Source organism: Cinclus cinclus, chromosome 4 (genome assembly GCF_963662255.1).
Source record: "Cinclus cinclus chromosome 4, bCinCin1.1, whole genome shotgun sequence".
In the NCBI taxonomy this organism is placed as follows: domain Eukaryota; kingdom Metazoa; phylum Chordata; class Aves; order Passeriformes; family Cinclidae; genus Cinclus; species Cinclus cinclus.
In genome coordinates this window covers 65,491,782-65,612,565 of record NC_085049.1, presented here as the reverse complement: position 1 = coordinate 65,612,565, position 120,784 = coordinate 65,491,782, and the positions used below count along the sequence as shown (strand labels likewise).

The 120,784-nt window shown below is 48.9% G+C and overlaps 10 protein-coding genes across 16 annotated transcripts; 5 read left to right on the top strand and 5 right to left on the bottom strand.

Annotated features, from left to right (window-relative positions):
* Window positions 1-2,032: 2,032 nt before the first annotated feature.
* ZC3HC1 (zinc finger C3HC-type containing 1) lies at window positions 2,033-11,598 on the bottom strand. Of its 3 annotated transcripts, none has more exons than XM_062492394.1 (9): window positions 11,556-11,598; window positions 9,546-10,597; window positions 7,613-7,696; window positions 6,781-6,908; window positions 5,682-5,842; window positions 4,738-4,960; window positions 3,739-3,948; window positions 3,387-3,596; window positions 2,033-2,453 (listed from the first exon to the last, which is right to left on the bottom strand). In XM_062492394.1, exons 2-9 carry the CDS (start codon window positions 9,577-9,579, stop codon window positions 2,385-2,387), a joined length of 1,119 nt encoding a protein of 372 aa, XP_062348378.1. In that variant the 5' UTR covers window positions 9,580-10,597; window positions 11,556-11,598; the 3' UTR covers window positions 2,033-2,384. The 3 variants fall into 3 exon arrangements, with proteins under 3 accessions (XP_062348378.1, XP_062348376.1, XP_062348377.1); XM_062492392.1 differs by lacking the exon at window positions 11,556-11,598 and having other exon boundaries at window positions 3,739-3,945; window positions 4,738-4,957; window positions 9,546-9,696; window positions 10,486-11,489; XM_062492393.1 differs by lacking the exon at window positions 11,556-11,598 and having other exon boundaries at window positions 9,546-11,488.
* Window positions 11,599-12,092: 494 nt separating this feature from the next.
* On the top strand, window positions 12,093-28,124 carry KLHDC10 (kelch domain containing 10). Its single transcript, XM_062491466.1, has 9 exons — window positions 12,093-12,222; window positions 20,143-20,364; window positions 21,042-21,196; window positions 21,941-22,089; window positions 22,685-22,769; window positions 23,358-23,424; window positions 23,952-23,999; window positions 25,291-25,430; window positions 26,492-28,124. The coding sequence occupies exons 1-9, from the start codon at window positions 12,093-12,095 to the stop codon at window positions 26,699-26,701; spliced, it is 1,206 nt and encodes a 401-aa protein (XP_062347450.1). The 3' UTR covers window positions 26,702-28,124.
* Window positions 28,125-30,987: 2,863 nt separating this feature from the next.
* LOC134043302 (uncharacterized) lies at window positions 30,988-36,075 on the bottom strand. The gene is made up of 20 exons (XM_062491465.1): window positions 35,913-36,075; window positions 35,458-35,604; window positions 35,257-35,378; window positions 35,062-35,170; window positions 34,851-34,967; window positions 34,644-34,711; window positions 34,453-34,566; window positions 34,133-34,318; window positions 33,943-34,045; window positions 33,714-33,855; window positions 33,460-33,643; window positions 33,267-33,366; window positions 33,067-33,185; window positions 32,899-32,936; window positions 32,585-32,697; window positions 32,354-32,502; window positions 32,100-32,194; window positions 31,782-31,860; window positions 31,406-31,514; window positions 30,988-31,061 (listed from the first exon to the last, which is right to left on the bottom strand). The coding sequence occupies exons 1-20, from the start codon at window positions 36,073-36,075 to the stop codon at window positions 30,988-30,990; spliced, it is 2,331 nt and encodes a 776-aa protein (XP_062347449.1).
* A 1,657-nt stretch (window positions 36,076-37,732) lies between these two features.
* Window positions 37,733-46,694, bottom strand: TMEM209 (transmembrane protein 209). The gene is made up of 15 exons (XM_062491464.1): window positions 46,630-46,694; window positions 45,816-45,955; window positions 45,646-45,704; window positions 44,847-44,978; window positions 44,135-44,373; window positions 43,846-44,053; window positions 42,821-42,996; window positions 42,538-42,609; window positions 41,945-42,041; window positions 41,012-41,137; window positions 40,522-40,619; window positions 39,538-39,652; window positions 39,312-39,409; window positions 38,875-38,948; window positions 37,733-38,747 (listed from the first exon to the last, which is right to left on the bottom strand). The coding sequence occupies exons 2-15, from the start codon at window positions 45,950-45,952 to the stop codon at window positions 38,693-38,695; spliced, it is 1,686 nt and encodes a 561-aa protein (XP_062347448.1). The 5' UTR covers window positions 45,953-45,955; window positions 46,630-46,694; the 3' UTR covers window positions 37,733-38,692.
* Window positions 46,695-50,780: 4,086 nt separating this feature from the next.
* On the top strand, window positions 50,781-57,903 carry LOC134043299 (carboxypeptidase A2-like). The gene is made up of 11 exons (XM_062491463.1): window positions 50,781-50,845; window positions 52,271-52,352; window positions 53,214-53,348; window positions 53,797-53,892; window positions 54,363-54,461; window positions 54,587-54,688; window positions 55,479-55,589; window positions 55,934-56,024; window positions 56,496-56,695; window positions 57,395-57,479; window positions 57,716-57,903. Exons 1-11 carry the CDS (start codon window positions 50,781-50,783, stop codon window positions 57,901-57,903), a joined length of 1,254 nt encoding a protein of 417 aa, XP_062347447.1.
* Window positions 57,904-60,782: 2,879 nt separating this feature from the next.
* LOC134043298 (carboxypeptidase A1-like) lies at window positions 60,783-65,935 on the top strand. Its single transcript, XM_062491462.1, has 11 exons — window positions 60,783-60,847; window positions 62,553-62,634; window positions 63,034-63,168; window positions 63,319-63,417; window positions 63,945-64,046; window positions 64,312-64,413; window positions 64,523-64,633; window positions 64,905-64,995; window positions 65,130-65,329; window positions 65,591-65,675; window positions 65,748-65,935. Exons 1-11 carry the CDS (start codon window positions 60,783-60,785, stop codon window positions 65,933-65,935), a joined length of 1,260 nt encoding a protein of 419 aa, XP_062347446.1.
* Window positions 65,936-66,743: 808 nt separating this feature from the next.
* Window positions 66,744-69,503, top strand: LOC134043297 (carboxypeptidase A1-like). Its single transcript, XM_062491461.1, has 11 exons — window positions 66,744-66,808; window positions 66,984-67,065; window positions 67,252-67,386; window positions 67,458-67,559; window positions 67,655-67,756; window positions 67,837-67,938; window positions 68,044-68,154; window positions 68,334-68,433; window positions 68,733-68,923; window positions 69,112-69,196; window positions 69,316-69,503. The coding sequence occupies exons 1-11, from the start codon at window positions 66,744-66,746 to the stop codon at window positions 69,501-69,503; spliced, it is 1,263 nt and encodes a 420-aa protein (XP_062347445.1).
* A 2,163-nt stretch (window positions 69,504-71,666) lies between these two features.
* Window positions 71,667-81,475, bottom strand: CEP41 (centrosomal protein 41). The gene is made up of 11 exons (XM_062491460.1): window positions 81,443-81,475; window positions 81,126-81,189; window positions 80,542-80,589; window positions 76,925-76,986; window positions 76,166-76,242; window positions 75,599-75,733; window positions 74,761-74,912; window positions 73,871-73,938; window positions 73,119-73,233; window positions 72,209-72,421; window positions 71,667-71,815 (listed from the first exon to the last, which is right to left on the bottom strand). Exons 1-11 carry the CDS (start codon window positions 81,473-81,475, stop codon window positions 71,667-71,669), a joined length of 1,116 nt encoding a protein of 371 aa, XP_062347444.1.
* Window positions 81,476-81,751: 276 nt separating this feature from the next.
* Window positions 81,752-88,714, top strand: MEST (mesoderm specific transcript). 2 transcript variants are annotated; one of them, XM_062492389.1, is made up of 12 exons: window positions 81,752-81,790; window positions 82,882-83,036; window positions 83,463-83,542; window positions 83,978-84,055; window positions 84,456-84,592; window positions 84,840-84,898; window positions 85,501-85,541; window positions 85,701-85,771; window positions 86,469-86,570; window positions 87,151-87,227; window positions 87,641-87,704; window positions 88,088-88,714. In XM_062492389.1, the coding sequence occupies exons 2-12, from the start codon at window positions 82,883-82,885 to the stop codon at window positions 88,203-88,205; spliced, it is 981 nt and encodes a 326-aa protein (XP_062348373.1). In that variant the 5' UTR covers window positions 81,752-81,790; window position 82,882; the 3' UTR covers window positions 88,206-88,714. The 2 variants fall into 2 exon arrangements, with proteins under 2 accessions (XP_062348373.1, XP_062348375.1); XM_062492391.1 differs by lacking the exon at window positions 81,752-81,790 and having other exon boundaries at window positions 82,883-82,991; window positions 83,460-83,542.
* A 152-nt stretch (window positions 88,715-88,866) lies between these two features.
* COPG2 (COPI coat complex subunit gamma 2) lies at window positions 88,867-109,769 on the bottom strand. Of its 4 annotated transcripts, none has more exons than XM_062492386.1 (24): window positions 109,665-109,769; window positions 108,189-108,241; window positions 107,633-107,713; window positions 107,285-107,356; window positions 106,221-106,300; window positions 105,447-105,522; window positions 104,483-104,575; window positions 103,899-103,985; window positions 102,771-102,928; window positions 101,994-102,127; window positions 101,224-101,291; window positions 100,567-100,755; window positions 99,656-99,751; window positions 98,184-98,427; window positions 95,890-95,965; window positions 94,934-95,037; window positions 94,289-94,425; window positions 93,654-93,714; window positions 93,158-93,297; window positions 92,815-92,986; window positions 91,859-91,956; window positions 90,707-90,845; window positions 90,505-90,603; window positions 88,867-89,421 (listed from the first exon to the last, which is right to left on the bottom strand). In XM_062492386.1, exons 1-24 carry the CDS (start codon window positions 109,699-109,701, stop codon window positions 89,291-89,293), a joined length of 2,625 nt encoding a protein of 874 aa, XP_062348370.1. In that variant the 5' UTR covers window positions 109,702-109,769; the 3' UTR covers window positions 88,867-89,290. The 4 variants fall into 4 exon arrangements, with proteins under 4 accessions (XP_062348370.1, XP_062348369.1, XP_062348371.1 ...); XM_062492385.1 differs by having other exon boundaries at window positions 93,654-93,716; window positions 94,300-94,425; XM_062492387.1 differs by lacking the exon at window positions 99,656-99,751 and having other exon boundaries at window positions 93,654-93,716; window positions 94,300-94,425.
* Window positions 109,770-120,784: the final 11,015 nt, after the last annotated feature.

The window sequence follows — 120,784 nt, the reverse complement described above, 5'->3', positions numbered from 1 at the left end:
CCCATGGATTATGACACTCCTCTTATTCCTCCATTTCCATTTTGCACTTTCCCACCATGGCCAGGGAGCCACCTCATAAAATATGGGATGCACCTATGTCAGGGCCTTGCAATTCCCCATGGCTCCCCCTATTCCAAATATCTCCCTTGTTCCCCACGGATGCTGATGGCCCCTTACTCCCCCATTTCCCAGTACCATCAAGGTCAGGGAATACCCCACAGAATATGTATTTTGCCCATGGCAATCCCATTCAATCCAAGCGGGAATGTGGCAGCTGGCCAGACCCCACAGCAGGAGTCACCATTCAGGATTTCCGGTGTGACACTGGCAAAGCATTTCCCCGTGCCTCAGTTTACCCACCCAGATGATGACAGCACTAATGGGTGTCTCCCAAACTGATGGGATTCCGGTGTGGAACCTCCACGCCTCACATTCCTGACCCAGGCATCATCCCATACATCTGCCCCAGTGCTTCCTCTCCCCGTGGGGAGGAGACACAGCCAAAGAATCCCAAAAAGCTCCTCCATTTAATGTCCCAACATGCCCTGAGTCTGGCAGGGGCAGGTGACACCACCCATGGGGACTCAAATCCACACCCCATGTTCCAGGGGGAGAACTTGGCAGGGGAACAGGGTTATATTTGAGCAGAGCAGCTGGAAAACTTGGGATAGGGGATCCTGTATTTCCCAGGCCACAATATTCCCTCTCTGGTTCCAAGCAACTGGGAGAACTGGACAGAGAAAACAAGGCTTTTACCATAATTTCTTGGAATGCTTCTATTCCATCTGTGAAACACCAGTTTTGCAACAGGGACTATTCCAGGATATCAGGGACTACAACAGTACTGTGTTCCTTTTTGGGATACCTCAAGGGCATTCTTACAGCACTCAAACCTTGGAATGTGGGTGCTGAGAGAATTTTGGGGATTCTCTGAGTGCTCCTTGGTCTGGAAATTGGGATAGAGAGGTTGTGGCTGGCCTTTCCCACCCTGGAATGGGAATATCATCCTACGTGGATTGGGTGCATCCCATGATTTGTGGGGTGGTTCCCTGATCACAGAGGGGATCCCTGATCATGGGTAGGGAATCTGGGAGTAGAGGGAACCATAGGGAACTGCTAGAAACCACTGTAAAATGGGCAAGCCAGAGTTCCAGGGAGATGTAAAGAATGGAGAAACCATAGGGGCCTCTTGGGGAAGGGGGATCTGTAGGTCCAGGCAGCTGGAAAAGGGGCTCTTCCTTGCCCATACCAGGTACTTCCCAGCACATCCTCTTCCCTCTGGATCGGGGGTATCCGCATCAGGGCCATGGGGTGAAGCAGCTCCTCATTAGAGCCCCTTAATTAGAACACTAGAACACCCTTAGTAAAGGAAGGGAATCCACCCAAATTCAGACCCTTCCTGTGGCATTCCTGCCCAAGAGTGCAGTATCCCAAAACGGTGGATCCCAGGAGAAGCCCCCAGGTTATGGGGTTTAGGGAGAGCTGGGATCAGCCCTGACCAAAGCAGCCACTGCATTCCCAGGCACAGAGCAGCCAGAATCCAAAATGCATCCAAGAGGAAGAACTGGGGAAATGGAGGCAGGAGGAAAAAAAAAAAACAGGGAAAAAAAAAAAAAAAGGAATGACATCCCTGTGCCCCTACCCACATTCACAGACCTGGAGTGAAGAGATCCAACTGTGCAGCTTGTCTGGAATCCCAACCCCATCCAAAGCCCCTTCCCCAATACCCTCAAGGATGGAGATGACACCACTCCCTTCCCAGCAGCCCAAGCCATCTCTTCCCAGGTTTTGGCTTCATCCCACTCTCCAACCCAGGGGTTTATCACCCCAAACTGGCCATCAGCAAAGGGACACGAGGCCAGGGATCGAAGCAATGGAAAAATGCCCAACAGCAGGAGACAATAAAATGTGGAGTGGGAAACAAGGAGGCAGCCAGATGCTGATCCCGTAGGAATGAGCATCCCAAGGGATACAGGAGCTACACCTCCTGGCCCTGGGAAAAAGCACCACGCCAGCAGGAAGGAAAAAGAAAAACAACAAAAATGAAATGTTTATTCCCACCTGGCATCAATTCCATGCGCTGCAGGCGGTGGGACACGGCCAGACACCGCGGGAGGGGACGATGTCCCCTCGTCACCCCAAGTGTCCGCGGCACATCCCAGCTCCGGGCAGGGCTGTCCAGCCCTCGGAGCTGAGGGACACAGCAGCATTTTGTGAAGGCAGGGGTTCAGCAAGGCAGTCAGGGAAGGGGGATCCCAGCGTGGCCGGGGCTCCATTTGAGCAGAGCTTCCTCGGATCCCCTTCCCTGGGCACAGAGCTGCTGCAGGAACCACCGAGAGGTTTGGATCTCTCATGATGCCCCATGCTGGTTTCCAGAGGCCTGCTCAGGAGGAATTCATGCTCTCCCACTGCCGGAAAATACGGAACACCTTGCAGGACTTCTCCGAGAGACTCTGGAAGAGATGGGAACAAAGCAACAGCCAGAGGTCAAGGCACTGGAGCAGGATCTGCAACTGCCATTGGAAAAGGGCATGAGGAGAAACTGCATCAAAAAACCATCCAAAATATCCCAACTGGCTGCCAGAACAGCAGTTTGTTCCTTACTTTCATAATCCAAAATTGCTAGGTGGAGGGAAGAACAAGGAGACTACAAGCAAGAATCAGGAAAGGACCCCAAAAAGCAGGGACTCCAACCATCCCCTGGCTCCTGCTTGGTCTGGTGCCTCTGACTTGTGACTGGTCCTGCTGGACCATCTGGAGCTTTCCTGGCACATGGCAGAATCAGAGAATCATGGAATGGCTTGGGTTGGAAGGGACCTTAGAGATCACCCAGTTCCAACTCCCTGCTGTGGACAGGGACACCTTCCACTAGAAGGGACCTGTTGGTGACATAAATCACACAAAACCCCCAGGACAAATCCTGAAACAGGAATGCTTCACTGCACCCCTGAGCTCCGAGCAGGAAGGAGCTGGCAGGATGAATTCAAGTGGATAATGAGATCTAGGGAGGCAGCAGCTGCTCCACAGCTACATGGGGAGGGAGTTGTGGCTTCAGTTCTGCTCCCTTGGCTCAGCAAACCTGGCAATCCAAGAGCCTGGAGCCAGGGATCAGGATGGCTGCAGAGAGGAGCTCTGGGGACACGGAATGAAACCAGATCTTGGGCAGCGCTTAGGCACTCAGGAACGGTATTTATAGCTGCCCTCGAGCAGCTCCAGCACAGCCTGGCCTTGGATGGAGCCTGGCAGTGGGAATGCCAGAGCTCAGGATCTGCAGCTTGGTCCTTGCCACCTGGCTGAGATCGTGTTCATCCCAAACAAAGCCCATCCATCCCAAATTTTTGCTGCCTGGACAAGCAGCATTCTGATTTGGGATGCCCCAGGCTCACCACCGGCTCCGTTTCGGGAACTGCGTCACATTTTTGGATGCCAAGGAGCCTTTTCAGCACCACTTCCCAGCCTGGCTTGGCCTTCCCAGGCTCCTTCTCCATCTGGGATGCATCATCTTCCAGGGACTCCTCTCCCTCCCCGGTGCTGACCCAGGGACACCAGTCGCGGTGCTGAGAGCTGGGGTGAAAGAAGCTCCTCAAGGAAGTGTCCTGGGAAGTGAGGAGGTGACAGAGAAAGGACACAACAATGGGATGGTTCAGAGACCTTCTTTGTGCCCAAACCCCAGCCCTGAGCTGGTTACAGGGTCACACCAGATCCCTGGGTCAAGAACACCGTGCCTGCAGCACTCACCGAACTGCTGGAAGAGCAGAGCCGTGCCCGCTTGGCCCTGCGCACAGGACTGGATGGCACCTCCATGTTGTCCCCTTGTCCCATGCTTCTGGTCACGGGGCGGCTCCTCAGAGCAGGGCTGGTTACATCCAACTCGCCCCTCTCCATAGAGTTGGGAGAATCCCAACCCCGTGGGCGGGACACAGCTGGGGATGGGCTCTTCTCCTGCTGCTGGGGGGAAAACCAGGGAATTAATGGAGCTCCCCAGCTCACCAAGGTGGTCTTGTCCGGCCCCAATCCTCCTTGGCCTTCCCACAGCAGTCCTTCCCACCACAAGGATGTGTCCATTGGATGTGGATGAGGACAGCCTGGGATGTGGAGCACCTGGAGCTGGCCAAGTGTGTTGGAACCCTGGAAACTGAGGATTTGAGACTTTCTGTGCCGACAGGCACTGACCCCCAGGAGAACACTGCTTTTGACCTGAGGACTTGGAGAAGGCTTCCAAAATGGAATGACAGAACTGGGATCATGGGTGTGTAGTTTGAACAGAAGTATGTAACAGCACAGGGTGAAAAATTTGGAATCTGGGGTTTTAGAATATTGCAATATATAAAAAGCAAGATGGAAGTTTTAGGGCAGAGGTTTTTCTTCTTCACCTTCTTCTTCATGGGTCTAGGTGGGATCTTGTGTGATTGGATAAAAAATGCCACACTGTGGGTCATGGGTGTTTGGTCATTGAGTCAAAAGTAAAAATAATTTAGGTGTTAGTTCTTAATTAGACAGGCCTTAAAAGACCTAGTAATGACAGAGATAGATCACCATTTTTTCACTTTTAGCTTGTTAGCTACAAGTGCTGTAGCACTCACTGTAACACAGATAAGAATTAATAAAAATCTTAGTGCAAACACAAAATACAGTCTCTTGAGCTTTTAATCCTGACTCTGGCAAGAAGGAAAAAAAAAAAAGAAAATGAAACACAATACAAGCGTCCCTGCACCACCCAGATATCCCAGGATGTACCTGATCAGATCCTGGATCCTGGCTCCGTGTCAGCATCCTGCGTGGGGATGTGGGAACAGGCGGGAAGCGCTCAGGAGCAGCTGGGGTGGTGCTGCTGGAGCCACAGGAATCCAGCTCTGGAGCTGCAGCAGATTCCAGCTGCTGGAAACCCCACAGCCCCACCTTCCTCATGCAGTGGGAACAGGTGATCACAGAGAGGTTCATGGAGCCAGAGGTAGCACTGCTGGGACAGACCCAAGTCATGAAATCCTCATGGATGGGTTGGGAGGGATCTTAAAGATCATCTCATTCCAACCCCTCATGGGTAGGGACACCTCCCACTATCCCAAGGAAAAGATTTTAGGAAAAGGTTGCTTCAAGCTCCATCCAACCCAGCCTTAGACACTTCCAGGGATGGGGAAAGTCAGGAGAGGTGGCCAGGGATAAACCTGGGCTTGGAAAAGTCAGGGAAAAAAATTCCATTAAATCCCATCTGGGATGTTGATTTAAACTGGCTCAGTTGCATTTTGCTTTGCCAAGAAACAGGAAGAGTGAAAAAAGAGAGGGAAATGTGGTGACATAAGGGATGCAGCAATATAGTGGAATAGTGTGAAAATAGTTAAATAAGGGGAGCAGGATCCTAGTGAAAAAGAGGGAAAATAGGAAAACCGTGACACAAAGGAAGCAGGAGAGTAGTAAATAAATAAATAAAAGGGAAATACAAATATAAGGAAAAATAAAATCAGGCAGGCAGAAGCATAACGAAAAAGACGGAAAATAGAAAAATAGTAAAATAAGGGAAGGGGAAGCGTAGTGGAAAACAAGGAAAACACTAAAAATAGCAAAAAAAAGAGATACAACATTCCACAGGAGGAATATTTCACATCCCTCCAGTCTCCCAGAGCTTTCACAGCAAGCCCAGAGTGGGAGGGACATTCCAGGCCCATCCCTGCAGCCCTGCCCACCTGCAGGTCCAGCCGCACAGCGCCAGGATACAGGCAGGAACGTGCACCTGCAGGATTTCCGTGGAAAACTTCCCAGGAGCCTTCTCTCCCTCTGTTCCTTTGTGCTCCAGCTCCTCCTCGATGAGCTGGAGGAGCCGAGTGATCCTTTCCTCTGTCAGGGACTGTGTAGCACAGGGATGAAATGCACTGGTTTTACTCCCAAATCATGGAGAAAAATCCCTTTTCCACCCCCTGGGATTGCATTGTCCAGCACCCCCAGCTCTGGTTAACAGAGAAAAGTCTCTCAGAACAATCCTCCTTCCCTCTGGCTCCCCATTCCATGAAATCTGCCCAGGCACCATCTGCTCCCCTGAGCAGTGGAGCAGCTCCCATTCCTGCTGTGGTTTTGGGAGTCTCTGGTGGCTTCCAAGATCAGCCAGCCCTAAAACAGCCCTGTGGTTGTGCTGAATGGATGAAGATTCTCTGGATCCCACACAGCTCCTGGTTGCCCAGAGCCATCTGCTCCCTGGCCAAGAAGTGTCCAATGAGCCAGACTTGGCTGCAGCAGAGCAGGGCCAGGACAGGTTCCTACAGGGTGGCAATTCCACACTTGTTCCTGGCTTTTCCTGCTTTTTCCTCCTGCCTGTGGAGCCTCATCAGATTCTTTCACCTTCCCAGGTCTCTGCCCACACCTCAGTTCCAGGGCAGCCCCCAGCATCCCAAATTCCTGGCTTCAGACATGTGGCATCCCAGCTAAAGGAGTGATCCATGGACTGCCACTTCTCATGGAGCCCTTGGAACTGCCAGGGAGGGCTCCCAAAGGAGTCTGTGGGATCCCAAATCCCCTCTCCTAGGCACCATAGAGCAGCCTGGACACTGGGATAGGTCCAGAGTGGGAACCAGACACACTTCCCAGCTGATGAGCCATTCCAAACTCCTCTTTACATGATTCCATGGTAGAACCACCACATGGGGAATGTCCAAGGCAAAAAAAATAAGGTGGGAGCAGATCCTTCACACACACACAAACACACAGGTTGAAATTCCTCATTTTGGGTGGACCCAGGATTATCCCTGAAGCCTGGAATGCTCCAGATTTTGGGAGCAGGAGAGAACTCACCATGTTTTTCAGGTCTTCTGGTCTGAGGGAGGGCAGCTGCAGCTCCAGCTGACACAGACTCTGGAAGCGATCCAGGAAATCCTGGAGAAGGACTCTGGGCTCATCCACCAGCAGCCTGGCAAAGCGATCTGGTGAGAGGAAAAGCTGTGCTCAGTATTCTCAGTCCCTCCTTATCCTACAGGAAAAGGGAGAACACCAGCCCAGCCAGGGCCTGCACATAAATGCAGTGACAGGATAACAGGGAATGACCTTAAGGTGATGGAGGAATAGTTTAAGTGGGATATTGGGAAAGAATTCCTGGCTGGGAGGGTGGGAAGGCCCTGGGATGGAATTTCCAGAGAAGCTGTGTCTGTCCCTAGATTTCTGGAAGTGTCCAAGGCCAGGTTGGATGGGGTTTGGAGCACCCTGGGATAGTGGCAGGTATCCCTGCCCATGGCAGGAGGTGGCACTGGATGAGTTTTAAGCTCCCTTCCAACCCCAACAATTCCATTATTGTTTTCCTGGCTTTTAAAGGAAAAGCTCAGCAGAACCTCTTCCCTTCCCAGCAATCCCAAGCAGCACAGCTTCCAAGACAGGATTTATCCCTCTTTGAGCATTCCATGACCCCCAGCCTCCCCTGTCCCCTCCCAGTTACAACCCAAAAGCATTTTAACTGCTCCAGGGGCACCCAAAGGTCAGAAAAAACTGGATACAGCCCCGGGGGTATTTGCTTTCTTGTTTCATTTCATCATTCCCACGGAGAAAACGAGAGTGGGATGACTGAAATAACAATGGAAAAGGGGGTAAAAAATTTGGAATAATGCTGGATTGTGCAGGAATCTGAGGCACCCACCTGGGCAGGGGCTGTCTGGCCAGAAGCAGAACTTCTCATGGGCAGTGCTCAGGGCCTTCCTGAGCTCCTCACAGCGTTCCTTGTCTGCAGGGAAAAACTCAGGGGTACCTCCCTGCAGAGCCACTTCCTCAGGGAATGGCCAGGAAAACCAAGCCAGAAGAGGAAGCCACCAGGCTGGGAGAGTTTCCCTCAGATACTGCCTGAAGCTGGAGGCTGCAGAGCCTGAAGCCTCACCTCAGACATCCCCCCACTCCCACCAAGAGGAATTCCAGGCTCGCTCAGGCAGCCTGGGAACAGTAAATGTCATCTCAGCAGTTCCACCTGCCCACAGCCAAAAATCCTCCCCATTCCCAGGCACAGGAGCAGGGGAGCCTGTGGAAAAAACAGCCCAAGCCAACCATGGGCACAGAACCTGCTGGATCCTGCCAGTTTTTCCCCCTGGGATGATGCCAATCCCTGGCTGAGCTGATCCCTCCACCCCGGCTGTAGGAGCCAAATCCCAGCCATGTCTGGAAATCAAACTTCCCGAAAAAAAGGAAAAAAAATAAATGATCTGACATTCATTTCACTTATTCTTTCAGAACCAAATTTCTTTCCAAATTTGTTTTTCGATGCCTTCTTCCCAATCTTGGATTATTTTAGATTTTCCTAACCTGGTGTGATTTCCAATGGAATAATTAGGCCAAGGTTTGTTTAACAGAGATAATCTGAATAAACAGGGAATGTTGATATTGACTGATCCAAAAGGAAAGGCTCAGTATTCCCATGAGACACATGGTAGGTAGCAGGAATGTGCTCCCTGTTCACTTCCAGGGGAATTGCAGCCAGGAAAATTGAGAAGTGGGGATGACACTTCCTTGTGGGATAGTAAGGAGTTTATTAATTAAATTTCACAATGTAATTTCTGTGTGAATGGCCTCGGTGAGCAGCAACCACCACACTGGAAGCATTCAGTGGAGAATCAGGGAAGCAGATCCAGGAATTGGGAAAGAAAAAGGTTTCAGAAGTGAGTTTTTAAAAAGGATTTTCAGATCTTTAAATGCGTTCAGAGGGCAATGAGGCTGAAGAAATGGCTGGAAAACATGGAAAGAAGCTGAGAGCCTTGGGATTGTTTGGAGAAAAGGAAGATGAGGGGTGAATTCTGCACCTTCCAGAGGAGGGAAGTGCTGAGCTCTTCTCCCTGGAATCCACTGGCACAGTATTCCAGCATGGGAATGGCTCAAAGCTGCACCAGGGGAGGCTCAGGCTCAACATTAGGAGCTATTTCTCTTCTGAGATCATCCAGTTCTGGAATATTCCCAGAGGTGATCAGTGCTCCAAGCCTGGAAGTGTTTCAGATGTTTTTGGATAATTCCCGTGGTCTGATTTAGGGTTTGGAACCTCAGCTTGGTTTCCCAGTCCTTAAAGAATGGGAACAAAGAGGATGAAGGGTCTCCCTTCCATAGAGAGGACAAGGAGCAGTGGGGACAGGGTGTGCTGGGAGAGGTTTTATCCCAGTATAAAAAAAGACTTTTTTACAGTGAGAAAACCATCATTCCATGGAATCATCATTCCCTGAGATCATAATTCCCTGAGATCATCATCCCCTGGGACCATCATTCTGGGAGGTCGTAACTCCCTAGAATCATCATTCCCTGGGACATTCCCTGAAGCCATCACTCCTTAGGACCATCATTCCCTGGAACCACCACCCCTTGGACAACAGCACACAACAGGACAAGCTTTAAGATCCCTCCCAACTCATTCCCTACAATTCCACGACCTCTCCCAGCTGGAATTCCCCTATCCTAACCCACCTCCAACAACAAAACAGGATCGATTACACCATTCCCTCCAGCTAAACCCCACTAATTCACCTTGAGCTGCTTCCAGAGACACCCCAAACACCCCAACCCGCCCCTGGAAATCCCAAAATCCCAGAATCCCTACGCACAGTTGCTGAGGTCGAAGGCGAGCTGCAGGCTCATGCACAGGTAGGCCTGGCAGCTGGAGCACCTCAGTATGTCACACTCCACGTTGACCCAGCCAAACCTGGCACACACCAGAGGCGACAGCGAGTGCGGCTTGCCCGCCCACTTCAGGGGGTGAGCCCGTCAAGGAGCCAGCGCCAAAAATTCCCGGGGGTTTTTTGGGGGTGGGGAAAAGATTCCGAGAGAGGGAGAGCTCAGAAAGGGCTGTGGCTTCTTCAGGAAGGGAAGCAGAGGGGCAAGGAGCAGGGCAAGAACACAGGGAACGGCTGGAGCTGTGCCAGGGGGATTTTAGGAAAAGATGGGATTTTAGGAAGAGGCTGGATTTTAGGAAGTGGTAAGAATTTCAGGAGAAGGTTGGATTTTAGGAAGAGGCTGGATTTCAGGAAGAGCTTGGAATTTAGGAAAATGTAAGAATTTCAGGAAAAGGTTAGATTTATGGAAAGGTTGGATTTTAGGAAAAGGGAGGATATTAGGAAGAGGTAGGATATTAGGAAGAGGCAGGATTTTAGGAAGAGACTGGAATTCCAGGAAAAGGTTGGAATTTTGGAAAGTTTGGATTTTAGGAAAAGGCAGGATATTAGGAAAATGTTGGATTTTAGGAAAAGGCAGGATATTAGGAAAAGGCAGGATATTAGGAAGAGGCTGGAATTTCAGGAAAAGGCAGGATATTAGGAAAAGGCAGGATATTAGGAAAAGGCAGGATATTAGGAAAAGGCTCTTCCCCCAGAGGGTGCTGGGGCACTGAACATTCCCCTGGGAAAGCCCAAGAAGCGTTTGGACACCTCTTAGGGACAGGGTGGAATTTTGGGATGTCTGTGCAAGGCCAAGGATTGGATCAACGATCCCTCAGGATCCCTTTCCACCACAATTCCAAGGTGGAATTTGAAGCATCCCAAAGGATATGGTGAATGTTTCCACTCTGCTGAAATAGGCTTCCCTGCTGGCAGACTCCAAGGAAAGAGCCTCCATTTGGGAAGGTCCATTGGCTTGCTCTGAGCAGTCAGATGTGTCTTTCCTAAAAGGAAAAGTCAGCAAGGAAAACTCCTGGGATGATTTCATTGACTGACCAAAAAAAAACCAAAAAAAACCAAACAAAAAAACAAACAAAAAAAAAAAAAAAACACAGAGCACTTCCTAACCCACCATCCCTCAGGCTTGTCCTGACTAGGATCTTCTCCAGAGCTCCCCATTCCCAACTTTTCATTAATTCCTAATAAAACAATGAACAACTAAAACTCCAAGGGTCCCCAGTTGGGACAACTGGGATTTGATGGGACAAGGAGGGAACAGGGATTTGTTCTCTAAGCCCAGCAAAGGCAGATTGAGGACTGAAGTCTGGGATGCTCCCAAATCCAAAATCTGTGGCTGGAATGTCGATCTCAAGGCCGGAATGCCAACCCCATGGCTGCCCTTTGGCCTTTTCCCAACACCTTTCCAAATGAGCCAAAATTCAGGGATGGCTGGGACAAGGGAGCCCCTGAGACACCCCCAAAAGCTCAGCCCTCATTGCTCCCAGTGCCTCCCAGTCTCCCCAGTAACCAAAGTGTGACCACACTGTGGCCAGTTCAGGTCACTTACCTGGGCTGCCCTCCCAGTGCTCCCAGTACCCTCCCAGTGTCCCACGATCTATTTCCACGGCTGCGTCCTTGTCTTCACAGTATTCCCAGTGCCCCTTAATCCCACCAGTGCTCCCTCCCAGCACCTCCCAGTTCCCAGTGCTCCCAGTCGCTCCCAGCCCATTCCCTCGCTCTCTCTTCCCGCTATGTTCCCCCAATAATAATTCCCAGCACCTCCCAGTCCCCTCCAGCTACGCTTCCACCGACTTCAACCGCCGCAGCAGGGACAGGGGACCCCAAATAAAACCGAGGGGTCCCCAATTCCCTGAAGAGTCCCTCCCCCTCCCCTCACACGGCTGGGCCTCTCCCCGACGCCAGCCCCGGTACCAGCGAGTCTCTCTCGCCACTGCCCCTCACCCGCCGGGCCCGGGCCCCTCGGTGGCAATGCCGCCGTCGATGAGGTCGCGGATCTGCCGGGGGGTGACGGGGGGCGGCCGCCCTCGGTTCCCCCCCGCCGCCGCCGCCGCCGCCACAGCTCCCCCGGCGCTGGGCGCCGCCATTTTGGTCCCTCCCACCCGTAACGGCCCGGGAAACGAGGGCCCGCACGAACGTTCCGCTCGCGCACGATCGTTCCGCTGGCGCTGCGGGGTCGCTCATGACCTCGCGCAACCCCCGCACGGCCTCTGGAACGTTGCGGAGGGACCGGGGGGAGCCGGCGCCGCCGTGAAATCCCCCGCGAATGTCCCCGTGAGTGTTCCCGGGAATGTCCCCGCGCCCCCGCTCTCGGCGCTCTATTGCTCTATCCTGGATCTGATCGCTTAGCTCTCCCAACAGCGGCGCTCTCGCCGCTGCCTCCCCCAACCTACCAACAAGTCCGCAGCTGATAGGTCGCGGCCGAAGAAGCTCGGTGCTGATTGGCTGTTCGCGCCTCGTCCCTCAGGCAGCGGACGGGCCATGTCGGCGGCGGCCGCGGCCCGGGACGGGCTCGGAGAGGGCGCGGGCGGCGCCACGGGAGGCGGCGATGGCGGTGGGGGAGGGATCCTGAACCGCTTCGTGCAGCTGCCGGGCAGGCCGCGGGCGGCGGGTGAGTGACGGCCGGCACCGGCGATGACCCCGACCCCAAGGCCCAGAAGGGATTCGGGACCGGGGCAGCTCCAACCCTGAGGGGTCCGAGGGGTCTGGGAGCAAAGCATCCCCATTCCAGGGGGGGCGGGACCGGGGCACCCCTATTTCTAAAGTCCTGAGGGATTCGGGTTCGGGGCACCCCCGTCTGCGGGAGGTCGGGGCCCGGGACACCGCCGTCCCCAAGGTCCTGAGAGGTCCTGGACTGAGCACCCCTATCCCTGAGGATCAGGGACTCGGACAGATCCATTCCCCAGGCTTCAAGGGGTCTGTAATTGAGAATTAGCTATTCCCACGGTATTCAGGACCGAGGCACCCCCATTCCTAGGGGGGGATCCTTAATCGGGGCATCCCCATCCTCACACTCCAGAGAGGTCTGATCAGCTCATCCACAAGGTCCCAGACAGGAGACTGGGACAGTTGTCCAAGGGGGCAGTTGTCCCTGTCTATGGGACGTTCCTGGAGGGAGCTGGGGTACCCCAACAGGCTGGGAATAATGGGGTCACCCTGTCCCCAAAGCCCAGGAATGGTGTGAGGAGAGCTGGGGTGTTCCCATCCTAACAATCCTGGGATATGAAACCTGGAATCGGGGGGGGGGTGGAAGAGCAGTTATCCTTTTACAAATGGATTTAGGGTCACCCCCTTCTACAACCCAGTGGGTGGCAGCTCTTCTATCCCTTTTCCCATGTTGGGAGATGCTTGGAAGTCCCCCATGGATGTGTGGATAGGGGTACCAGCCCTGTTTCAGTCATCCTGGAATCCTTGATAAGCCTGGGATAACCCCTGGTGATCCACCCCCCCTACTTTGCAATCCCAGTGTATTGGGGTTTTTTGGGACATCCCCACAATCCTGGGAAGAGAGATCCAAGGATAGGGAGTCCTGGCTCGAATGTGACATCAGCTTAGTCTTGTTCCCTGGGAAAAGTGGTTCTTTCTTGTTTCCACCTCTCTCCTAGCGAGGCTGGATGCTGAAGGGTTTCTGGATGTTTGGGTAACCCCAACAGCCCCCAGATATTCCAGGAGAAGGCTGAGGTGATCACAGGATTGGGAAGTTCTGCAGTGCTGGGAGAGATGTGGGACTCTCCATGGCCCCATGATCTCCCGTGTGGGAATATCCCTTTTTTCCTTATCTCTGTAGTTCTTCATGACCTTGAGCTGGATATCCCAGGATCAGGAATCCTTTCCTGCCACTCAGATCCCTCAAGTCATGTGGGACATGAAGCCACTCACCCCTGAGGGACAGGAGCACCAGCAGCAGCTGGGAAGGGGTTTTCAATCCTTGTTCCCATCCCTGAAATCTGCCACGTTCTGGATCAGCCTTCCAGCCTCTTCCAGGAGGGCTGGGAATTTGCTGAGTGGCTCCACACCTTCTTTTTTTGGGTAAATGCTCAGCCACATTTCCTTCCTTCTATGGAAAGAGCCTGTTTTTTGGCAACATGGGCCCCTTCCTGAATTTTAATCGTTGCCTGGAGCAGATGGGAATTGCATCCTCGTGATGCTGCATGGATTCTGTCCCGCCCTGGACCTGCACAGGAGCAGATGCTGCAGTACAGGGTGAACCACCCCTGTCCAGCTCAGCCTTTGTACTCAAACCAGCCCAAACAAACCCCAAACTCCTGGAAAAATTGAAAAATCCTGGATTGCTGGAGTTTTCTGCCAGTTTGACACCTGTTAAGGTCCTATTTATAGAATTCCAGCAGCAGCCCTTACATAACCATTGAGAGAGGAATTTCTCTCCCCTTTTCATTCCCTCCAAACAGATTTGTTCCTGAGCTCCCAATTCTCTTCCAGAGTTTCCAGGTTTGTTTTCTTAGCTCCCAGTTCTCCAGGCTTGTCAGGTTTCATTCCTCACTTCCCAGTTTTCCTGCAGAATTTCCAGGTTTTCTTTTCTTTCTCCCAATTATCTTCCAGGCTTCTCAGTTACCTCCTAATTTTTCTTCCAAACTTGTGAGGTTTCTTTTCTTACTCCTAGTTCTCTTCCAGAGTTTTCAGGAGTCTTTTCTCCATTTTCCCCATGCTGTTCCATGCTGTGGTGTTTGGAAAGATGAAAGAAAAAAAATGTCAGATGCAGGTGGTTTGTGGTTTGTTGTTTTTCTGTCCACATTTTTCAGTGTTTTCATCAGACTCTTGGGATTAAGGGAATTGGAACAATCTGGACACTTAAATTAAATGGATTTTTGCCTCTCCTGGCTCTGTGTTCCTGCTCTCGCCTTCTCCTGTTATATTCCCAGTCACAGAAAGGTTTGGAATTTTTTTATGGAGAGGTTCAGTTTTTAATATATATTAAAAAAGAGCAGAAACCCCAAATATCCCAAGCCCCTTCGTGTCATGGAGTATTTTGTGTTCATGTGATTCCTTAATTAATGGGATAACATTCCAGGGACCTGCTCAGGCTGGAGGAGTGGAGGAGTGTGAAGTGTACCAAAGACAAAATTCCAAGTGCAGAAGCTGGAATGACATCCCAGGAGTTCAGCACAGGCTGGGATCTGTGAGTTTTGGGAGCAGCCTCACTGAGAGGGAACTGAGGGAAGGCAGATTGTCCTGGGCTGCATCCACAGGGACATTGGGAGGGAGAGATGGGATCTCCCCAGTGTCCCTGGAATTCTGTGTCCAGTTCTGGACTCTACAAGTCAAGAAATTCACAGCCAGACTGGAGAGAATCTAAAGGAAAATCTAAGGAAGGAAGGGCTGAAGGATTCAAGTCTCTTCTCCTGGAAAACCAGGGAAGCTGTGGCTGCCCCTGGATCCCTGGAAATGTTCAAGGCCAGGCTGGACAGGGGTTGGAGCAGCCTGGGATAGGGGAAGGTGTCCTTGCCCATGGCAGGGGGTGGAATGGGATGATTCTTAAGGTCTTTTCCAAGTCAAACCATCCTGGGGTTCCATGAGAAGAGAAGGCTGAGGAGGAACATTACTGGGGTTTTCCAGTCCTTAGAGGACAGACACAAAGAGAACAGAGGATCTCCCTTCACATGGAGAGGACAAGGAGCAGTGGGGACAGGGAAGGTTCATCCCAATGGGAAAAAGACATTTCTCCCAGTGAGAACCACCATTCCCTGGAACAGTCTCCCCTGAGGTGTGGTGGAGTCCCTGGAGAGTTTCAGGATGTGGCTGCTCAATGTGCTGAACAACCTCATCCTGAGTCCTTTTCCCACAGGACATTGGACCAGGTGATTTTCCCAGTTCCATGGTTTTCATTCTTCAGAATTCCTTCATTTTGCTTTATGCTTGTTGGAAACGAACAACCCAAGGATCACTCAGTTTCAGTGATGTAAAATCCTTTAAAACATGATTGCCCCAAAGGTTTTGGAAACAAAGCCTGGAGAACCAAACCTGTTCTCAACACTGATCCAAATCCAGGAGCTTTCCCAGGATGATCCATTCTGGAAACTCTGCTTTGGAAGTCTCAGTAATGTCTGGAAATCTCTTGGCTGACCTGCAGGTTGTGTTTGGATGGATCCTGTGGCTTCTCCCACTTTCCCTCAGCCTCCTGGAGCCCCTTGACCCAGCCACAGATGGGAATTTTTCCTCTTGGGAATTTCTCAGGTGTGGGCAGCCTGCCAACCAAGGGAAGTGTGGGATCTTCAGAGGCTGAAGGCAGCTGGGTGAACAAATAGGTTTTAAACATCACTCTCAACTATGCTTTCCCAATCCTGCTTATCCAAACATTCCTGAGGGGCTCCAATTACACGAGTTCCAAACTTATTTTATCTGGCTGTTGTGCAAAAGATGAAGCTTTGAAGATGGGAGTCAAAATCAATGTTGACTTGTCTTGTTCTGGTTCAGCCCTTGACCTAAATGCCCTTCCAGATTCCTGCAGGGGTGAGAAATGGAAAGGGAGAGATTGGATCCTGCTGTTGTGGATGTTGAAAAACCACACAGGAGGAAAAATAATACCAAAACCATCTTTAGAAAGCTTTAAAAAGCAGAGAAAAGGACACGTGCACAGCCCTGGGATATTCAGCACAAATGTGGAACTTGGAACAGAGGAGGATCCAAAGCCACGTTGGATTTGTTGGTTTTACACCCTGTAGTTATTCTGTTTATATTTCCAAAAATAGGGCTTGAAATTTCTGCCAGCAGTAGAAATTCTGCTGCTGGTGGTGATGCTGGTGTAACACACACCTCGTGGGGTGGCACTGGGATTTGTGGAACTGAAATCATGGATTGATGGGAAGAGCCAGCATTGTTTGGGACACTCTGATAACAGGACAGGCTATTCACTGGTGCTGTTCCTTTTCCTGTTAACCTGACAGGAAGAACTTCAAGATACTCAAAATGCTGCAGATAACCCTGGGGTGGATATTTGGATTAAATTAGCTTGGGGGGAAAAAAAGGGAACTGATAAAGGATTGTAGAATTGTGGGATGGTTTGGGTGGGAAGGGATCTCAAAGCCCATCCAGTGTCACCTGACATGGCAGGGACACTTCCCACTGTCCCAGGGTGCTCCAAGCCCATCCAGCCCGGCCTTGGGCACTGTCAGGGATCTAGGGGTAGCCACAGCTTGTCTGAGAAGCTTGTTCAGTGTTCCAGCATTCTCAAAGTAGAAGCTTTTCCTCATATCCAGCTGGAATTTCCTGTGTTTCAGTTTGTGCCCATTGTCCCTTCTCCAGTCACTGAGCAGTCTGGTCCAATTCCTCTCCACACCCACCCCTGAGATATAAATGGATTTATTTGGGGTTTCTGACAGTCGTAAGAAAAAGGATGGTTTCAGGAGGCTCAAAACAGCTTCATATTCGTGGAATCATGGAATTGTTTAAGTTGGAAAATGTCTCAGACCACTGAGCCCAACCATTCCCAGCACTACCAAGGCCACCACTGCCCCATGTCCCCAAGTGCCACATCCACAGGGCTTTGAAATCCCTGCAGGGATGGAGACTCCGCTCCTGCCCATGGCATTTCCAGTGCCTGGCCACTGTTTCCACGAAGGAATTTTCCCTAAAATCCACCCTGAGGCTCCCCTGGCCCAGCCTGAGGCCGTTCCCTCTCCTCCTGTCCCTGTTCCCTAGAACAGATCCCAAATTTCCTCCCGCTGTCCCCTCCTGTCAGGGACTTGTGCAGAACCACAGGGTCCCTGAGCCTCCTTTTCTCCAGTGTCACATCTGGAAACACCTTCTTGTTTTGCATCCTAATTACAGCTCCTGCAGGAAAGGAGTTCAATTAGGAATAGCTTGGAATTGTCAGTCCAGCAGCTCCCTCAGAACGGATGGAGTGAATCACTGGTTCAAGGGGGAATTTAGCAGGGTGTTGGCAGGTCAGTGCCCAGCCAGCCATTTTATGTCCAGTGCCTCAGCCCTTAATTAGGACTTTCCTTAATTACATCCCTCTTGTGATGTTTCAGCCTGGAATCACTGAATCCATTGGGTTGGAGAAGCTCTCCCAGACCATCCAATCCAAGCTGTGACCAATACCCACCTTGAGCCCAGAGCCCTGAGTTGCCACATCCAGGTGTTCCTTGGACACCTCCAGAGATGGGAACTCCAAACCTCCCTGAGCAGCCCCTGCCAATGTTTAACAACCCTTTCCATGAGAAAATTCCTACTGATGTCCAACCTGAGCCTCCCCAGCACAGCTTGAGGCTGCTTCCTCTCGTCATGTTGTTAAATTTCGTTCTGACTGTGGAACTTACTCCCTGAAAATTTTACTGTTCCCATTTTTGCCCTCAAGACTGAGGCAAAGGAACCTCCTTGTAAATTCACCTTGCCATCCTTCCTTCCAGCTTCTTTCTAGAATCTTAAACTGGGAGAATAGGTGCTTCCCAGATTATATCCATCCATCCATCCATCCATCCTAAAGCCATTTTCCATAACTTTACAACCTCTTCCCCACAGATCTGGTACATCTTGCTGCTTTCCATGTCCAGCATCAAGGAATTCACAGCAGGACCTGGTGAATTCCAGCTTTTCACAGGGATGGGGCCTTGCTGTGCTTCTCTGAGGTTTTGGGTTCAGCTCTGGGAAAATGGGCTTTGCTCACCACAAAAGGGGATGTTCAGCAAATCCCAGGATTTTCCCATTTAAAAGTTACACCTGTGGAATTGGCTTGTGGCTGGAGCAAAACCAGCTGCAAAGCTCTCCTGAATTTCAGCAGGAGCTGTGAATCATCCAGTGAGTCCTAATTAAATGGAAAAGCAGCTCTTTAGTGGAGCCATGGAATCTGGCTGCTGAAGGAACTCGTCAGAATTCACCCTTGAACAGATCCAGCTTTTACAGCTCTTTTCCTTGAAAAGACACAACTGGAGGAATCTTTTCTGAAGACAATGATGAGCTGGAGTTGGAAGGGCCCTTAAAGATCATCCAGTGTCACCCCTTGCCATAGACATGGACACTTTCCACTATCCCAGGTTGCTCCAAGCGTGGCCTTGGACACTTCCAGGGATGTGTGATCCCTTCCTGTTGAAAACTGGGATTTCTGGCAAAGACAGGTGCCTTTCCTATTTAATTTTGGGAGGTAGATGGCAGTGAAGGCCTCCTAGGTGGCGTTTTTAAATTTAGTTTCTTGGAATTACTCCTCTTACCTTTAGTTTATTTGCTTTATATAAAACTCAAGCTTATCCTCTTTTCCCTCTGGAAAATTCTCATGGCAAGTGTTAGAACTAGAGGGAAATAAAATTTACATTTAATATAATAACTCCTAATTCCTTAACACCTTTTAAATTAGGATGTGGAATATCCCCCTGCCCTGTGCCCCAATATCCATGTTTCCATTACAGATTCTCCCCTTAATTCCTTAACTTCCTTCCTCTCTTTTTTCAGCCAGTGCTTATTAGTTTTCTAAGTGGCGATTTCTGCAAGACACAATTATTTCTGGAAACACCCCAAATCTGTCAAAACTTTGTCTGAACCTTGGAGAGCAGCTTAATTTTAGACCAGAGTTGGACATGATTAAACAAAAGTGCTTGTGCTCAGCTCAAGTTCATTATTTAGTCTGGACAAATAATTTATTTCACTTTTCTGTAGGAAAAATGCTTAATGCCTTTTTTTTTTCTTCTTTCTTTTTTTTTTCTTTTGCTGCATCAGATTCAATGCTGGGAATTATAACAGAAGCAAACATACTGGGTCCTAATTAGATGCTTTCCTGCCTCCTTTTGCAGCCTAAAATCCATAAAAAGTCTGTGAGAGCAGGTGGGAGGTGAAGGTCACTGCTTTGTTTGGGTTTGTTTTGGTCCCTTGTCAGCCAAGACCTTGATTTCTGTTATCCAAGAATATTCCTGGTTAGGTTTTCCTTGGCTGAATCCATCTTTTTATCTATTCCAGTTGAGAGCTGAGCTGGAATTGTCCTCCCTTTCCATTGAGTTTTAGGGGTGGGCAGGCAGAGGGATTCCTTTTGGGAACAGCTACATCTGCCTGTAGGATCTCAGCTGGATTCCCTGCTCCTGCCCAGTGCAAATGCCTTTATTTAGGAGCAGATTTCCCCTCTTCTTTTGGACGTGTGCCACTTAAAGTTTAGTGACAAAGTCTCCTTGAGATCCAAGGAACAAAAAGGGAAATCACAGAGAGGTTTTTGTAGGAGGGAAAGCAAATCCTTCATTTGTTTTTCTGTATTGGACAGTATTTTTCTCTATTGTTTGTATTTAAATACAAACATTTGGAATTTTTTCCTGAGTGAGATTGCCAAACAGAATTTAAAAAGAGGGATTTCATCCAATACCTCAGGAACAGCTGCTGTGGGAGGATTTCCACAACAATCCAGGGGTGGAGTGGCCAGGAACGAGATGGTGACACACAGATCAGATCGTCCCTTTTCCAGCTTGTCCTTACAAAGCCATTTCCTCCTGCTGCAGAGGCACTTCCCTACGGATTCAATACATCCCAGTGGGTGCATTCCTGACCCTGGGACACAACCTGAGCTCTTGTGGAGCTGTTTTTTCTCCTCCTCCTACAGGCCACCGGTGCCCCCCGGCCAGGAGCGGCCATCGCTGTGTGGCCGACAATTCCAACCTCTACGTCTTTGGGGGCTACAATCCTGACTACGATGAGTCTGGAGGGCCAGAAAACGAGGATTACCCCCTCTTCAGGGAGCTCTGGAGGTACAACTTTGCCACAGACACCTGGCACCAGATGGGCACCGAAGGCTACATGCCCAGGGAACTGGCCTCCATGTCACGTACGTATGGAAATCCAACTCCTCATGCACCTACTCCTGGAGCTATTTTAATCCTTGGCTATTTTAATCCAGGCAAGAACTGGAGATCTGGATCCTGTTTTTCCAAGTAGTTGGGCTGAGTAGTTTTTCCTGAGGTTGGGTTGGGTTTGGGATTTTTCATTCTCTTTTGTCTCGGTTGAGGCAGAGGGGAAGAAAAAAATGGGAAAGCAAGAGGTGTTTTCCAGGTGTTTGCCTTGCTGGCTGCAAGGCCCCTGTGCTTTCAGCAGGAAGGTGCTTCAGGCAGACATCTCAAAGCATCCAAAAATAGCTGTCTTTGTTCACTTTTCAAAGCAGACCTTTGGTGACCATGGTTTCAGTTGGGATCCTTTCTCTTTTAGAGCCTCTCAAAGCCATCAGTGCATGGGGTGGATTGTAGGGAATTTGAACAGCACTGAGAACTGCTGTCCCCAGAGCATGGAAATATGGAATGGTTTGGGTTGGAAGGGAGCTTAAAGTTCATCCAGTTCCATGCCATGAACAGTGACACCTTCCTTAGAGCAGGTTACTCCAAACACAGCCCAACCTGGCTTGGAACAGCCTGGAAAAATCATTCTGTTCCACTGGTCTCACAGCAATGAGCATCCCTGTTTTTCTTCTCTCTCTCTCTCTCTCTCGCTCTCTCTCTCTCTCTCTCCCAGTTGTTTTACATGGTAACAACCTCCTGGTTTTTGGGGGCACTGGGATCCCCTTTGGAGAGAGCAACGGGAACGACGTCCACGTGTGCAACGTCAAGTACAAGAGATGGGCTCTGCTCAGCTGCCGTGGCAAGAAACCCAACCGCATCTACGGCCAGGTAGGGAGCACAGGGGAGCCCTGAGTGCCTCACAACGGGGTCAGAGCACCAAAATCTTTTCTGCTCCTCACCAGAATTTTTCACATAGTTCTTTCTATGTAAAAGCACAAGGACAACTAGGTGTCCTTAGTGAAGAAATAAAGCAGCCTTGGTTCTTTGAGATTTTAAAGGAGAGATTTTCTCCTAGTTAGAAAGGTCAGAATTTGTTCGCTTTGCTGCTCGAGGGTGGAAGGAAATGCTGGATTGTATTTCCTAGGAGTGTTATTTGTGCCAGTAAAAGTAAGGCAGGAGCTGGGAGATGCTTCCAGTCCACCACCAGGATTTGGCAACCTCTGAGTTGAGAACTTAGGCAAAGCTGAGAGCAAGGCAGGACTGGGAGCTGGGGCTGTTCCCTGTGGGTTTAAAATCCCTGCAGCTGAACAAAAAATTCTGATTTGAGGAGTAGGTTGGTGGTCAAAAACCTTCAAAACCCAAAACTCTAAATGAAAATTAAAAAGCGATTTAAGGAGTGGTTCATAGTCAAAACTTTCAAAACCTAAAACTCTAAATGAAAATTTTTAGGGTTCCTTTATATTAGAATTGCACTTTCCATAAAGTGGATGAAGGAGGTGGACAAAGAAATGGATTCACCCTTACAGCAGGACTGACCCTTTTTGCTGGTGTATATCTGCTTTGAAAGAGCAGGAATTCCTTCTTTTCCAGCCCCAGGTGTCCCAAATCCTTTCTAACCAGTTTCTCTGCCAGGCCATGGCCATCATCAACGGGTGTCTCTACGTGTTTGGAGGAACAACTGGGTACATTTACAGCACTGACCTCCACAAGCTGGACCTCAACACCCGGGAATGGATCCAGCTGAAGCCAAACAATATGTCCTGTGACATGCCAGAGGAGAGGTGAGTACCTGGGCAGCCTCAGGGAGCTTTTTTTTGGGAGGCAGGGAAGGGGAAGCTTTGGGATACCTTGCTCTGGTTGGAATTTCGAGCCCTTCTTTGCCTGGGAGTTGTTGTGGCATTGGGAGGTTGGATTTTGGTCACTCTCATCTGTGGTTCGGTGTCCAAGTGAGAAGAGGGAATTGGGTATGGAAAAATTCCAGAATGGTTTGGGTTCGTAGGAATCATAAAATAAATCCAGTTCCACACCCCTGCCATGGTCAGGGACACTTTCCACTGTCCCAAGTTGCTCCAAGCCCTGTCCAACCTGGCCTTGGACACTTCCAGGGGCCACTTTAGAAGGGGCTGTGGAATATTGATGGTATTCAGTAATCCTTGCACTTAATTATTGAATAATTGTTCTGCAATCAGAAAATGCCTTTCAGACTTCTGGGGTGCTGCTTGGAGGGCTCAGGAAAACTTCCACATCTCCTGAATGTTCCCAGCCTGAGGGAGTGATGCAGCAGAGCCAGGAGTTTCTGCTCAAATCCTTGGAATTTGATGGTGATTTCCAGAAGGTTTTTTTGTTGTTGCTAACTATGCTGCTTTGCACCTTCAGATACAGACATGAAATTGCTCATGATGGTCAACGGATTTATATCCTGGGAGGTGGAACTTCCTGGACAGCTTATTCCTTGGATAAGGTGAGGCATTTGGAACCCTGGACAGGAGATTTTCCACACTGAGGAATAACCAGCACAGCCTCTTCATCTGGCTTTGCCTGGAGAGCCTGGTTAAAAAAAAAAAAAATTGGAAATTGAGAGCAGATTGTTCTCCTGTTTCTGTAAAACCTGGATTTGCCACACAATGTCCTGGTGATGAATCTGTGGTCACTTTAAATAGTGCTCTGCTTCCAAAGAAGTGGAGTCTGCAGCACTTAATGAGACATTTTATCTCTCCCATTTTTCTGTCCCATTTTTCTCCCTACGTGCAGCAGGAGAAAGGTATTTCTAAATCCTTCTGAGAACTAGCGGGTGTGGATTTTAATTGGTCCAGCTCTTTTTAAAAGCTCCTTTTTTCAGCTGTAGGGCTGAAATAGCAAAGCTGGGATGGGGCTTGGAAGGTGATTTTAGACCTGCTTAGTCATTGCCTGGGATCATCAACTATTTTTGGGTTTACACTTAATGAAAAAATGGGATTTATTTCTAGTGGGTCAGAGCCTCGGCAGAACCTGCATCATCCTGGTGCTGGCAGAGCCAGGAGGATCTCATGGCTCCTTTTTTCCCCTCCAGATCCATGCCTACAACCTGGAAACCAACACCTGGGAGGAGATAACCACAAAACCTCACGAGAAAGTCGGTGAGTTTGGAATTTCCCTTCTTTCCCTGTAAACCAGAGTGGCCAAGGTGCTTGAAGGTGCAGTTTTCTTGTTCAGTGTATGACTTTATGCTGGATTTGAGATCCTGCTTGTGCTTCAGTGCTGAGGATTAATCCATCTGAGGGAATTTGGCAGTCTGGCTTTCCTCTCTCCCTCCTTGGGAAAGGTTGACAGTGCCTGGATCTGCTCCCAGAGGATCCAGGTCATCCCTGCTCCCTTTGAAGCCCTGGGCTTTCCCTGGAATCTCACATCTTGTTTTTCAGCAAGCCAGATTTGAGACCCTGGGGAACAAAATTCCTGCATTTTTCTTTTTTCCTTCCTTGAGGAGGAATTGAATCAAACCTGAAACAGCTGCTTAAAATTACACCTTTTATACCTGGGGTTGCAGGAAAGCAGAACCTCTTAAAAATTAGACTTCATGATTAAATGTTGAGGACAAAATCACCACTTGCAGAAGCACTTTAAAGCAATTATTGCTGATGTATATTTTTCAATTTATTCTCCCTAGGCTTCCCAGCAGCCAGAAGATGCCACAGCTGTGTCCAGATAAAAAATGGTAAGATTTGCCTCTGGAAAATTGGTGTATCTTGTACAACCAAACAGGGGAGAATTGGAGAGAACTGCAGGGAACACATGGCTTTTCTGGAAGAGGATTTTTCCTTCACTAACAGACCTTAAGCTGCCCAGTTGGCACCAGTCTTCTGCATTGAAAAGCCAGTTACAACCTTGATCTCTCTTTTCCAAACCCTTCAGGTCAGTGGCTGAATGCTTTCTGTTGAAGGGTGGAAGGAAATGCTGGATTGTATTTCCTAGGAGTGTTATTTGTGCCAGTAAAAGTAAGGCAGGAGCTGGGAGATGCTTCCAGTCCACCACCAGGATTTGGCAACCTCTGAGTTGAGAACTTAGGCAAAGCTGAGAGCAAGGCAGGACTGGGAGCTGGGGCTGTTCTCTGTGGGTTTAAAATCTCTGGAATCTGATCAAACTGAGGTGTCTGAGAACTCAGCTTGGCTACAAAAAGAGAGAACTCTCCTGCTTCTAGTGGCATTAAGCCCTGAGTCTGCCATGGTGGGGTTGGGATCATGGGCAGGCTGGTAAGTGGGACATGAGCCAGAAATCTACCCTGATCCCCCAGCATGGACAGCAGGGGAAGGGGGGATTCTGCTCCTCTCAGGTGAGGCCCCACCTGCAGAGCTGGGGACACAGCAGCAGCACCTGGAGCTGCTGGAGAGTCCCAGAGGAGGCCACGGAGCTGCTCCAGGGCTGTAGCCCCTCAGCTCCCAGGGATCCAGGCTGGGAGAGCTTGGGGTACTCACCTGGAGAGGAAAAGGATCCAGGAAGAGCTCAGAGCTCCTGCCAGGGCCTGAAAGGGCTCCAGGAGAGCTGGAGAGGGACTGGGGACAAGGCCTGGAGGGACAGGACACAGGGAATGGCTTCCCACTGCCAGAGGGCAGGGATGGATGAGATCTTGGGAATTGGGAATTCCTGGCTGGGCTGGAATTGCCAGAGCAGCTGTGGCTGCCCCTGGATCCCTGGAATGTCCAAGGCCAGGCTGGACATTGAGACTTGGAGTGGCCTGGGACAGTGGGAGGTGTCCCTGCCCATTGGGTTGGAACTGGATGGGCTTTAAGGTCCCTTCCCACCCAAGGCAGTCTGGGAATCTTTGAGTGGCCTCTGCTTTGTGGTGGGCCTGATGTGGGAGATCCTGAGAGCCTTTGTTGAGGTAAAACAATTGCTGATCCCAAGCCTCTGTGGGGAAGGTGATCCCTGACCTCTCTCCCTGCGTGTCCTGTGGTTCCTGGCAGGGGCAGGGCAGGGCCTGGCACGTCCCCACATCTCCTCTCTTGCAGATGTGTTCGTGTGTGGAGGCTACAACGGGGAGGTGATTCTGGGAGATGTTTGGAAGCTGAACCTCCAAACTTTTCAGTGGGTCAAGCTCCCAGCTGCAATGCCAGAGCCTGTGTACTTCCACTGTGCTGCTGTCACCCCAGTAAGTGATTCCTTTTGTTCCTCTGGAGCTGGGATCCTTCATCGAAGCACTCTGACCTTGGTGTGGGCTGAAAATAGAGCTGATGTTCCCAAGGAGGTGACCTCCACTGGATGCAGCAGCTTTTTAGGAGGCTGTTCCTCCTGCTGCTGTTTGAAGAGTGGTGCCACACCATGGGTTTTGCTTTCTGAAAGAAATGATGCAGAATTTGAGCTTTTAAACTCCATGTGGGAACAACAGTTCCTGCTTCTAAAAGGCAAAAAAAAAAAAAAATCACAAATACTCCCTGAGTAAAGTGATTTTGTCCTATTGAGAACAGCCTGAGGTGAAAGACTGGATGAGGCTGTTTCCAACCCTTTGGAAACCACTAAGGAATGTTGGTTATTACCAGAGCTTTTGGCCATGAGTAAAAGGCTAGAAACCTGGGATTGATAATTAACAGGCAGCAAGAAATGCCTTGGGCTGTGCCTTCACCTCCTTCAGCTCATCACCTAAGGGCAAAGATCACTTTCCTTGGTGTTCCTTTGTTTTGGGAATGTTATAAATGCTACTTTTCCTGAGAAGCCTGATGAAGGTGTTTCCTAGGCAGCTCAGTGACTGCCTGGACAGCAGGAATGCCGTTTCTTTGCCAGCATATGGGAAAAAAAAAAAAAGCCACTCAGCAGCTGAGGTTTTCCCATCTGTCTCTGTTCCTGTCATCCCTGGAGCAGGGTTGTGCTGAGCCAAGGGAATGCAGGATGTCTGTGTGAGGTGGGTGTAGTTTAAAAATACATTATTGTTAGCTGAAACACGAGTATGGCTCTGTAAGTTTGCCACACTCCTAAAATGGATTTCTTGGGATGGAAGTCACCTAAAATTCAGAGCAAAGCACTCCGAGGTGGTGGAGATGTGGTTTAGGATAAGACATGGCCCCTCCAGCAGTGATTCCTCCCTTGATTCAGAGGATCTCAGAGCAAGTGGCAGAGGCAGTGACTGCTCTGCTGCAGGGGTGTGAGGTGGCAATGAGGACAGCCCAGTCCTGCTTTTCCTGGCTGTGTAACTCCTGTCCCCCTCTCCCCACATAGGCTGGCTGCATGTACGTCCACGGAGGGGTGGTCAACATCCATGAAAACAAACGGACTGGCTCCCTGTTCAAAATGTGGCTGGTGGTGCCCAGCCTGCTGGAACTGTGCTGGGAGAAGCTCCTGGAATCTTTCCCTCACCTAGCAACTCTCTCCAGATCCCATCTTTTGCGCCTTGGACTGACGCAGGGACTCATTGAGCGACTAAAATGAGAGCATCTCCCATTTCTGTCCAAGACTCACCACGTTGAAGAATTCCCCCTCCCACCCCCCTATTTATGGATTCCATGGATGGTCTTGCTAAGAACATGGAGGAACCTGCTCAAGGCCTTACTCAGCAAATACATCAATGCCTTTCCAGACATTATTACTTTTAGTCATTGAAAAAAACAACAAACAAATCCCTTTTTTATTTATGGAGCTAAGTTACACCATTAATCAAAAAGTATTTTCTGAGACTAAGCAGCCAACCAGCAACCTGTCCTCAGCACACGCTTGCAAATTAATTGGGGAGCTTAATGAGTCACTGAACATCAGCCTGTTCACACAGGCACTTTCACCTTGGTCTTTCCACCCTTGCATCCAACGAGGAATGTTTGATGCAGAACAACTGCCAACCTGTTCTTTGGCTTTGGATAACCCATCCCTCCCACCCAGCTGAGCTCCCCCTCTCCAAACCCACCCAGTTCCTTCAGCCCTGCATGTGTTCCATGGGCAAGTTCCCATCCCCGCGCTTCCGGAGACGGCTGGGACGTCACCCGGGTTGGCGAGCAAAGCTTGGCCCCTGCAGCTTCCCTGGTGCAGTGTCTGTGTTCTCCTCTTTTCATATTGAAAGGTTTGCTTGGAAGACTGGGAAAAAGTTGTCACTTAAGGGACTACTGTGTAGTTTACTGGGGCTGGGGAGGGAAAAGGTTTTCCTGAGGCTTTTGGAACCTTTTTGGCTCACTTTGCACCCAGACCAAGCTACAGCAAACCCTTAAATTTTGGAGTTCTTTGAACCTGCTCAACCAAGCCCTGGTTCTCAGCATCTCCCAGCATCTCCCAGCTTTTGGTTTTTTTTCCTCCCCCCTGTCCCACACTGGCCTTTTTCTTGTTCTTTTGTGGTCCCTTGAGGGTGGGAGATGTGATTTAAAGCTTTGTGGAATGCTCAGCCCAGGAAATACAGCATTGAAAAAAGGGGAGAGGGAACATCTCTCCCTCCTGCTGGCAACAGGGATTAGGTCTGCCCAGTAAGGACAGGAAGGGGTGGCTCTGGTCCTCTTGTGTTCACCACACTGAATTTATTTAAGTGTCTACTGAACTCTGAGCAGCTCCAGGCACGAGGTTTGTGCAAAATCCTTTTCAGTTGGAGCCCATTTTAAGTGCCTTTTATTTTTTTAAATCAGCTTTTCCCAGTGCTTTTCTCTTCATCAAAGGCAGAGGTTACACTTTGGGGTTTTAGTTTCTTTTTAAAAGGTTTCATTTATGTTTAAATAAACCATAGCATTGTCTTCATGTTGTTAATCCAAAGGTTCTACCTGCTGGAGTCACTGCACCCCCCATTTAGGAAACCCAACCATTGTCCCAAAATTAAGCTTCCCCTGGTCTTGAGAATAGATTTTCCTATTTCTCCTGCTGCAGTTGCTGCTTTTTGTTCCCCAAGGCTCAGAAAACAAAGTCTGGTACTCACAGCTGAGGTTTTCTCAGGTGCATGGACCACAGGAACTGGTGGGAGCTGCTTGGAGCTCTGGTGTCTCCATCCCCTGCCTTGCACCTTTGCAGGAATTGTGCATTTTAACCCTTTCCCGGCCTCCCTGGCTGCTGAATCCAGAGCCTGCTGGCAGCTGTGGTGGGTTTCCTGCTCTCCTGTCCTGTCTTGAAGTGACCTACAGGCCATTTCTCCAGCTCCTTCTTCCATCCCCAACTCTGAGGGTGAATATCCACACTTCCATCTTTGCCTTGTGGGACCTTTGTCCTGGAGCAGCCTGGCCATCCCTGTGCTGGTTTGTCTCACCTGCTTTAAAGAGCATCTCCCCTCATCCCCAAAATTATATTGGAGCCATCCAAACCTGGATCTCTGAGCAAGTACGTTCCTTAGGTTTTCCTTACTCTGGAAATCTCTGGAGCTTTCTCTGAGGTTGTCACAAAGCCTCTCTCGATGATTTTGGAGCAGTATTGGGACTCTGGAGAAGTCTCAGAAAACTGAAATCTGGTCCCAGTTCTCAAGGGACAGCATTGGAAACCACAGTGTCAGTCTCACTTCAGTGCCTGGTAAAATCCTGGAAACGATTACTCTGGGAAATATTGAAAAAAACTTCTGGTGGACAACATGGACATCGATCACAGCCAGCACAGCTTCAGGAGGGAAGTCCTTCTTGGCCACCCTGATCTCTTGCTGCAACAGCACAACCCACCTGGATGATCCGGGAAAGGCAGGAGATGGAATCTTTGGACTTCAGCAAAGTGCATCCAGGACAGGCTGGGAAAGGAGAGGATGGGGAACAGCTGTGGGAAGGGACCTGGGGGTCCTGGGTGAGGGGAAGCTGGGTCTGAGTCAGCAGTGCCCTTGAGCCAGAAGGAACATCTAAGTCTGGGGACAGCAGCAAGGGAGGGGATGGTCCTGCTCTGAACAGGCTCCCCAGGGAATGGGCACAGCCCCAAGGCTGCCAGAGCTCCAGGAGCATTTGGACAACACTCTCAGAGCCAGGGTGGGGGTGTTGGGGTGTCTTGGGCAGAAGTTGGACTCGATCCCTGTGGATCCCTCCACCCCCAGCCCACAGGAGCTGGGAAAGCATCACCAAGGAAACCACAGAGGTCCAAGGACTTCACTTTGGCTGATAAAAGCTATACAAGCACTAACCACTGATGGATTTCCAGGGGTTTTTAGTATTCCATAACCTCCATTGGCTGCTCATGAGGGACGCAAGATCTTTGGAGGCTGCTCTTCCTAAAAAACTGACTTGGTTTAAGCACTGAGCTCACAGCTCCTGCTGAGAGGGGCTTTAATTGCTGCTGGTCTAGTGCCTGTGGATAAAAGCTTTAATTATAAGGTATTATTAAAGGTAGATATTATTAAACTGCAATTTAACTTAAGGGAGAGGGAAAGGATCTGCATCCAGCATCTGCAGCAGCTGATGGAGAGGGGTAAGAGCATCCACAGTGCTGTCTGGGATGAGGACAGTATGGAAGGAAATAGGGAAAGGCAGCTCAGAACAGAATTCCTAAACATCCCTCATCCCAGGAGATGGTTTGTTTAATCTCAGTAAGATGATGGCATTGAGCAGGTTCTCCACAGCTTCTGCTCTCCCCTCCCATCTCTTTTCCATCCTTCCCTGTCTTGCCAGCAGCAGCTCCAGCTACTCACCCAGCAAAGCTCCCAAGTGTCCCAGACTAAGGACAGACAGCAGGATGGTCCATGCTGATGCCTCACTAGGAAAACAAAAAGGCTTAATAAAGCAGCTTCATTAATCCCTAACGAGCTGCTGCCTTCCCAGGCTGTTTCCTGCCTCACTCAGGGCTGTCTACCCTTTCAGAGTCCAACATTCCCGTAACAGCACTCCCTGTTTTTTATGCTGAAGGACATCCCAAGGGAGCAGGGGAGGGGGAAGAGGCACCAGAGCCTCCTTGCCTGTGTTAATGGATCTGTCAGTGTTTTGCTTTGGGGTTGGATTTTGTTTTTAAAGATAATAAATCAATCCAAGCCCCAGCTTTGTCCTCTCACTACATCCACCAGCATTTCCCTGCATGGAGGGGGATGTCCATAGGGTGTGACAGGGTGGGGACAACATCAGGAGCATCCCTGACACTTCTCTCAGGAGTCTGGTACAGACCTCAAAGCCAGGAGGACCAAGGACAATCAGACAAGACCAGGCTGGAAATTAGCTGGAGCTTTGGGAGGGTCATGGAGAAAGCTGGAGCCCACAGCCATCCCCACTGGCTTTGTCCCTGGGGTGAGGCAACAGAGGACAGGGAATGGTGGCCACTGAGGGACCCAGGCTGGTGACCAAGGCTCATTTAAGGAGAAACAAACTCATTTCTGATTTGTACAAAACTGCTTTAATGACAAAACAGCTGAAAATACCTTTGGGTGCATTTCTAGTGCCTTCGGACATCCCATGTGCAATTCCCAGGCCCCTCCCAAGGCCGAGGAGGATAAGGACTTCTCAGGCACCTTCTCCCAGTGCAGCACATCCCCAGGGAGGGGTCTGTCCTTAAGACATGCCAAAATCCCCTTCAAGACCCTCCACTAAGGACAGTTTTCCTTCCAGCCACTCAAGTGGGGGCTGGAGCTGCCTCTTTGAGATGCTCTGGCTTTGAGGCTCCTCATTTTGGGAGCAGTCCCATTACCACCACCCTTCCCCTCGCTGGAGCCCCACGGGGGGGAGCCCAGCAGAAGCAGGAGCTGCAGGAAACAGCGCTTCCAGACCGGAGCCAGTCCGGCCAAGTCCCTGAGACACTGGAAAAGGTCTTGATAAGGTGCTGATCCAAACAAGGGGCTTGGAGGACGGAGAATCTAAACCTCAGCAGCCGCTGGGCGAGGGGGCGAAGAAATAGACGGCCAGGAGGATGAAGTAAACCATCACCAGCACCGTGCCTGGGGTGGACAGAGAGGAGTAGAGGGAGTTACTCCCTGGAGCAAGAAGGGTTTAAGAGACCTGGTGTGGTCTGGATGAGCCACCTATAAAGGACGTTGATGGTTCTCTAAAGTGTCCATTAAAAGGGAGTTGAAAACCTTTTAAAGGGGGAAATGGCAGTGATCCCCCTTGGAGCTGTTTTAGAGGGACAGCTCCAAGATGATCAACCAAGACCCCAGGATTGCTCAGGGAGAGCCCCAACAAGCAGATGACCACAGGGTTGGACCCAGAAGCCCCCCATCCCACGTCTCAGGGAACACAGGGATACTCCAAGTCCCACAGTCGCCTTGTGGGAGGTGGTCACCTTGGAAATAGTCACATTTGCCATCCATGAAGATGTAGTTCATGAGCACCACACTGAACATGCTGGCATAGACATGGAGATCGCTGAAGACAAGCGTGAAGTTGGTTGGCTGCAAGGAAGAGGATTTGGTGTTTATGGCAAACCAGGACAACCCCACCCTGACTCTGTCTGGGGACTTCTGTGTCACCCCTTAAACCCCCTCTGCCACACATCCCCAAAGGGGGTACAGCAGCAGGAGACATCTGACCCCACTTCCCCTGCAGTGAGCAAAGGGAAGACACTAGGAGGGACAGCTGTGTCCTTTCTATGTCCCACAGACACAATGTCCCCAGCTCCGCTGCAGGAGGTCCCCCAGGGCTGTCCTGGGGCTACTCACATAGAAGATGGTGAAGAGCACCAGGATGGGGATCTGGAGCATGCAGACCTGCACCGCGATGCAGTTCCCAATCTCGATGCTGGGGAGGAAGGATAACTTAGGGACTGCCAAGTACCAGGTCTCTGGGTGAGAAAATCCCAAATTACAGAGCCCATCACAGTTCTGACACCATTTTTTGGGTGACTTAAGTCTCCTCGAGGACAAGCTGACACAGAATGTGACCCACCAGTGGCTGGGCAGCCCATCATGGGCACCATGGCACAGTGACGAGACTGGGACAGGGCACTGGAACCACCCCAAAACTTGGAGCCATCTCACCTCAAGCTCAGATTGTTCTGCAGTGCAAACTGGATGCCATTGACAATCTCTGGCAGCTCAGGCACCATTGCCAGCACTGTGACGCCAACAAAGTACTGCAGGGAAGAGGTGACATCAGCTTAGGCCTGGCCAACTGTGCAGAGCATCTCAGCATCATTTCCCTCCCTGCTTTTGGGGTTCCAACTGCAGCCAGGGCAGGTCCCCATACCTGGAAGGCACGTCTTGGTCCTTAGGGACACCCAGAGCCAGCTCACCTGTGAGATGGTGGAGTTGGTGAGGATGGGGCTGATGTGCTCTGTGGCCAGGTCAGCACAGGCCGACATGCAGAGGGTGGAGAGCAGGAGGATGACCAGGGCCCGCCAGCGGGACCAGTGGACCACGGCACTGTGGTGGTGGCCAGGCACTGAGGAGAGAGAGATGTGTGGGACACTCCAGAGCCAGTGACAAGAGCCAGCCCTGCAGCCAGGACATTTGGGGACACTCACTGTGACAGTCGCTGATATGGATGTCGTAGATGTGTGTGTGGGTTTTGAGGGTGAAGAAGAGCCCGATGAGGTAGGCAGCAGGGAGCAGGATGGACACTGTGTACACCAGAGGTCTGTGGGAGACAGGTGACCCTGTCAGTGCCACCAGGGTCTGGCACGGAGACCCCAGGGGGCTTCCCCCGGGGATGGAGGAAATGAGGCACTGGATCATCGGGATGGAGAAGGGCACTGGGAGGCATGCGGGAACATGACCAAGGCAGAAGGTGTCACCCCAGTGTGGGGACAGCTGTGTCCCCACCACAACAGACACTCACTGGACGTGGCTGTAGTAGAGGGTGCCGTTGTCGTCCATCTGCAGAGAGAGCACCTGTCAACAGGGATACAGGGGACAACCCCGCTGCCACCACCCAGCACGAGAGCCAGGGGGGCTCAGAGCATCCCTGACCCCAGGTTTCCCCTGGGGGTGCCTGGGCCCCACTCACCAGGTCAAAGTGACAGTTGTGGCACAGGTAGTGGCCCAGCGGGTTCTGGGTGACATTGTGGCACTCGCCACACACCAGCTTCCCATACACCTTGGAGAAGAGCGTTGGGGCAAAGACACCTGCAAGGACAGGACACGGAGCACGCACCCACCCTGGTGGGACCCCCCCAAACCTGGGGACACCCTTGTCCCCCAACTCACCTCCCACAGAGAGGAAGAGCAGGGCTGAGCTGACGCCAGCAGAGCGGCTGTTGAACCGCTGCTCCTGGTGCCGGATGCCCCCGATCACCATGCACAGACCCTTGGGGATGGAGAAAACCCCCGCCAAAATAAAAATCTCCCATCAATGCTTTGCTCACAGCACCCTCCCAGCTCTCAGTGCCACCCATCTCACCGGCACAAAGAGGACACAGCCCACCAGCGTCCCTGTCAAGGCTGACTTGACCACCTCGGCGTAGCAGCGGTTACCCTCCCGCGAGCCCTTGATGAGCGCGGTGATGTAGAAGGTGAGCTCGGTGATAGAGCCGAACGTCGCGTTCACCACCGCCCCCACCGCAAAGTTGCTCTGGGCTGAGATGCTGGAGAGGAGGAAAGCGGTGTCAGCAGGGTGTCCCCACTTTGCCCCAAGTGTCCCCCAGCAGCACTCACCTGGCAATGGCCATGCCGATGTAGTAGGAGAGGGGCATGATGGAGAGCAGGGCCAAGGTGAACTTGACGGCGGAGCCGGTCAGGTGGTTGGGGCTGTCCACATAGCCCAGCACCAGCGTCACCAGCACCAGTGGCAGCAGGTCTGGGGTGGCCAGTTAAGGACAAAATAGAGAGGGGATGGATTTGAGGTCACTCCCCATCCATCCCTCTCCAGCTCCCAAAAGGATACTGACGGCAAAGACGTTGATGCCGTCCACAGCGTATTTGTAGTAGTAGGGGTTGGCAGCGCAGTAGCAGCAGAGAATCACCTCTCCCTCCAGAGGCACCTCTGTCTGCAGAGGGACAAGAGAGTCATCCTCCAGCCCAAACCACCCCCTGGAGCAGGGTGTGGGACCCTCACCCTGCCCAGAGTCACCCACCATCCTCAGGCGCCGGATGAGCACCCGCTCCGGGGGCAGCAGCAGGACACGGGAGGTGGTGCGGGCGCTCAGCTTGGCCACAGGGATGAGGACAATGAGGAGCCACGCGGTGACGCACACGAGCCCGTGGGCGAGCACCAGCACTGGGTAGCCCAGGCACAGCCACACTGCAGTGCTGGCATGGTGCTGTTAATTGGAGGTCACCTTCAGGGACTGACCCCCAAAACACTGACCCCAGGGGAGGGAAGATGCCCATGGGCACCTTCCCCACCACACTGGGGCCTCCAGGGTGCTGTCACTGGGTCCAGCATGGGGCTCACCCAGTATCCAGTGCCCAGCCAGCACCGTGGGCGCCAGCGGCACGGTGTGGGACCCCCGAGCAGGGCTGAGCTCTCCCCTGTCCCAGCTTCAGATGTCTGATAGGATTTGGGGACCTGAGGAAAGGAGGGAACATCAGGGTGTGCATAGAGCACCCCAAGACCCCTCCAGGGGATTCCCAAGGCACCCTTACCTCAACTTTCTGGATCACTTTGCCAAAAGGCCAGAGAAAATACCCAGCCAGGTCCCAGCAGAGCCACCCTGTGGGGACACGACCATCAGTGTCCCTTCCAGCTAGAGGGAAATTCCATGGAGAAGGGACTCAAGAGACCCCAACACCCATCGGTGCAGTTCTGAGCTCATCCATCCCTCACACGGGGGTCCCAAATTTGGAACTCACCATAAGGAGCCCCCATGACAGTGACAAACATCACGGCAGCCACGAGGACATAAAGGAGCGAGAGCCACCAGCCAAAGAGCAGCAGGTAAAGGACATTCCCGTATGTCAGTGTGGACCCTGTGGGAAGGAAGGCACCAGCTGGGACTATTGTCACCTGTAGCCACCCAAATCCATGCTGCCGCCACCCAGGGTTGTCTCCAAGGCCACCCACCTCCACAGCCTCGTATGACATTGAGGTCAGAGTAGAGCTCCTTGACAATCTCGGATCGGTCCTCCCAGGGCCGCGCCGTCACGTGGCCCTTCCATTTCTTGAAGCCAAACTTCAGGTTGTTTTTTTTGGGGATGAGTGAAGAAAATTAAAACCCATTATAGCCCTCCAGGAGCACCCATGGGTATCCCCACCCACCTTGTAGTTGTTGGAGAGTTTGTTGGCCTCCACAGCATTCTCGGCCGTCAGGGTGGTTTTCACCACACAGCTCTCACATGCCTCCTCCAAGTGCTGCTGGCAGCAGGATGGGGTGGATGTGGCTGTGGATGACACACAGGGTCACAGTGGGTGTGGGGACCCCCAGGGCACCATATCCAGCCCATCCCACAGCCAGCCTACCTGGGGGGACATGGGGACGGTGTAGGTGACAGCCCAGGTCGCCCAAGTCCCCCTGCACGTTGTTGATAGCAGCGCAGTGCCGGTCACAGAGGGAGCCGCGGTGGGGGCCGTCACTGTCACCGCAGGAATCCAGGACCTTGGGAGCATCTGTGGGAGCTGTCGGAGTCACACTGGGGCCATATTCCTATTCCCTGCCCGGGCTCAGTACCGCAGGACAGCCGAGTGCTGCTCTGCTAGGGTGTCACCTTGGTCCCCAAACCCCACAGAGGGGGACACAGGGCTCCCAGGGGAAGCTCAGGAGGGAGGAACCCACCAGTGCCCTGTCAAGGCGAGGAAATTCCGCTCGGTTCCCGGTGTGTGGGTCGGGAAGGATGGGACCCGGGGGTGTTCAGGGATGGGGGGAATCCCACTGGTGCCCACCCGGCCCCGGAGACCGGCCCCCCATCCCAGCTCACCGGGCGTGTCCTGCGCGCAGCAGCAGCGGCGGCGGCGCCCGGGCTCGGCGTCAGTGGCCATAGCTAGAGCAGCAGGTCCAGGGCCGGTGGTCCCGGCCCGGCCCGGCCCGGCGGAATTTAACGGGCGGGGCCGGACATGCGCGCCCCCGGGAGCCGCCCCCATCCCGGCGGGAGGGGCCGGGCCGCCCCCGCCGTGGGTGGGATGCACCTGGTAACGGTGTGGGAATGGGGATGCGGGGGGATCGGGGTGCGCGGGGACTGCGGTGTTTCGGGGTACGCAGGTGAGAGGATGCAGAGGTTGGGGTGTGCGGGGACCACGGTGCGGGGTGGAACGGGGTGTGCAGGGAGACCGGGGTGCACAACGCCCAGGGTGTGCGGTGTTTTGGGGCGCACAGGTGAGAGGATGCAGAGACTGGGATGTGTGGTGACCATGGTGCGGGGTGTAACTGGGTATGCAGAAGGACCGGGGTGCACAGAAAGCGGGGTGCGTGGTGTTTTAGGGTCAGAGAGAGCGGGATGTACAGAATTTTGGGGTGCAGAGAGACCGGGTTATAGAGTGGGGTGTGCGGTGTTTTGGGGTGCAAAAACAGCGGGGTATAAAGAGGGTGGGGTGCGTGGTGTTTTGGGGTGAAAAGAGACCGGGGTGCACAGAATTTTGGCGTGCAGCAGCGTGCAGAGAGAGCAGGGTGTGTGGTGTTTTGGGGCGCAGAAAGAGCGGGATGCACGTTATGTGGGCACACACAGGTGAGAGGGTACAGATGTTGGGGTGCCCGGGAATTTGGGTGCTCGTTGTATGGGGCGTGCACAGGAGCAGGAATGAACAAGATCTGGGGTGTGCCGCATTATCGGGGTGCAGGGGGATGTGGGGTGCAGAGTTAGGGCCTGCAGGAACAGGGGTGTGCGATGTATCGGGGTACACAGGGAAAAGGGGGTGCGGAATGTTGGGGTACACAGGAGCAGGGTCTGTGGTGCAGGATGGGAGCAGGAATGGGGCGCACGATGAACTGGGTGTACCGGGGCACCAGGACTGGGGTACACAGGAATCTGGGGTCTGTACTGGGAGTGGGGTGCAGAGTGCATTGGGATGTGTGATGTATGTTGGGGTGTACAGAGGGTGGGGTTTGTGATGTATTGGGGTGCACAGGGAGCAGGGTGCACCAGGTATTGGGGTACACAAAGACTGGGATGTGTGAGGTATTGGGGTGTGTGATGCATTGGGGTACACAGGGACTGGGGCAATGTGATCTCTTGGGGTGTGTGAGGTACTGGGGAGCACAGGGAATGAGGGGTGTGTGATCTGTTGGGGTGCACAAGGATCCATCTGGGGGCTGTGTGGGAAGAGGCTGTGCAGGATCCTAGGAGCACAGAGGGATATGGGGTTCTGGGGACCCCAAAAACATGCAGGGTCCTGGGGCTGCAGAGTCCAGGGGTGCCCTATGGGATGGGCTCTTCCTGAAGATCCCCACTTTTTGGTGAGAGATTTCTGCACTTACAAGTTTTTAGAACACGACAGACTAACAGAACTCACAGGGCTCTGCTGTCCTGGAAGGGGGGAATTTGGGGGTAAATCCCAGTTAAATCTGGTTCTTGAACATTTCTCTTGGGTACCTGGATGGATGTGGTGATGCCGATTGCCAAGAAAAATCCCAAAAAGTGTTTGAGACAACAAACTCATTTAATACAAGAACCAAATGAGCCATTTTGTTACCAGTTCCTTGGAAAAACCCAGTTCCCCCAGGAAAGAGACACAGAGTCACCAAAACCAGGCAGTTCACATCAAAAAACAGCAAAGTTCCAAAAATTCCCCTTTCCCTCCCCTCAGTAAAAAATACAGTACAATGATTCCATGTGTTTATGGTTCTATAGACACACTTCTAAAATATTAATTTACCACAATTTACAACACATTCTCCTTCTCCCCCTTAGAGAAATTTGACAAATATTGATTGATCCTTTCTTTGAAGGAAATCTAAGTGCTTTTACCAAAAAAGGTACATTCCAGAAACCTGGGGGTGTGTAGAGCCTGGTTTCCCACCAAGGTGCATAAAGCTCCCAAATTCGGTGGTGATTAGTGAAAAAAAGCTGAAGGAAAATTAAATTCAAAAGCTAAGGCAGGTGACAGTTGGTGGCAGTGAAGGAACCCGGGGAGTTCAGAGCTCACAAGGCTCCCTAAGAGAGGGGGCCACGCTGGTTTTGTACAAAACAATGGAAATAAAAACTGAAAATGGAAGTAAAATCCTTATTTGCTGAACTCAGCAAGACAAACATGGTTTTATCCCTTCTTTTCAGCTCGAGGGGTCAGAAATCATGATTACACCAATAATCGGGGATAAAATTAATTAGTTTTTATCATGCAGAATAAAATGAAGCAAAACTGAGTCAGAGCTTCCGGACTTGGAATTTCTTGGATCCTGAAGCTGTCCAAGTTGTTTTATCCTTCCAAGTGCTCACAGATGTGCACAGCCTTGGGGAGGCTGTTCCAGCTGCACCCTCAAAAGAGGCTTGGTTTAGTTTCATCTGAGATCAGCAAAGCTCAGTTTAAACAGGACTGGTGGAGGTGGGAGCAGGAAAGAGAAAACTCCTGCCTGGAGTTCATTCACAGGAGCATTTCCACAGTAAAATATTCTTTGTAATGCCTTGAAAAAATCCACACTGGAATCATAGGCACTTCCTCCTTCTGTCCACAAAGCTGAGTTTTAATTATCCTGTTTTGTAGCAGATCCACATTTCAGTCCAAGCTCATCCCTCAGAGCAGCGCTGTCCCCCAGAGCTCTGTCCCATTATTCCCCAAAGATCCACAAGACGTTGACTCCTGATAAACCCAGATTTACACGGCTGCAAAAAAAGGGACCAGGATTAGCCTTTTTTTATTAAAAAGCTGCTGTTAATTCGATTTTAACACCATTAATTATCACTCCACTGTGGTGGTTATGGTCTGACACCATTCCCATGGGATACCTACCCCAACATCCCAGATTCCTTCGTCTTTATGATGTACAGGAACATCAGCAAGGTGTGGAACATGTTGTTCCTGCCCTGGATACAGACAAAGACACAACGATTTAGAAATCAAAACAATTCAAACTCTCAGAATTTTCCTAGTCTGAAACTTCCCCTCGGAATTTACACCAGCTTTAAGTGGTGACATCACCCACTAGGGATTGTGATTTGGGGTTTTGCAATAAAATGACAGAAAATTAAGAAGAGGAAGCTCCTGCCTCCTAAATAGATACCACAGGTAGTATTCAGCAGCAGAGTAAGTACCACGTGCTGGTCAAAGACCAAGCTGGACCAGCCTCTGTGTAAATGGACAAAAACCATGTGTCTGGGATTTAAAAAGACCCCCAAATCAGCCCTGGAAATTATTCCTGAGAGCAGGAGGAGAATAAAGCCCTGTACCTTGGGCAGGCTGTAGACGTGGCACTCGTAGATCAGCTCGTAGTGGGGTGGGTTGATGCTGCTCTGGTAGATGCAGAACACGTTTTCATTTGAAGTGTCTGAATTAAAAATTAATTTAAAAAAACCAAAAAAACAAAAAACAAAAAACAACATATTTCAGAGGCGCTGATTTCAGAGATGTTGCCTGATCCCAGAGGACAAGAGCAGCTCCAGGCCAGCCCAGTACCTGGTTTATCTGGAGTCTGGATGAAGTGTTGGGAAGTGAAGGTTTTGCCATCGGGATACTTTGGGTGAGGAGGGAGCCTGGAGTCCAGGTAAGTGCAGAACACGTGCATCAGGATCTGGGCAAACACAACCAAATCTCACTGGAATGGCCCCAAAACCCAGCAGCTTCCTCCCCGTGATCCCAGCAGTTAATTCCAGTCTTTGGTAATCTGTGGTACAATGCTGGCTTAAACCCAGTCTTAGGAGCAGCTTCATGTCTAAATGATCCATTTCAGATTTGGCTGAGAACAGCAGAGGAGCTCAAAAAACAGCTCTGCCCACCCCAAACCCAGCAAGGAGACCTCTCCCTTTCCCTCATGGAAATCACTGCAAAAATCTGGGCTGGACACGAGCCTTAGGAATGCCAGAATTGTGAAATAAAGTCTTAGGATGAGCATCCAGAAAACCAGGGGTCAGCCTGAGGGTTGTTTCAACCCTTTCTGGAGAGTTCTCAATATTTTATGTGGGTAACGTCAGCAAATTATCTGTGATCTGGTGCTTTCTGTGCTCCTTATACCCAACAGAAGCTGTTTGACAGGAAAAATTTGCTGGAAAAAAATGTCACAAATCTTAAAAAATCTGGGAGATGCACCTTGGAGCTCTCAGCATTGTATTACCCACAATTTAAAAAAAAGCAAAATTGTCTATTTTTTAACTAATAGCCTTAAATTAATATTAAAACTTCTTTATTTGTACTTTTGAGCTATTCCTGTTTATCAGGACACTCAGAGCTGCTCCACAGCTGGACAATTCCATGTTCCAAAAAGAGAAAATCAAATCCTATTTCGAGGTTGATTTTTCCACCTCCAGCAATGGAATCTCTCGAATTATCCAGCAGAAAAGCTGCAAAGCTCCGTTTTCTGATTTTCCCATGTTCCTAGCTGCTCCCTATCCCAAAATGCAAGCAGCTTGAAGCCCTAGGATCCAGGTGTCCCTGGAGACTCACCGAGGAGTCGGTGGGAAGGTCTGTGTCCCATTTCCGGCCCCTGAAATCCCCTCCTCCGTTCCATCGGAAGGAGCTCATGCATCCCCCCTGGGAAAGCTCTGGAAAGCAACAATTATTCACTTCCTGAGGGCTGGAAGTGCATCTAAACAAAGGGGGGTGGGTTCTGGTATAGAAAAATGGGGAAAATTCAGAAGATTGATAGGGAAGATATTGATAGAAGGGGTGGAGTTGCAGGATTTTTGTTCAGAGATAACAAAGCGATTCAATCCCTTTGCACCCTGAGCAGGCAGCAGGAAATCATGGAATGGTTTGGATTGGACAGAAACTGAAGGATCACCCAATGCCACCCCCACTTCCCACTGTCCCACGGTGCTCCAAGCCTGGCCTTGGACACTGCCAGGGATCCAGGGGCAGCCACAGTTTCTCTGGGATACAATAAATTCACTGCGGCGTGGAAATGTTTGGAAATCACAACAGCAACACCACGAACCTCTGATCCTTTCCACCAGATATTCCTGGTTGGGGGTGAGATCCAAGTACTGCACCAGAGCGTTGAGGGTCGGGATGAGCGGGGCTTTCACCAGTGCTGCCTGCTTGAGGCTGCTGATGCTGGCTTCTGCAACACAGGAGGCTCACCTCAGCCCGGGGGCATTCCCAGCTCCCCTCGCAGGGCTGGAAACGTTTGATTCCTCACCCCAAACAGCAGCTCAGTCACTACAAAGTAGCACAGAGCTCCTTCACGTCGGCTACAAGGAACCGAAAGGAACTTAAGAGAAGTGGGAGAGAAACAAAGTGAAAATAAAGCAGCATCTACTGTTGTTTCTAAGCACTTCGCAACAGTAGCTTTGGAGGAAACACTCCAAGAACAACCCAAAAAGAGTAATTTAATTAAAAGTCAGCACATCAAATCCACTTCTCAATTAACTTGAAACAACAGGAGAAGCAGCTGCTACAGAATCCTAAACTGAAGTGAAAAACAAAATCCCAGTTCATCAGAATTTTTAAAAATCTGACAGAATTTTAAAAAGCACTTCTCTTTCAGGAAGGGGGTGATTTGAAGGAAGAACTTGGAAAAGCACATAGCAGTGGAGACTGAGAGTTTTGGGAAACACTGAGAATTCACAGCACATCTGTCTTTTAAATGCTTTCTGACTGATGAGTAATCAATTACTATTCATGGTAATTTGAGCTGTAAAATTAAATTTATGGGGGGGGAGGGGAGAAAGAGGCATTTAAGAATTTTACCCAAGTGTCCAAGCATTGATATTTATAGAAGTATTATGGAAAATCTTCCCATCTTAACAAAATGCAGGAGGTGGAACAAAGACAGCACCAAAACGGAGCAGAAATGGAACAAAAATATTTCCCAGACCTAATTTATGTAATACCCATTCCAAAGGAATTCCCAGGCTGCTGATCCTACCTCCAATCTGCAGTTCTGGACAGCCCATCCTCCTCAGTTGAGTGCTCACAGATTCCATCTCTTCCACAAGTGGCACCAGAATGGTGTCATTGATCCACTAGGAAGGAAAAAGGGGGAAATTCAAGCTCAGAAACAACAGCAATATTTAATAAACCTTAATAAATGGTTTATTAGACAAGAATGTTTAACAAACACCTCAGCTTACACCTTACAACCATCCCCACCACGACCACAAAGCAGTTTAACAGAAGCACTGAATCCAGTTAAGGAGGGAAATAATTTAATTTAATTATCAAGCCAGGCAGGATTTAAGCTTTAACAGCTTCTGAAAATGTAATGTGTAGGAGTTGATCTGTAGCAGGTGAAGCTTTTCTGGACAATGAGGAAAGGAGATTATGAATCACAGCCCTCCAAGCACAACCTGATGGATCCAGTCCCTCTCCTGTTTGTTTCTGGATATCAGGGAGGTGATGAATTTGTGGGATCTGTGTGTGACAGACCAGCCCAACCCTCAGACAGGAACTGCAACCCTTCCCATCTCAGGCACAGAGGATTTCCCCAGTCCACTTGGAATTCCTCAGAGAGGGACTTACATTCCTGAATTTGGCTGTCCAGGAATCCATGTGATCCAGGAGCTGCCGGTTCATTGTCACCCGTGCCCAAACCTATGGAAAGGTTTGTTAAATCCGTATGAGAACCTCATGGAACCCAGAGTTTTTAGGGTCTGTGACAATTCCTGCTGCTTGCAAAATAAAGGAATTGGCTGAATGCTTCAGCCCCACATTCCTGACCCAGCTCGAATCCAAACCTTTGCACAAAGGTGCATTTTAAAATCCCATTTCTCCTTCTTGACCATTCTTTTCCTGCGGAATTTACCTCTTCTGCAGCTTGTTTGGAGCTGAGATCAGCTTCATCCTTGTGTGCAGAAGGAGCCTGGGACCTGCAGGCCAGCTGGTACTGGAACTTCCTCAGGATCTGTGCATGGTCTGCCATAGACCGGCTGTAGTTCCAAAATGTTGGGCTGCTGGAGGGAGAGCTGGAATCTGAGCTCCCTGAAAAGATTCATTCATTAGAAAGATAAGTTCAATTACTGCCACGTAATTCTGGAACTATCAGCACAGGGACAACACGTCAGTGTGAGTGAAAACATTGAAGTCACTCTGCAGAAACACTGAATTCACCCTTATTTTGCTTGTCCCAGTCCAGGACAAAAATTTACTGGATTCAGCCCCTTTACCTGAAACCACCTGGACAAAATGCCCCCCTCATCAAGGTGATCTTATCTCAGTCCATTACAGCCAATAACTACAGAGATAATCCATCAGCATTCCCATGTTTAGAGCCTGTTCCAAGGAATAACTGAATAACTGCTTGAAGGAAAACTCAGGGACTCTTTCTCAAACGCCAATTCCCCACTAGGAGCAAGCTTGCCAATATGGGACAAAACCAACACCACTTCCCTTTCAAGCTTTTCCCAGGAAATCTCCCTGCTGCCTGGAAAGGCTGACCTGGAACAGAGACTAGGCAGAGCAAAAGGACTAAAATAGGAATTTACTGAAAGGATTCACCTTGGGCAGTGCAAGAGGGGCTACACCCAAATCAAATCCAGGATGGATCCTGGTCATGAGTTTTACACTTTTCTAAGTTTTGGTTCCTCTTGGGGTCAATTATCCAAGCACAGCCCCAGGCTATGAAGTCTCAGCCCCCTGGCTTGCTCCCTTTCCCTCTGCATTTTGGGTCCCAGTTGTCCTTGATTCTCCAGCTGGGAAGGGATTGTTTTGTCTGACTCTCCTGTGAAGAGAACTCACTAACACCTAACGTGAAGTTTCAGAGTTACAGACCAAGCAGCAGAGATTCTGAAAAATATAAAAGCTAAAAGCCAAGGCATCAGCCCAATTTACCTAACTGAACTCGGTGCTGTTTCTCCTCCTCATTCCTCAGGAAGGTGTCCAGGGATTTGACATCAGTTATGCAGTCGTCTTTGCAGGTGGAATTATTGTAGCGAATGGGGGAGAATCTGTAGTGAGACCTTATCCCACTGCTGTCCACAGGTCCCACACTCATGGAATAGGGAGATCCATTGGGAGAGTGGCTGAAGCTGCTGGAAACCTTGGGAGAAAACAAACAAATTTTTTTTTTTTTCTTTTACAAGGCTCAAGCTGTGCCTTTAGGATGTGTCCTATCCATTACCTTGCTGTAGCTGCTGCTGGGTGAGTAAGTGACAGAGGTGCTGTGAGAGGGGCTGGCCCCTGCCAGAGCCTGGAGCTGGGGGCTGTAGCCACTCAGGCAGCTCCCAGAGAACTTGGGACTGGCACTGGGAGAGCGGGAGGGGCTGTAGCTCAGTACACACTGCCCCTGGATCGGTGGTGACGGTGTCAGGGACAGCACTCTCTTGGCTGCTGGCTCCCGTGGAGGGGTGATTTGTACAGCTGCAAGGCAAGCACGAGCATGGTTAGAAGTGGGGATGCAGCAGCCCCAAATTGCCCTTAAACACACACCTGTGTTATTTAGAGATGTTAAAAAGGAACACCAAAAACCTGGTCCATACAGAATTCAGACAGAACTGAGATCTGTGACCCCCAGCTTGGAATAAATCCAACTGGGGAACTTCTCTAATATTCCATCAGCTCCTCCACCTGCCCAGTGTTCTCATATTTACCACACTAACTAATGTCTCAATTTTCTCAAATCGGTTCCACCTCAAATGGCCATAAACCAAACCACAACACGAGGAACAACATCAAGCCCACGTCCTGCACAGGACAACCCCACACGCCCAGCTCAGTTTACAGCTCTTATCAGAGGAGATAATTCTGAATAAAGAATCCAGAACTGGAGAAACAACAACAACAACAACAAAAAAAAAAAAAATGAGAAAGATTAAAGAGTGTTCATTCCCCACCTGCCTTGCGCAGCCAGCCCATGATCTGATGGCTGGGACTCGTGACCAGGCTGGTCGGTGCTGCTGTGTAGGTGAAATACCTCCAGAAATCAAACAGGGCATTGAGGCTGAACAGGGCTGCCAGGGCAAATTCTGTGAGAAACACACGACTTTCTGTCATTGTTTGAGCAAAAATCACATTATTGGCAAATTCAGGCAATGTCTATTTTAAAAAGGTCATTATTAGTGCTGCCAGTTCAGAGAAGTATCTAAGATTTCTTCACTTTCTCAGGCAAAAACAACTGGAGAAAATTTTCCTCACTGTTGAAATTAATTTATACATTTTAAATTTCTTTTTTAATGGGATTGTTATTGTCCAAAAAGGAAATCTCATGATTCTTCTTTCTTTCCAACCTGTCTGACAGAGCTTAGAGTCTCCTCCTCTGAAACCAACTTGAATTGTTGTAAAATACCCCCCACACCCAGAGCACAACACACCAGGAAAAATAAACCTGAGGCTTTCTAAAGCCTTAATCCACATATTAACAAAGATTTCATGCATTAATAAGTCCTTCCTGCCCTTTTACCATAGAGAAAAAGCTGTTAACATTAATTATCTGCCACTAAAAAGATGGAATTCCAGCAATTTCAAGGGAGATCACAAGAAAGCAAAACAAAGTTTTGGTTTAAAATTCAAATTAAAAAAAAACAAACAAACAAAAAAAAAAAAACCAACAAACCAAACGTACCTTAAAAATTACCTCCCAGCAATAAAAATGAGTAAAAAACAATCCTGAAATTAAATGCTGCAACGACTCACCAATGTACCAGAGTGGAAAGCAGGTGATGTTGTAGTATGTGCTTAGGAGTTTCCCAGTCCTGAAAAGCAAAAGCAAAACAAGAAGGGAGAATTTAGCAGAAATTCCATCCTGGGGGATACTTGGGGCTCCACACAGTGGAATCTTTGCTGGTTTGAATCAATAAACTTACATTTCAGTGTAGATCATGCCTGCTACGGATATATTGAGGAGTCCCCAGGCCAGCACCACCTTCCTGGTCTCAGCCTGTTTCCTCATCTTCACAGCCAGGTCGATGAGGGAAGTGTCTGGACTCTTATTTGGTGTCATTGTCTGCGAGAACAGAGGGGAAAGGCAAAATCTGTGAATTTTTACTAAGCAGGGAGATTCTCAGCCAGGTTACTGAGGAACAACGTCCATCTTTTACCTCATCTTTGAATAATAATATCCTTCAAAATGAGGAGGGAAAGCTCCTGCCTCCCGCAGGCAAGACCAGCGTTTTTATCGAAAATTTTCACTTATTTCAGTAAGCATTTCAGAGTATTTTCTGTCATATGAAACCCACCGATTTTATTCCCTCCTTTATGTCCAGTAACAGTTCATGTGAAGGAAATAACTGTCACAGGCAGGCAGCCCTCACATCTCCCCCTAGACCTCAACCCCTTCCCCAAGCTCTCCCTCTCCCCCCCTCAAACTTTAACTTTCCTCCACGCCAAACGTGTCCCCTCCTTCACCACAAACCTCTCCGATCCCCCTCCTCAAATTTAACCTCTCCCGTTCCTCAAACTTCCCCTCTTCCCCTTTCTCTGCTCCTCCCACTCCCCAAACCTCACTTCTCCCCCTCCTCACATTTCATCTCTCCAGACCTCACTGTCCTCCTCCCCAAACCTCTCTGCTCACCTTCCCTTCTCCCCTCCAACCTCCCTCTCCAAATTTCACCGCTCCTCTTCCCCAAACCTCACCGTCCTCCTCCCCAACCTCCGCTCTCCCGCTTCCCCAGATCTCACCTCACCTCTCCCCGGATCTATCCCACTCTCTCCCCTCAGGCCGGGTACACTTTTCCCTTTTCCCTCCCGGCTGCTTGGCTCCCCTCACGCCGCCGCGGCCTTGCGCTCTCTGCGCATGCGCGGGCGCTCTCTGCGCATGCGCGGGCGCTCTCGCGCGTCACCGGCCGCGCCGGGGGCGGGGCTCACGGGCGGGTTTTGGCGCGAAGCGCGTGAGGGGGCCGCCATGTTGGGAGGGGGGGAAAGAAGGAGCCCTCACGGGGACGCATTTCGCCCTGTTTTCTGTTTGCTTGGTTTTTTGTTGTTTTACTTGTCTTTATAGTTAAATTGTTTCATTGCACGTTGCCATGTGTGTCAGACCCACGCGTTGCCACAGTCAGCAGGTAAAATTTGAAGGGGTTTTAGCTCTATTTGCGTGCTGTGCGAGTGTAGTTTCGTATTTCTGCGTGGGTGTTACTTTGTATTTCTGTGCAAGCACGACTTCACATTTCTGTACTAGTGTCACCGAAACCCTAGGGATAAATAAGACTCCTAACATCGTCTTTTTAATAATGTAGCAAGTCAGATATTTATTCTTAGCCAAGGTTTGTGTGTATGACTGACAAAGTTCAGGCCTCCACATGAGCCCCAGTACAAAAAGTTTTCACTTGTTTCTATATTTAAACAAGCATATTAAGGTTGATTGATTCTAAATTGCGTAATCTTCTTCATTAATTGTATTGTGTTCCCCATTAACTTCCTTAATTTTTATACTGATCTGGTCCAAATTACTTACTAATTTTGTTACCTTTTTCTCAGACATGGAGGCTCCTACCTTTCAGGCTTTAATTTCCTCTAGTTTTCTAATTACTCCAATATCCTTGAAGTGCCACCAATTTAAGATCCCACATGCCCAGTCTTCAAATCCTTTGGGTCTGTTCACTGAAGTTTGTCAGGGTCAGTTTTAACACACTGGATCAACAATTTAATGATCAAAGTAATAATAAAGGTCTGTGGATAAGCTTCATTAGTGCTGGTTAAAAGTGGGTGCTGCTCATAAATAATTAAAATGACCAATTAAAAATTAGTCAGGAAAGCTCTCTCATTTCCAACACATGCATGACTTCAAATTTTTGTGCAGGTTTAACTTCATATTTCTGCTCTGAAATGCTGTAAATGGGAAGGGCTGTGGGTCTGAGGATAACCCTCCAAATTTGAAGGTCTTGATTTCCTAATTTAAGGAAAACTGAGTTAGAAGTACGTAGCTCCATTGCAGCCAGGGTTATTACACTGACATAAAGCTGCAGATTTTCCAGAAACATACAAAATATGTTTCTGCTTCTAAAATTAATTCTGAATGTACGGGTGATAAACCATATACTGAAATCCCTACTCATTCTTTATCCAGGGCATTTTCAAGGGGGATTAGGGACATGGAGGCAATCCATAATTTACAGAAGTAATAATTCCCTCATCAGTAATCCAAAATACATTGACATTATAGCCAATAAACTCTGAATATCCAGGAGATGAGTTGCCAGTGGAGCCCTTTGCCACGTCAATGAAATATTTCTATCCAAAGGTGAAAAGTTTCTGGGATTTTTTCCTCCCCCCTAAAAATAACAGGAGAGGCTATAACACTGGACCTTGGTTTGCATCATTTGAGGCAGCAACAACAAAGGGTCTGGATTTTACAAAATGGACTGACTCCACTGAAATTTAATGATTTTTGAGGCTATACTAGTTGTCGTTGCTGGCGTGAGCCCGTTCTGGCCTCTCTCAGTGACAGCACAGGGAAAATTTGTACCAGTACAGCAATTTTAGGCATGGAGAGGCTTTGGTGGGCTGAGACTGATTGAACATTTCACTCACTCAGGTGTCCCCAGGGTGTTCCTGACTCACAGAATGACTCCACAGCCCCTGCAGGGCGGTGAGGAGAGCACTGCCCACGCTGCAGGAAAGCCCTGCCTGCCCTCACCCACACACCCTCCACCCACCCCGGGCAGCATTTGAGCTGAGCCAAATTGTTCTGGGACTTGCTTGAGCTGCAGTGGGTTCAGGGGGCACTTGGACCTGTGCTTGGTTACATCCTGGCTGCTCTGGGACCTGTCTGAGGACCTGGACCTGGTCAGTGCCACCAGATCTGCTCTGCTCATCTTGGTTGGATCCCGTGGGGTTCTGCTGCTTGTGGTGAGCTCCCTTCTCCCACCTGCCCTTGCTGTGTCACCTTTGCTTCCTGCTGCTCCCCTTTTGGGCCCTGGGATCAGCACTGTGGATGTTTTCAGCCTTGTAAAATCCCTAAATGGTTTGGGTGGGAAGGGACCTCAGAGCCCACCCAGTTCCAGCCCTCCCACTGTCCAGGTGCTCCCCGCCCCAGTGTCCAATCCTTCCTTGGACATCCCAGGGATCCAGGGGCAGCCACAGCTGCTCTGGCAATTCCAGCCCAGCCAGGAATTCCCAGTTCCCAAGATCCCATCCATCCCTGCCCTCTGGCAGTGGGAAGCCATTCCTTGTGTCCTGTCCCTCCATGCCTTGTCCCCAGTCCCTCTCCAGCTCTCCTGGAGCCCCTTCAGACCCTGGAATGTGCTGGAAGCTCTCTCTGGATCCTTTTCCCTTCTCCAGGTGAACATTCCCAGCTCTCCCAGCCTGGCTCCAGATAAGAGGGGCTCTAGCCCTGGAGCAGCTCTGAGGCCTCCTCTGGATTCACTCCCATTTCATGGATGCCCGTGGCTCAGGGCTTATCTCCTGACCCTTTAGATCCTCAAGGCTACAGCAGGAGGTCATTGCTGGGGGCCCTGTAGCCCCTCCAGGGGGTGAGGAGTGAGTCCAAGGTTTGATTTAGATGCAGCTCCTGAAATGCAGTGGGTGGAGGCCCCAGAGGATGCCAATCAGGGCATTCAGAGCTTGTCAGGATACTTTGGATCCCAGCGTCGGGTTTGGCAGGGTTTCTTGGCAGCTCTTAAATCCATGTGGGATGTAACATGAGTAATGGAACAAGCTCTAATTTCACCCTAGATTAAATCCCTCCTTCCTGTTTTCAAAGAGTGACCCGTGGCAGGTGCTGTGGACAGTCAGCTGATTCCTTATGAAATATTGGAGTCTGGAAGCTGCAGGTGGAATTTGCTTCCACCAGAGCTGATGTAGTTCCAGGAGCAGGAAATTCCTGTGATGGTTCCTGCCTCTTGGGATAAATTTTTGTTATTTGGTTGAGGGTGAGGTAGTGGAGATCTTTTTCCCCCAGGGACTGGGTTTGGTTAAACTCCTGGTGCCCCCAAGACACAGCAGTTACAAGTTGACTCAATCCTAAAGACCAAAACAGGACTAATCCCTGCCCGGGGCTCCCTTTGTTCCCAAGAAAATGAGGCAAAGGACTTGCCGGGAACTGTGAACACAACAGGACACCTATGGAAGAGTAGGGTGGGAGTGGAGGTGAGAGGGGACTCCTCAGGAAGGTGCTGACAAATGCTGAGTGATACAGCTGAGATCTTTACTAAAAGTTTCCTTTGGGAATTCCTTTAGTGTTTCTCCTGAGGTGGATCTAGCAGCTGAACATCTCCCCTCTGTCCCTTCTCCTCAGGAACCCCAGGTGTGACAGCAGGGTCAGCTCCTGGCTGGCCCTCAAACCTTTTGATTTGGATAAACAAAAAGTTTATCCAGCAGCCCTGTGGCCCTACCTGCAATTGTGTTGTGGGGTGTTCCCACAGCTGGGAACAGCTGAACAGCTGGGTGTTCCCACAGGAGATTATTCCCAAAGCTCAGGCAGGAGTCTGCCCTCCCACCTGAACAACTACTCAAATACCCTTTGGAACAAGGAATGGACAACTGGAAATGCCCAGGACCAAGAGCAGGCTGGTAGAGATCCTGACCCCCAGCGAGAGCTGGGATGAGTTCTGTTTGTCCCTGTTTTCCTCTGCCCTGAAAAACGTGTGAAAGGACACACACATTTTTGTGGTTAGAGCTTTGGGACCGACTCCTCCCCCCGTTTTGGATGTGTCAGTGGAAAATTTTTTTTTGGTGGTGAAATCGGCCTCTTGCCTGCTGGTGGCCTTGAAGGCCCTGATAAATGTGAGAACTTGATCACATGGAGCGATAGGTTCTATCAGATGTGTTTTATCTGAAAACCAAAGCTCTCTATAAATTCCCCTTTGCCAGGCCCAGCTGAACTTCCAGCAAACATGAAGCTGCTTTTGATCTTCAGCGCCCTCATCGGGGCTTCCCTGTGCCTGGAAACCTTCGTTGGGTGAGTGACACTCTTGTGGAAAACATTTCATTTAGGGCTGGTATACCTGCTTGTTGTTTTTCATGGTCTCAACTTCACAAAATCTGCTTGGGGCACGTTTTTTTGGTTTTTGTGACTGGTTGTTCTTGTTGCTTTGCTGCTTTGGTGTTTGAGGGAACCTCTCTTTATTTTCGTTTGGGTTCTGTAAGAAGGGTCCAGCTGTGGAGTTGAGATCCTCAATTCCTGTTCATTCAAGGCTTGATTTTGGCTGGAGCTGAACTTCACTGCAAAAGCAGAGCTGAAAGACCACAACCTGTCCTCAGATGAGAAAGTTCATCACTTTCCCTCCCCCCCCCCACCAAGTTTATTATTTCTCTTTCTTCCTCCTCTTTCTGCCTTTCTAAGCATTTCAGATCCTGATTTCCAACCGTTAAATTCTAAAGGTTTGTCTTTGTTGCATTGCAAGAATTATCCTGCAGGGTATTTCCTCACAGGCTCACTGATGATTTTAATAATGAAAGATTATAAAATCCTACTGGATAAATCTGGAGGTGCAGTGAGTGAGCCCTAGATTCCAGTGAGTAAAACTATGTATGAAGGTTTAAGGATTAAGAATAAGAAATAATGTCCCAAAACTCAGTGATTTTTTTTTTTTTTTTTTTTTTGTAAAGCCCGGAGGGGCTATTTTGATGATTTAGTCCTGAACTGAATTCTCATTAATCCATTCCTCAGCAGCTGTGGTTAATTCACAGCAGAATCCACCCCTGAGCTAAAGCTTCTGGTGATGGAGAATCCAGTATTAAGTCATGAATGTGCAAAAGTGCCTTCAGAGCTGACGTAACTGGGCTCAACAAAGAGATCTTATCCCTCCACTGGCCGGGGAGAGGATCCCGAGTCCATTCTCAGCAGCTGCAAATAAACACCCACGTACCTGAGCTCGTGTGCCGAGACCCTTTTCACTTCCTTTCACCCCATTTCCATCTTAAAAAGGTTTCTAGTTGTGCAATTACTGGCCTGTGCTCCCAGCTGTCCAGTTGATGGCTCCAGCGATGGAGCTGGAGCCAGGCGCTTCCCGAGGGTGATTCATCCCACCTGAAACGGTGCGAGCCACCCTTGGCTGGTGTCAGCCTCTGACTAAACCGCAGGAAGGCGAAACAAATCCCATGTTTCGTGCTTGCTCTGCTCCCCAAACGTCTGATCTTTCCCCAGCTCAACTGGAATATTGTTTTCCCACAACCGATGGATTTTCAGGATTGATCCCTGTGATTTAAAACTCATCCACGTTGTCTGGTTTGCGAGGAAGGCGCGCCTTGTGGGTTGAATTCTTGGGTGACACCAAATCAACTGATTAAATGAGCCATTAACACACAATTAACGATCCCAGGAACGAACCAGTTCACCCAGCCCCCTTCTGAGACTGGTTCTGAAGACACCGATTTATTGCAGGCACCAGGTTCTCCGAATCAAGACCAAAAATGAGGAGGAGGTCAAGCAGCTGCAGCTTTTGGAATCGCTGGAACACCTGGAGGTGGGTCGTGGCCACAGAGGTGTTTTGGAATATTTCACACGGGGCGGGATTTGCATCTCATTCCCAACAGGTCAGGGGGTGAATCTGTGTCTCATTTGGAAGGTTCCCATCACCCTGGGGCTGCTGCCATAAATAAATTTACTCTCTCAACACTTCAAATTTGACCTGCAAGTTCGAGTACCAGTTCAGTGTTCAGGAGGGCCAGAACCGATAATTTTTCCTGCTGGGTTGACAGCATATTTGAATTGTTAGATCTTTATCTCAGTGTTGAAAAACTTGTTTTTCCAGTGGGAATGGCAGTGTTTTGTCTCCCAGAGTTATGGAAGGAATTTATTAGTTGGTCTACACAGTAAAATTCCAGATTATTATTGTTCTTATTACCACTGGTGAGAAGTTTTAACATCACTTTGTAAAATCACTGACTTAAAACATATTATACGAATAATTTAGAAATTAAAATTTAGAAAAGTTCTACCAAAGGGGAGGTAAAAGGAGAAATGAAAACAATGGGTTTTGTGTTACTTAAGACTACAATATGGAGTTTTTCTTGAAATTATTTCTAGTAAAAGGGAGAATAATAAAATAATCATCAAAGACAACTAAAATTTCCTCTTGTTTTTGTGTCCAAAGCCTAGAAGTCAATGAAAAAACTGCCTCAAGCCTCTTGGTATTTGTTATTTTATTGGGTTTATCACAAGCACTGATCCAAGGTTGTGGTGAGGCTGCAGAGAAGAGAGCATTCCAGGGCTCCTCTCTGCAGGAGCCGTTGGATTTGGGAGAAATAAGTATTTCTAAAACTCTGCAAGAGCTGTTTGCAGGATGCTTTCCCCAAACCAAATTAATTTTCCTTTCTCGGCCCAGCTGGATTTCTGGATCAACCCCTCTGCCCCTGCCCTCCCCGTGGATGTGAGAATTCCTGCTGTCAGTGTCCAGTCTGTGAAAGCCTTCCTGGAATCCCAGGGGATTGAGTATTCCATCCTGATCGAAGACCTGCAGGTGAGCAATGCCACTGGCACTTATTCCTTACATCTTCTGGAAACACAGATTGACAATTTGGCCTCTCTCCCACTTTCCCATACTCTGTTTTCCCTGGGATCCTCCCATTATTTTTGTAGGTTGTGGATTATTCCTCCAGGACAATCCATGGATCGCTGTAGGTGTTCTCCGAGTAGTGGCATCAATAAACTCCACAGGGCTCTTCTGACAATCCCTGAGGAATCACACCTGGACTTTTGGCCCCAGACATTTGGGAATGCCAACACTGATGTTACTCCTCATTCAGTAAACTCTGATAAAAATCACCCGCTTGGGCACTAATGTGACATTTCCTCATGAGCAGTAATCCCCAAACAGCATCTAAACCAGCATTGACTCACTGCTTTTTCATTTATTTCTCTTTTAGCAAGTGAAGCAGACACTTCTCACCATTTGAATGTTATTTTAGGATGTTCTGGATAAAGAAAAGCAAGATATGGCCGAGAGTGCCCAAAGGCAGCGCAGCAGCAGCTTCGACTTTGGTACTTACCACACTCTGGATGATGTGAGTACCTCAGGGGAAGAGTATTCTGCTTTTTTTTCTGGTCTTTTTGCATGCTGTCTTCAATTCAACATCCTGTATGAGGATCTAAACTGTCCTTGCAGCTTTTTCTGGCACATGGGTTTGGTTTTTGCAGTATTAATTTTGTGCTCAGAACAGTCAGCCAGCACTAATCCCTGACAGTGTTGATGAAAATTCCATAAACTCTCCTGCAGACCCTGTCAAAACCCTTCCTTCGAAAGAAAGAGAAATAAGGGGATCTTGAAACTGGGAAATAAAGAACTTTTGCCCAGAAAAGCTGTGGCTTCCCCATCCTTGGGAGTGTTCAAGGCCAGGTTGGAGCAACCTGGGATAGTGGAAGGTGCAGGGGGATGGAATGGGATGAATCCCACCTGAATCAGCCCACGACTCTCTGGAAGGAATGGCAGAACACACAAACACGATATTAATGTCCCCATGACCTTTCATTTCAGATTAATGCAGAACTGGACCATCTTGCATCCGAGTACAGCTTTGTGGAAAAGATCCAGATCGGGGAATCCTATGAAAAGCGCCCTCTGTACGTCCTGAAGGTACGCCAGCAATCACGGAATGTGCCCGTGGGGATGCATGACAGACAACACAGCCCAGAGCATATTATGGGATGTCCTTGCCTGAGAGGTGTCAGAGTCTGAGATGCTCCTGTTTGGTTCCCCAGTTCAGCACCGGAGGCTCCAAGCGCCCGGCCATCTGGCTCGACGCCGGCATCCATTCCCGCGAGTGGGTCACCCAGGCCAGCGCCCTGTGGATCGCCAACAAGGTTCCTGCAGCAGGCTTTCACCTTGGGTTTGTCTTGGGAATGTCTCCTGGTATTTCAGAGGGTATCACCCCTCGCTGTGTTTATTTAGTCCACCTCCCTGAAGCAGCTGACTCCCGCAGGATGTGGTGGCTGCCTCAACCTGGAATTGGAAAACTCTGTCCTGTTAGAACGGCTGAGTTTAGGCAGACAAAATGTAGTGGTTCAGGTGAAATTGTTACACAAATAACCAAAGAGTTTGAGGTTATTTTGCTGCTTTAATCTGCTCACCCAGAAAAATGCAGTGGGGTTGGTTTCCTTCCACAAAATACCTAGACCTCCAGCTTTCTGGAAATGACTGAGTCACCAGAGAAGTCACAGGATCACAGAATAAGCTGAGTTGGAAAGGTCCAACTCCTGGCCCTGCACAGAACCATCCCCAAGAGCCACCCTGTGCCCAGGAGTGTTGTCCAAAAGCTGCTTGGGCTCTCAGTGCAGCACAGTTGAGAATTCCCAACCTGGCTGTTCCATTTCAGCTTTAGTGCCAGCCTTGGCCTGTCCTGTGTGAGGGAGGAGAAAATTTTGTTGTCCTCTCCCATTTTATTCTGAAGACCTCCTGTCTTCAGAATAAAATAATACAACAGATTCACTGCTCACTCCCTGTATAACAAGGAACAATTATGGCCAGCCGATAACGGATGTTCCTTGTTTCTCTGCCCAAAAATCCAGCCTTTCCTTTGTCCCAAACAATGAGGGAATGAACATTTGGGAAGGAATTACTCTGCTAAGCAGGGTGTGCTCTGTCTCTGCCTAGATTGCCTCTGACTATGGAACAGATGCTTCCATCACCTCCCTCCTGGACAAGATGGATCTTTTCCTGCTGCCAGTCGCCAACCCTGATGGATTTGTGTACACTCACACCTCGGTGGGTCAGCTCTCTGTCTGAGCTCAGGGAGATTCCTGACTCTTCCAAGGAAATAATAAACATGAGGGAAGGGGGCTCTGACAGTCTTAATGCTGTGAGAGGAGTTACCAAAGAGCTGGGCAGACAAAGACCCTCATTATTTGTCTAAGCCACCCTAACCCCCTGTAAATACCCCAGTTTTAATAAATACATTTGATTTTTGACCCTTGGCCCATCTCGGCAGTCTGAAATACTCTTGGGATCATTCATAGGATCAATCCCTCATGGGTGGCAGCTCTTTCTGGGGAGCAGTTTTGGTGCCAGCACCCAGATTTGCTCCCTTTTGAAGTACTTCTCTGTTGTAGAATCGCATGTGGAGGAAAACCCGCTCCAAGAATCCCGGCAGCGTCTGCATCGGAGTTGATCCCAACAGGAACTGGGATGCAGGTTTTGGAGGTAGGGATAAAGCTTCTGGATTCTGGATCCTGTTACACAGAACCAGCAGCTGCCTTAATAAAGGGGATTAATCACCCTGAGCACAGGAGGAAGCAGCATCATGATATTACGGAATCCTGGAATCACAGAACGGTTTGGGTTGGAAGGACCCAAAATATTATTTAGTTCCACTCCCTGCCATGGGCAAAGACACTTTCCACTATCCCAGGTTGTTCCAAGCCCCATCCAACCACAGCATACCCCCAGGAATAGGGATTCCTGGGTTCCTGGACAACCTGTTGCAGGTTGCATCATCTCAAAGTACATTCCTTGAACATTCACATTCTGTTGTTGGTGCTTGAGCATTTATCAGCATTTAAGGCCTTGCTTTGGCTGCAGCCTGTCCTTAGGAAAGCCCAGCTTTGTGTGGGTCTGCCCTGACCTCCCAGGAATTCCACTCCTCACAGGTTTGTTCCCTCCTTGCACCACCAGGTCCTGGAGCCAGTAACAAGCCCTGCTCCGACTCCTACCACGGGCCCAGTGCCAACTCCGAGGTGGAAGTGAAATCTGTTGTTGACTTCATCAAGAATCACGGAAACTTCAAGGCCTTCCTGACCCTCCACAGTTATTCCCAACTCCTGATGTATCCCTATGGATACAAATGCACCAGGCCAGACGATTATGCCGAGCTGGTGAGACACAAGGACTTGCTTTACCTTCTTCTCTTCTGTCCAGCTGCCTCTCTATACTTTCCATACTCTTCCCTAACGACAGCACCACAGATGGAATAATATCTCTGAGACAATCACAACCATAATTCCAATGGGAAAGACCTCTGGAGGTCTCTGTTCTAACCCTGTGCTGAAAGGGCTGTGCAGACAGAGCCAATTTCAGTCTGAGTTTGAATTGTTTTGATTTGTTTTGATATTTCTACAGAAGAATTCCACAGCTTTTTCAAGCTCATCCCAAAGTTCCCCAAATCTCATGGGGACTTTGTTTTGTCCTAATACCTAAATGCAGCTCCCCTGTGTCTCTTTGTTGCCTTTTCCCTCCTTCACAAAGAACCCACTCTATTTTCCATCCAACCCCCATTACGTAGTTGAAGTGAGCACAAAGTTGACCTTGGAGCATTGGAAGATCCCAAGTGCCTTGGGAATTTCTGGTATCTCTTGAGCCATCCCTTGACAAGCCCGTGAGAGAAACACTGGATGAACACTGAAAGAACCTGCTGGAAGTTAACTCACCTGCAGTGGCACCTCCCAGAAATGCTGTGACTGCTGTTGGTGTGAATAGTCTCCAAAGCAGTTTGGAGATTTCTGGTGAAATCCCAAATGTTTAATCTTAGGGAGTGTGACTGCTTCCTGACTTTCCTTTCATCTTCTCCCCTCCAGGAATCTCTGGGAAGAGCTGCTGCCAATTCCATCCGCTCCCTCTATGGCACCACCTTCCAAGTGGGCACCATTTGCAGCACCATCTGTGAGTATTTGGCCACTCAGAGCTTTCAGGGGCTGTCCCAGGACACCAATCCCTGCCCTCCCCTCAGGGTGTGTCCCTTGTGGAAGCTGCAGTACTCCTGGGCAGTGACACCACCGGTGGCACCTGAGCCTTCCCATCCAAACCTCATCCTTGTCCCCCAAATTACAAACAGCAGAACAACAGAACTCCACCATTCCTCTGCTCACCCCTCTGGATCGTCTCCCTTTCCCTTCCAGACCAAGCCAGCGGAGGCAGCATTGACTGGAGCTATGACAACGGGATCAAATACTCCTTTGCCTTCGAGCTTCGGGACACAGGGCGCTACGGCTTCCTGCTGCCCGCCAACCAGATCGTCCCTGCTGCCAAGGAAACCTGGCTGGGGCTGAAGAGAATCATGGAGCACGTGCGGGACAAGTCCTCCTGAGAGCTGGGCTGGGACTCGGCTCTCTGCAGCACCAGCTCATAAATCCTCTGTGTTGGCTGCAGTGATAGAAATGGCTGAATAAACCCCCTGTGCACTCCCCCTGTGGTGTTTGATGTGTTCCTGTTCCTTGTGTGTGACACATCCCTCAGGAGATTTTGGGACACAGCCCTCCCTTGCCCATACTTGCTTTGCCTCCATGCCCTCCCTTGCCTGGCACCTCCTGGTGCCAGCCCTGCCATGGCAGGGACACCTCCCACTGTCCCAGGTGCTCCCAGCCCCAATGTCCAGCCTGGCCTTGGGCACTGACAGGGATCCAGGGGCAGCCACAGCTGCTCTGGCAATTCCAGCCCAGCCAGGAATTCCTTCCCAAATCTCCCCTTTTCCAATCTGAAGCCATTCCCTGTGTCCTGTCCCTCCATGCCTTGTACCCAGGCCATGTCCAGCTCTCCTGGAGCCCCTTTAGTCCCTGGAAAAGGCTCTGAGCTCTCCCTGGAGCCTTCTCTTCTCCAGGTTGAAGGGGCTGGCACAGAGGGCCTGGTGTTAGCATAATCCAGGCTATGGAACTGATTAAAGGAATTTAATTTCCCTTAACAAGCCTCAGGACCCTGCCAAACCCCCGATCACTCTCCTCTAATGTACACCCCCAGATATTTGGCTGCTCCTTTTCTCCCCCTCCCCACATTCCCAGCAGATGTGCTTGGAGGGAAGATGGAGATGGGAGGACACCTCAGGAGCACCTCGTTCCATCGTTAATCCTGCAAATTTCTTGGGGATTTAAGAGCAAAGAGCTCAGGAGGCCCTGAAGGATCAGAGATTAGCGCTGGCTGCTGCTGCTGTGGTGATTATCGAGTCTAACAGGTTTATCTTGGTGTCTTGTGACCCCCCAGCAGCTGGTGAGTTACTCACCCTCGGGAGCCTGGCAGGAGAGCAAACAGTGTCCATGTGTCCGATAAAACCCTGTGGACTCAGGGCATGGAGCTGTTGGCAGGAACAGGGGAAGGCCCAGCTGAGGCAGAAGGAAATACCCTGGGGGTCTGGATTTGGGTAAGAAGCAGATGTTTTGGAGAGCAAAGCCATGCTTGGGCAGCCAGTGTCCCTGTCCCCTCTGCTCATGGCCTTATCCAGTGGCACCAACATCCCAAAATCCCATCCTCTGCCTGGTGATTAAAAAGCAGAGATGGTAAATCCCAGGGACAGGGCACACAGTTGGCTCTTGGAGCTGGATGAGCTCTTGTCTCCAGAGCAGGAACTGCAGAGCCTGAGGAGCCTCGGCTGGGAATGTGGAACTGTGACCTTGTCCTGGCTTGGAATCTTATTTCAACCATCCAGGGCTTGAGGCCCCCTGTACCCTCCTCTTTAAGTGCTTGGTGTGAGGAGAGCTCATCCAGGTCGGGAGCCCTGACTCCAGAGAGATCTGGGTGTGTGCCGTGGTGGGAGATGGGCTGGAGGTGATAACAGGGATCTTCCCATCCCAATGAAGGAGATTATTGAGGAAACAGAGCCAAGCTCTTCACCACAGAGAGCGATGGGAGAGACAGCAGCATCAGCTGGAAGGAGGGAGAGCCAGGAGGCACATCAGGAAATGCTTTCCACCAGGAGAAGCAGCAGGACCTGGTTCCAGGGGGGCAGTGCAGCTTCCATCTCTGGAAGTCTCCAAGATCCAACAAGGAGGGAGCTGGTGGGTCCCAGAGCTGGCCACGCTTCATCCAGGCATTGGATACAGGCCTCCCATGGTCCCTTCCCACCTCAAAAATCCCAGGATCCCTTCTCGAGGAGGATCCTGGAACCACCACAGCAACAGCACCAGCTCTGCTCCACAGATCCCAACAGACCCCGGCACCTTCCCCATGGCACCTCCTGCTCTCTGTGCAGCCGGTATTCCCAGGATTTAATGGAGAAAAACATGGACAGGGGATGTCAGCTGTAAAAACCTGCCCTGGGAGGTGCCTGCCAGCCTGGGAACACAGCCCAGGAACACGGAGCATCCCTGACAAGCGCGGTGGGAGCTTGGGGCAGCACAGATAAGGCCCAACAAAGGCCCCGCTGTAACCTGCAGAACAAAGGCGCTGCTTTAACCGGGGAACAAAGACACCTCTGACAAACTGACCTCCTGGGATAGCCCCAGCTGCTCCAGAGCCACTGCTTACACTGAAAACATAAAAGTAATTCATTTTCTACCCAAAAATGAGCTTTTCTGTCCGACCATTACCCCAGGTGAACGTCCTTGTGCACCTCTGACTCCACGACTTCCATCAGCTTTGAAGTGAGATTTCATCCACCATCAAGTGGCCCCACTCCTGGGAAAGGTTTGATGAATAATTTGACTAATGTGTTTTTACATTTTATGTATTTAGATAGATAGATAGATAGATGGATGCATAAACTAATTAATCATAAATAAGTCTATGTTTAAAGGCTTGCTTTTTCTACAAGTAACTTTGTAGAAGCTTGCATTACACATGCATTACTAACCATAATTATGATTGACTTACTCATAGCAATGTGCAATGAAGAAATTCATGGAAACAAAGAGGTGCTTCCTTGTGGTTTTGGGGCTCCTGTGACCACGCCATCCCCACCATCCCACGCCCTTGGGTTGGGAGCCACCCATATCCACAGCAGCTTGGAGCTGGGAGCAGGGACACTCATCCAGGACCCGCTCACCGAGGAAGACGTTATCAGATCCTCCCTAATTTGGCTGCTCTTGTGTTGACTTTGCCAAATAAAGCAAACATTTGGGCTCGCGGGAGCCCTTCCTGCCTGCTCTGTTTGTCCCTGCCGACGCGCGGATGCGGCCCTGGTGAGAAGCTCTGGGAGGGACCCTGACCACCAAGGGAGTTCTGTCCGTCCTCGAGGCTGTGGCTCTGTTCCCACCCACCATGGAGACCCTCCTGGTCTTCCTCGCCCTCCTGGGGGTCAGCAGCATGGAGCAGCTCTTCGTGGGGTGAGTCCGGCTGGAGCAGGGGGCGGTGGGACACCACGGCTGGGATGGGGATCCAGGTGAGAGAGGCCCAGCCCCACCAGTCCCCTTCGGGGTCAACCAGAAGGGTGACATCCCAGAGGATGGAAATCCGACAGGATTTTTTCCCAACCAGGAAAGGTTTGGTTTCATCCCAGGTTTGGAGCATGCAGCAGGTAAAAATCAGAGAATGCTGAATTCTGAGGGCATTGCTCCAAGCTTTGCCAGGCTGTGGAATCCCAGAGGATCAGGGGATGATGTGTATGGCTCAAACACAAGGCGGTAGAATCATCCAAGGGTTGCTGGGAATAAAAACCCAAGGATTGCTGGGAATAACAGCCAAGGATTTCTGGGAATAACACACCGTGGGAAAGAACAAGATGTGGCTGGAGAAGGGGCCCTGAGGAAGGAGGGCAGCACTTTTCCAGGATGAACATCCTGGCTGTAGCTCCTGAAGAAAAGAACAGCACAGTCCAGTGCAGGAATGAGGCTGAGAAGGGGGCATGGAGTGTAGGGGGGTGGGGGTGATGACCACCCACAACTCCCAAAGCTTCCAACCCATTTCCAGAAAGGTCTGGATGATTGAGTTGGCAATGAGAACTAACTTGTAGGAAAAAGTGGGAATTGCCTGTTCAGAGTAGGGAAAACCTATCCATAAAAATGTACCCCCAGGATGTTGGACATCCCACCAGCTGGAGCCATGCCAGAGCTGGTGATCTCATGACCAGGGACAGGACCCAGGGAACACATGGAGCTGTGCCAGGGGGGTTTAGGCTGGATATCAGGAAAGGTTTCTCATCCAGAGGGGGCTGGGCATTGCCCAGGCTCACCAAGGAATGGTCACATTCCCAGAGCTCCAGGAGTGTTTGGACAACACTCTCAAGGACAGGGTGGGAACGTTGGGGTGTCCGGGCAGAGCCTGGAGTTGGATTTGATCCTTGTGGGCCCCTTCCAGCTCAGGATATTCTGTGATGCGACCAACCCACCTTCCTTCCTGCTTTCCTTCCTCCTCGGACATGATGAGGGATCCATCCAGTATCCCATCACTCTCCTCCAGGCAGGGGGTGCTTGGAGGGATCCAAGACTGTCCAAGGAATATCAGGGCTGCTCCCTGATTTTGGCAGAAATCACAAGGATTTAATGCCTGAGTCCTCCAGGCAGGAAATGGGCAAATGGAAATTGTTATCATCCTGGGGGGCGTGGTTAAACTGATAAAGGAGGAGTTAAGAGGAAGAAAGGTACAAAAGGGGAAAGGTGAAGGAATTTTGTGCCACTTTGGGAATGGCTTTAAGCACTGCCCAACAGGAGAGGTTGGAGGATTGATCTGAAATGACAAAACTTCTCTCCCATAGAACATTTCCTCCTCTCCAGGAGGAAAATCCAGCCTGTCCTTGGGAAGCCCATCCAGGCTGGACTGGGACCTCTGCTAGGGAATACATCCACAGATAGAGAACATATCCATGTGAGATATCCCCCAGCATCTTGGGAGCTGATCAAACAAGTCTGGAGATCATCTCAGGTTCCCCCAGCACTTGCTCTTTCCCCATCATGGCTTGTCTGAACCTGCATTTTTTTTTTTTCTCAACACCAACGACTGATGTATTTTCCAACCCTGTGAGCTGGTGTGGAGCTTCCTCAGCCTCCCCCCAGCCCGGAGTCCCCTCCCTGTGACCCCTCTGCCTCCCTGCAGGGACCAGGTCCTGCGTGTCAAGGCCAGGAACGAGGAGCAGATCGCCCTGCTCGGGGTGCTGGGCGAGCAGGAGGAACTGCAGGTGAGTTCTGAGGAGTCCTGAGCACTCCCCAGACACAGGCCCTGGTGAATCCAGGCCTCTCTCCTTCTTTCGCCATCCCATCCTTTTCCCTCCCCATTTTGGAGATGTGTAATTTAGAACCACATAAATATGAACTCAAACTGGGGTTCCTAGGGCTCAGAGCTCCTGTTTCATATGATCTGGGAACATCCCACAAATATTTACTCAAACAACTTAGGCTGAAACATTTCTGTAGGTTGCTATCCAGACATCCATCTGTGGCCCAAATTTGTCCAAATAACCTTTTTAGATCCTTCATGGAAACTCCTGTGAGACCCTGGAGGTGCTGGGGAGCTCAGTGGATGAGCACCAGCACAGGATGGGGGCTGAGCTCTCCCTTTCAGCTCAACTTCTTCCCAGGTGGACTTCTGGCGTCACCCCAACAGTCCTGGCCACCCCGTGGACCTGCGGGTGTCCTTCCCCAGCCTCCAAGGAGTGAAAAAATTCCTGGATTCCCGTAATTTTTCCTACAGCATCATGATTGAGGATGTGCAGGTAATGGCTATGATGAGATCAAGTCAAGCTCCTGCAGCTCAACCCTGAGAGAAAGTCCAAAAGGCTGGAAATCAAGAAATGGGAAAAAAAAAACAATCCAACCCCCTGCTCCTTTCAGCCTGATATTTTTTTTTTTCACCTCCTAACCAGGAATTACTGGATGAAGAAAAGGAAAGCATGAGGAGGTCTAGGAGGGTAAAGAGAAGCTCCAGGATGTTTGATTTCGCCTCCTACCACACGATAGACGAGGTACCTTTCTCTGCAGAGCACTGGCTTGGTCCTGCTGGGGTCACTCCCATGTGGGAAATGTTGTGGTGAGTTCTTGGTGACAGGTGAGACCTCCCTGGGACACTCTTCTCCTCTGTGGTTGAGCTTTTAGCTGAGATGGGAGACTGGGAAACCTTCCACATCTGGCGTGGCCATTCCTGGAATCTTCCCAACCCTGTGGAAGACATTTTCAGCTTAACTGCGGGGGTATTTGGAGCCCAGTTTGGGACTGGTGGGGGCTGTGATGGTGTTGGGGGAGTCTCAGAGCTTTTTCCCTCACCATTCATTCTGCTTCCCCAAAAACCTTGTGATGTGCTCACATGGAGCCTCAGACACCTCGTGTTCTCCAGGAAAATGTGAGATCTTTCTCCAGGCAAGCCCCAGGTCTCCAGGGAAACACCAGAGCTTCCCCAGGGAAGCTTTGCCTGTTGCATCCGGTGCTGGATACCCTCAAAACCAAAAGGTGAGAACCAGGCTGAGCCTCATGACCCAGCAGCTCCTCCTTCCAGATCTATGACTGGATGGATGTCCTGGTGGAGGATCATCCCAACCTTGTCAGCAAGATCCAGATTGGGCGGAGCTACGAGAACAGGCCCCTGTATGTGCTGAAGGTGGGTCCTGGGGCAGCCTCACCTGGAAAATCCCCCCTCAGGATGAGAAGTTGTGCCAAGGGAGGGTCTGGTTGGACACCAACAGGAATTTCTCTGTGGAAAGGGTGGTCAGGGCTTGGAAGGGGGTGCCTAGGGAAGTTTGGAATGCCCATCCTTGAGTGTCCAAGGAATTCCTGGGTTCTGGGCTGGGGACAATGGGGCATAGCTTGGATTCCATGATCCTGGAGGGTTTTTCCAACCTCAATGATCCCATGATTCCGCACAGTTCAGCACTGGGGGATCGAAGCGTCCGGCCATCTGGCTGGACACTGGCATCCACTCGCGGGAATGGATCACCCAAGCCACCGGGGTCTGGATGGCCAACAAGGTGACCTTGGGATCACCTGGGATGTGGGACCCCAATTTTTACCCTGCATCCGTCCCACCCCTCATGTCCAAGGGGCACTGGGGCAGCTCCTGCTCCTCTCCATGCACAGATTACCATGGAATACGGGCAGGACCCCTCTGTCACGGCCATCCTGGACAGCATGGACATCTTCCTGGAGATTGTCACCAACCCAGATGGCTTTGCCTTCACCCACAGCTCTGTGAGTGCGGGGATGCCGCGGGGAGATCTTGTTCCAGCATTGTCCCCAACCACAGCTGCCTGTGATTTTTGGTCCCATGTGGGATGCAGAGTGGAGATCCCTAGAGATGCTTGGGCAGGGGTTGGGATTCCCAGGGGGATCTTGTCCCAGTGCTGTTCCCAGATATGGCTGTCTGTGGTTTTTGGGTCCCATGAGTGGAAATCCCTGGAAAAGCTTGGGCAGGGGTAGGGATTCACATCCCTGGTCTGGTCTCCTCTTCACGTGCTTCTAGAACCGCCTGTGGCGCAAGACCAGGTCCATCAATGCTGGATCCCACTGTGTCGGAGTGGATCCCAACAGAAATTGGGATGCTGGGTTTGGAGGTGAGACCTCGGACAGCAGGTCCCCACGCTGGGCATTGTTTGTGCCTCAAAACTTTCTGCTGGAGTGGAAAAACCCCGGGATGGAAACCCTTCCTGAGGGTTCCTCTCTGGATCTCCTCCTCCTCCTGCTCCAGGTGCTGGCTCCAGCAGCAATCCCTGCTCTGAGACCTATCGTGGCCCTCACGCCCATTCCGAGAGGGAAGTGAGAGCCATCGTGGATTTCATCCGCGCCCACGGGAGTGTGAAATCCGTCATCTCCATCCACAGCTACTCCCAGATGCTGCTCTTCCCCTACGGATACAGGAGGGAACCCACACCTGACCACCAAGAAATGGTGAGATGGCCCCAACACGTGGGGCTGTGACCACCTGGCAAAATCAAGCACAGCATCTCAGGAGCTTCCCTGCTCCTCTCCTTAGATACAACCCAAATACTGAACCCCTGCACCTGGGTCCTGGTGGAGGGTGGACCTCAAACTTCAAAAACTAAGGTTTTTTTTGGGAAACCTAGAGTAGAAGAGATGGGGAATGATGGGCTTTAGATCCCCCTGCTTTTGATCCACCAGACCTCACCACTTTTGGTGGTTCCTTTGCAGAATGAACTGGCCAAGAAGGCCGTGAGCGACTTGGCCGCCGTGTTCGGGACAAAATACACCTACGGCAGCATCGCCAACACCATCTGTGAGTGTCCCTCCCTCATTTGGCAGCAAATCCCTTGGGAATGGGCTCCCACCTGGGCTCCTCTCCCTGCAGACATGGCAGGAGGCACCACCATCGACTGGGCCTATGACAACGGGGTGAAATATTCCTTCACCTTGGAGCTGAGGGACTCGGGGCGCTACGGATTCCTCCTGCCCAGCTCCCAAATCGTCCCCACTGCCACTGAGACATGGCCAGCGCTCTTGGACATCATGGTCCACGTCCTGGAGCATCCATACTGACCCCAGCACCTCCCACAGCATTCCTTTCTTCTCAATAAATCCTCATGGAGATTCAGTGGTTTCAGGCACCCTTATTTTTTTCATGCTTAAACTCCAAAAAAAAAAGGTGGAAAAGGACTCCCAGCCTTGCAGGTGTTGATTTTCCCATGATTTTGGCTCAAAGTCCCCATCCTTTGGAGCCAACAGCCAGCACTGGGAGGAGATGGGTTTTTTTGGGCAACCAACCCCAAATCTATGAGGTTTTGAGCAGTTCTGCTTCATCATCCTTCCCTGGGGGGCTACAAGGAGGGGCGTGGGGCACCCTCAGGGCCATCGCTGGGTGTACGGTGCTTCCAGGAATTTGCTGTTTATTTCTGGCTCCTGGGACAACTGTCACCTGCTCTGACCTCTGTCCTGGGCCAAGCTTTACACCACTTTCCTCAGCCAAATTTCAAACCATTTTCCCCACCACTGTGGTTTAGGGATCCAGCTCACAAAGTGAAAATCTGCATTTTGCGCATTCTCAACCCAAACTGATCCTTTCCCTCCCCTCAGCCGGCGCTGGGAGCTGTGGGATTTTGGCACCTCCTGGTCTCGCCTTGCTGGCAGCTGACTCACGGCCTCAGCTGGTTTCTGGGACAGGTTTGGCTAGGACTGGGATTGTCTGGATGGGGACGCCGGGGCCTGACCTTGGCTGGTGGCAGCCAGAGCCTTCCCAGGGCCTTGGGAAAAGGGACAGCTGGAGGGGCTGGGCTGGGGCCGCCCTCGCATGGGATTTAAGAGGCCCCAGGGCACTATTGGGATGTGAGACCAGCTCTCCCTGCTGACCATGAGGCTCCCTGTGCTCCTGGCTGCCCTGGTGGCAGTGGCCACCTGCACCGAGACCTTCATTGGGTAGGGGGGTCAGGATGGGGATGGTGGCACCGGGTGGGGCAAAAGGAGCTGGTTCAGCCCCGAAGGAGCACAGGGAAAAGGCCAGGGGGAAATCCCTGCAATGTGGGGATGGATGGGGTGGGGTTAGGCCGGACTAATGGGGCCAGAGCTTGTCCCACGTTCCCCAACCCCACAGGCACCAGGTGCTGCGCATCGTCCCCCAGAGCGATGAGGACCTGCAGAAGGTGCAGGAGCTGCAGGGCCTGGAGCATCTGCAGGTACTAGGCGTGGAGAAGGATTCTGGGGACAACCCCAGCCCACTGCCTTTGTTTTACACCCCCCAAGCGAAGCAGGGATGGAGCTGGATGTGGGATGATGGGAACCAAGCGGTGAAAAGCAGGACAGGCTGGGGGGCGCATGCCGAGGCAGGATCTGACCCTTTATGTCCATTTTCCCCCATCCAGCTGGATTTCTGGCTGGGTCCCCGTGAACTCGGCCTGCCTGTGGACATCCACGTACCCTTCCCCAGCCTGCAGGCAGTCAAAGCCCACCTGGAGGCTGCTGGGGTCTCCTATTCCATCATGATCGAGGATGTGCAGGTCAGTGCTGCGGGGGAGAGGTGGGATCCCATCCAGTGGGAACGAGGCTTATCCCACCCAGTGTCCCACAGGCCCTGCTGGATGAAGAACAGATGGAAATGCTCCGCAGCACCCGCCAGCTGCCGCTCAACACCAACACCTTCAACTACGAGGCCTACCACACCATAAATGAGGTGGGAAAGCACAAGATTTGGGGCATTTTGGGGGAAACAGCTTGCTCTTGGGCAGGAGGCGAGCTAAGGGTGACCCCCACAATCCTCATTCCCAGATCTACAATTTCATGGACATGCTGGTGGCTGAGAACCCCAACCTGGTGAGCAAGCTGGAGATCGGCCGCTCGACCGAGAACCGTCCCCTCTACGTGCTCAAGGTGAGGATTTGGGGATCGTGATCCAGAGGGGAAAGCGGTGACAGGGACAAAGCCAATCCCCCCTCTCTCTGCTCTCCCAGTTCAGCACAGGGGGCACGAACCGCCCAGCCATCTGGATCGACACCGGGATCCACTCCCGTGAGTGGGTGACACAGGCCAGCGGTGTCTGGTTTGCCAAGAAGGTACAGACACATCCCAAAAGAGCCACCTGGTCCTCAGGAGCTCTGGGATCCAGGTGGGTGATCCCACAGGGAAGTCAGGGAGCCCCAAACCTCCATCCTCTCTAGATTGTCCAGGATCATGCAAATAACGAAGGCGTGGCCTCCATCCTGGAAACGATGGACATCTTCCTGGAGATTGTCACCAACCCAGATGGCTTTGCCTTCACCCAGACCACGGTACCGCCCCAGATTTCCTCCCCCCGGTTTCCACAGCCACACTGGATGGGGCTGGGGACCAGGACTGGGGGTGCTGCATGTCCCTGAGAGGGCAAAGCCTCCTCATCCACGTTTCCATGGGATGGGAAGGGGAGCACCACGAGCCCTGGGCACCAGCTGAGGTGGCTCTGCCCTTCCAGAACCGCCTGTGGCGCAAGACCAGGTCCAAGCACTCGGGCTCCATCTGTGTCGGAGTGGACCCCAACCGCAACTGGGACGCAGGTTTTGGAGGTCAGAGCTGTCCCCGTGCCCCTGTGGAGCGTTTCCACTCTCCAGCTGGAGGCTCCAAAGCTGTTTCTGGCTCAAAGATCCATTGATGTTCCCTGGGGAAGACGTGGGATTTGCTCTCTGTGGCAGAGCCGAGGGTTTGAGCTCCACCAGGGCTTTGATTTCACCCGGTGACAAATGAAAGTCACCACACTAATCTCTAGGAAGAACCCTAGGAGCATTCCTTGATCACCACCAAGGACATGAGGGGGTGGGAAAAACCCCAAATTCCCACTGTGTTCTCACCATCCTCTTCTCCACAGAGGCTGGAGCCAGCTCAAGCCCCTGCTCGGAGACGTACCATGGACCCTACGCCAACTCGGAGCCCGAGGTGAAATCCATCGTGGACTTTGTCAAGAGCCACGGCAACATCAAGGCTTTTGTGTCCATCCACAGCTACTCCCAGCTCCTGCTCTATCCCTATGGCTACACCTACACCGCGGTGCCAGACCAGCAGGAACTGGTGAGACTCCTCTGGTTTGAGGGGTTGGGATGGGGTGGAGCTCTGCTGCTGCTCCAAGGAGGAGCCACTTCTGTCCTGCATCCATTGGGAAGCTGGGAGCTCTGGCATCTTTTCGTACCCAAAAAAAGCTGCATCCCACAGGTTTGTCCTTTCTTTGGCTCATCCTTCTCCCTTCTCTGTATTCCCAGCACGAGGTTTCTGCCAAGGCTGTGGCAGCTCTGTCCTCTCTGTACGGCACCCAGTACAAGTATGGCAGCATCATCACCACCATCTGTAAGTGCTGGGGCAGCCCCAAAATCCCCAAATCCCAAAATCATCCCTCTCACTGGCCAAGTATCTCATGGAATTCCTGTCCAAGGAGGTCAAACCTCTCCCATGTTTTCCTCCCTCAGACAGAGCTAGTGGAGGAACCATCGACTGGACCTACAACCAGGGGATTAAATATTCCTTCACCTTTGAGCTGCGGGATACCGGGCGTTACGGGTTCCTGCTGCCCGCCAAACAGATCATTCCCACCGCTGAGGAGACCTGGCTGGCACTGAAGGTCATCATGGAGCACACCCGGGACAACTTGTACTGAGCTGGGATCAGGGCTGGAGCAGCTGCAGAGGGGGAAGAAGGCAATCAATCAGTCAGTCAATAAATAAATGGAAAGAAGGATGAGAAAAACTTGTGGTTGTTCTCCCTTTTTCCCAGATAGGGTGGGAAAGTCCTTTTGGAACAGGAGTTGGTGCCAGACCAGGGAGGGTGTGCTGGGGCAGTGGTCTGGAAAAGGAATTGATTGAAAGGGCATGAAAATAGCAAGGACAAAAAGGAAGGAAGGTAGTGGTTTTGCCTTTGCTCTGGCAGATGATGGAAAGGGAATTGGGCTCTGAGACACGAGGTCAGCAGGATTTATTGGGGCTCCAGGAGAGCTGCAGAGGGACTGGGGACAAGGCGTGGAGGGACAGGACACAGGGAATGGCTTCCACTGCCAGAGGGCAGGGATGGATGGGATCTTGGGAATTCCTGGCTGGGCTGGAATTGCCAGAGCAGCTGTCGCTGCCCTTGGATCCCTGGAAGTGTCCAAGGCCAATCTGGAGGACCCTGGGATAAGGGAATGTATCCAGGAGTTGGAACCTGCTTGGCTCCAAGGTCCCTTCCCCTGCAAACCTTTCTGATTTTGTGATCTCTCCTCACCTGCTGCAATCCCTAGGGAATGGGGAGCTGAGCCCCTGCTCATTCCCAGCTTTTCCAGGCTCTCCACAGCTCTCAAAACTGCAAAAAAAAAAATCACCCAAGCAGATGCTGTATTTTACATTTTATTAAATTAAACAATTAAACCTCTCATCCTCTGTGGAGCTTGACTCTGCTCCAAACAACACCAAGAGTCCAAATCCACACAAATCCATCAAGATGGTGGGAAAGTACATCCAGTCCTTGCTTTGATTCCTTGGATTTGGAGGATTTCAAACAACTCAGGCCAGTTTTGTTTCACCAGGAGGTTTCCATGCAGCACAGAGCAGCCAGGGATTCTGGATCTGTCTCCCACAGCTGGATAGCAAAATCAGGATTTTAGCCAATGCAATGACACTTCCAAGAGCTCATGGAGCTGGAAAAAATCTGCTCCCACAGCAGCAGGACCTTATCAGACTGAACCTGCCAGTCCCACCATCAGCATTGTCTGTTTTCACACTCAGAGACACAATAAATGATAAACGTGCTCAGAGATGTTGAGTCTTAAGCTGCCAAACTGGAAATTAGGTGCCATTTCTCCTAGTTTTTGTCCTTTCATGAGAATGATCCCAAAATCACCAGTGAGTTTTAGGATGCATTGAAGATTGTCAGCTTCAAAAATGGGGGAAAAAAACCACTGAATCCAAAAATACCCACAAGATCATGATAACCAAAGTGGGACCAGGCTCAGCAATGCCAGATGGAAAAACTAGAGAGCAGAATCCCTCCAAAATCACCTCCAAAGTGTCCCATGGGCAGCTCAGAAAAAAAATCAGAGGATTCCCAGGTTATCCAGAAGCACCAATTCGAGGAAAACTGTGCCACTGTTCCACATTCCAGGTCCCTGCTGGGTTTTAGGGACCCTGGTGAGATAATAGCAGCAAATTTTCCTTTAGCCACCCTAAACCTTAAATAAGCTTCTAAAAAACCACTGGCAAAGGAGTCACTGGGAAAAAAAAATCCAGTTATTCTCCTCCAGTTCACCTTGAAAATGACACAACTATTCACAAGTGTCCACGAACAAGCATGACTGTCACAGCACCAACTGGGCAATAAAAAACATCTTCTTTACAAAGACTTCTGTTCATTACCATAATTTATTAAAAAAAAGAAAAAAAAAGAAAAAAACCTCTTCCAGGATCTTTTCTCACTTTTGGTAAGGTGCTGAATGTCTTTATCTCAGCTAAAACCACCAAAGTTTGTGCTCACGGATGATCTGTGGCCTGTTCGCTCTCACAGCTCCAGGCACAGCCTGGGAATGTTACAGACACAAATTCCTTCAGCTCGACTAAAAACTTTGTGGAACATTTCCTACTGGTCCCAGTTTTCTCCCTCCCCTACAAAACCAGTTCTGTCACCTCTGTCCTGCCCTGCACCTCAAGTGATGCCATCTCTGCTTGTAGGAAACATCATTGCAGCTGCCCAGCCTTACCCGAACTGCCAACTCTCACCATGGCTGCTTTTCCCTGCCGATTCCTAAAACCACAAATGGGCTGCAGTGCCCAGCATCCCCAAAACCTGGAATCTTTTATTTCCAGGGCCTGTTCTGGATGCTGGTCCTGCTGTGGGAGCGGCTGCTCAGGGATCCCACGGTGCCAGCAGTGCTGGGGAGGCTGGGGTTGCTCCTCACGGATGAGAACTTGGAATCGTGGCCCGAACTACCCCGGGTAAGGCGGCCTGTGAGAAAAAACAACCCCAAATCAGAAACTTGCTGTCCACAAGATGTGGCTGCCCCATCCCTGGATATGTCCAATGCCAGGTTGGATGGGCTTGGAGCAACCTGGGATAGGGGAAGGAGGTTTAAGATCCCTTGGAAGTTTAAGGTCCCTTCCCACCCAACCATTCCATGATTCCACAATGAGGTTGAAACACACTCTGGAAATGCCTTAGAATTTTAGCTTTTATATTTTTCAAATCCTGTGCTGCATTAGTGCATGACTCTAAACTCCATAGAATGCGCTAGCTTCATCTGCCTTTAATATACTTGAATGAAATACATCCCCATTTATTCTTTTAACTTTGTCTGGCCTGTTTGTAGTCAAGCCCGAGAAGGCATCACTGGACTCTTACTGGCAGTGTCTGAAGGAATCTGCTCCTCAGCCAGGTAATGCCTTAACTTCTGCAGATCATCAGCAGAAAACCTCCATTTGTTCTCTGCACGTGTGGCTGGCACCCTGGGAGTTCTCCTGCGGGCAGTTCCCGTGGGAGCTGCCACCTGGCAGGATGCGGGGAGCGTGCCGGTGATCAGCCCCTCTGGGATCTTCTGGGCAAGGACCTTGAGGCCTGCAGGGACACAGAGCATCTGTCAACCCAGCTGGATGGGTCAGGAGGGCCAGCCAGGAGGGACTGATGGAGCTGGGTTGATGGACCAACCAAAGTTTGGATAGAGAAATGTGGGCAGTGGGAAGAGGGGGGAACTCTGCCCCTGTGTCCTGCTCAGGTGAGATCCCACATGGAATCCAACTCTAGGGACAACAGCAGGAGAACCTGGAGCTGCGAGAGAGGGCCCAGAGGAGACCCTGGAGCTGCTCCCAGAATTAGGAAAGTTCCCCTGGAGAAGGTTCCAGGGAGAGCTTCCAGAACATTCCAGGGCCCCTAAAGAGGCTCCAGGAGAGCTGCAGAGGGACTAGGGACAAGGCCTGGAGGGACAGGACACAGGGAATGGCTTCAGATGGGAAAAGGGGAGATTTGGGAATTGGGAATTCCTGGCTGGGCTGGAATTGCCAGAGCAGCTGTGGCTGCCCTTGGATCCCTGGCAGTGCCCAAGGCCAGGCTGGACACTGGGGCTTGGAGCAGCCTGGGACAGTGGGAGGTTTCCCTGCCCATAGGGTTGGATGTGGATGATTGTTCAGTTTCCTTCCAACCCAAACCATTCAGGGATTCCACAACCCAGATCTCTCCCATCTCCAGCTCCCACGAGCTGTTCCCCACTCTCCTTTTCCCCAGGAGGGTCCTGGGGAGCTCTCCCAGCCCCACCTACCCCCAGACAACATGAAGAGGTTCTCAAAGCCCCTCTCACACATGGTGGTGGCCGCCTGGCTCGCCAAGCGCTCGTCGTTGTCGTACACGATGATGATTTTTCCATGGGCATTTTTCTGCCATGGGAACTGTTAAGGCATCACTGCTGAACTTAAGAAGATATTGAAACATTTAGGGGGGAAAAAAAAAAGAGAGAAAACTGGAGAGGGACTGGGGAGGGAAAGACTCCATTCTTGGCTTGCAAGCATCTAGCAGGAATGTTCTCCCTGTAGAATTCTCAATGGCTGGGGCTTGCCAGACACAGCTTCATTCCCACTGGATCCAGCATTGCTTGACGACTGGGAATGGCAACAGCCCCCTCGTTTACAACCTCCCCTCAGAATCAACAGCCTGGGAATGATCAACCTAATCCCATTTAATAATCCTCTGTCTGACCCCAATCTCATCAAGGTGCTGATAGGAAGCCAAAGGATTTGATGGATGCATCCCAGGGGTAGCAGGAGAGCAGTGCCCAAGCCTGGCTTGGCTTTGCAGCAGCCAAAATCCTGGGAAATGCCAAATCTAGGCAGCTCCCACTGGAGTCAGGAGAAACTCTGAGGAAGCAGAATCAAGCATCTGAAGAAGGCAGTGGAGCTGGAACTCCAGCTCCTGTCCCACCTCTTTTGAGATCCCTAATTTTGCTTGGGTAAGCTCAAACTTATTTTGGGAGCCCCCCACCAACATCCCCCCCCCATGTTTCCATGTAAAGGATACATATTCCAGAATATTATTTGTATATGGATTCATGGTTCTGGACAACGTTGCAATGGGGTAGGAATAAGCTGTAGAAGGGAAAAAAAAAAAAAAAAGGGGAAAAATCATCCAGAGGCTGAACACCCAACAGCCTGGAACCCACTGAGTATGGGATTAACATCAGCTCAGGGCCCTCATCCCTTCCGAGGAAGGAGGGATGTGCTGGATGAGCACTGAAAACACCCAGTGATGTTCCAGCTGGGGGACAAAATGCATCTGGAATGTGGTCCAGAGCTGAAATCCATGTCCAGGTACCTGTGGAGTTGTGTCCCTGCCTGTTGGAACCCTGGAAACTGAGGATTTGAGACTTTCTGTGCTGACAGGCACTGACCCCCAGGAGAACACTGCTTTTGACCTGAGGACTTGGAGAAGGCTTCCAAAATGGAATGACAGAACTGGGATCATGGGTGTGTAGTTTGAACAGAAGTGTGCAACAGCACAGGGTGGAAAACTTAGAATTTAAGGTTTTAAACTACAGCAATATATACAAAGCAAGATGGAGGCTTCTTTCTTCTTCACCTTCTTCTTCATGGGTCTAGGTGATAGAAAAATCTGCATTGTCAACCACAGGTGGTTGGTTATTGGGTTAAAAGTAAAAATAATTTAGATGTCACTTCTTAATTGGGCAATTTGCCCTGAAAAGGCCTTGTAGAGAGAGAGAGACACATCTCCATTTTTTATTTTGTTAGCTTGAAGTACTGTAGCACTCACCATAACAGATAAGAATAAATATCTGAGTCTGAACTACAAATACCATCTCGAGCATTTAATCCCAACCCTGGCAAAAAAGGCAAATAAAAAAAAAAAACAACAAAACAAACAAATACAAATAAAATGCAGTAGTTGCTCACCTCCCACAATGTGGCACTGCTCGTAGGCGTCGCGGTCCCGCACGTCCAGCAGCAGGAACGGGCAGTCAGGATAAGGCCTCTCCTTGGCCTGGGTGTCCTCTTTCTTTGGAGAATCCTTCTCAATGTCCAGTTCCCCAACCCCACTGATCACACTGCAAAGGGAAAAGGAGGTTAAGGAATGCTTTTGTGTCTCTCCACCAGCTCCAAGACGGGGGAACAGCTGGAATAAAGCTAGGATCCCTTCGTGTGGTGGGTTTGGAATTCTTCTCAGTCCCAGATGGTTTGGGTGGGAAGGGACCTAAAGGATCTCATTCCACCCCCTGCCATGTGGAGGGACACCTCCCACTATCCCAGGCTGCTCCAAGCCCTATCCAACCCTGGACACTTCCAGGGGCAGCCCCGGCTTCTCTGGGAATTCTATTCCAGCCCCTCCCACGCAGGAATTCCTTCCCAATATCCCTGTGTCACTTTGAGGCCATTCCCTGTGTCCTGTCCCTCCGTATCCACACAAAAACATCACCAACAGGAATGCATATAACTGAGCTGACCAGAGCACTGCGTCATCCCCAAAATTCTGGAATGTAAGGGCCTGGATGGAATCCCACACACACATTTCCTTGGCAGACTGTCATCAGGTGACAACAGTTGGGCTGCTGCCTCCACCCGAACCCATTCCCACAGGAAATCCTGCCAATCCCCTCCCTCTCACCTACAAACCCTGGCTTTAATGAGAAATACAGGACAAAACCACTTAGCAGCAATTTTAAATTCAGCAGTTGGACTCAAATAATCATTTGCTAAGGTAAGAGAGGAAGAAAATGATGTTCCTGTGAGGCACCTCTGCAGCGTGGAGCGATGGGATTCCCCAGCTCCTGAGTTGTTCAGGAACAGGACAGGGCTGGGTGTCCCCTCAGGGCTCCCTTTGCCATTTGTCCCTGCTGCATCGTCACCTGCAGCATCAGCACCTGGGGAGAAAACAGGGCACCAGGAGCTAAGGAGCTGCAGGAGGTAAACAAGCAGGTTTTAAGGGCACTTTCTATTCCTGGAAAGAAAAGTGTGACAGCTTTATCTTCATCCTCTTAACCAGGACAATTTACCCAGAGCCTCTCCTATTTAAAATAATAAAGAGCCAACAGATTTTTTTAGGGCTTGACATCTCATTTGAAGAAGTCAATAAAACAGAATTTTTGATGTGGATTATGTTATTACAACAAATCTGCCAGCACGAGACTTTTCCTACTGGAAAACTCTCCTTTTTTCAGGAGTGTTTCTATTCCCAGCCTGGAATTGCTGCAGGCCACAGGTGAAATTTTGTCTTTCCTGATAGTATTTTCCCATAATACACATCCCCAGCTCTGCCACTTGACCCCCACCCTCCTTGGCAGTGACCCCCGGCTCCTCCCTTGTGTCACCTGGCAGCTTGTGCAGCTCCTCGTCTGTCACTTCTACTGTTTCAGTGGACAGAGAGGCAACCTGGAGAACCTGCAGGGCACAAAACCACAGAGACACTGATCCCCACATCCACAGCAGGGATCAGCTCAGGGAAAACAATCCAGGGGGAAAAAAAAAAACCAAATCTGCACAATCCAACATCTCCAAGTTCAACCTTCTCTTTCCTTCTCTCCTGAGAAGACAATTTGGGTTTGTTTTTTTTTTTTTTTTTTTCCTAGCTTGAAGAAGTTTTTTTGAACCAGCACCCTCCAGCTCTTTGTTTCCTGATCGATTTTTTCACTTTTTAAAATATTATGATTTACTGCTTTTAAATAAAATAATGCATAGAAAGCCTCAAAATCCCAACTGCCCACCTTCTGCAGTTAAACTTGAGGTCAGGGAGGGCTTCAGGCTGTGACTACTTGACACAAAATTCAGATTCAGTGCTGTTTTACACAGCCTTTTTCTCTTGCAAGATGCCAGAAGACCCTTTTAAGTTAATGGACAAATAAAATAAAGGATAAATTTCAAAGATGGAGTCACCACAAACTTTAATTTGTAATTAAAGGCATTTGGCTACTGTGGAAATGAATGATTTGCTTGTATTAAAGGCAGGAAGAAGCCAAGACAGAATAATTACAACTAAAGCTAAATAGTTAGAGAGGAATTTTTATTCTAAGGAAAAATGCTGCCTCTAGAAGATTTTGGAGGCCATTGAGGGATCCGTACATACCAATTGAGCAAAAGTTGTCACCTTCAGCCTTTTAAACAGCTCATCCTTTTTATACCTGTAATCTTCAAAAACAAAACAGAGCACAAGATAAATTCTCAGTTCATTCCCAGTTTTTTTAGACACTAGGTCATGGCATAAACACAGCTTTTCTCTGAGACTCCTTCTGCAGGCAGGCAGGAATTCAGTTTTGTGCTGAAGGATGAGAGCAGCAAACTTGGACACTTTGTGAAATGCCACTTATAAAGAGAGGGTTTAATTAACACCAGTGTAGTGGTTTTGGTTTACTAATTTGAAATTTTTCTGCTGTGAGACAGGATTAGGAGGAAGGCAAAATAGGCTTAACTTTAAATGGTGCAAAGAGAAATTTTATTACTAGAAACTATAAGAAAAAAAATAAACAACTTAGAATAAAACTTCTGACACTAAGGTCAGACAAGAAGAAAAATCAGGTTTAAAAAAAAGAAAAGTAAGAAAGTCGTAAACTGGAATTTCTTTTTCAGGTAAAAATTTTAAGAAACCTTTTCAAACCACCACAACCAGTTATAAAAAGAGGGTTTAATAAACACCAGTTATGAAGAGAGATTCTAATTAATACCACTTATAAAGAGAGATCTTGTCCAGATATGATGAAGTGGAAGAGGCAGACTTAGTTGCTTTTAGACTCAAATATGAATTTATGTTTTCCATGGTGCTGGGGCAGGAAGCAGTTCAGGAATTTTCCCCTTTCCCTGCTGTTCTTTGGAGCCCACTGGAGTCACAGAGCTCCTTAAACCAAAAGAACCATTTACCTTAATTTTTAATTTGTGTAAATTACAGCAGAATCAGAGCATGGGGCATCGTGTCTTTGCAAATACCAAGCTAAACACTCAGGTTTCACCTTAATTTAAAAAATCCAAGATTTTATGCTTTATCTCACAATTAAATTCCAGTTTCTTCGATACGGACCTCTCAAGAAACAGAGAGCTGACACAAGAAACTGGACTAATTGAGTCTTAATGGGTAATTAACACAAGAAACTGGACTAATTGAATCTTAATCCTGAAGACAGCTTAGGGAGGAAGAAAACTGAGCAGGGCTGTTGGCAAAGATCCAGAGCAGAGATTCCCAGAGCCAAGAGATGGGAGCCTGATCCCATCGAGATCCTGGAGATGCAGAGGAAGGGATAAACCTCCTGGAATGAAACAAAAGGTGTGAGGAGGAGGGAAGAGAAGCCAGGATGGGTATCAGTGGGAACATCTTGCTATGGAATAACCTCTCCTGGGAAGCAATGGCAGCTTTGTCCTTTGGGAAATGCAGGGCTGGGAAGGAGCTGGTTCCTCTCCAGCTGCTCAGCTCCTAGGGATAACAATGGAGCACGGGATCTTTGGCAAATCCACTCAGTTCAACGATTCTAAATCCTCTAAAACCATCTGCTGAATGCTCCATTAGCTTAGGGGAGATGAGGGAGAAGGGCTCCCATGCACATTCCTGCAACCACCACACAAAAAAAACTTCCCCGTGGGATTTGCTTATGGAAATTCTCAAGCTGAGCTGTGTTTAGAGAGCCACAGGAATGCTGGAGGCTGAGATCTCTTCCCAAAACATTCAGAGTTCCCAAATTCAACATCCTACCCTCAATCATTTTCATTAGGCTGGAAAACAAGCACCTCACAAATCATCCTAGGGAAAAAAGAAGCCCTTCCAAAATATCCTCTGCACATCCAAACCACGGGGCTGAAAGCACAGGAGGTGCAGAAGCTGGATTGGAGGATGAGGAGGGGCAGAAACTGAATTTCAAGATGTCAATTAACTGGGAAATGAGCCTCGTGGTTCTTGAAAAACCACCTGTTTTCAAGCTGAGGTTGTTAAATCCTCCTTTAACTCAAAAAGAACAAAAAAAAAAAAACCCAGCAACAATTATCACCTGCAATTATTTCCCTTTTCATCTGCTCAAGGCTTAAAATCGCTCAGCCAAGGCCAAAAAAGAGCCTCTCTGTCATGGCAAATAAACTTCATTTAGAAGGAGAAATAAAAGCAGCAAAGCTTGGGAAGTGCTGGATGGATAAAGTCACCAGCGAAGCAGAACCGCTGTCGAAGAACACAGCTCCTGGATGGCTCCTGTCCACCTCAAATAAGGACTTCTCATCCCAAAAAAGCCTCTTTGCCCTGGACCTTGCCTTTGCCACCCAAAATGCCTTCCCAGAGAGCTCAGGAATGCTGCTTCCAGCTGCAAAATCAACCCCACGTACCCGGTCCAGTCCTGGTGGATCCGTTGGAGTTTTCTGACATGGTTTTGCCTGGAATGATTCTGTTTTCCAAGGGTGGGCTCCTGAGGGCTTTGGAGAGGAGGGAAACACCAGCAGAGAGAAGGAAGGAAGAGACCTCCTGTTTGTCCTCAAGTCAATCCTCCAAAGGATGGATCGTGGTGGGGGCAGCTCTTTAATTTTTGATGGCGTGGATTTAAATCTCTCAGGTTACATAAGGGACAGAGAGGTGCCTGTGCAGGAGATTTAAATCTGCATCCAAAGGGTGTCATCTATCCCTGAGAAACCAAGGGGGAGAAGTTCCTCCGCTCCCTGGGAACACAACGTAGCCATTCAGCCTGGAGAGAATGAGAAAGTTCCTCCATCCAAAAAAAAAAAAAAAAATGAGGGGAAGGAATAAAAGAACAGCATGGAACAGATCCGTGGTGAGATTGGAAACCCACCGGAGGCACAAAAAAAAAAAAAAAAAAAAAAAAAAAATCAAGATTTTTCAACAGAAATAAAAAGCAAGGCAGTGTCCAGCACTGATATTTTAGTCAACAGAGCATTTTGGAAAGCTCGAGGTCATTCCTCTTTTCATTTCACCCCCACCAAAGACCTGCAGTGTTTGGGACAAAAAAAAAACAAAAACCCAACCCAAACAACACACCACAAAGGCTTGTTTTGCACAAATAAATTCCTGTGACCTCCCTCAGAGAGTTGGGCTGAGAACTAAACCTGAATGTTTCAAATCCTAATTAATCCTCATTAATGGAGGTTTCAGTTCAATTCAGGGTTTTGGGTTTTTTGTTTTTTTTTTTGCCTCCATAAATCGAGCTTTGAGGTTGAAGAATTTTCCTGGCCTCTTATGTGAGAATAGTCTGGGAATAAAGTCATAAATCATCAGTTGTATTGGTAAAAAATTATTTGAAAAGTCTGTTTTTGGTGAGAAAATAGAGAAATAAAAATAATTTAGGACTTCATTAGCCTGAACTAGCTAAAGTTTTCAAAATACCAGCATTCAGTGGTAGCAAAACCAATGGAAACACATGGAATGAGCTTGGTCTTTTCCTGTCTTGGAGAATTAATAGGAACTTAGATAAAAGATAAATTGATAGGAATTTAAATTATATCAAGATAAAAGAGCTCAAGTTGTGACCTAAAAGCGAAATAAAAGTCTCAGAAATGATCCATTAATCTTCCCAGATGAGTCTAACCTGGATTTCTTAGCTCAGAGAACTGCCAATAAGAAAATCCAATAACAAAACTGCACAAAGAAGGATCTGGAAGATTTCCTGCTTGGATTCTTAAATTAAATCTGTGTAGATTTCCAAGGAAAACCTCCTGCTCTTTGAGTTTTGAACCAACCCATTCTGCTCCTCCCCAGGTACTCACTTCTTTTGATCTCTTCCATTTTTTCCATGTATTTTGACAAACTGTTTCCTGTAACAACAGCAACAAAAAAACCAATTTATTACAATAATTTATTTAAATAAGTCCATAGACAGGAATTCCAAGATCAGTAATTTCTATGGGAACTACCACAACAGAGCCTGACCCAGTTTAAACCTATTTAACCCCCAATCTTTTCTTTAAAATAGAAGAGTAAAAAAAAAAAAAACAAACATGTTTTAAGACATCAAAGACTTCAAACATGTGGTCAGCCACACACAGAACATTTAATCTCTATTTCCAGGGGGTGCATGGTGTTGTGTGAAGATACACATAAATACATTAAAATTATATAAATACACATAAACCTGTATAGCTCGTGCTTGTTTAAATTTCACCTTTGAGGGAAAATTGTAAATAGAAAATTTTTATAAGCTGCAAGCATTTGGTGAGGCAAATCATAAGCACAATAAGGATTCTGCAGTGATGGGGTAAATTAGCTCAGGGTAGAGGTAATTAAGACATTAATTATACTTTCTGCCATCCTACACCCATTTTGGGCGGTTTTACTCCACAGTTTCACTTACCAGTATCCAGACGAGTTTTTATATGTTGATACTTGGGATTCGAGGGGATGCGCCGGGTTAGAAGCTGTTTCAAAATGGAAAAGATGAGAAGTCAAAATTTTAAAAACAATATTTAAAAAAGCACAGAAAAAGGGACAGAAAAACGAGAGAGAAATTCCTGAATCCCTATCTCGGTATTAAACCCCGGTGATTTAAAGCCTCAAAAGGAGAATTTCTCCCGTTTTCTGTCCACGCGGAGCTCTCCCGGCTCCGGGGGTTGCACGAACCATCCCCTCGCTGCCCGCTAGTTGTTGAGAAGGGAAGGCCCCTCACGGCACCTGAGGGTCGCCGAATCCTCCCCGAGCCGACATCGCCCCTCACGGCGCTGGCCCGCTCCGCCCGTCCCTCCCTCCCTCACGCCCGGCCGCGCTCCCGCCTCCCGCCCACCCCGCAACTACGCGCGCCGCCATTGGCCGCCCGCCGCGCCCGCGGCCAATCAGAGGCGGCGCAGCGGGGAGCGCGCGCGTCGCCCGGCAACGGGAGGGACGCGGCGGGAGGGAAGCGGCGGAGAAGAGGAAAGGAGGGGAGGCGCGCATGCGCGGAGCGGAGACCACGCCCCCGCCGCGGCCCCGCCCCGCCGGGAGAGCGCGATGGCGGCGCGCGCCCGCGGCAGCACCTGAGCGCAGGTGAGAGCGGCGCGCGGGCGCGCGGCCGCGCCCCGCCCCCCGCCCCGCCGGGCGCGCGCACGGAGGTTCAGCCCCTCCCGTCCCGCGCTCGGGGAGGGGGCGTGGCCGGAGGGGACCCCGGGATTGTGTGGGGGCGGGGCTTAAAGGGGTGAGGCAGTGGGCGGGACTTTGGTGGGTGTGTGCTCTCCGGTGGGTGTGTCCTCTCCGGTGGGTGTGTCCCCTCCCTTTGACTTCCATGGCTCCCTGACTTGCATGGCTGGGCCACGACCTCCCAGACCCCAATAAGCTCCTGACCCCCACCCCCCAGTGACCCCGCAGCCCCCTCAGGTGTCTCAATTGGCCCATGGCCCCACTGAACCCCCCTAATGACCCCATAACCTCCCCAGTGACCCCGCAGCCCCCTCAGGTGTCTCAATTGGCCCATGGCCCCACTGAACCCCCCTAATGACCCCATAACCTCCCCAGTGACCCCGCAGCCCCCTCAGGTGTCTCAATTAGCCCAGGGCCCCACTGAACCCCCGTAATGACCCCATAACCTCCCCAGTGACCCCACAGCCCCCTCAGGTGTCTCAATTAGCCCAGAGCCCCACTGAACCCCCGTAATGACCACATAACCCTTCAAGTTCCCCCAGTGGCCCCATAGCCCCCCATAGCCTCCCAATGACCCCATGTTCTCCCTCCAACCCCAAATGGGCCCACAGCGCCCCTAAGATCCCAGAGAGGATCCTTATTCACCCTCAAAATCCAAATGGCCCCACAATCCCCCTTAAACCCCAAAGAGGATCCTTGTTCCCCCTCAAACCCCAAATGGCCCCACAATTTCCCCCAGACCCCAAATGACACCGACATTCCCTCTCAAATCCCAAACCTTTGCTGGACCTGCCACCATGGGGACATGCAGGTTATGGGAATAGAGGAGTTTTGGGGACATGGATGTGGATATAGGAATGGGGGAGTTTTTGGGGACATGGATGTGGCTTTAGGAATGGGGGGGGGTTTGGGGACATGGAAAGGGGCTCTGGGATCCTGGGGATCTCTGTGGGAATGCAGGAACTCCGGGGTGACTCCAGTGTCCTGGCTGTGTCCTGCAGGATGAAGGAGTGGTGGCTGCAGGTGGGGCTGCTGGGCGTGCCCCTCCTCGCCATCTACCTGCACATCCCACCCCCCCAGCTTTCCCCAGCACTCCGCTCCTGGAAATCCTCTGGAAGCTTCTTCACCTACAAGGACTTGAACATCTTCTACAGAGGTGACAAAACGGCGGCCATGGGGACATTCTTAAAAATGGTCAAGGTGGTTTTTGCCATCCTGGATCCGACAGGGATGGACTTCACTGGGGAAAATCGGTGCTTGTACCTTGGTGGGAAGGATCCCAAGAGCCTCCATTGGATGCCAACATGGAAATGACACTGGAAACCCTTTTTGCAGCACCACAGAGGCTTTTAATTGGAATAATTTGATTTATTGGAATAATGGAATAATATAATTGGAATTAATTTGGGCTAATTAAATCCCTTGACTGATCACAGTGAGGTTTCCGAAGGGGAACTGCAGTGGGAACCAAACCTGTCCTTGGTTTTAGGGTGGATTCCCAGTGGGATGAGCAGCAATTCCCATCCTAGAAGGGAGGAATTTTGGGAAAAGCTGACTCTGAGGTGTCCCGTTCTCCCCCCAGATTCCAGCGGCGCCGTGGGTAGCTCTGATGTCGTGGTGCTCCTGCACGGCTTCCCAACATCCAGCTACGACTGGAGCAAGGTGAGGGGTTGGAATCTGACAGGAAATCCCAGGATTTTCAGCTCCTGGGGATGAGCAGGCAGCACAGCAGGGCTGGGTCATGCTCCAGAGGAGAATTCCCAATTTCTGCTGGAGGTGCTCCAGGACATCACCTTGTTCCACTTCCAGTGTGAAATCCAAGCTCTTTCCACATCCCACAGTCCAGGAAAACAACAACAACGACAATTCCTTAGGTTGTTTTTTTTTTTTTGTGGGGTATAGTCTGGCTGTTTATTGGGAAATTTTGGCCTTCTGCTGTTTTCTTGGAGCAGGAACGTTCTCCTGGGATGGTGGGGAGGAGCATGTCCATCCATGGCTGCTTGTCACTGCAGATGTTTCCATCCTCTTGTCCCAGTGGATTTCTAATGCATTTTAATGCATCCCACTGCTTTTTTAATGTATTTCTCCTCTTCCCAGATCTGGGAAGGGCTGACCCAGCGCTTTCACAGGGTGATTGCCCTGGATTTCCTCGGATTTGGATTCAGTGACAAGCCTGTGAGTACCCTGGGATGAGGATTTTCATGGTTGCTTTCAGCCCAGTACTCTGGAAATTTGTTTCTTGCTATCGAGGAGACAAATTGCTTTTCCTCCTCCCATTTACCTCTGGAAAAGGGGTAAGTCATTACAACACTGGAAGAGATATAGGGAAGGTTTGTGGTGGAGCTTCAGCTGGGTTTGAGGGATTCCAAAATGTCCCTTGATCTCTTTGGGGCACGGACAATGCTCCCATGGCCTTGTGGACACCACAGGACATCCCAACCTCTGAGTCTGGGCTCACAGGCTGCTCCTTTCCATATTCCCTATTTCCACATTCCTCCCCTGGGGCATTTATTCTGGAATCTGTGGGCTCCTGCTGGGGCAGGCTCTCACTGGGACCCCTCTCCCACTTTTGCAGAGGCCCCATGGCTACTCCATCTTCGAGCAGGCCACCATCGTGGAGGGGCTGCTGCGACACCTCGGGCTCCGGCACCAGAGGATCAACCTCCTGTCCCACGATTATGGGGACACGGTGGCCCAGGAGCTGCTCCACAGGTCCCTGCCACCCCTCCTGCCCTTTGTTGTCTCCACCAAGATGATTTCCAGCAGATAAGTGGAAGGATGTGGTGCAGAATCCCCTTTTCCATGTGCCTGAGGTGTCTCAGGGCACATCCAAGGCTTCCACCTGTCCAGTTCCCAAAGGAAATGGAAATGATCCAACACAATTTGACCTCCTGGTCAGTCATTTCTCGGAGCCTGGAGAGTTTTGGTTGTGTTTCACCTTCTTCTCTGCTGTCCCCAGGTATGAGCACAATAAAACTGGGAGCATCCTGATCAACAGCCTCTGTTTATCCAATGGAGGTAAGGTTTGGGATGGGATCCATGGGGCATAAATCCATGGGATGGGTTGGGATGGGTTCAGATCCATGGGATGGGGACCCATGGAATGGGATCCATGGGATAGGGATCCATGGAATTGGACCCATGGGATGGGGTCCATGGAATGGGGTCCATGGGGTGGGTTGGGATCCATGGGATGGGTTGGGATCCATGGGATGGGGTCCATAGAATGGGGTCCATGGAATGGGGATCCATGGGATGGGTTGGGATACATGGAATGGAATCCATGGGATGGATTGGGGTCCATGGAATGGGATCCATGAGATGGGGAATCCATGGGATGGGGAATCCATGGGATGGTTTGGGATCCATGGGATGTGTTGTGATCCATGGAATGGGGTCCATGGATGGGGATCCATAGGATCCAAATCCATGGGATGGGTTGGCCTTCACATCTCCAGCACCCAATCCCAAGGATTGCAATCAAGGTGCTGTAATTAACCAGGAGCATCAATCCTGGGGCTCCCTGGGCCACTTTCACAGCACCATGAGGGGCGACAAACTGGGAGATGTGGAGCAAAACACTTCCAGCCTTACAGCTCTGTTTTTTGATGTCCTTCCAGGGATTTTTCCTGAAACTCACCACCCCCGCTTCATCCAGAAGGTGAGCTGCTCCCCTCTCTAGTCATATTGAATCCCAAAATCCCAAATCAACACCCCTCAGCAACTCCTCAAGGGGCTGAGCGTGGGAAAAGCCCTCCATGGATTTATCCATGTGTCCCATGCTGACTTGTGCTCTCTCTTTCCTTCCCTTCTTCCCAAGCTCCTCAAGGATGGGGGGTTGCTGTCCCCCATCATCCTGAGGCTGATGAACTTCTTCTTCTTCTCCGGAGGGTGAGTCGGGGCTTGGGGGTGCTGGGCACAATCCCACCAGAACCAAGTGGGAAAGGGGAAATGCAGGAATTAGAAGGAATTCTTGACTGGGAGGGTGGGGAGTCCCTGGAATGGAATTCCCAGAGAAGCTGTAGCTGCCCCTGGATCCCTGGAAGTGTCCAAGGCCAGGCTGGAGCACCCCGGACACTGGGAGGTGTCCTTGCCCATGGCAGGGGGTAGGAGTGAATGATTCTTAAATTCCCTTCCAACCCCAACCATTCCATGACTCCATAAATCAGGGATTTGGCAGGGAGCAGATTCCCTGGCACTGTCCCTAGAGAGGTGGGATTGACCTCTGGACCATTCCCTCTCCACACTGGCTGAGCACGTCAGTTTAATAATAAACCAAACAACTTTTCCCTGGACACTGAAATCTTCCTCTCCCACAACTGTTGGAATTACACATTTCAGAGGCAACAAAAACCCTGTACAATTAGATTTTTTATGTTTTAGCAGTGTTAAAAATCCTTTTTTGCCCCACAAAAAATGCCTTTTGAGGCTATCCAACTTTTCCCAGCTTATCTGGGGGACATCTCAGCACTTGGAGTTTTGCTGTGGAAACTGGAAGTGCTGGAATTTTTCGCCCTAAAGTAGTTTTTGAGTGGTTCCCTGACACAGCTGCTGCTGCTGTGTCTCTCCAAATTCCATTTTTTTCCAGGCTTGGGGCAGTTTTTGGGCCCTACACGCAGCCCTCACAGGCGGAATTCTGGGATATGTGGACGGCAGTGCGGAATAACGACGGGAATCTTGTTATGGACAGGTAGCTCAGCATGAATTCCAGCATGAGCTTAATGTCACACCTGCTCCGAGGTTCCCAGAGCTCAGCCAGGCTCTCCAGAACATCCAGCTGCTTCTTTTGGAGTCTGGGATCAACATTACATCCCAAAAAGGAGCTGTGGGGTGATGTTGGAGTAGGGATTCTCTGGGATGATGCGAGGCAAGGAAATCTGAGATGTGGAACCTGGGAATTTTTTCTTTGGAAGGGCTTGGATTTGGGGGGGTTTGGTAATGACTGGAGCTCAATCTGTGGCAGGTATTTGTCCCAGGAGAGATTTGCCTCTGGATTTGAACCTTGTGGGCCATTCCCAGAAGTCCCAATCCCAAATCTTCTATTTGGGCTTTTTGGGAAGGACACGCTTCTTCCAGTTTGTGGCTTCTAGAAAGGTCTTGGGCTGGTGGTTGGGTTCAGTTCCTTGTCTCCCCTTCCCCCAGTAGGAGAAGAGTCACTAAGCCCAGTTTCCCATGGGACACAGATCCCACCTGGATCTCCTTTTGTCCACATCCCCCAGGAGCAAATTCCAGGTTGGGCAGCATCCACTGTGTAACAACTTTTCCTTCAGTGTTTTGCAGTACATAAACCAGAGAAAGAAGCACAGAGAGCGCTGGGTTGGGGCTTTGATGTCTACCTCGGTCCCATGTGAGTAGGAATCCATTCCTTTCCTGGTTGGGATTTCTGGGAATTGCCCCCCTCCCTTCCAGGCTCTGTCCACTAATCAGCCTCTCGTTATTCTGAGCTCAACTCCCGGTTTTTCAGCAGAGAAAACGTTCCCTGGTTCACAGCTGGTTCTCCAAGTGCTGCTCCAGGGAAGCTGAGGAACTTTTCAAGCTCAAAAAGTTGCATCCAGGGAAAAATTTGGGTTGGAGGCTGAACTTGACCCCAGGGCACACCAGCAAGAGCCCATTCAGAGCTGTTTTGTTCAGTGCTCCACTGGAAGCTTCCCAAGCTTTATGTGAGGAGGGAACGCTCCTGCAGGTCTCCTTGGGGATGGTTTAATTAATGAAACTAGTAATTAATGGATAAAAAAAGCTCTGTCTGGGCTTCCCTTGCAGTGCATCTCATCTATGGGCCCCTGGACCCTGTGAATCCACATCCAGAGTTCCTCCAGCTTTACAAGTAAGACGAAAGTGGGAACGTGCAACTGGGGCTTCATTCCAAGGGATATTTTGCCTGGCTATTCCTTCAATTCCATCCTTACGGAGGCTGTTTTTAATTCCCACTGTCACCTGCACAGCCAGGTGATTCAGTCAGAGCCATTTGGAAATTGGTTCTGCAGTTTAAGCACCAAAATCAGGATTTTCAGTCCATCCCATGATCCGTTTTAAAACCACACAGGGAAGATTTGTGATTTCCTCCTTCAAACTAACCTGAAAGAAATCCAGCACTTGGAAGGGGCTCTGGGCTTTTTAATCCCAAAAAATGGGCAGAATCCTGGCTGTGCAAGAGGGTCGAGTCTGCAGCAATTCCTGTGCTTAAGTCTTGTTCTGTTTTTCCATCAGGAAGGTGCTTCCCATGTCCACAGTGTCCGTGCTGGATGACCACATCAGCCACTATCCCCAGCTGGAGGATCCCACAGGATTTCTGAATGCCTACCTGAACTTCATCAACTCCTTCTGAGCTGCTGCAGCTCAGGTCTCACTCTTTGCTCAGAGTCAGGCTTTGGGGGCAGGAAAAAAAACATTGATTTTTCTCTTCCACATCCAGCACTGTGCTCACACCCTCATCCTGGGCTGCTAAACTGAGTGAAATCCTTGGAGAACTGGAAAAATGAGGGGAAAAGCAGGATGCTGGCAGCTCTTCCAGCCTTGTACTCTCCTTCTTGCCTAGCTTAACTCTATGTAGAGAGGGAGAGGTTTGAATTAACATTGAATCAGAATTTCTTATTTCCTTCATCACCCTGACTTGGGAAGAAACAACCACTCCAGCAGCAGGGAGAGGCAGAAGTTCCCTCACAAAATCCCTCCATCCCCCTCCCTTCCCAGTTTTTCATACGGTTTTTTTCCCAATTTGAACCCAGGAAAAGGCTGCCCAGGGCTTTGGGTATTAGCTGACAAAGCTCAGAGAATTGAATCTGCCTCAAGAGCTGGAGTTTAATGTCTGTACACTGATTTTTCTGTGTGGAAGAAGAGACAGTCACAAAAATATTGCAAATTTGGAGGTTTGGGGTGTTTTTTAATTGTTTATGTTGGGAATTTAATAGCATCCCTTTAGCAATAAGGGATTTTTGCTTAATAAACAGCCATTATAGGCTATTTTTTCTGTACTGGAACAGAGAGAATTAGAACAAAAAAAGTTTCTATTTTATTAATAGTAATTCATATGAATTCCACCACTTGAACCAGTGTTTATTTTCTGTTAATAAAAAGCAATTTTGACAAAAATCTGGTTCTGTTTTCTCGCATCTTTTATCTTCTCTGCTTGAGATGCCATAAGTTAAGTGGGAATATGTAGGTGACAACAGAGGAAGGGACATGGAAATGGCTCAGTACCAGCCAGCCACTAATGGAACATCATACAAAAGATCTCCCAAACTGAGGAATAAAAACCACATGCAGAAAGACATCCAGGGAAAAAACAAAAAACAAAAAAAAAAACAAAAAAAAAAAACAAAAAAAAAAAAAAAAAAAAAAAAAACAAAACAAAAAAAAAAAACCAAAAAAACCCAAAAAAAAGGAATTCCAGGAATTGCAGTGCTGGAACTGTCAGCCCACGGAAGCCAGGATGACATCGACGGATGTCTCGTCCTTGCTCCTGACTGTCACCTGCATGGTCACACCGTCCCCAAGTGCCAACCTGGACCTGACCAGCACGTCACAGCCACCTCTGTACACACCTGGGACAAAGCAACAGGGAGAGGTCACTTTAGAGAGGCTCAGGGATCCAGTTCTGATGCAGGGAACAGCAGCTGAGGTCAGCACAGGTTTAGTCTTCAGGTTCTGCATGTGGGTCACAACTCCATGGAATGCTCCAGGCTGGAAAGCTGGGAAAGGCCCTGGGGGTGCTTGGTGACAGTGGCTGGACATCTCCAGGTGGGCAAGAGGCCAATGGCACCAGGGCTGTGCCAGTCCCAGTGTGGGCACAGCCTCGGGGCAGGGACTGTCCTTGAGGGACACTCTGGAATCCTGAGGAGAGATCTGGAGGGGCTGGAGCATGTCCAAGGAAGGGAATGGAGCTGGGAAGGGTCTGGAGAAGCAGGAAAAGGAGGCTCAGGGGGGACCTTGTGGCTCTGCACAGCTCCCGGACAGGAGTGGACAGCTGGGGCTTGGGCTCTGCTCCCATGGAACAGGGACAGGAGGAGAGGGAATGGCCTCAGGCTGGGCCAGGGTCCAGGAATTTTGGGAAAATTCCTTCCTGGAAAGGGTTGTAAAGCCCTGGGCAATGGTGAAGACCCCATGCCTGCAGGGATTTCAAAGCCCTGTGGATGTGAAACTTGGGGACATGGGGCAGTGGTGGCCTTGGCAGTGCTGGGGACGGTTGGACTCTCTGACCTCAGAGACCTTTCCCAACCTGAACAGTTCCATGATTCTAGGAGAAGCCGTGGGTGCTGCAGGGTGACTCAGGATGTGACTTCAGCAACAGAAAGTTGAGAATGAGACACTCCCAGAATCACCCTGCTGAGAGATTTCATGATGGAATTTCTGCTCTGGAAGTTCTCAAATCAGAGATTCTCCACCATTCCCACAGGTGGAATTCCCCCATTCCAAGTGCTTGGCCTGAGCACTCCAAGGCAGAGAGGTCTCCAAGTTACGACCAGCTGCTTTCAACACACTCAGTCACTTCAGAGAAAAAAAAACAACAAACTTTCTACAGAGAAAAAACTCCCAAAATAACAGCAGGGTCTCCTAAACTATTTCTCTTCATTTCGAAAAATCTGTGGGGACATGGGAACGTGAAATTCAGCAGCAGGAACACTTACCAGCCAAGTAGAGGGTGTGAGAATTTTTGTTCTCCGGCACTTTATCTGACCTCTCACAGGGCTGCATGCCCAGGAACTTGATGATGTTATTGACAGCTTCTGCATTCAGAGATGAAGAAAATTATTCCAGGTAATTATTTATTACACTTAATAAAACCCCAGTGTGGCAGGGGGGTGATCAACAAATGAGGGATTCTCTCACCATCCAGGGTTTTGATGGAACTGAGTGCAAAGGTTTCTTCTTTCTCAAAGTCATCTCCCACCTCTTCCCAGGCAGCTGCGAAGTTGGGCTTTAAAACTTTTTGGAGATGATCAGACACTGTCACCTCCAAATCTTCCAACTGTGAGGAAAAAAAAAAAAAAAAAAGGGAAATTTTCAGGTCAGTTATGGAAATGATCCTCACCTCAGAAAGGGAAAAAAAAGCACACAGCATTTTTCCAAGACAATGCCTGGTTTTAATTCCAAGAGAACCATATAATAATATGGTATAAAAAGAGCATAAATGGTATTTGTGGTGATCATCTGTAAACCTAAAAAATATTTGCACAAAACATCTGTGAGACTAAAGGAGAGCAGAAAATGAGGCCATCACTTGATGGGTCAAAGCCTTTTGCAGCCCCTCCTGGCCTTCCTCAGAATCCATGGAATCATGGGATGGTTTGGGTTGGAAGGAATTTAAGATAATCCAGTTTCAACCCCTGCCATGGGCAGCGACACCTCCCACCATCCCAGGCTGCTCCAACCTTTCCTTGGACATCCCAGGGATCCAGGAGCAGCCACAGCTGCTCTGGCAATTGCAGCCCAGCCAGGAATTCCCAATTCCCAAGATCCCATCCATCCCTGCCCTCTGGCAGTGGAAGCCATTCCCTGTGTCCTGTCCCTCCAGGCCTTGTCCCCAGTCCCTCTCCAGCTCTCCTGGAGCCCTTTCAGGCCCTGGAATGTTCTGGAAGCTCTCCCTGGATCCTTCCCTTCTCCAGGTGAACATTCCCAGCTCTCCCAGCCTGGCTGCTTTATTTCCTCCAGTATCTCCTGAAATCTGACTGTATCCCTATCATTAACCACACAACTAACAAAAATTTAAATGTTTGGGGTGGAAATAATGGAGCCCAATTCTGAAAACAGACAATGGAAGTTATTTTTTCCTTCCCTCCTCTCTGTCCCCACAAATTCTATTCCACAGGGCGCTAAAACTTTTGACAGAAATGAAGTTTTGGGGAAGGACCTAACAATGACATTTCACACTATTTTGGTGTTTCAGATTGATTGATTTCAGGATTGAGAGGAAACTTGACCCAATGGTCACATTTATCCCAAATTAGTGATAAGGAAATAGGGAAGAAATCCTGGACTCACCACATATTCATCCTCATAGCCATCCTCTTCTGGTACCCCCGTGTTGGGGTCACAGTCCCTCACCGTGAACTTCATGGTGCAGCTGAAGGTACAAGTGACTGGGAAGAGAGAAATCCTGGATAATTGTGGGAAACTTCTCTGCTGGAGCCCTCACTTCCCAAAAAAGAGACTGGCATATCCATCAGTTTTGCCCCACGAATATAGATGTGTCTGGGACACAGCACTTTAGTATAACTCTTCCCTTTGATTTTACAATGAAGGCCAAAGGAAGAGCTCAGTAAGAAATCACTGATTGCAAATTCTGCCATGAAATCCAGCAATAGCCACCAGGAAAAATTCCACACAGATTTCTGACAAATGGAATATGATTCAAACCCAGAGTCCAGCAAATTCAGGTTAGTTCTAATCTTCCCTGGTATTAAAACAACTTAAAAGTTCACTCCACTGGTAAGTCACGTTAAATAACTGCAAACCCAGTGGTGTTTAAAGTGACATGAAGAAAGAAAGGAAGTTTCATGTCCAAGAACATCTCATTCCTCTATTTTGTATAGTTTCTGATTGTCTAAAGAGAGGAAAAACTTAATCAGTCCATTAAACAAAGCCTTGAATTAGGAATATTTTTATTTTATCTGCATTTTTGCTTTACTGGTTCTGTTGTTGAACACTACCAAACATCCATAGTTTTAAACATGTTCCTTTCATTGACTCCAGACAATAAATCCAAGTTTCCATTACCTGCATGCTCTGCAATCCTCTTCAACATCCCATTTTTAATCATCCAACACCACTAATCATTTATAAAAGTTATTTTGCTAAAAACCAGCACTTGTGACACACAGAAAAGCAGAAAAGAAACAACCGAGGATTTGAAGATGAACCAAACCTCGCAGCCTCAACTCCTGGAGATGCCCAAAAAAACCCTTCATTTGAGGGATTTGTGGGGCACAATTTCTCACCTGCAGTAGGGTCATCCTGGGGGATCCTGACCAGGGTGTAGCACATTCCAGGCTGGTTGTAGGCCAGGCTGGGAGCTGGGATGCAGCAGATCACATCATAAGCATCTGATGGCTCCATCTGCACCGTGACCCTCTCCAGGAGCTGATCATTCAAGGTGTTGGTGCAGTCAAACTGCAGCAGCAAACAGGGAAAAGGACTTGGAAACACTTCCTCATCCAGAGGTTTTTTTTTTCCCCCCTCAAATCAGATAAAATCCTCCACGGCATGCAGCAAATTTCTTGTGCTTTGATCAACTCTTACTAATCCTGCTGGGCCCTGGGAAAAAGGGGTGGATTCCCTCACCTGGAAAACGATGTGGTTTGTGAAGATGTGCTTGATGCAGCAAACAAAATACTCTGTTTCTGCTTCTGTAAGCTGCACTGGCTCTGAGGACTTGAACAAAGGACCCAGGCCCTTAAATTCTGGGATGGCTCCCAGTTGTTCTGTGCAGGAAGGAAAAAATATCAACAGGGACAGGCTCTGATGCTGTCATCACCCCAACACTTCAGAGAATCCCATAAAGGTTTGAGCTGGGAGGGACATTAAGGATAATTCAGTTCCACCCCCCTGACACTTTCCACTATCCCAGGGTGCTTCAACCCTGTCCAACCTGGCCTTGGGACATTTCCAGGGATCCAGGGGCAGCCACAGCTGCTCTGGCAATTCCTAATTCCCAAGATCCTATCAATCCCTGCCCTCTGGCAGTGGAAGCCATTCCCTGTATCCTGTCCTTCTATGCCTTGTCCGCAGTCCCTCTGCAGCTCTCCTGGAATTCTGGACAACCACTGATCTCTCCTACCTTGAAATATATCCTGTCGTGAAGGAGCCACTTTCTCAGGTTTGCTGGTCACCAGGGCAATCTCTGTGGAGAAAAAAAGGCAAAGACTTTGTGCTCTGTCTCAACTAAACTGTGCAGGAGGTTTAAACGCCATTAAATCTCCACTAAATATTCCCTTTATTGTGTTCTCTGCATGTTTCAAACATTCTGCTGCAAACCACTGCCAGCCTGGCTCCTCACACACTGAATTTTTTTTTTTGACTGAAAATAGAGGAAATAAGTCTGAGTAATGAGGAATAAACCACACCCCAGCCCTGAAGAACCAGAAAAAAACAAAACAAAACAAAAAAAACCCAAAAAAACCCCAAAAACACAAAAACAAAAAAAATAACAACACCCAAACAAACAAGGAGGGGAAAAAAAAAAAACAAATAAAACCAACCCAAAAAGCTGGTTGTGCTAAGTGAAGATGCTAAATAATTATGCAAGTACATGGAAGAAAGCCAGAGAAGTGACTGAGAGCTCCTGGAACGGCCTTTTCCCAAAGGTTGTGAACCAATAAATTCTGATTATGCACAGAGTTATCCCTGCTAATGACATCTGCAGAACAGCAGCCCCAAGGCTCTGAGCCTTGCCTCCAGCCCATTTCCATGAACTTGGGTGCTACCTGCTTTCTGTTCAAAGATTGGGGATGTAGCTAGGGGAACTGTTTTCATGTCAAAAGGTTTCTCTGAAGGCTCCAGTGTATACTGATGCAGGGCTTTCTCCATCCCAGGAACAGAGACTGTCAGCCCTGCAGAGGAAAAGGCAGAAAAATTCAGTTTTAGGAGCTGGTGGCACTGCTGATACACAGGAAACACAAAAGAGGAAAAAAAAAAAGCTGCTCTGAAGATGACACAAAGTTGCCAAGTCTTAACAGTCCACTCCCAATAATCTTACATGGATTCACTAAATCCCCTGCTCACCTGAAGTTTCATTCACAGACATAAAATGTTTTTATAACCAACTCTCATCCTAGATTCGTATTGCAAAAGATGGAGCAAAAATCAAGAAACTTGTGTCAAGTAAAGGAAGAGCCAGTGAAAGCCCAGCTCATACTCCTGGCTCCTTTTCCCAGATTTAGAATTCCCTGAATTTAGATTCCCTGGATTTAGAATGCCCCTGGATCCCTAGGAGTGTCCAAGGCTAGATTTAGATGGCTAAATCTGCCACACTCAGCACAAGCACTTGGCAGGGAAGTGCTAAGGCCAGAAAAACCACGTGCATGAACAGCTCTGAGCGGTTTCCTTTTTCCCACTGACCATTAAAAATGTAGGCAGCATTCAGGGCCAGCTGTCTCTGCTGCAGGACATTCAGGTAGAACGTTGCCCTGTCCCGGACTTCATCGTCGCTGTCCATCATGCACCTTTTGGGGACAAAAGGACAAGGTCTGCACATCAGAGAGCTGAGCTAAAATTGGCACTGACAAAACTGGCTTTGATACCGCAGCAACAGTCAAGAGCTCCCTCAAGAGATTTTCAAGTTGTGCAAAAAACGTGTTGGTACAAAATTGCAGTTGGTTTAAATTTCAATTAAATCATTAACACCACTCGTCTTAACAAGAGACGTGAACGTGTGACATGGGAACACCCAAGTCTGGGAACACAAATGTTATTTATGAATAACCTGCACAGGAATTTTCTTGCTTCACGGGGTGTTAAAAATGCTCACATGGAGAAAAGCTCTGTAGGGGGAGGGTGACTTTTATATGGGCAGGTATTGATAGGAAAAGGGCGAACAATTTTAAGCTAAAGGAGATTTAGGTTGGATATGAGGAAGAAAATCCCGTCTGTGAGGATGGGGAGGCCTTGGCAGTTGTGGCTGGAAGATCCAAGGCCAGGTTGGGTGGGGCTTGGAGTGACCTGGGAGAATGGAAGGAGCTCCTGCCACAGCAGGGGTGGCACTGGATGAGTTTTAAGGTCCTTCCAACCCAAAGCAGTCAATGACTCAGTGATTTATTACCCCCTGAGCAATGTTCTCAGACCAAATTACCATCATATGTTTCCATGACTAATGCCATCCCTCGCTTCCTTGTAATCCTTCCTTCCTCCAGCAGTGCTCTGCTCCCTCCAGCCATGCGGGAAAGGTGGGAGAAGCATTTTCCCACTCCCCAACTGGGACTGGGAACCTCAGTGCAAGCCTCAGCCTGGTGTGACCTTGCTGTTTCCAGGGAATCAGAGTGCCCTGTGTCACCACAGGCTCAGCCACCCTCACTCACCTCTGGAGCAGCACCAGGATGCTGGGAAGCAGATTCTCATTCTGTGCCCCAAACTTTGCCAAAGCACTGACAGCAGCTGCAGAGAGAACAGGGAGGTGTCAGAGGACCCCAGGTTCTGCACAAACATGTTCTCACAGCCCTGAATTCTCAATTTACACAGCTCCTCACTTCCACACCGTAAACCCTTCAGTGATATGGAAAGACTAAATTATTCCTGTATTTCCACATGGCGATAGTTTTGTGATCAAGCTCTGAAAATCTCTTCTGAGGGAGTTCTCCATCAGGTATTTGTTGAAGCACTGTGGAATATTCCAACTGTTGGCACTTCTGCCATTCGCAGCAGTTCCCACTCCAGGTAAATCTGTTTTCCACACAAGCATCCAGTGGTGACCAGGGCCAGGCCACACCCAGAGACTGCACAGGGAGCTCAAACCTCTCAGCAACCACTTGGAGCTACCTCTCCAAAATAATAAAATTTCAGCTTGGCACCAGCTTGGAGAAAATCCCCACCCAGAAAGAAGAGGAAGCAGTTTCAGGAAGTTCAAACTTATGACAATGACATTAAACAGGGAAGTTGCAGTGGCCCCTCCTCATGTATCACACCTTGAATCCCAGCAGGCATTCAGAACCAACAGATTATTTATGTTCTGAAGCAGGAGGACAAGATGATCTGAGGATAAAAACACCTCAGGATAAAACTGCATCCACAGCTCTGCACAGGGACTAGGAAAGAACCATCAGTCCCCACACTCCAAACCCAGTTCCAGTCTGGGAATTCCAGCAGAGCTCAACCTGGTGCCATTTTGGTTTTACCTTTTCTTCTTTGAAATATTTTTTTTGTATTCTTTGCATACACATTTATAGTTCTACAGTTTATTATATTAGTGGCTAGGAGTTTTTTAAGTAATTTTCCATGGCTTTTTGCTAAGTAAAAAGACAAATTCCACAATTCCAAGACTCAGAGAATACAAACCCCCAGTGCTATCTTTGTTCTTCTTGGGAACCAAGGTTAAGAAGAACCCTTCAAAATACATTCTTAAGAACAAAACACAAGGAGAAGACTCCAGAACAAAAGATTTTGCCTGGGTGAAAATTGCATCACCACCTGTCCTCTGTCTTAGGTTGCAGTGCAAGATGTAACCAGTTCTGGGATCCAACATCTCATTCTGTTTGAATTCTGAATATTGTGTTGATACTTTTGTTAATTTTTGGTGGATATATTGAAGTAGGTAAGGTATAAATATTCTAATTATTATGATGACAATTAGTGTATATATATATATATATATATACACACACACATTTAATTTTTTTATAATGGTACAAGACTTAATTAAATAAATCACTTGACTATAATTTTATTTTTAAGTCTGGATTCTATCACCATCTGTTAAAACCAGGTAGAGCAGTGTTCTTTATCTCTTCCATGACCCATCCCTCATAACTCTGGGAGGGATATCTCCTGTTAATGGACCATATTAAAACCAGGTGGGGCAGAGCTCTTTATCTTCTCCACAACCTATCCTTCCTCCAGAAGATATCTCCTGTTAATGGGCCATGAGTCCCACGGCATGGCTGAGAATTCCATCATCCCATTGGGAGATGCTCCATCCAGGGGAAGGAGCCAAGCATTTCCTACCCAGATGAAATTGGGATTTGGAACATCAGAGCAGCCTTTTCCCACTGGATTCCAGAGGGAAACCAGACCCTCCTACATCATCACTGGACCTTTGGAGAAAACTGCACCCTTCTCCAGGAGCACTGCTCCAACAGAAGCACATCTGTCACTGCAGGAGGATGCAGCCATCATTTAATGGGACTGCTCCAACACCCTGACTGACTGACGGGGGTCAGCCTAGATTCTGACTCTGCAGTGCTCTGTTTCCTGTATTACTGCATTTTTATTTTAATTTTCCTAGTAAAGAACTGTCATTCCTATTCCCATATCTTTGCCTGAGAGCTCTTCAATTTCAAAATTATAATTTGGAAGGAGGGGGTTTGTATTTTCCATTTCAAGAGAGGCTCCTGCCTTCCTTAGCAGACACCTGTCTTTCAAACCAAGATATCCTCTTAATTGGTGCTTTTTATCAATTCAACTAATTTCTTAAAACCTATTAAAATGCCCTCACTCCTGGGTAAGTAATCTTTTGTAGGCTACTACAAAACTTCCCCTGAAGACCTCCAAATTAAAACCCACTCTTACATTACCTCCTTCCTAAAATCATCTCAAATTTCATTCCCAGGTTGAAAAAAAAGGCAACGAGGCAGAACTGCAGGCCTGGAGCTGCACTCACCAGCCCTCACAGCCTCGTTCTCCAGCACCACCCTGTTGAAGATGAAGCGGATGTACTTGGATGGGGACGGGGTCCTGGGGCCCTCCTTGCCCAGCAGGTGCAGGATCTTGGTGGCCAGCACGGTGTGCTCACAGTCCTCGATGAACTCACACAGGTGAGCCAAGCCTGACTCTTTGCTCTCAGGGTTCTCCTCAATGATGCTGATGATGCAATCCACGATGGCTCTCTTGTACTCAAAGCCACCCTGGCAAAAGGAAATTAGTGACAGTGAGGCTCTGATCGGAGCGATGCTCAGCTCCCTCATGTTTCAGTGACTGCTTCCCATGGAGAAGATAATCACGGGGTAAAAAAAGGATGTGGCATTCAGCCCTCTGAGCATCCTCAGCTCCAATGATGCCTCAGGATTTTGGCTTTGATATTTTTCAAATCCTATACTACTACACTTTAGGGTATAACTTTTAACTCCATACAGAGTGCCAGTTAAATGTCTTCGCATTTTGGTCAGACAAAACAATCCCTCTAGGCCTGAAATTCAAGGACACCCCAATATAAAAAAAAAGTATAAAGAAAAGACTTATAAAGACTTGGGAGAGAGCAAACTGGGGGTATATGACTTACTACCTGAAGCTGTAATTAGAGGATTAACCCCTGATATGTAAATGGACCAAACTTATAATTGTCTGAAAAACTTGTGACTGTCATTCATCTTGGGTGTAGCCTCTGGAAGGTTTCTGGTGTGATGCCTCCAGTTTTAGCTTTCACATTTTCCAGATTCTGTACTGCACTGGTATATAACTATGAATCTCATAGAAAGGGTTAGTGAGCTCTCCCCACAGATCAGTCAGACAAAATAATCCTTTTTCAGCCCCAGAACAAAGGACACTGTTACAGCTCCCAGTACAAAAAGTGTAATTTGTACAAAAAGTGTAATTTGTACAAAAAGTGTAATTTGTACAAAAAGTGTAATTATCAGTGAATTGAGGAGAGCAATGTGGGAGGGTGGGACTGCAGAACCTGGAGCTGGAATTGGACAATTAGCCCCAATATGGAAATGGACCAAAACTTGTAAGTGTGAAAACTGGTGACTCGGGGTCCATCTTGGGTGGAGCCTCTGCCAGGTGGCTACTACTGCCCAAGGTGAAGCCTCTGAAAGCCTTTTAATAAATCCCTACTTTATTCCTTTAACACTGTCCAGCCTCTGTTCCAGGTATTGTCTCAAGGCATCAGGTGTACCTACTGAAGGCCTTTAATAAATACCCACTTTTCTCTCTAAATCTTGTCCAGCCTCTGTTCCAGATAGCCACTCCAAGGCCATCACTGATTCCTGAGCTTTTCACACAGCTCTGACCCACCAGGTGTTGTAATCACTCAGCCCCATCTCTCTGTGCACCCACTGACAGAAAAGACACTCCCCATCACCAAGCAGTCCCAAATCTGCCAAAATCCCTCCCCAGAGCAAGTGTCACACGTACATCATCCCTGAGCATGTTAGAGAGGAAAGTCATCATCACGCTGTGCTTCCGAGGGTACTTCTGGCACAGGGCACTGATGGCCTGCACCACCACAACCTGCAGAAAACACAGAAGGACGTGGCTCATGTGTTTACTTCCCTAGGAAAAACACAGGTTTCTATCTCAGGTTGTCAACTTGATTGATTAAATTTATGTACAAGGATAAAAATCAGGTGGTGGATACTCAGGGTCAGCATGGAACAACTTGGTGCAAGGGTGCTGCATGGCCTGGCTCTGCCAAAAAGACTGAATGGAAAAAGATTTAGGATGCCATGTGTTAACTCAAAGGCCTCCCCTGTTTCCTTCCTTCTTCCCAGGTTTGATCATGATCCAATTTTAACTGGTCACATTCTGTCTTTAAAACTCTTTGTAATTTCAAACTTGTCTAATACTTATTTTTCTCATAAAAACAAGGACTTAAGACCACTTTAAGGACATGGATTTTGCAGAGCTGTGCTCCTCATGGTGTAACAGGTACAACTGAATCATCCTGAACCAATTAATTACCAGCTTAGTCACTATAAAACTTACATATTAGGCAGTAATTTGTAATTAACAGTTTCCTAACTATGCATCAAGACTGATAAACTTGAACACTTAAAATTCTTCCTCCTCTCTAAAACAACCAGAAGGAAATAGAGGATATTGCACAGGAGCCAGGAAATCACCAAATGATGGGTTTTTTTTCCCTTTTTTGGAGTGGTGGGAAGAAGGCACACAGGATATTTAAGCTGGAAAGCACCTTCTGAACTTTACCCTGCCAGACTAAACCACCGAAGTATTAATAGGAAAAGCTTCTTAAGAAAAAAAAATAAACCACAAATGGGAGAAAAACCTGCAGCTGGAAAGAGCAAATGCCTCCAATGGCACACCTTAAACTCATCTGAGATTTCTGACACAAAGGAAGAGATCTGTTTCATGAGCCTGTCCACGCTGCTCTCGCTGCCCGTCTTCAGCAGTGTGGTGATGGCCAGGGTGGCAATGCTCCTGTTGGAGTCTGTGATGAGGTTTTCCAGGTCCAGGTTGCAGGCAGTGACTGCAGATGGATGTTTCATGGCCACCTGCAAGGAGCAGAATTCCAAAGTTATTGCGAGAGCTGTAGCATGCTGAAGTTCAAAGCACTGGATTCAGTCAGAGCTCAGAGGTTTCGGTCGCAGTGTTTTAAATTAATTTTAAGTTAAGTTGTGGGTTTGACAGTCACTAATTTTTGCTGTTATTCTGATTTCAGAACTGCACAACACATCTCCTTCACGTGGATGTTGTAGTATTAAATATCCAGGATTCCAGCTGAAAGCTCACAGATTATATCCCCGTGGTCCAGAAATGAGCAAACACAGCCTGAATGCAGGAAAAGATTTCTGTCCCACTAGGAGATCTGGCATGGAAAAGCCAATTCTCCAGCATGGAATAATTCCAAATAAAGTCATCACAAGGGCAGCTGCTCTGCTTGAGATAACACATCATTAAGCACTGTTGGCTGGCTCTGATCTCAGAGAACGAAGCTTTTTTGGAGGTTTTGAAGCACTCACTTTATTGAGGGTCCGGACGGCTGCGTAGCGCAGGACAGGTTTAGGAGAACTGCAGAAAAGTTGCAACACTGGGGAACAACAAAAAAAAAAAAAAACAAAAAAACAAACCAAACAAACAAACAAAAAACAAAACCAAAAAACAAAGATACGGCCTCTTTCAAAGAAAGGAAATAGAACAGAAAGTCTAATAAATCTCCATTCAACTACACACTGCTAAATATTCATGCAGCTCTACGCATAATTTATCAGCAGTTTCACACAGGTTAGAAATAACCATGCCACCCCCTGTTCTTGGTAGTGGGATAAAAAACAGGAGTTTATCTCTACATTCCAGTTCTATATTCCAGGTGGAGGAGAGTTTTCCCAGGTTTTTTGTGGTTGTTTAATCCCTGGGAATGCCCAGTGCCAGACTGGATAAGGCTTGGAGCACCCTGGGACAGGGGGAGGTGTCCTTGCCCATGGTAGGGGGGGCACTGGGTGACTTTAAAAGGTCCCTACCAACCCAAACCATTCCGGAATTCCCTCCCATCCCAAATTCCTGCAGCTGGATAAAGACAAGCATCATCCTGTGCCACCTCTACTGCCATTTACCTAAACCTCTGGATGAAAAGGGGAAAAGAGATCTCATCCAAAGGTCCTTAAAACGTGGAGTTAAAGACATTTTAACCCCAAGTTATCAGAAAATTCAGGGTTTGGGGGTTATAATTCTGTTGGATTTTCTCTATTTCTTTATTTCAGCTGTTTCAGGGGTACAAAGGGCTGTGACCAACCTGACACAGCAGGTGCCAGCTCCCTGGCAGTGCAGTTTGGCAGGTGGATGATGGCAGAGGCAGCCTCATAAATCACCATCTCGTGCTTGTTCCTCAGGCAGCTCTCGATGAAGTCAAACAAGGGACTTTCATGGCTACAAACACAACAATCCCAGGATTTTAGGCTGGAAAAACCCCTTTAAAATCGAGTCCATGATTTCAAGTCTAGACACAGAATCCCAGGATTTTAGGCTGGAAAAATCCTTTAAGATCAAGTCGAAGACTTCATGGCTACAAACAAAACAATCCCAGGATTTTAGGCTGGAAAAAAGCCCTGGAGAGCCCATCCAAGATTTCAAGGCTACAAACACAGAATCCCAGAATTTTAGGCTGGAAAAGCCCCTTTAAGATCAAGACCAAGATTTTGATGGCTACAAACACAAAAACCCCAGGATCTTTTAGCCTGGAAAATCCCCTTTAAGATAGAGTCCAAGATTCCAAGGCTACAAACACATAATCCCAGGATTTTTGGCTGGGAAAAAAACCCAGAGATCAAATCCAAGACTTTCGTGGCTATAAACACAAAAATCCCAGGATTTTAGGCTGGAAAAACCCCTTAAGATCAAATCCAAGACTTTCATGGCTACAAACACAAAAATTTAGGCTGAGTAACCCCTTTAAGATTGAGTCCATGCATTATCCCAGCACTACAGTTCTGATTCTGCGGAGATTCCCACAAATGCTGTTGTTCCCAAACCTTCATTAATTTCTGTGATTTCAACCCTGCCTGTTCCTTACCCCTCTTCAGATTCCTTGAGGAGTTTGCTGGCAATCCTGATCAGCATACAGTAGGCAAATTGGGATTTCAGGCCAGATTTGGTGAATTTATTCAGCATCTTGGAGACAGCCAGGCGGTCGTTTTTCCTAAGGTGATAGAGCAGCCCCAAAGCATGATACTATGGGATGGGAAACAGAGGGGCAGGCACTGAGTACAGCTGCAAAATCCACATTCAAACATCAAAAGAAGGATATCACTATTTCCTTGCAGAAATGCTTTCTAACCTCAACTGAGCTGAGTTTCCTGCTAAGTTGCAAAGATCTGCAACGTTTCCTTGCCCTTTCTGTCCACACTCAACTATTCCTGAAGATCCAAAGAGCCACAAAGTTAATTTATTTCCTTTCCCTCCCCCCATTAAGTATCATAACTTTGAAGATTTCAGCTTTGCACAGCCCTGAAATGACAGCTGACCTCACAAAAGTCCTTGAGGCCTTTCTGATGGAATATTTCTAGTTCCTTGCCAAGTTATTTTGGTTTTACCCCCCCCCCCATAAAACTGATTAACTGCAAAGCTTAATGAAGCTGCTAAGTGGGCAAGAACAAAGCTGATTTTACAGAATTTTTCTGATCACGAGTCTGCAACAGACAGAGTAATTCCATATTTTGAACAGACAGAATAATTTCACTTCCACAGAGGTCTGGAATATCTGTGCAAAAATTTTGCTCTTGTGGAGATCTTAGTGGTACATGGGTTCATCTTTTGCATCTGGCAAACTTTCTGAAAGCCAAGAGATGCTCATTGGGAGGCAGGGAGAGAATTTTGCAAGTTTTTTGAGCACTCAAGATTCAAATCCCTTCTGCAAGAACCACTGTGGGACAGGCAGAAGCATTCCAGCTACCAGAAATTTAGCAGGAAAAAGGGAACAGAACTCCAGAGCCAGCTCTTAACTAACAATCTTGTGCTGGCATAATGGAAAAATTCACTAATAATTTGAAATTATCAAATTGTTTCCCACAAACCACAATTCTTCCTTTTAAAAGGCTAAAGAAAAATAAGATTTATTTTTTCTTAAGTTTTCTTAGAAACTCCCAGAAATGCCATTAAGCCACCTCACAGCATTTCTGGGGACAGCCACCCTCAAACACACCTGTATCATGATGTTGTCACTGGAAGCTGCTTCCTGAGCTTCATTGATCCACCTTTTGACCACGTCATAGCTGATCTTCATCATGTGCTGCAAAAAAATCGAGACTGGAGACAAGCCCACAGCCACTCTTTAGCCTACATTCCTATAAACTGTGGATTTCCTTCCATCTCAGTCTCAAATTATTCCACTACTATTAATAAAAGTATTAACTAATGAGATTTTCCCAGCCTTTTCTCCTAAAAAAAAAAGGGAGTGGATCAGAGTGAATTCCTTCATCTTGCCCTCCTGGTGTGTATTAGCAGAAATAATCCTGAACTGCAGTTTCAGCAGGTGATTTCATGGCCCCATCCCAGATAAATTCATGTTTTACACTGCAGAAATATGAGCATTTTGTACTAGAAATTATTACGATTGATGTACTCAAATGTTAAGAAAGCAATTTGAGGACGGAAAGGAAACTCTGCCTTTTTCTTATTTTCCCATGAGATGAAAAGACATCTCAGAGAAAAAAGCAAAACAAACACAGTAGACTCACCTTCCCAGCCTGACAAAACACCAGATTTACAAAAATCTGTTTTACTTACCAAGGAAGACACCAGTGCAGAGCTGGACACGCTGGGGACTTTGTCCACAATGGCCTGCTTCATGTACCTCTCAATGGCCTGCAGCATTGTACCCTAGGAAAAGGAAAACGGGGAAAAAGGGAAGTGTGGATGCTTTGGGGAAGAGCATAAAGGCAGCAGAAGGCAAAAATCCACGTTCAAAGGACCCTCAGCAAAAATCTGGAGTTACTTCTGCAAGGCAGAGTTTGAGGTGCCTGGTTCTGAAGGGTCAGTGACAAAATCACCAGCAGAGAAATCCCAGATGGGAACTGAAGCTCCCAAACATTCCAGCTGCACATCCCCAGTGCTCCAGTTCCACGGAGCTCCTGGAAATTGCACAGGAAATCGAGTGGAACAATCCCAGATAGAAACTGGAACTCCTAAATCTTCCTGCTGCACATTCCCAAGCTCCAGCCCCACAGAGATCCTGCCAGTGCAGAGGACATTGAGTGGAGCAATCCCAAACAGAAACTGGAGCTTGCAAATCGTCCAACACCACATTCCCAGTGCTCCAGCCCCACAGAGCTCCTGGAAACTGTACAGGGCATCGATCAGAGCAATCCCAGATACAAACTCGAGCTTCCAAACATTCCAACTCCACACTCCCAGTGCTTCAGCACCACAGAGCTCCTGGAAATTGCACAGAGCATCAAACAGAACAATCCCAGATGGAAACTGGAGCTTCCAAACATTCCAGCTGCACATTCCCAGAGCTCCTGGAAATTGCACAGGACATTGAGTGGAGCAATCCCAGATGGAAACTGGAGCTCCCAATCATTCCAGCTGCACATTCCCAGAGCTCCAGTTCCACGGAGCTCCTGGAAATTGCACAGTCCACAAAGCAGCAGTTCCAATACTGCTGTAAAATGCACCTTGGAAGAGAGCAGATTTGGGATTTTAAATCCACTCATCACCTCTCCCACAGAGTGACCCCATTTGTACTCACATCAGTGATCCTGCACAGAGCTCGGATGGCAGGGCCTCGATAGACATCCTCCTTGCCTGTCATGTCTTTGGTCAAACTGAAACCATCAAAAACATCCTCTCAACACTTCTTTAACATCCCCATGTCTCAGGCTTTATGTGACATTCACCTCATTTAGCTGCTGCAGTTCTGGTTAGGAACAATTTTGTAATAATCAGCTAAATTTGAGAGTTATCAACATCAAAATCTGGGGAAATGCAGAGCTAGAAAATGCACATTTTGTATTGCTTTGCCATGGTTTGTTTAGCTCATTCTCCTTCTTGGTGGTGCTGCTTGTCCCACATGGAGTTTTGATTTGGAAATAGAGAACAAAGTTCAGTTTGGGTTATTTTATATATTTCTAAAGCCATTCAGCAATCCAACAACAGATCCAATTTTTGCTCTTGCAACAGCTGCAATGTCTATTTTTGTAGTCAAAAAATTGAGAGTTCAGTTGGGAGAATGAACTGGGCTTTGCTCTACTTTAATTGTGAGACAGGAAAGTCACAGCCTAAGTTCTGACAAAACAAGAATCAAAAAAAAAAAAACAGAGAACACAGTAAAAACCATTTGATAAACTGAATTCTCCCACAGAGTGGGAAGAAAGTAACATTTCAGAGCGTGGCACATACTGTGTATCACAGAACTGCTGTACACTTATAAAATCTCAACACTGCAGCAGCTCAAACAAAGCAAGGGAGCTGAAGCTTCTTTTCCAGAAGCCGATCCTGGAAAAGGTTCTGGAGGGTGTCCCACCTGCTGGTGACAATGATGACGTCCTCAGAGATATTGGCCATCTCTTTGATTGTGAGGTAACACATTCTTCTGAGGGTTTGCTGTGGAAAGATGAAACTCAATGGTAATTAGAAGTTTTAAAAGAGAAATAAAACATAAAAATTAAATATTTCACCTTAAAAGAAAAAGAAGCTTTTAAACAAAACACATTCTTTCCAATTCAAAGTTAACACGTTCTTTTCAATTCATTTGATAAGAGTCAAACTCCCCGATATCAAAGATTGATCAAATCAGATTTACAAAAATCCATGTTAATTATCAAAGAAGAGACACAGCACACTCAGAAATCCCCCAAAAGTTAAAAGCTTTGAAAATAAATGTGTTAACGTAAAAAAAAATAAAATAGAAATACACGTGGATTGTTGACATTAAGTCTTTGAAAACAATTAACTTTATATTTTTAAAAATCCTTTTCTTTTAAAAATGTTGATATGAGAAACATTCCAAACCCTCTGTATTTCCAAGAATTTTATGACATCTTTGAACAGCTACGCCTTCCTTGGACAACTCTCTAAAACAAGTAAAACTTTTTAAATTAAAATTAATGAGCCCCATCACATGAAACACACTCTCAGAGTCCTTATACTCTGCAGAAGAGATCACAGAAGGACTTGACATTCTCTGCTGAATTCCCAAAATCAGTTCCCAAACCATTTGATGATTTTTAGTGCATTTGCCTCAATGAGATCAATGCTGATCCACGTTCTGCAGGCAGTTTTAAAATTCTATTTTGAATTAAGCAGATGATGATTTGCAAGTGGAAGCAACAACCATCAAGTGATTTGTAAATTCACACTTTGTCATTATCCCTGCTTTTACAGCAGTAATTAACTCAGAACCCACCTCCACCTCCAACCCAACCCACAGAATAACCACATGTTATTCAGCCCTTTATTTCCAAGCCAGGAATTGCCTCTGGAGCTCCTCCTGTGCACTGTTTGCCTCCCACATGCCAAAATCCAAGGGTTTGGCAGCTCCTGCAAACCCAGACAGAAGCAGGGAGAGGTAAAACACCAGGTCCTTACATCATTAGACTGAAACAATCTGGTCATGGCAAAAAAAGCTTCCGTGGCTTCCGTGGTTCCAAAGTGTTCACCCTGGAATTAGCAGAGAGGAAAACCAGGCATTATCCAGCTCCTTTTTCTAATGCCCTCCCACACACCGGGAATCTTCCCTTGGAGATTTTTTCCCGTAAGAAACCATCTTTTCCTCTTTTCCTTCCCAGGGAATCCACAATTATCCCCACTCTAAACACCCCCCACAGGGATGGAAGTTTCCCAAGGAGTCTTCCCTGCGGCATGAAGGGGTGGGAAACTTTTTTCCCCACTAATAAAAAACATTCATTCCAGATGGAGAGAAATCATAAAAATTACCTGGTTCAGCAGGTACAGGATCTTGGTAAGGATGTGAAGGCATCTTCGTGGGTTTATTGGGGTCTCATTGAAGAGCCGTGCCTGGAAATCAAACAAATTCTGCTTGAATCTATCCCAACAATAATTAATTCTCTTTCAACAATAAAATTAAATGGATCTGTTTCCAGCCAAGCAGCTCGTAATTTTTATTTGCATTAAATATGTGCCTCAGAGAAGGTGTTCTTGCATCTTTAGTTTGCAGCAATCCGAAAAAAGCACAAACAACTCAATCTGCCATCTGGAACTGGCAGAAATGCCTCAAAATAAAACATTTTTTTTCTTCAGGAAGAGCCCCCTGAGATGCCACATGTCCATATGGAAGGCAGGAGACACATGTCATCTAATTACCCTAAAAAAAAAAAGCCCTCATTAACTGTAGATAAAATTATTTACACTCTCTGTGATTTTAAATTAATTCTATGAATGTAGCTATCCACATTTCCCCACAGTCGTTCTGCAACACTTCCTGAAGGAAAAGATAATTAATTAAACAGCATTACCCTGTTATTATTCTTACCTCCTGAAGCACAGCACTCTTCTCCAGATGCTGGAAAGGATTAGAGCCACTACCTGAGGAAAAAGAGACCTCTCAGTTGAGGAACTCCTCACACACCCTAAAAGGTCTGAACACGCAGGAACAGCCCCAAAATTTTACCAAACCACCTCAAAACAGTGACGTTCCTCTTTGAATAACTGATGGTGGCCATCAACAGCTTTGAATCCACTTTCTTAAGTGCTGTATTCAAAGTTACAGAAAGAATGAAGATAAGGGGAAAAATAAAGAGGAAGAAGAAAATTGTGTGCTATTTAATCTGCCTTTGCACAAAACTATTTCCTTTTTCTACTTCCATAATCCACCTATTTTAGGTCTTCAAGAACTGAAGGCATCAACACAAGAGCTGCTGATCAGGATGTGAAACAGAACTGAAACCACTTCTCAGACACATAAATCCCTCCACAGCCTCACTTCTGCTCCTGATCCTCTCCTCCCGAGCAAGAATTCCTCATTCCCAGCTCATTTATCCCTCAGTTCTCACATCCCAAGCAGAAGGAAATTGAAAATTAAACAAGCTCAACCCTAGCTAGGCACATTTGGCGCTCAGAGCAGCAGCACAGAAAATCCCAGGCAGCATGAGGTATCGTAGGGAACACGGATTTAACTTCCAGACCTTTGGAAGAGACTTTCCAGGGATACCGCAAACTATCCCAGGCTGCTCCAAGCCCCATCCAACCTGGCCTTGGACACTTCCAGGGATCCAGGGGCAGCCCCAGCTTCTCTGGGCACCAAGATTTTATCTCCCCCCCCCCGGGTGTTGCAGAGCACAAGGAGATGGGGCCAGAGGTTGCCTAAATTCCCTGTTGTGAGTTCCAGATGTGCAGGCACAACCCAGACAGAGAAGGCCTGGAAAGGCTCTTCTGAAACGTTGGGGATTTTGCTTTGTGCAGCAAAACGATTAAAAAGAAAAGCTTATTTTCTTTACGCATATCATCACACCGTTCAGGCAGTGATATAAATAGCAATACACGGAATCAGCGCTCTCTTCTCTCTCTGAGGGATGAAAGATCTGCACGGAGGAGAGATAGGGATAAAATCCTCTCGAGAAACCAGCTGTGCAATAAGGAGAGCAAACAGAGCCCAGTTCCTCTGGATTTGTCACCATAAGGGGGAAGTACTTCGGCAGTCAGTTCTTACAGCTGAAGCGCAAGTACCCCATGAGCTGTGAGAGATCACAGAAACACCGCACGGCTTGGGCTGGAAGGAGAGCTCAGGATCATTCCTATCACCTTCCGCTATTCCAGCCTGCTCCAACGTGGCCTTGGACACTTTCAGGCCTCGAGAAGCCCCAGTTTCTCGGGAAATTCCCTTCCAGCCCCTCCCCACCTCAGCAGCCCCTCAGCTCGCTCATCTCCACCCCGCGTTCACTTCAGCAACCCCCTCCCCTCACCCCAGCACACCTCCGCCTTCTCCTCTCCCCCAGTCCCCTCCTCGTACCGGACTCCTCGTCCTTTTTATCGAACTTCTTGATCATGGCGGCCTCGCTCCCGCTCCCTCTGAACGCCGCCGCCTCAGCAGCCCCGCCGGAATCCCCGCCCTCGACCCGCGCTCTGTCATCTGATTGGCCTGCGGTGCTGTCAATCAATCTAGCGCCTTCCGCCTCACCAAGCCACACCCTCGCACGGAAGGGGCGTGGCCAGAGTGAGGACGGCTCTTAAAGGGGCCGCGTCGTTATTTTGTGGGGGGTGTGGGGCTTCGCTGGTGGACAGAGAGAAAAATAAATAAATAAATAAATAAATGATCCATCCCAGCTCCCGGTGAAGAAACGGGAACTCACGTGGAGTTCACACGGAACTGACGTGACAATCCCACTCCCTGGGGCCTTTGGCAGAAGCTGCGGTAAGTCACAAGGAGCTCTTGTGTGACTCTTACGTAACTCACACTGTGAGCTCCCGTGACAAACCAACCACTGAGCCCCTTGGCACAAAAATCAAATTAATTCCCCCGTGACTCACATGTTAGCAAGTTAACGGAGTTAACTTTCACTTAGTTCTCCAGACAAAACAACCATTTGAACACAATGGAAAAAAAAAAGAAAAAAAAAGAGATTCCCGTTAATCTCCCATGTAACTCGTGTAACGTGCAAGTAACTCACATATAAATCCCAAGTAACTCTTCAGATGAAGCAACCATTAAACCCAATGGCAAAAAAAAAAAAAAAGGATTCCCATTAATGTCTGAAGTTCCTCACATGTAAATCCCAAGTAACTCCCAAATAATTGCCATGTAATTCCCATGCAACTCATGTGTAACTCTCATAACACACCAACCATTTGAGCCTCTTGGACAGAAAAACAAACAAACAAACAAACAAAAAACCTGCCTCAAGTTGTGCCAGGGAATATTTAGGTTGGATATTGGGACAATTCCTTCCTGGAAAGGTTTGTCCAGATTCCCCATTCCCAGAGGGATTGAACACCCTGGGCATGTGGCACTTGGGGACGTGGGAATGTGACTGTATAAATTTTCCTTAAAATATGAGGAATTAGGATCAAGGGAGATGCTGCTGCTTCCAAGTGCAATAACTTTGTGGATCTGGAATGCCAAACCATGGCAGCAGGTGCAGGTTGGGAATGCTGGAATTCTCCTCCTCGTCCTGCAAGGAAAACCATTTCATGCCTTGCACCTCCGTGAATCAAAGGGAAAAAGGCGGTTCCTTAGGAAATGTGGTGATCCAAACCTGTACCCTGTTAAATCCAGCAGCAGTGACCTTGGAGAGGCTGGAGCATGAAACAATGACCCCAGTTTTAAAGAATTTTCTTTCCACAGGTGGATTTTTCACGGTATTTTAGGAACCTGCTGATGTAAAACTGCTGAATTCCATCCCATTTTCCTGACTTCTCCATGATCCAGGGAGTTGGGAAAACTCCTGGGGTAATTCACGAGTTGTTAAACTTAATCCTGGTTCTTTGCTGTGCTTCTGAGCCAGGTTTAACAGCCCAGACAACAAATTTGAGTAGGACACCATGAGCAGAGTGACCAGTCCTGGCAAGTCCTGTTCAAGTGGGAACACACTCAATTCCTGACACAATTCCCTTTTCCTGAATAATTAAATTAGGAAATAAATTCAGATAAACTCATTGGTTTCCAGTGCAATAGACTGGAGTTATGAATGAGTTCATTCGGTGCCTCTCCTCCTCGAACTGAGAAAAAAAAAAAAAATCAACCAAAAAAATGTCAGGGATTATTTCAGATTTCTGTTTTCCCTTCAGCATTTTTGGAGTCTCCAGTCTGGAGAACCATTTCCCATTACATTGGGAAACTGGGAAAGAAGATTAGAGGTGCTGCAAGGATGTCAGATGTGATTTTATGGAATGACCTGAGGGATTTAGGAACTTTTATCAAAAAGCTGTGACACTTTTCCTTTGTTTTTTCAAGTGGGAATTGTTTGCTGCATTCCAAACCTGATTTGTGCCTTCTGTGGGTAAAGAAAAAATTCCAGTGGTTTTTGCTTGGAGCAGTGGAGTGTAAGGAAAGGGTTTGTGTTTACTCCCCTAAACACCAACAACAAATTTCCAAAACAAGGGGGGTACAGGATGGGTTTATTTCCTAAAAGAAAATGTGTTATATAACATAAAGTAATATGAAATATAAAAATATTAATTTAAAATATATCACATATTTAATTTTATTTGTTATATGTTAGATATTTTATATATTTTACATAATAAACTGTAGTATTTTATATATTATTATTGTACATACTACATGTACTATATGTGATATCACATATCATATAACACTTATAACATGCATTATTATAATATATAATATGTACTATACATTAAAAATATTACATACTGCTTATTCTATTGCTTATTATATGGTAAGTAATTTCATTATTTATTGATATAATCATTTTATTATGTAGTATTGCATTTACATATGTTATATATTGTATATTTATGACACTAGATACATTATACATTGCTATAATATAATAGACTGTATAGTATATATTATAAATTATTTCAATGCATGCAGTTATATATTAAATATGTTATTTATATTATCAGTTACTCTCTCCAGTAATTTTAAGAAACCCTGGGGACAACTTTTTCTCTCGTGCTTGCTTCTCTGGATCTGCTCAGGCACCCCAGATTCTCCTGGAATTATGATTTCCTTGCTGTCTCCCGTGGTTGAAGTTGTCCCAGGATGAAGAGGGAACAAAACCCATCCATCCCACAGGGACAAGCTGTGGATGCTTCCCAGTCTTCCCCCCCAACTTCCAGAGGCTCAAGCTGGTGCTGCCACACTCCCAACTCTGAGGTTTCCGCCTTAAATTTGAGATTTGGTAATCCCAGACACCTGCAGACAGAGGAATAGCTCCAAAACAAACCCCAGCCTGCTCATAAACAAGTTTTTCCTGCACTTTTTATTCCTCTTTAACACATTGTTTCCCTCAAGTGCTCGTAGAGATCAGTGACAACATCACTGCACTAATTCCAAGGGGAATATTTGGCTTTTTAAAAGTTTTTCCTTAGGCTTATATTCAAGATTCCCAACCTATCATAATTCCGAGCTGTTGATAGCAGAGCCAAGTGGAATTTGCAAATTATTAACTTCAATGATAAACTTGACAAAGGTAGGCGTTTCCCCACTTGGCTGGAATTTATTACAGATGAGAAAAATAAAAAAAAAAAAAAACCTCCCATGATGGACATTTATTTATTCCTAGAAAGTGAGGGTGGAGAGATGCGACAAATCTTCCCTCCCCCTTCTCACCCTCAGAGAATACAAAAATCTGTGAGCAGAATTCATTTTGCTCCAGGAGAAGCCCTCCGGGAGTGTTATTTGCAGGGAAAAGGGGATGTGTCCAAGCCTCCAGCTGGAATTTTCACAACCTCGTGTTTTGTCAGTGCTCTTCCCTCCTAGAACAGCATCAAATAATTTCAGCGGATTAAATGAAACCTTGTGACCAAAATCTGCTCGCTGTCTTTGGGAAAAGGCCGATTCTCACAAACACCCTCACATCCAAGAAATTCCCCAGATCAGAAGTTGAGACCAAAGCAACCCCTGTGGCCAAAATGTCCCGAGTGGTTTCACGGGTGCTTTCCCCTCGCTGGGAAAAGGAGCTGAAGTTCAGAACAATTTCCACCGGAGATCCCCTGCGGGTCCCTGAGCTGAGCACAGCCCATGCTGTTGGATTCCTCAGCTCTCAGGTCACTGCAGCATGGCCACATGGCCCTTGGAAAGCTCTGGAAAGGCTGGAATCTCTCTCCAGCCTGAGGTCATCACTGCAGCAGCAGTGTTCCCACAGCCAGGATGTTCTGTTGGGCAGCAAAGACCAACAATTTTTATCGATTCTTCCAAATTCCAGCCAAAGCAGGAGATCATTATCTGTAAAACTGTAGCAAGTGTTAAGTGTGATGTATTTTAGCTTTTAGGAGAGAATGACCTTGGCTACAATTCTTAAGGCTGGATCTGCTCCTTCTTCCTTTTCTCCTTCTCCTTCATTTTCTTCCTACTTTCCCTCCTCTTCCCTTTCTCCTCCTTCTCTCATTATAGAGGCTCAAAATTTTCATCATTCCTATAACACAAAATTTGGAATTTTTTTGTTTCTCCATCCCCTCTTAATTTCCAGGGCAATATTTTGACTTTTCCAGGTGCCTCCAAGCACAATGGGCAGTGCTGCTTTGAGACAGAATCCAGACCCAGCAACTGCTTCTTGCTGGAGTAATAGCAGGCAATTAAAATGAAAGTAATTAGCTTGATAGGAAATCATCCCATGCTGCCAACCTGAGCATTACAAATAATTTCTTGGAACCTTTTCCACTCAGCACATGAAATTAATAGGGATGAAGCACAGTCCCAAATACTTCTGGGAGGATCTGCTCACATCCTGAGTTGGTTATTATGTGCTCAGTGCAGGAAGCCGGGAGAACTGATAAGAAATTAAGTAATTCCTGGCTAAATCCTCAAAGGAAAACAAAAGCTGATTAATCACAGAATTTGGACTGTTCTGCTCCTTGAGGCAGAGTTTTGGTTTCTGTTTGGTGGAAAATGAATGCAAAGGAATATTTTTGCCCTGGAAGGAGATGGATCCTCATTTCTGGTTACTTGAAGCAAGGGGCTTGTCTCCCTTTGGACACTGAACTAATCTCTAGTCCTGACTTAAAATCCAACTTTTCTTACCCAAAAATCTCCAGTTCAAGAGATTTTCATGAGCTACATTGAAGGAGAAACCCAGAAGTCCTCAACCACTTCCACTTGTGGTGGTGCTTCCTCATCCTTGGAGATGCTCTGGAGGCTCAGGAATTCCCATCTGGATTGTGAAGTGTCCCTTGACCAAAACAGGAACTTCTGCATGGAAAAGGTGAGAGAAATTGTCCACATGAAGAGCCCCAATTGCCTGAACAAGGTGAGGAACAAGGGATCCTTTGTTCCATGAAGTTCTTGGAATGACACTGCCTGGAATCAGCCCAAGTGGAAAAGTTCCATTGTTAGTAGACCTTTGAAGAAAAACACCTCCAATAATTCCCAGCTTGGGTTGCAGCCAGGGTGGAAACTTCCTGATGATTTATGGGAAATCATGGAATCATAGAATTACTTGGAAAGGATCTTAAGGATCATTCAGTGCCACCCCTGCCATGGCAGGGACACCTCCCACTGTCCCAGGTGCTCCCAGCCCCAGTGTCCAGCCTGGCCTTGGGCACTGACAGGGATCCAGGGGCAGCCACAGCTGCTCTGGCAATTCCAGCCCAGCCAGGAATTCCAAATTCCCAAGATCCCATCCATCCCTGCCCTCTGGCAGTGGAAGCCATTCCCTGTGTCCTGTCCCTCCATGCCTTGTCCCCAGTCCCTCTGCAGCTCTCCTGGAGCCCCTTCAGGCCCTGGCAGGAGCTCTGAGCTCTCCCTGGATCCTTCTCCTGTCCAGGTGAGCACCCCCAGCTCTCCCAGCCTGGATCCCTGGGCACTGAGGGGCTCCAGCCCTGGAGCAGCTCCAGGTGCTGTTGCTGTGTCCCCAGGGCTGTGGCAGCTCTGCAGGTGGGGTCTCACCTGGGCACAGGGGTAGGATCCCCCCTCCCCTGCTGCCCACACCAGGGGATCAGCTCATGGCTGGGGATTCTGGGCTAGGGCAGGTCCAGCCTCACCCCCCAATACCCCAAATCCTTCTCAAGGGCTGCTCTTCATCCCCCAGCCCAGACCAACCCCCTCTCCACACATAAGTGTGTGTACAAATGGATTTAAATCCCCTCCAGCAAGTATAGGATGAATGTTTGCACCTGGGATCACTAATTAAATGACTGTTGTAATTGCTGCAAACCCTACTCAAGAAAATGTTCAGTTAGCCAATGATTAAGGGCTGCTAAAATCTTTTGTGCCCTCAGCCTTTTGCACCCTCTCCACTCATATTAATCATTCTGAATTCATTCTGACCTGGTGCTCAGTTGATCCACGCAATAAATAACAGAATGGACCTTGCCAGGGACATGGAATGTTGGACACAATCCAGAGGAGGCCACCAGGATGATCAGAGGGATGGAGCAGCTGGGAGGAAAGGCTGGGAGAGCTGGGGGCGCTCACCTGGAGAAGGGAAGGATGTAGGGAGAGCTTCCAGAACATTCCAGGGCATGAAGGGGCTCCAGGAGAGCTGGAGAGGGACTGGGGAGAAGGCCTGGAGGGACAGGACACAGGGAATGGCTTCCCACTGCCAGAGGGCAGGGATGGATGGGATCTTGGGAATTAGGAATTGCCAGAGCAGCTATGGCTGCCCCTGGGTATCTGAAAGTGTCCAAGGCCAAGTTGGGCATGGGGCTGGGAGCACCTGGGACAGTGGGAGGTGTCCCTGCCATGACAGAGGGATGGAAAAAGATGATTTTAAGATCCCTTCCCACCCAAACCTTTCCATAATTCTATGAAATTTATATTAAAAGTTGTTTTTGCCAATCCCATTGATGGTGGCAGTGATGAGACAGTGGTGATAACCCAGCCCAAACATTGCTTCTCAGATGTTCAAAGCATTTAAAACCACACAATCCCTAAAGCATGAGCTTAGATGTGGGGTGGTGAATTCCTTTGGATCTCCAGATGCTGTGTCCAGCCCTTGGTTTTGTCCCTGCCCCAAGGGAGGGATGCTTTAGGATCATATCCTTGTTCTGGAGCTGGATGGGAAAGATCCTTTGATGCTGCACCTTGGAGAATGCACAAAGGGCTCCCTCGAGACAGGGGCAAGGCAAGGTTTGGTGGGATGATCCTACAAATCAGCCTGTCAGGGAAAATTCCCTGTCTGAACATCCTAGAGCTGCTCTGGAACTCACAGTTCCTGAGCTGGGAATGAAGCTCCATCCCAGCTCCAGCCCACACTTGCAGGGTCACACCAGGTTTCTCATGGCAGAACTTCAGATGTCTCAATCTTTTAAACAATTTAATCTCAGTGTGATAATTAAATAATAAAATAACAGCTCGAGCTGTGCCTCTCAGGAGACGAAGGACACCCTGGGTTTTCACACCCTCACAATCCAAGCATGGAAGATCTGGATTCCTCAGCTCTTGTCATGGATCCAAGTGTCCTGGCTTGGACACTTGGCTGGACCACAGGTCCCTGTCCCTTTGCTGGTCAGTGCCAGCTCACGTCCTCTCATCACCCTCCAGAGCTACACCAGCACTGAGTATGTTCCTCAATGGCCAGTCATCCCCTAGCTCTGGTTTTTCATGGAAAGGCTCGAGGATTTTCATGGAAAACTATTGCAAATATGCTGTTCCCAGGGATCACAGTCCTCCAGTCTGACCAATTAAACTCTCACCCAGTTGTGCTTATCTTCTGGAAGATTAGCAGCTGCAGACCTCATTTGCACCAGGAGCACCAAAATCCCCACCTGGAAATTTAGGACACGATTGGATTTTTTAAAACTTTTGAAGGAATTCTTGACAAGAAAGGCAAAGTCTTCCCAGACTGAATTTTCTTTATCAAAACCCGAGATTTTCATGCTCAGCTCCTCCATAAACTGCTCTGAACCCTGCCCTGCTGATTGCTTTTCATAACTGTCATCATATGGGATCCCAGCCCATCCAGAGTACAACCACAGCTGTCACCAGCCAGCCCTGGGAATCTGGGATTGCCCTGAGCTGGAGTGGAACTCCTGCAGCATTTTCATCTGGAATGTTTCTGTGTATCTCCTCCTGGTTCTCCAGGCTCACATTGCTCTCTCTAAAATGCATTTGGCTGGGTCCAGTGCTTTGTCATGGGTGCAGCCTCTCTTCTGCTTCAGGGAGGGTTAATTGAGGTTAATTCTCTTCGCGTGTTGGCAGAGGGAGAAGTTATTCACCTCTAGTGAAGATTTGGTGCTTGGCCATGAAATGTTATCCAAGCAATCCTTTGCTTTCCCTTTTCTAGGCATGTGGAGCTGTTTGCTGATGGTCACTGCCAAAATAAAACTATGTGAGAATAAACAGAGGCCACGAGCAAGGAGATGAGTTGGGGAGGATTTGTTGTGAGCAGGATCTGTGGGATCTGAGACCTGGGAATGTTTTGGGATGGAGCCTGATCCCAGGAGCTCTGCAGATCTTCCAGGATTAGATCATAGTTTGTTTTCCAGTTTTGAGGTTTGTGTGGCAACCAGAATGTTCCAGCTCGAGCTTGGATTCCTGCATCCCGAGGACATAGAATTCCCCCAGATCCATGGTCAGGCATAGGTAGGAGGAGCTGCATTTCCCCAGGACACTGCAATTCCCTTGGATACCACATTCCCGGCAGGACTGCATCCCTTCCCAAGAAACTGCATCCCAAGAGTACCACAACCCTCCTGGATATTGCATGACCCCCGATCGCACCCCCCCCCCCCCCCCCCCAGGCACTGCTTTCTCCAGTGGTATCCCATCTCCTCTCTCCCACCACTGCTATCACAAACCCAAATATTTCATCCTTTCCCCCTCAGGGAATCTCACATCCCATGGTCATTGATTGCATCCCCTCCCTGGTCACCGCATCTCCCCACTCGCCGGGAATCGCATCCCTCTTTAAGTACCAAATTCCACACCCTTCCCACTCCCTCAGGCTTTGTACTCCCGTCTATCCCATCCCTTCAGCTATTGCATCCCGCCGGGTACTGCACCCCCACCCCTCCCTGTATTCCATGCCCCAGGTATCCCATCCTCCCGGGAATCTCTTCATGCCCTCCGGACATCTCATCAGAACCCCTGGACAATGAATCCCCCTCATCCCGCTGTATTTCATCTCTTTCCGGGTATTTCGTCCCCGGACACCGAATTCCCCCCGGGTACCGAATCCCCCCGGCATCACCACCCCCGCTCCCCCCTCCCGGACACCGCATCCGCTCCCTGTCCCTGGCTCCCCATCCCGGAAGGGGGGTACGTCCCTCCCGATGGCCCCGGCTCGAAAGCGAAAGTGAAAACAGCTCGAGCCACGCCGGGACAGCGACAGCGGCAGGGAATCGCCACGGAGCTCCCGCCGGAGCCCGGAGCGGGGCCCGAGCCGCTCCCATGGCACGGCCGCTGCTGCCGCTGCTCTGCGGCACCGTCGCTCTCCTGCTGCTCCGCTCCGCCGCCGACACCGGTAAGCGGGGCTGCCCCGGGCTCCTCGCCGGCTTGTCCGAGCCCTCCCCGGGGCACCCACACTCTCCCCGCGGTGCCCACACCTTCCCCGGGGTGTCTGTCCACTCCGTCCCGAAGGCGCTGGCTCCGCTTCTCGGGATGCCCGCGGTACTCTCCGGGATCCCCGCTCCGCTCCCTGGCGCGCCAGCTCCGCTTCCTGGGTTACCCACGCCACTCCCTGAGGTGCCCTAGTCCCCTCTCGGGGTGTCCACGCTCTCCCTGGGATGCCCACTCCGTCCCGAAGGTGCTGGCTCCGTTTTCCCGGGATGCTGGTGCTATTCCCCGGGATGCCGGTGGTACTTCCCGGGATACTCGCTCTGCTTCCTGACGAGCCAGCTCCGCTCCCCGGTGAGCCTGCTCGACTTCCGGAGGGAATGACGCCACTCCCCGAGGTTTCCAAGCTCCCGCTGAGGTGCCCGCGCTATCCCTGGGGTGCCGAGGCCATCCCTAAGGTGTCCCCAAGGTGTTCGCTCCGTTTCCTGGGATTCCCGCGCTAAACCCCACGTCGCCCTCGCCGCTCCCTGGGATGTCTGCTCTGCTCCCTGGGATGTCTGCTCTGCTCTGTTTCCTGGGATGTCTGCTCTGTTTCCTGGGATGTCTGCTCTGCTCCCTGGGATGTCTGCTCTGTTTCCTGGGATGTCTGCTCTGCTCTGCTCACTGGAATGTCTGCTCTGCTGCCTGGAGCACTCACGCTACTGCCTGGACTACCTGAGCCCCCACCTGGGGTGTCCAGCTATCCCTGGGGTGCCCATGTCATCCCTAAGTTGTATGCTCCAGTCCCTAAGATGCTTTCTCTGCTTCCTCGGATACTTGCTCCGTTCCCTGGAATGCTTGTGCTACTCCCTGGGGCACCCAAGACTCTACTCGAGGTGCCCAGGCTGCTCCCCAAGGTGTCCGTGCCCTCCCTGGGGTGTCCATGCCATCCGTGGGGTGCCCATGCTGCTCCCTGGGATGCCCATTCCAATTCCCTGGGTTCCATGGCTACTCCCGGGGGTTCTCAAGCTCCCACTCAGGGTGTCCTTGCTGCTCCCTGGGGTGCCCACGCAGCCCCCTGCATTCCCAAACCTCTCCCTGGGAGCCTCATGACTCCCCCAGAGTGTCCAGGCTCCACAGGACTTGAAATCCATCCAGGAATGGGGACTCCACCCTTGCTCATTCCTGCTGCTGAATTTCACGTTCCCATGTCCCCACAGATTTTTCAAAATTAAGAAAAAAGGTTTAGGAGACCCTGCTGTTATTTTTGGAGTTTTTTCTCTGTAGAAAGTTTGTTGTTTTTTTTTCTCTGAAGTGACTGAGTGTGTTGAAAGCAGCTGGTCGTAACTTGGAGACCTCTCTGCCTTGGAGTGCTCAGGCCAAGCACTTGGAATGGGGGAATTCCACCTGTGGGAATGGTGGAGAATCTCTGATTTGAGAACTTCCAGAGCAGAAATTCCATCATGAAATCTCTCAGCAGGGTGATTCTGGGAGTGTCTCATTCTCAACTTTCTGTTGCTGAAGTCACATCCTGAGTCACCCTGCAGCACCCACGGCTTCTCCTAGAATCATGGAACTGTTCAGGTTGGGAAAGGTCTCTGAGGTCAGAGAGTCCAACCGTCCCCAGCACTGCCAAGGCCACCACTGCATCCTGGTTTAGGGCAAATTTGGGAGGAATGTTCCAAAGAAGCCTCTAGGAAACAGATACAAGCGGCCCCTCCGCCTAGTGTTTCAGGAAAGGATTTCCTTGGAGAAAACTGGACAAAAACCCCTGTTTATTTAACAAGCAAAGTAATCACAAACATATCAAACAACACTCTCGCTGTTCTGAAGAGATGGAAAATTCAGAAAGTCCTTTTGGAGGGGTGTAGCTCCGTCCCTTATCAGTCCCTCCCATGCTGGAAAATGCCCAGGCCCTGCTGGGTGTGAGCTCTCGGTGCTTTTCTGGGTTTTCAGCACAGAACAACAGACCGATCAATCCCAAGAAAAAGAAAAGTTACAGTTTGGGAATTTCTCTGCCTCAGCCAGCT

Coding starts and splice junctions, on each gene's coding strand:
- ZC3HC1 (XM_062492392.1), bottom strand. CDS start 10,641: ATGAAATCATCCCAGGAGTTTTCCTTGCTGACTTTTCCTTTTAGGAAA. Junction 5,843..6,780: donor CAGAAGACCTGAAAAACATG/GTGAGTTCTCTC, acceptor TGTGCTACACAG/TCCCTGACAGAGGAAAGGAT. Junction 2,454..3,386: donor TTCCCGAAACGGAGCCGGTG/GTGAGCCTGGGG, acceptor CATCTCTTCCAG/AGTCTCTCGGAGAAGTCCTG.
- KLHDC10 (XM_062491466.1), top strand. CDS start 12,093: ATGTCGGCGGCGGCCGCGGCCCGGGACGGGCTCGGAGAGGGCGCGGGC. Junction 20,365..21,041: donor GGAACTGGCCTCCATGTCAC/GTACGTATGGAA, acceptor TCTCTCTCCCAG/TTGTTTTACATGGTAACAAC. Junction 25,431..26,491: donor ACTGTGCTGCTGTCACCCCA/GTAAGTGATTCC, acceptor CTCCCCACATAG/GCTGGCTGCATGTACGTCCA.
- LOC134043302 (XM_062491465.1), bottom strand. CDS start 36,075: ATGGGGGCGGCTCCCGGGGGCGCGCATGTCCGGCCCCGCCCGTTAAAT. Junction 34,712..34,850: donor TGTCATGGGGGCTCCTTATG/GTGAGTTCCAAA, acceptor GTGTCCCCACAG/GGTGGCTCTGCTGGGACCTG. Junction 33,856..33,942: donor CATCAACGTCTTTGCCGTCA/GTATCCTTTTGG, acceptor TGGCCACCCCAG/ACCTGCTGCCACTGGTGCTG.
- TMEM209 (XM_062491464.1), bottom strand. CDS start 45,952: ATGACACCAAATAAGAGTCCAGACACTTCCCTCATCGACCTGGCTGTG. Junction 44,374..44,846: donor GGGCTGGCTGCGCAAGGCAG/GTGGGGAATGAA, acceptor CTTGCCTTGCAG/CTGTACAAATCACCCCTCCA. Junction 38,949..39,311: donor ACGTCTACAGCCTGCCCAAG/GTACAGGGCTTT, acceptor GTCTGTATCCAG/GGCAGGAACAACATGTTCCA.
- LOC134043299 (XM_062491463.1), top strand. CDS start 50,781: ATGAAGCTGCTTTTGATCTTCAGCGCCCTCATCGGGGCTTCCCTGTGC. Junction 50,846..52,270: donor TGCCTGGAAACCTTCGTTGG/GTGAGTGACACT, acceptor GATTTATTGCAG/GCACCAGGTTCTCCGAATCA. Junction 53,349..53,796: donor TCCTGATCGAAGACCTGCAG/GTGAGCAATGCC, acceptor ATGTTATTTTAG/GATGTTCTGGATAAAGAAAA.
- LOC134043298 (XM_062491462.1), top strand. CDS start 60,783: ATGGAGACCCTCCTGGTCTTCCTCGCCCTCCTGGGGGTCAGCAGCATG. Junction 60,848..62,552: donor ATGGAGCAGCTCTTCGTGGG/GTGAGTCCGGCT, acceptor GCCTCCCTGCAG/GGACCAGGTCCTGCGTGTCA. Junction 64,047..64,311: donor GGCCCCTGTATGTGCTGAAG/GTGGGTCCTGGG, acceptor GATTCCGCACAG/TTCAGCACTGGGGGATCGAA.
- LOC134043297 (XM_062491461.1), top strand. CDS start 66,744: ATGAGGCTCCCTGTGCTCCTGGCTGCCCTGGTGGCAGTGGCCACCTGC. Junction 68,434..68,732: donor AGGTTTTGGAGGTCAGAGCT/GTCCCCGTGCCC, acceptor CAGAGGCTGGAG/CCAGCTCAAGCCCCTGCTCG. Junction 68,924..69,111: donor TGCCAGACCAGCAGGAACTG/GTGAGACTCCTC, acceptor CTGTATTCCCAG/CACGAGGTTTCTGCCAAGGC.
- CEP41 (XM_062491460.1), bottom strand. CDS start 81,475: ATGTCGGCTCGGGGAGGATTCGGCGACCCTCAG. Junction 81,190..81,442: donor GAGGATTCGGCGACCCTCAG/GTGCCGTGAGGG, acceptor ATTTTGAAACAG/CTTCTAACCCGGCGCATCCC. Junction 72,422..73,118: donor CCTCTTCATGTTGTCTGGGG/GTAGGTGGGGCT, acceptor GTGTCCCTGCAG/GCCTCAAGGTCCTTGCCCAG.
- MEST (XM_062492389.1), top strand. CDS start 82,883: ATGAAGGAGTGGTGGCTGCAGGTGGGGCTGCTGGGCGTGCCCCTCCTC. Junction 85,772..86,468: donor TTCTTCTTCTTCTCCGGAGG/GTGAGTCGGGGC, acceptor ATTTTTTTCCAG/GCTTGGGGCAGTTTTTGGGC. Junction 87,705..88,087: donor GAGTTCCTCCAGCTTTACAA/GTAAGACGAAAG, acceptor TTTTTCCATCAG/GAAGGTGCTTCCCATGTCCA.
- COPG2 (XM_062492386.1), bottom strand. CDS start 109,701: ATGATCAAGAAGTTCGATAAAAAGGACGAGGAGTCCG. Junction 102,929..103,898: donor GTGACAACATCATGATACAG/GTGTGTTTGAGG, acceptor CCCATCCCATAG/TATCATGCTTTGGGGCTGCT. Junction 98,428..99,655: donor CTAACATGCTCAGGGATGAT/GTACGTGTGACA, acceptor TCCTTTTGCCAG/GGTGGCTTTGAGTACAAGAG.